The following is a 121,093-nucleotide window of genomic DNA, read 5'->3' on the forward strand; positions in this document are numbered from 1 at the left end:
TGGAGCCTCAGTTTCCCCATCAATATGCGTAAACATGTTGGCCCAGGACTTTGCGCATAGCTGACAACCGTGCTGTATTTATAGAGCATGACCGCTGAGGACCCAACTAACTTCCTACCTGAATTAGACCCTTTTGGTGGCAATGGACAAAAACCCGATCTAAACTGAGTTAAACAAAAGAACATTAGACACATGAGGAAGTACAAGGCAGAGCTGGATTTGAGGCCTTACACGTGGTCATTGGGACCTATTTCTCTGTCTCTCGGTGTGCGTGTGTGACTTAAACCTCAGAAAGTTTCTGGAGTCGGGAGCATGGGTACATGCACAGGGGGCAAACGAGGATGAGGCCTTAGTTATCTCTGCATTCCCGGAACCTGACACACAGCTCTGGCATTAGTGTCTGCTTCTTCACCACTGTTTACTGAGCGTTTACCAAGTGCGGGCCATGTACGAACCTCTTTATTATCTCAGCAAGCGGGAGTGGCTGCCCTCAGGCAGACGAGGAAACTGAGGCACAGAGAGGCATTATTACTTGGCTAAAAACACACTGTGAGCGGCCTGGCAAACAGGAGGCCCCCGTGGGTGTTTGGTAAATGAACCCAGGACCCACATGGGCCTCCACAGGGACTAGGAAAATCAGGCAGCAAGAGAAAATGCTTCCGACCGCTTGCAGTCCCTCCTGGTGGGGCGGGGACCTTCAGGGCGCCAGTGGCCATCAGCAAGCAGAGCAAGGCCATTCTGGAGGGTGCGTCGGAGGTGCGTGTGCGAATCCGGCGAATCAGGGACGAGGCTGGTGAGGATTTACAGGGTGCTATGGAAGAGCCTGAGCTGGAGACACAGAGGGAGGGAGCTTCCCTTTTGTCTGTCACACGCACACCTGCACCTGAAACAGGTGAGAAGCGCCCCCGTCCCAGCTCACCAGCCAAAACAAACAGGCAAATGAACTGGGCCAGAGAGAAGGACATGCTGCCGGCTTCCTTGGAGTCATTAGGAGCGCGGCTCAGATTCCTTAGGGAATCCTGGGTTGTACCAACTACCCTGGAGCACTGACGTGGGGAAAGGGAGGTCCGCCGCTGTTCAGGGGTGTGCAGGGGGCTGGGGAGGCAGCGGCCAGGGTCTTCTCAAAGAGGCTTTAATCAAAGGGAGGAGGGGAGCGGAGGAGGAAGCAAGAGGCCTGGGTGTCCCAGGCTCAGAGCTCCAGTGATTTGGGATGGCTTCAAAGGAGCCCCACCTTAATCACGGGTGCTTTGAAGATGATGGGATGAAAGGCCTTAGGAGGCATAATTACCTGAGATTCTCCCAGGGGCCTGCAGGAGCCCCAGTGACTGTCTTCAGGGATCTGTAGTGAGGCTGGGGGGCTGGGGGGTAGGAAGGTAGGGGGCTTCCTCAAAGGGGCAGTGCCCCAGGGCTGGGCCCTCTGCTCTCCTCCCCGTAGTTGCTGGATGGCCTGGGCTCCCATCCCATCAGCCTCTCCTGCGTGGGCCCACAGCCTCGGTGAAGCCAAGCTCTGGACGTGCAGCTTCCTGCACCTCAGTGGGCTCTGGGATGCGGCCTTACAAGGTCAGTCGGGAGGACAAAGGTGCTCTTGGCTCCCCAAGGCTAGGGTGAGAGAAGTGGGGACCCAGAGCAGGCCAGAGGAAGAGGAGGAGGAGGAGGAGGAGGCGAAGGTGGCTCTGTGTCGCCATGGCAACATTTATGCTGCACACCAGACCTCTTCTCCCTCACCAGCCCACGTGTTGGCAGGGAAACAGGGCCCCAGAGAAGCGTGGCTGGAGCGAATCTTAGACGTCTGAGGACTGGGCAGTGCAAGGCTGGACCTTGGAGTGTGTTTATTCCTCCAAATGATTCGATATGTTTCTGGGGCCGCCTGTGATGTGATGTGTGGGCTCAGCATTCTGAGCTGCTATTTCCATATCTGTTTCCGAACTAGAGTGTGGATGGGGGAGGGGAAAGGGAGCGAGAACATGGGAGTAGAAGGTGTTCTTCCCTTTGCTAAAGCTGTGCTGGAGTGGTCCCATTGGAGCTGGCCTCAGGGGTCTGCCGGTGGGACATCAAAAATGCAGGTAGGAATGGAGAGTGGATGCCACCGCCTAAGAGGCATAGGGAGTTGTATTCTGTGCAGGTGATAAGGGCAGGGGAAGTGACTGAACCGAGTTCAGAAGCAGCTCAGCCCCACCCTGAGTCCCAGACCAAGTTCTCCCTGTCTCCCCTGACCCCCACCTCCAAACCTCCTGCTGTCCTGCCATTAACACCCACCCTCTAGGGTTCTTAGGCCTCCAAACACTTGCAGGCCTCTCAGGCCTCCTCCTACCAGCGGCCCAGCCTGGGACGTGTCCCTGCTCAGCCTTCCTCTTCCTGTCACCCTCCTGCGCCCAGCGCCTCCCTTCTCACTTCCTGCTCTGAGCTCCCCCACAGTCAAGAGGGTCACCTACTGGGAGAATTCAGAAGAGTGGTGCCCTGTGTGGGGGTTGAAGGGTGGCGACCCTGCACAGGAGGGGTCACGAGGGCACCTGCTGGAGTTCTGACAGCTGCCTGTCTCCACCAGGTGGTGGCTGTACAGACGCATGGAAACAGGTAAAAGCCGTGTGGAGCTGGACGCTCGAGATGCGTGCATCTCTCTGATTTATAGGTCAATTAGGGGGAAAAAAGATCCTAGGGCAAAATTCGTCAGCCAGGGCCTCCTTTTGCCGGCCTTCCCCTTTCCACTGCTTTGTGGTTTGAGGCCGTCCAGCATGCCCTCCTTCCTGATGCCCCACCCTCCCAGCTCTGCTCCGCCCTGGCTGGCCGGCCCTCCTGGGTTTGGAACCAATAATGCACGCTCCCCCTGTGATGCACCCAGGTGCCCGCCGGTAACCACAGAGCCCCAGCACTCCTTCCTCTCTCTCCTCTCTCTCAGTTGGCTAAGAACTGGTTCGATCACCCTCCCCTCTGGATGCCCTGCCAGGGTTGGGACCCTAGCTCTCAAGCCCTTCTCCCTGCCTTTCTCCTTCCTCCAGTCTTGCTGCCCACTGTTGCCATATGGCATTCTTCAGGTTTACAACCATCATGTCCTCTCCCCCAGTCAATGGCTCCCCGCTGTGCGGGTCCTGGAAGATGGAAGCCAGGTGAGGCCGCTGGGCCTCTGCCTCCTCTAGCCCTGGCTGCTGTGAATCTCTCCCTCCCCCTGTGCTGGAAACTTGTGAGTATATCAAGGTAGTTCGTACCTCTGGGCTTTTGAATGTGGCAGTCTTTCCTCTGCTTGAATGACCGGCCCCCACCCCAGCCAAATTGCCTTTCAAGGCTCAGGTCAAAGATCTTTGAAACCCCTCCCTTGATGACACCACAGTCCCTCCCTTCTCTGTCCCCAGTTCCCACTGGATTCTGAATTGGGATGAGCCCTTTGCTAGCCTGTGTCTTGCCCCTGACTAGGCTGTGAGCCCCTGGAAGCCAAGACCACACACTGTGTCTGAAACAGTAGTTACAAAAGGTGACACCAGGATACGGGGATACAAAGTACAGCACAGGGAACATCAACAACATTGTAACGGCTCCGTATGGGGCCAGGCGGTACCAGATTTACCAGAGGGATCCCTTCGTAAGTTATATAAATGTCTGCTCACTATGCTGTACGCCTGAAACTATGTAATACTGAACGTTAACTGTAATTGAAAAACACTTTTTAAAGTTTTCCTTAAGTTTTAGAGAGTCGGGAAGGGAGAGAGGGAGAGAAACATCTGTTGGTTGCCCCTCACGCACCCCTAACCGGGAACCTGGCCCACACCCCAGGCATATTCCCTGACTGGGAATTGAACCTGTGACCCTACGGTTCACAGGCTGGTGCTCAATTCACTGAGCCACACACCAGCCAGGGATGGAAAAAAATTAAAAATATATATATATGTAGTTACCACTACTGAGCACTCCGTGGGCTGTGGAGCCAGACAGTCTTCTCTGTGCCTCAGTTTCTCATTTACACAATGGGCATCATAGCCACCCTGCCTCAGGGTCTTTACGGGCACAGGCTTGGGGGCAGGTCCGGGCACAGTGGGCTCTTACTGAACTCAGCCTGCTACCCTCTGCAGCAGGTACTACCCTCACCGCACAGAGGAGAAAACTGAGGCCTAGACAGCGCCCAAGGTTGTAGAGAGGTCGAGCTGGGCCCTATGGCCTCCAACTCTGTGCTCCCCACTTCTCCCCCTGTAGCCCGCCCCCCTCAGCCCAGCGCCTGGCACCCCGGGCAGCCACAGGAGCCCGATGTTTGTTGCACTAAGGAAAGTGACTCACTGAGTGGCACGCGTGCCCTTCCAGTCCGGGCAAAACTTCCTGGTGCTCGCTAGGCTCACTTATGGGGAGGGAGGGAGGAACACTGGCTGGCTGCCGTCCGCATACACCCCAACCCACAACCTAGACATGCGCCCCGACCAGTAATCGAACCCGTGACTTGCTCCAATCAACTGAGGCTCACTGGCCAGGGCTTGTGATTCTAACTTTTTTAAAAGCTTCATTTTTGTACATGTAATCTCCAAAAATTGAAATTAAACCACAAAGCAGGCGGGGTAGGGTGGACACGTGAACTCACTGAACTCAATGAAGACCACACAGGGTGAGGGCTGCTCACCTGTGACACAGAGGAAAGAATTTCAGGTTACTTCTGGGTGCTATACTCTGACAGCACATCCTTAGTGAGATCTATTCTAAAGGAAAAGAAGTCGGTAGTCTCACACTTGAGTGTTTCATGTCAGATGTCCAACTAGAGACGTCCTGGGGGGCGACGTGGCCCGGCAGCCAGGAGCAGCTTGGGATCGGACTCCTGTCCCCTACCCCAGGAAGGTCTTTCTGGGACTCACAGCCTGCAACTCAGGGCCCTAAGGCACTTCCTGGCTTAACACACCCCTATCCCTGACGGCTGTGAATGAGGACTGCCTTTGCCTAAACCTCGCCTGGAGGGTGGACAGGAGACCCTTCCTGAGGCTGAGCCAGGCTGTGGGGTTGCAGGGCCTTCAAATGCCAGCACTGGAAAGGACCTTAAGTGTCGGGGTTTTGAGCTATGCCCAGGGCTTCAGAGTGGCTCACCACAACCACCCAGAGCCCGCCAGGCGGAGGGCTGCCTGTGTCAAGACTTGGATGAAGGAGCCACCCAAGGTCACCCGTGGAAAGGGCGCCATTGACACCCAACTCCAGTGCCCATGCTTGCAGGGATCTTTGGTCAATAGCCGGGGTGGGGGGGGAAGGTTTCACATCCTAGTTCTGCCACCAGAGCTGTGTGAACTTGACCCAATTATTTCGACACTGACTGTTTCCCCACTGAAGGCAGACAGATGAATAGACCTAATGAGAATTCTTGTGTGGACAAGATAATGTTGTGAAGAGCCGCTTGAACCTTCCTATTCTGCGTGGTCCTGGGCCTTGGGCAGCCCCTGGAGCTCATTGGGATGCAGACTCCCAGGCCCCAGCCCAGTCCTCCTGGGTCAGAAACTGCCCCCGGTGGTCTGTATATAGTTTCTGAAGCATTGTTTTAACCCCTAGCCCCACTCTCTCCCCGCCTGCTGGGGAGACACCCGCAGAGCACAGAGGTGAACCAAGGGCTGCCCGTGTCACTTTATGCTTTTCTACTTTATTACTTCAAATTAACAACCACAATAAAGCTCAAAAAAGTCCAATATTTACACAGGAAAAAAGTACAAAATTCCCCCCAAAGTTCTTCAGTATTTTTTTTCAGTTTTTTAAATTACAAAGTTATAAAAAGCTTTGCTCTTTAATTAAAAAAAAAGAAAAAGAAAAAAAGGGGAAACGGAGGTAAATAAATTAGGAAATACACACATGGGGCAACAAACAAAAATAAGAAGGGGTGTTAACTAGGAGGGACGGGCAGATCCGAGGCCCAGCCTCTCCCCAGGCTCCTCCTCTGAGAGGCAGGTGCAGGAGAGGCGGCCCCTGGGGAGGGTCAGAACCAGGGAATTAACTCATTTGTAACCCAGGAGCCAAATGCTTTCTGGAAGGAATCTCCAGGAAAAGGGGACAGGGCTGCCCCAGGGTGATGACAGGCTGAGGGGCTGGTGGTGGCCAGGACACTCTGGTACCCTTCCTGGGGGACACGGAGGTTGCTACGCACCCCGTGTCCCTGTTTGGGGGACAAGAACAGAAACTTGACCTGGCAGGTGGGGCAGGCCCCTGCTGTCCTGGGAGATACAGGTCACATTGTACACACACGCGCACAGGGGTCTCAGCCCCCGCCACCTTGCCACCCACTACTTAAGTCCCTGTGGACAGGCAAAGAAAGACCCAAACACTCAGGGGGATATTGGAAAAAACCCACACAGAAAGCCACCACCACCTATGTGGGGGGGGGGGTGCTGTGCTTGTCTCCTGCGGTTCTGAAGCTCAAGATCGGCTGGTGGCACCTGCGCCCAACCAACCAAATGGTCAAACTGCTCCCGGGCCCCTCGGGCCGCCTCCTGAGGGCTGGGAAGGGGCTCAAGGCCGAGCTGTGCCCGTCCCAGCCCAGCTCTGTCAGCGTCGCTCCTCAGCTGGTCAGCTGGGCCGGGGCCCCCCTGGCATCTGGCACGGCAGCCCAGTGGCTGGGGAGCCTTTGGCGGCCCGAGGCAGCAGGTAATGCGAAGGGACAAGAATCCTTGGTGCTGAGGGCATCTCATCTTCTTGCCATTGGCAGAAAAAAGAAAAAAAGAAAAGAAACAAAATCCATTGTCCCTCTTGCGCTGGTTTTTTTTTTCTTTTATGTTCTTTTGAGTGGTTTTTCCCCCCATCTTTTGGTTGTTTTTTTTAAAAGAAAATACAGTGAAGACACTAAAAATGAGAGAAAGAAGACAGATTAGAGGCATGTCTGCTTCTGGCCGCCCGCCTGCCAGACCCCCTTCAGCTCCTGTCTTCTGCTCCCTGAGTCTTTGGGCTTGGTCTCCCTCTAGGACACACAGTAGGTGCTCCATTTTCACAGACAGGACACAGTCTCTCTCCGTCCTCTGACCTCCTGGTGAGCAGCCACCCCGCCACATCTGCCAGGGACAAGCGTCCCAGCTCCATCTGTGCAATGAATGCATTTCCAAGGGTGTGAGGACGAGCCTGTCATGTCAGTCCCCAGGGAGCTCAGACCTCCCCCAACATCCCCGCAAAGAACCCCCCGCCACCTGCCCTTCCCCAAGCCGGACCCAGAGAGGAGAGCTGCTATACACCACCTCGAGGCTTCACACAGCCATGGACGTCCCTAGAGGCTCAGGCTGGCCTCTCCTGGGCGTGTGGAGGCCACGGGCCCTCCTTGAAGGCAGATAAACTCCCAAGTACGGACCCTGTTCTAAGCACTCTTCGATGATTAATGGTTTAACAGCCCAGAGGCTGAGACAAATCTGACGCCCCAGGGAGGTCAGGGTATGGGCCCTCAGGCTCAGTCTCGGCTGGGAACCAACTCTCCTGAACACGTTAAAGCAAAGTGGGTGTGCAGGGCTGGCCCAAGGACAGGGAAAGCGGTTTCCAGCAAAAAACAAACACTCATGGCTCAGGCCTGCTCGGAGGCAGCCTCTGAGGGTTTAAACCCCCTTGAAGGCCCTCAGTTCCGGGGTCTGTGATACCATCAGTGACCCTCCCAGGGCCTCCACATGTACCAGTCTCCTCCCAGGGCCACAGGTGTTTGCAGAGCAGGGGGACTGTGCCAGCAGCAGACATCAACTCACCTAAGCAAATACTGGTCCGATGGTGGCTCCTCCTCACTTCCCGAGATGGTCAAATGGCACGCTTGTCTGCAAGGGGGAGCAGGGAGGTGGGGCGGGGCTCAGCGGCTGGCACTAGCCACGGAGCTCTCCCCACCGTGGAACTCCACCCCTCTCCCCAAGGCCCTAGAGCCAAGGAAGGGGTATGTGGTCTCCACGACCCTAGGACCCGCTGCTTTGTAGAAGAGAACACCGCTCAGAGAGGCAAAGCAGCTGCTTCGGGCCACTCAGGACAGGAGGGTGGCCCAGCCACCATGCGCCCAGCTCCTGGCCGGTCCTGCTGAGGCTTCTCCACTGCTGGCAGGGGGGCGGGGCAGGTCTTCTGTCCACCCCTGCCAGGATCCCTTTCTTGGTCATCCAGGACTCCCCCTTCCCAACTTTCCTAGTCCAACACAGCATCTGAGCGGGGCCACTGACAGACTCCGCCCAGCCCTGTATCCTGTGCTAGCCAGGACTTGCAGAGGCTTCCTAATGGCGGGGGCTCTGAGCCTGTCCCCTCCTCCAAGAGCTCTCTGCTGCCCACCAAGGCTGGGTCCCTGGCAGGGGGCCCTGGGCCCCAGTGCTACTGCATGCTGGGACAAGTTCCTCCTGACTTTGCTCCGTGGGGCCAATCAGATCCAGTTGGATTAAGTGAGGCCAAGTCCTTCCTCAACAAAAGGGTCTTGCTCCACGGTGGGGACAGAGCCACCAGGCCTGACTCCGCGCCTGGGGATCCCTGGCTCAGCTGTGAGGCACACCAGGGTGAGGGTGAGGGCTGCTCACCTGTGACGCTGAAATCCGGGAGACCTCTTGCCGCCCGGTAAGGTCGGAGGACGAAACGTTGGCAGGAGCACCCCTGTGCAGCCTCATGCTCACCTTCCTCTCTCTGTCCACCCGGGAGATCGCTCTGGGAGAAGTATTGCCTGGAGGGCGAGGCGGGGCCAAGTCACCCTCCGCATCCAGGGCCCTGGCCGCCCTGGCCTCCCTTGGGCCCCGCCCACTGCCCGAGGTCCCTGCTCACCAGCCTGCTGGATGCGGGAGGCTGGGGTAGAAGCCACAGGCTCCGCAGCACTGCGGAGCCGATTGGCGGGGGCTCCCGTGGGTGGGCCAGGGGGCAGGGCCCGGGCCGCAGACCCCCGGAGCTGCCCCATCCTCTCCTCGCGCTCGTGCTCTCGCCGCTCCCGGTCCACGTCCTCGGGGTTGCGCGCTGCGCCCTGTGTGGATGCAAGGGGAGGCCTGGTCAGCCCGGCAAGGTCAGAGTGCTTTGGGGCCAGCATCTCCGCAGGGCGGCACAGGCTGGGGGAGGCCGGGTGGGCACATTGAAGAAGAGGCACCACAGAAACCCTCTGGTCCAACCGCCTTCCCATAGAGCAGGCAGCCCAAAAGGCCTGGAAAGGACCCACAATCACACAGCAGAGAGAGAGAGAACCACAAACTGCCCAGAGGAAGGAGAAAGCTGGACGTGGGAGGTGGAGGGAGGTCACTCTGTCCTGGTCCCGTGCTGCCAGTCAGGGCTGGGAGGGCAATGCCCTCAGGATGGCTGAGGGCACCACTTGGCCGTCCCAGCCTGGGCCCCCTCTGTGCACAGAGGCCTCTGCTCCTCGAGGTTGCCCAGTGGAGCAGGGCAGGTGTTTGGAGGCCCAGGGAGAGTTCCGAGGCCAGCCCAGGCCGGGCCAAGGATTGAACCAGGCCTCCCAGTGAGGGGATCTTTTCGAAAGGCTGTCTGTCCCGTCCCTGGCAGTGGCTCCTGGCAGGCACTATGGGGCACCACCACACAGACACTGCCCGCCTTGGGATGGGAGCTCAGGGGAGCTGGAGAAGGAACGGGCTAGAAGCCCCACGGAGGAAAAAGACTCCGAGCAGGCAGGCTGGGGCAAAAAGGGGTGCGTGAGGCCCCAAGGGCCTGCCATCCAGCCTCTGCCACCCCCAGTGCAGGAGGAAAGGGATAAGACCAGAGAGAGGAGCACGGCATGGGGACAGTGCCTGGCCGCGTTACCTAGTTGGTCCTGGGGTCGTCCACAGGGAAGGGCGGGGGGCTGGCGTGAGGGGGGCCGCATCTGTGGAGGAGAGAGCTGTGGGCTGAGTTGGGGCCTGCTCATGGGCCACGGGGTGCAGCTCCTGCAACCCCGTGTGTCTCCCAGGGAACTGGCCGGCGAGGCCCTGCTGTCCTGGGAAGGTGGGGTGGCCCCTGCCTTGAAGCAACTCTGGGGGGTAGTAGATGGGGTCAGAATGATTCTGGAGTCCTACTGAGGAACTGAGGTCCAGAGAGGCCTCATGACCTTCCTGGGGCCACGCAGGTCAGGATAGAGCTTGAATGTGAACTCAGGCCTTTGCCACTCGGTCCTGCTCTGCTCTCTGCAACCCCAGAGGATTTAGCAGAACATTCTAGAAATGAACATCCCCAGTCCTCCCACTCACAAGCTTGTCCAGGCAGGCAGGCCCGGAACCACCAAGGCTCCACCTCCTGACTTCTAGGCCTCTCCCTGCACCCCAGCCATTCAGTTCCAGACTGGCAGAGAGAGCAACTTGGCCAGAACCACAGTGAAACCTGAGCGATAAGAGCTGTGGCACCCACTCGTGAAGCCTCCTGCTGGCAGGCAAGAACTCATTCCCTGGGTGGGGACACCGAGTGATTCACTCAGAGAGCACAGCCCCTGCCCTTTGTGACCCCACGGGCTCAGGCCAAGGCCAGCCCCAAGGCAGAAGGCAAGCTCCTTTCCACGTTTCCAGTCAACCCAAGTGACGCCTCGAGAAACACACAGCAGGCCGGTCTCGTGGCTTTTATTTGCCCACAAGCGCACACAAGGCAAACAGCAAAGTCAGCGCCCACCCGTGCTGTGTGCGTCATCTCCCCCTGGCCAGCCGGTGGGGCCTCCGGACAGGGGCTCAACCAGGCAGCACCCCAGGCTGCAGGTGTCGGAGACTCCAGGCCTGACACGGAGCGCTCTGGGGCGACTGCTCCAAGGAAGGAAGCTCTCGGTCAAGGGTGGGATCATTCCTGCAGAACAGTCCAGGCCACAGTGCCCCGCATGGTGCCCGGTCTGCTGGGAGCTCACGAAGGCTTCCTGCAGGGGTGCTGGTATGGGACGGTCCTGGCTTCAGGGGAACAGGCACGTTGGGTCCTCATCGCATGTCACAGGTGTTCCTGCCAGAGGGCGACTGGAGGCGGTCTAGCCCCCCCACAGCGGTGATGGGTTTAAAGTGCCCTCATCCGGTTGGGTGGCCTTCAAGTCCGAGGTTGGCACAGAGTACAGCCAGCGGCGCCTCTGCTCGGCCTGACTCTGAAGGCAGCAGGGGGTGGGGAGGCTGCTCCTGGCCAGGCTCGAGACACGAAATCTTGTCACCTGGATGGTCCCCTGAGGGGCTCTGTGAGGAGCCACCTAGGGTCGCTCTGTCCCACAGAACGCTGCGGCGATGGGCGTGTTCACGTCTGCCTCGCCAGATGCGGTAGCCCCTGGCCAGGCACTGGTGGCTCCTGAGAACTTGAAATGTAGCAAATGCAACCGACACATGACATTTTTGGCTCTGATTAATTTTTGATTAATCAACATGTAGCCACATGCAGCCAGCGGTTAGCACGCTGAATGACACAGGCCCAGACAACACAAAACCCATTTCTCGGTGCTGTACTGACAGGGGCTGAGCCCATCCCAGAGCCGTATTCCGGAACGTCTGTCTGCACGACGAGCAAGCGCCCACGCCCCAAACTCCCCTAGCAGTGCCCTGTGCGAGGAGAGCTGGCCCCGGGCCCTCGCCACACTCCCAGCTGGAAGGTCTGGGTGAAAGGCGCCCCGTGCCCACCTCCAAGCCCGTCCCACGGGGTCCTTTGGCCTGTGGAAGCCCCGTTCTCTGCCCGACTTCTGTCCCACTCCTGAGGGAACGTGTACGAGGCCACTGTCCAGGGCCCAGAGAAGAGGGGCACGAGGACCCCAGCATCCAGAACTGCAGAGCGGGCCGAGGGGGCCGCAATGAAAGATGGACGCTGGGACGAAGTGCGGTGCAGGTGGCGGCATTTAATGAGCGCAGGCTTAACACAGAGGCCGCTGCCCCTGGCCCCCAACCCCAGGCCCCGCCAGCGCGGCGAACATCATCTCTCCGCAGGCTCTGTCCATCAGGCAGCCGATTTCATCCCCAAGGACCTCTTGGCTGGGCCTTCTCCACCGTGCCCTCTCCACCAAGGAACAAACACCTCCTCAGTCCTGGCCCTGATGGGCTCAGGCACGACTGGTGTTATCAGAACTGGGGCCCTGGAGTCCAAACCATAGGCCAGTAGTTTTGGGGGGGCAGCTCCTCTACCTCCTTCACCTCCTCCACCAGCCTGTCTGGAGGGCCCTGGGTGCCCAAGGGTACCGGGCACCTGGAAGGGACAGAGAAGGCACAGCAGAGGCTCAGCCCCTCGTGCTCACCCAGCCAAACGGTAAATCTTGGAAACACCAGGCCTTGGAGGGTCCTTACCGGTACGTGGGTGAGTACGTGGGCCCAGCACAGGGGGAGGGGCAGGGCGGTACAATAGCTTCGCTGTCACGGGGCCGAGCCTGGCTCAAGGAAGCCCCCTTTTCCAGAAGAGATGTGAAACGAGTCACACGGTTTGAGATTCCAGAGCTCCAGGCACAGCTGACGACCGCTGCTCCCCACCCCACCCTCAAGACTTTTAAAAAAGGGAGACAGAACTGCCACCTAGCAAGGCCCAGGGGACCGTGACCAGGAAGAAAGAAACCACACTGAATGGGTCCAGGCCGGCCAGAGGGGCCACAGTGAAGGCAGCTGCCTGGGACGTGCAGAAGAGCAAGAGCAGGACGGTGTAGGCGACGATCAGGACAGTAGTAGGGGGGCCCGCCAGCGCCATCCACGCCCGGCCGCGGGCACCTAGGAGGGACCAGAGGCCCAGCCAGGCCCTGCCTGGGCCCTGCTGACCACAGCGGTACACGCTGTCAGCGTCGATGAGGCAGGAGTGCGGGAAGTGAGGGGGCTCTGGGACCCCAGTGAAGTCACTGGCACAGTCCAGGTCATAGCTCCCGGTTTGGGGGAGCCCCGCCCACCACCGGGTCACTTTGGCCTTCTCAGTCAGGGCCTGCCCCATCCAGTCCCCCGCTCCCGCCTCGGCCTCCAGGCCACTCACAAATTTGAGCATGTTCCAGTCGAACACGTAGTCGTAGGAGAAGCCCTGCCGGTGGAAGAGGTTGCGGAAGAGCTGGCGCAGGTACGAGTAGTCGGGCTTGTCATCGAACCGCAGGGAGCGGCAGAAGTTGAGGTATGTGGAGAACTCGGCTGGTGGGGGTGACGGGGACAGAAGGGCCACCGTGAGGCCCATGCTCCCAGGGCCCCCAGCAGCCGGCCGCTGTCCCACCCTCCCACTGTCCCTGCAAATACTCTCAGTCTAGGAGGGGGCAGAGAGAAGACAGACAATCCCACAACCCTCCCTGTGGATGTGACCACCTGACGGGCCTGCGAGCAGAGCCTCTGAAGGAGAGAGCTGAAGACCTGGGAACAGCGAGCGGGCGTCCCCTTCCAGTGAGCTGGCGCCGCGGGGCCCCAGGTCACACAGGCCCTTGTCATGCACTCTAGCTGTCATAAACTCTAAGGCCCGTCAAGAGCCGGACGGAAACTCAACGTGCCCTAAGCCCCAGGAGGAAGACTTCCATGTCCTCCCCTGAAAATCAGGGGTGACAAGGGAGCCTTTGGAAGGTAACAGCAAACACATGTATTGGTCCCGCCCCTGAGCTCCTCAAACGCTTGTCATTTCCCATGTGATAAGAATACCCCTTGTTCTAATATTTGGCCTTTGGCCCCGCACCCCTGACACAGGGCTCCCCAAACCTTCGAATTCTAAGTGCTAAGAGCGTTAGGAACGCTCTTACTCTAACGAGGAGACTCTGGGTGAGCTCCTGGTGGGGGCTGGTCCTCAGAAAGACCAAGCCATGATTAGAAGCTTGGAACTTTCAGCCCCTCCCCACCCCCGCAACTTCTCTAGAGCAGAAAGGACCTAGAAACAGAGTTAATAATGAATCACGGCGGCACGATAAGCCTCCATTGGGTCAAAGACTGTGAACATATTCACACCAGGAGGGAGACACACTCCAACACCACGGGGACAGAAGCTCCTGTACTCGGGACCGCCCCAGATCTCTCCTTGTGTATTGTGCCATCTGGCCATGTGTCTGTATCCTCTGTCACACTCTTTCACAAACTGGTACCCACGTCCCCCAAGTCGAGTGCCACGTTAGCAAGTTAATCAAACTTAGGGAGGGAGCCACGGCAACCTCAGAGTTCTGGCCAATCGGTCAGAAGCGCGGGTGGGCTCGCAACTGGCATCTGAAAGGAGGGGGGTGGGGAACAGCTGTGAGGGACCGAGCCCTCACCCTGTGGGATCTGACGCCATCTCAGGCAGATAGTGTCCAGATGGAGTTCAACAGCAGGACACCCAGCTGGCGTTGCACAGAACTGCCCGGTGGGGGGCACCCCACACCTTGGGTGACCCGAAGTGTCAGAAGTGTTCTGTGAGAGGGAGTAAAGGAGCCTGGGGAGGAGGCAAGACCACTTTTCCCTAACACTCAGCCCTGAGAGATGAGGCGGGAGAGCGGGTTAGGGAATGCTGAGTGTTTTGCGGCCAGGCCTCTTGCTGGGCCCACGCCGTGACAGAGAGCCTGTGATGAGTATTCTGGTGTCGGGGGCAAGGAGAGCCTAAAAGGGACTCTGTGTGGCGTCATCTTCCCCTCAGAAAGGGCCTCAGGGGTCCCCAGGCTAGTCTCCTCCCCACTGGGCTACTCACAGGGGTAGCCTTTGCAGAGGACCTCAATGGGCGTCGACATCTTCTTCTCGCTGATTCGCTCGTACTTCTGGCGTTTGGTGGCCGCTTTGAGGCCCTGCCAGGGCAGGGAGCCCAAGTTGAAGTACATGAGCACATAGCCCAGGCTCTCCAGGTCATCTCGACGGCTTTGTTCTGCACAGAGGGACAGGGTGAGGGCCAGGGTGCACTGGGGCTCCTGGCCTGCTCCGTGACCGAGGGGACAGCTGCCCTGTGTGTCCAGCACCGCCGCAGGCTGGCCTGCTGCGCCCATTACACACAGGCCCTCCATCACTCTGTCTGCAGAGGAGGGGCCTGCGGCTGAGCTTTCCCAACCCACTCTGGGCCTAGTTTCTCCAGGGCCGGCACTCATCCGGGCCACACCTGTGCAGTCGGCACCCCGGCACCTCCTCACCTGGCCCACCTTGGGGACAGGGCACAAGCCGTGGCATCAGCAGGGCTGGGGTCAAATCCGGCCTTGGCGCTCGCCGAGCCACAAGACCTTACGCATGACCTACGCTTCCCACCCCATAAAAACGGGGAAACTTGCTCGCCCACCCGCCACGGCCACCACAGGGAAGGGGAGCAGGTGCACGTGCTCCCCACACTGCAGCTCTTCTCTGAAAGGGGGAGACCTGACCTTGTGGCAAGCCAGGGGGCTATCCGGCCTCGCTCACTCACCGATGCCCAGGTGGGTATTGATGGAGGCGTAGCGGGCAGTGCCAGTCAGGTTCTTGTTTTCCCGGTAGGGGATGTGCTGGTGGGTGCGGGCGTCCCGGTACTTCTTGGCCAGGCCGAAATCGATGATGTACACCAGGTTGCCCTTCTTCCCCAGCCCCATGAGGAAGTTGTCGGGCTTGACGTCCCGGTGTATGAAGTTCTTGGAGTGGATGTACTCAATGCGGCTGATCTAGGGGAGGAGAGGGGACAGCGAGTCACTCGGCAATTGTTCCAGGGGCAATGGTGGCCTAGAAGGGTTGTCACCAAGTGCCGTGGGCCAGGCCCTGGATGGTGGGGGTGGGGCTGAGGGCTGGGGCTGTCAGGATGGAAACCACATACACGGTCCTTGCCCTGGGCAGGGGGAGAAAGATGTCTGCCACTATGTAAAATGATTTCAAGGGGCAGGTCAGGGAAGGCTTCCTGGAGGAAGTGTCATTAGGGAGAAACTCTGAAGGAGGAGTTCACTAAGTCTGCTGTGAGGCAGGAAAAGACAGTAAGGTATCAGGAAAGCTAATGGCCAAATCTAGAAATGAAGCCTGAAGCCTCTCCTGCCTGGCTCCACACCCTCACAGGGAGCGGGGAGCCAAAGTCACAGAGGCATTTTGGAGGTTGCTCTGGCAACCGGATTAAAGGGAAGGAAAGGAGAGGGAGCACCAGTAAAGCCTACACTTGGCAAGGGTGACGGAGACGAAGCACAAAAGACAGGATTTATTCCCCTGGCTTCCAAAGTACACCCCAGTCAGGCAGACATGCAGGCCCTTCTTTGAACAATTTGTTAAAATACAACAAAAAACCCCTGAATTAACATATATGCACACAATCTGTCCTCTGGCAGGTCAGCCCGTCTGGGCCTTGGCCCTCCATAAATCCAAGGCTCTGTGTGGCGTGGCTGAGTATTTCCCCGCCCTTCAGAGTCTCGTGTCCTAAGAGAAGCTGACCACCCTCCTCTGCACACATATATTCGGCCTAAAATCACAGGACGTTGGTACTTTCTGCAGGCCAGCCGCAGACGCACACCCCTGTGTAACAAGACCCCCATGTACCACCTCAGATCCCAAGGTCTATGCTTATGCATGTTTTCCACATTTTCCTCTGTTGAGTTTATACAGAGCTTTTAGGAACTAAGGACGGCTGGTCAGTGGGCGCCTGCTCTGGACTAGGTATTGCGTGGGACCCCACGGGACCCCACAGTGACCCAGCAAAGGGCAGGCTCTCCCCTGAGCTGACCGAGGCTCAGAGAGCCTTAGCTCCCCTCCAGTCCCCACACTGGGCTTTAAATCACCAGAGGGCAGAGTCTCACCCTGCCTACTCCTGCCATTCATCTCAGCAGATCTGAAATTGGGCCTGAGGATCAGCGCTGACCCCCTTCCAATTTCACAGCCCGTGGTCCAGGAACCAGGGCTGACCTATGTCCCTGTCACCGCCCCCTGGTCCGGCATCCACCAGCAGCAGGAGGCAGGGCGGGCACCCTGTGGCCATAGGCACGGTGGAGGAGTGGAGGCTGGAGGGACATGACGAGCCTGGCGGGGCCCGAGGCTCCCCCGTCGGGGTGGGCTGGCGAGGGACTCACCATCTGGTCAGCCAGCAGCAGCACCGTCTTGAGGCTGAACTTGCGGGAGCAGAAGTTGAACAGGTCCTCCAGGCTGGGCCCCAGCAGCTCCATGACCATGACGTTGTAGTCGCCCTCGGCCCCGCACCACTTGATGGACGGGATTCCCACTGTGGGCCGGCAGGCAGGGCTGTCAGGGGAGGCCCTTGCCGCCCCCGACCGGCCTCCAGAGCCTCATCCCGTACCCACCACTCTGCTCCCCGGCCCACCCCAGCCGGCAGGCCCGGCCCGGCCCTCACCTCCTCCCTGCATCATCTTGTAGAACTTGCTCTCGATGTGCAGCTGGGGGTGCTTCGTTTTCACACATTCGAGCTTGATGGCCACTTCCTCACCAGAAGCGATGTTGGCACCTGCCAGGGGTGGGGGAAGAAAGGGTCAGGGTCCCTCAGCTGGGTGGGCAGCTCTAAGCTGGCACCAACTCATGTCTATACTTGAGCGGCTGCCCAGTGCCCTTGGGGAAGGCTGGGGAGGTGGCAGCGGGCTCCGTGGGGCACCCCCCCCACCCTGGGCGGGAGGGGTGAGCATGACCGCAACCCGTGCAAGGGGAAGGAGGTGAGGAATGAGCGGCGAGTCGGAGAGCCACAGGCTGGGCAGCATAAAGGCCAGATTCAAGAGGGGTCAGGCGAGGCTCCAGAAGGCTCACAGACCACCTAAGGGGAACTTTTCCTGGAGGGTGAGGGCCACCAAACTGGAGAGAGGCAAGGCTAGTGGGGTACTGGGCTGCGGAGGAGAGAATGGGGCAGGGCTAGGCTCAGGTGCAAAAAATCAAACCGAACGGCACCTTGCCTCAGTTCCCTGAGCTAGAAGGATGGCGGGCCGAGTGGGAGGGCTGGGGGCTCGGCTGAGGGGCCATCCCCTCTCAGGGCAGCCGCAACCAGAGCTGCTGTAACTGAAACAGTGTGGTCTTAGCCCCTCCCACAAAACCACAAGTCTAGGGGACACAGCCACTGGGAGAATGTAGGCGAGGATGCCGCTGGCACCTCAAATCAGGGGAAAGGATGGGGCTGTGCACCCAATGTCCCAGCAGCCACTGGCTGGCCATCTGAGGAAGGTCACCACGGCCCACACCGCATACCGGGAGAAAGAAGCCCCCTCGGACCTCGAGTTTGCATTTTAAAAAGAGGTGGGGTGTAAGTTGGCACAGCCACTCCGGAAACCAGGTTGGCATTAATCTAGTCAAACACACAGGACCAAGCTAGCCAACTTCTGAAGTACGTGCTCTTCAGAAACGGGAGCCCCAGGAGGACACAGGGAAGGTGGACACAGCGATGACGCCCCAAGTGTCGAACAGCAGGAGAGTGGCTGAAGGTGATGCGGTCATATAGAGGGACGCAGTGAGAAGGAGTGGATGACAGCTGCACGCAGCACCAGGGTGGCCCCCCAGCCTTAATGTTGAGTGCAAGCGAGCAAGGGGCAGCACCATTCACAAGAGCGAAAAGGGGGCGACAACCCATGTGTCCATCGGCGGATGTGTAGGTAAAAAACGCTCTCTATCCATGCAGTGGAATATCACTCAACCGTAAAGAGAAACGAAGTACTAATACTTTCAGCCACAACACCTATGAACCTTAAAAACATTGTGCTAAGTGGCACTTGCTGGTGTGGCTCAGTGGATTGAGTACTGGCCAGCGACTCAAAGGGTCCCGGTTCGATTCCCAGTCAGGGCACATGCCTGGGTTGCAGGCCAGGTCCCAGGTAGGGAGCGTCCCAGGTAGGGAGCGTGCCAGAGGCAACTACACACTGATGTTTCTCTCCCTTTCTCCCTCCCCTCCCCTCTCTAAAATGACTAAAATCTTTTAAAGAAATACTTAAAAAAAACCCCATCATGCTAAGTGAGTAAGTCAGACACAACAGGACAAAATACGGCATGGTTCCGCTGTAGGAGATGTGCGGAACAGGTAAACCCGTGCAGAAAGAGCAGACTGGTGGATGCCAAGGGCTGGGGAGGGGGAGAGGGAGTCTGCCTGTTTAATAGGCACAGGGTTTTCTCTGGGGCGATAAATATGTTTTGGAACCAGGTTCGGATGGCGGCTGCACAGCACTGGGAACGTACCAAATGGCACTGAATTGTAAACTTCAAAAATGGTTAATTTTATGCCGTGTAAATTTCACCTCAGTTTTTTAAAAAGAGGAAGAGATGAGAACGCAAGCACATTTTTGTTTGTCTCAATTTCAAACCACACAACACCAAGAATGTACTTAGTTTAGGGACGTGAACGTGTGATAAGTCTTTCACAAAAGACAACAGTTTAAAATGTCACCAGCGGCTACCTCTGTGAGGGGACAGCGGAGGACAGGGCGCAGGGGCCAGGGGTCTTCACAAGTCACAGGCAGGTCCACCCCCGACTGCGTGGGGGAGGGTGCCTGACACCATGCACATATTCCATACGTGTTTCTTCGTATTTACTTAACATGTAATGAAAAATAAAACAACGAACATTTAAAAAAAAGAAAACAAGGAAATGTGAGAAGAAGGGAGAAGTGCCTTTTAACCTTGGGGTAGGCACTCTTGTTATCCGCCTTTAAATCCGCAAGCCATTAAAATGAAAATGGCTTCCTTGCCTCCAAAAGAGGAATCCCTTCTCCGTGGCAAAAGCACCAGAAGCAAAGTTCTAAGAAACACATCCTGTAACCCCTCTCAGTGGCAGAGAGTGGCTACTGTATCGCTGCCGTAGTATGACCAGCTCCCACAGCTCGGTGGGCAAAAGACCAAAGACTCAACAGCAAACAGGGCACGGGATTTGAACAGACACTCCACAGAGGAAAAAAAATCATTAATATAAAATGGCTTACTCCTATGAAAAGATGCCCTACCTCCTTGTAAGAAAAACACAGAATGATCCTGAAAGACCATTTTTTACCTACAACTGGCAAAAGGCCCCCCATCTATCCCCACAAGACAACTTCCATGTCTGCTGTGGTCTGTGCGGCAGTGGGCATTTCTCCCTGGGGGGTCCAAGTGTGAACCCGTAAATCCCAGCAGGGGCAGAGTTGGCACCACCCAGCTCCCGCTTTGGCGTCTACGGGGCACCCTTGCACAGTGCAATACAAGGCTGTCCGCTGTAGGCTGTTTGCAACAGCGAAAGCTTGGAAACAACCCAAATGTCCATCATTCTGGGGACTGGTTAAATAAAGAACGGCCCGTCCATAAAATGGAACACAATGGTGAAAGAATGAGGAAGCTCGCTCTGTGCAGAAGTGGAAAGATCTCAAAGACGCAGGAAGTGAAAAAGCAAAGTACAAGACACTATGTATCTATCCTACACGCTCTTTTCGGTTAAAAAAAAAAAAAAAAGGAAAGGTGGGGAAGTAATATGTATCCCTGTGTGGCTGTATCTACATGAAGAAACACTGAAAAGCAGCATGAAAACCAGTGATAACTGGACCCATGGGGTGGGCGGGGCAGGGAGGGCATCTCACTGGATGCTGTGTTACACGCTGTCATTTCTCTCTACACCTCTGTGGGGATGTAATTCACACACTGTACCATTACTCCTTTGAGGTATACAATTCAGCGGTTTTTAGCATATTCACAAGATTGTGCAACCAACACCACAGTCAACTTTAGAACATTTTCATCATCCCCAGGCACCCATACCCCTCAGTAGTTGGTCATGCTGCATCTCCCCCCCCTGCCCCGAACCCCCAGCTCCAGGCAACCACTCATTTCCTCTCTGTCTCTAGGGGCGGCCTCATTCGGGACCTTCCGCAGAAAAGGAATCATATAATATGTGGTCTTTTGTGACTGGCTTCTTTCACTTAACTTGTTTTGGTCTTTGGGCTTTTGGTTTTGTGTGTTTTCATTCTTGAGCCACATGAAATAAAACTCAGATTAAGAAAACAAAATAGATTACTATGTCCAGTGAGCAACGGGACAGAAAGTGCTTGGCAGACCACGCAGCGCTTTGGACACATCACCACTCATCGCTGGGAGGGGCCGCGCTCGTTTCCAGGGGACGCGAAGATGTGGCAGGGTGGGGGGCTGGGGCTCACTGCAGTCCGCCTGGCTGGCCTGGCCGCTCTCCCTGCCCGCACAAGAGCAGGAGAGCACAGTGGTTAGGACTGCGGGCTCCAGAGCCCAAACCCTGACTCCGCCACCTCCTAACCAGGCACCCCACCTATAAACCAGGGTGGACTGTACCTAGTTCATTAAGGTCTTTTGAGGTGTCAACTGGCTTAGCCATGTGCCTGGCACACTGTAAAGTGCTCAAGAAACATTAGGTTTGATGACCAGTGCCAACCCCTGGGCTTCAGCGACAAATCCGAGTGCCCCAGGCACGTGTGGGACAGACAGTGGACAGAAAGGACATGGGAAAGGGCGCGTGGTGGGCAGAGGTGGGTGTCCCTGGACGGAAGGCTGCAAGGAACCCCAAATTATAGCTGGAGATGACAATGAAAGAGGGGAGCAGGGGAGAAACTCGGCCTCAACCGCTGAGCGAAGATCCTGGCCTTTGGCCCGAAACTCCAGGAGCCAAGGGCCGATGCCTGAGCGCAGGGTCCCTCAGCCTCCGCCCTACGGGCTGTCTGCCGTGGGGGCTGTCCCAAGCCCTGCAGCGTGTGGGGCAGCATCCCTGATCTCTACCCACTAGCTGACAGTAGTACCCCCCCTTCCTTGAGTAGAAACCACCAAAAATGTCTCCAGACCATGTCGAACTTCCCCCATGGGACAAAATTCCCTTCTCCCCTGGCTGAGACCCACTAGTGCAAGGACTGGAGAGGACCAGAGGGAGAGCCGAGGCCATGGCCACCGTGCAGGCGAGCTGACGGCGGCCCCACCCAGGCCGGGGCAGCGCCTTCAGCCCTTAGGGTTCAGCAGGTGTGCGCCGGGAAGAGAGGTGCTGTGGAGGGCACCCTCGATGAGAGGGGAGGTAGAGGGTAGGAGCCCTCACCCCCCTGAACTCTTGACACCACCCTGCAAGTACTAGCGTTTGTAGAGACCGAAACACCAAAGGTCAAATGCCACGCAACTTCTCTGGGACACGGGCCCAGATATTAGGCAATCTTCTGACTTCCACCAAGCGCTGGAGACCTGTCCCAGCTGCCTCCCGCACTGGGGTCCACCACCCCTGGGCCCTGCTGCTGCTACCGCCTCTAATTTCTGTGGGGAAGCTGCCAGCCTTTTCTCTGTCTCCCTTAATTCTCACAACTGCTGAGCCGAGGCTCAGAGAGGTTAACTAACTGGCCTGAGGTCACACAGAACTGGTTGCAACAGAGCCAGGATTTAAAGCTACGCTCCAAAGCCCCTGCTTTGTTCTATATTCCAATCCCCTGGCATTTCATTCATTCAAGCAACAGACACAAACACTGAGCTTGGGCCGGCCGCTGCGGCCCTGCCTGGGGAGCTCAGCTGCCGCCTGTGGGAGGAACCCAGGCTCACTGACTAAGTGAGAAATGCCAGGGCGGGGGCGGCAGAGGCGGCTGGCCGAGAGACACAGGGACCCTGTGGGGGGGCAGACCGGTCTGGAAAACAAACTTGGACACGGAGACGGCCTTGGACCTGGCCAGCCCTAGAGGGTCTAGGACCTCGGGAAGTTCTAGGTGGGGAGGGGGCAACCAGCTTCACGCTGGGGTGTGCTTGGACACCCACACAGACACACGAACACAATCAGGGAGCTGGCTGGACTAGAGGTAGAGGACAAAGTACCCCCATAACCATCTGGGGGGAGCACCACTGCCTCCCCATTTAGAACCAAGGGCCAGAGACTAAAAGACCCAGAGTTCCGAGGGCACATGGCCAGCAGTTGGCAGAGTGGATGCAGGCCTGGCCAGCTCTGGACTTCGAGCAGCCAATTCGAGGCCCTAACAGAGCTGGCCCCACTCTACTGACGTCCCCTCACAATGTTGCCAGGAGTGGGGGAACTGGGCCCGAAGAGGAGCTGCGGGCCTCACAGCCCCATCTACAATGTCTTCACCTCCAAACGATCCTGGAAAGCAGGGCCTGGAGGCTGTGCCCAGCTCTACCTGCAGAGGCCATCTGGAGTCAGGCCCTGGCCCTGGCTCTGGCAACAAGAACGTGGCCGGAGCTCTGAACAAAGGGAGCCAGCAAGGCCAGCCAGGGAAGCCCTACCAGCACCACTGTGACCACGCCAGCAAGACCGGGCCCAGGAAGGAGCTGGAGGGCACTGTGTCAGACCGAGGCCCCCAGGGCCCGCGCACCTGGCGAAGACTGGACAGCCAGGGGAGAACTGGTTCCCTCCCTCCCCCTTGGCCCGGCAGCAAATCCCAACTGAGGGAGAGGGGTGGGGCTGGGGAGACACAACCAAAAAGGCACCACTGCCGGCGGAGCGTGTGCAGCATTCTGCATGCTGTGACCGCACACTTCTCACCACCTGGGAGGCCGCACACCCCCATTTTACAGAAGGGAAAGCCAAGGCTGGCAGAGGCCCTCGCCTGCTCAAGGGCACGCAGCTAGTGAAAGAAATGCCAGCAGCCAAACTCCCGCAGAATTCACTCCAGAGCCTGTACGACAGGGATGCATCTGGCCCCAGTTTTTAAAACAAACTATTTAGATAAGCAGGAAGTCCTGTCCGCAGGGAGGTCCCGCCATGCGGACCAGGGACCCTAGCTTTCCGAGTGACCCTGGCCTACCCTTCCCCCTCTCTGGGCCTCAGTTTCCCTTCGATAAAAAGAAGGCCCCGCACTGGGTGGGTGTTGTCTGGGAGCAGGTGTGTGTCCGTACCAGAAGCTGCCTCTCCATGCCCTTTGGTCCCAGGCTTCCGCCCCGAGCCCAGGAACCTCCATGATAAGAGGGCCCTTTATACGCGGCCGAATCGCACAAACGGTAAGGACGAGGGCACGGGCATCGTGGACGAGAATGCTGAGGCTCAGGGACAGTGACTTGTCCCGAACCACACAGCAAATGAGAAGCGGACAGGGGAACCTGAACCCGGACCTGCCCCCAAATCCAAGCCTCCTCCTGCCCTGCCCCAAGTGTGGCCGCTCCACACACCTTTGTAGCAGGTGACAGCCATCTCCTCACTCACCCGTCTGAGAAACTTCGCTCAGCACCCACCTTGGGCAAGTCACAGGCTGGGCACCGGGCAGAGGGCGGAAGCGCCCCAGCACCTGCTGCCCTTGGACGAGCTGGGCGTCTCAGACAAACCCTCGAAACAGCTCCGGCCTGCGCTGCTCCTTCCTTCTGCTCTGAGCTCCCACGGCGTTTCCGGGAGGGGGAGCTACTGGGCACTTCGCTGTTTACGATGCTTTCCCACGCCACGCGCCATGTCATTTCTGCCTCACGACAGCCCTGGGCCAGCCGGGCATCACCATCACCCACACTTTCCAGGTGGGGACACTGAAGCCCTGAGCAATCACATACAGCCAGGCCTGGAACCCACATACTGTCTTCTGTGCTCTGTCACTCAGGCAGAGGGCCGGGGGCACAAAGGCTGCCTTTCCTAGTTTTTGGGAGAAACCTGGGGGGACTGACTTGGCCATGATGCTCCTGTTTCTGGATGTGTGGGGTGGAGATGGTGCAGGGCCGTCTCTAGAGGCTGCTGTGACAGGCAGCGAAGCACGGTCACACAGGGCCCTGCTCAGCACAGAGCATGTGCGCGAGAAAGTGTATGCCCCCTCTGCTCCCTCCTACCGTGCATTCGAAGGCAGGAGTCTCTTTATTACTCCCAGGCAAGGGCAGGGGTGAGATGTCAGTGATTTGTGTAAAACAACAAAATGAGCACAAGCTCAGACTTTGAACAGGAAGCGCATCCGGAGAGAGAGAGAGATCCTAAAAGCAAAGACCCCTGCCTCCCCTGAGGTTGCTGGGGGAGCCTGCGTCATTCCAAAGCATGCCTGGGCCGAATTCCGGTAGGCCGGACCACAGGGAGGGGGCCAAGCTGGAGCAGGCAGTAGCCTGGCCTCTCTGTCCACCCGCATCCTCCCAAGAGACAAGAGATGGGGTGCTCTTCCAGCCTGGGCTTTCCCACGCCCGGCTAGAGACCTAGGGCATCCACAGCTGGAACCAGAGCTAAAAATACCCTCCTCTGCCCAGCCTGCAGCAAGCAGGAACCCCGCCCTGTCTGCGTGAGGAGCCCCTCAGCCTGCCTCATCGCAACCTGCCACTTCCACCCCCACTGGGGACGGCCCCAGGGACAATGTTAGCTCCATGCCCCCGCAGCTCCAGAACCAAGTGCCAATTTCAGAGCCTGGAATCCTGGCATCTTTCCTCCTCCTTGTCCCCAAAGTGGTCCCAGGGGCTCCAGAGCCCCTGAGCTGGAGCCCAGCACTTACCCAGGTAGATATCTCCAAAGGACCCGCTCCCAATCTTCCGGCCCAGGCGGTACTTATTCCCCACACGGAGCTCCATGATCCACTCCCACTGTGGAGGGAAGCAGAAACATGGCGGTCAGAGAAGCGGGGAGCTGGGCCCCATCCCTCCCTGAATAAGGCCAGCCAAAGCCACAGGAACTGGGAGACCAGCATCCTTCCTTCCACTATCCGGGAAGGGAACTGGCCTGGCCTGGCCTGAGGGAAACCAGGTATCATCAGGTGGCCGGAGAGCCTCCCGGCGTGGGCAATGGCTGAGGCAGGCTTAGAGCAGGTGTCGGCAGAGCCTGGCAAAAAGGAGACAAGGCCTGGGAGGAAACTTTGGGGGACCTCCATTTGGGACCTTCCAATAGGAGACTCTCAGGGGCAGGCCAGTCACAATGGTCCAAGCCCCTAAAAAGGAAATCAAGGACAGAGGGGTGATGGGGAGGGGGCATGCAGGAGCTGATAGTCCTGGGGGTGCTACCATGACAACCACCAGCAAGTTCCAACCTCCAGGGATAGGAGAACAAGCAGAACAGAAGGTCCCTAAGAAACTCCTCAGCCCCTTCGGACTCAGAAATTACTGAGTCGCTGTGGCCCCGTCCCTACCCTGGCTTCCAGTGCCAGAGAAGCAGAGGCCAGGCCTCCACAGCCCGGCCCGCTCTCCCCAGAAGCCAGACTATCAGTTTGCAGAGTGCCCCGCAAGTGACGTCATCCCCTCCTCTCGCCCTCGTGACGACACCGAGAACCTCACACGGGCCACTCTGGACACACTTCTTTGGATGCACTGTTTGGGACTGGACTCCTTCAGACCCAGGGCCCTCAGCAGGGTCTTCTAAGATGGCAGCTGAACAAGCGAAGGGACCAAAGTCAGGTTCTGGGCCTCCAGCTTCTGAGCTCCTATGGGGTGGGAGGTGGGGGCGGGGGACAGGGGTGGCGAGGAGTGCTGATTTGAACAGCTTCCCTGTGTCCTGTGTCCCGAGCCTGTGGGGCATCGGGGTCCTTGGTAGAGACCCCTCTGCTCTGGCCTGAGGCAAAGGTCTGGGCACTGGGTCCTGGCCAGCAGAAGGGGAAACTCCTCGGCAGGAGGTGACTCTTCCACTCAGCGAAGAGGCGCTGAGCCAGGCACAGAGACCCTGCCCCTTCCCCATGCCAAGTTCTAGCCCCCAAAGCCAGCCGCACTGGGGAAGGGAGATGAGAGAGATCTAGCCCGCAGATGGTCAGGCTGGAGCCCTCTGCCGCGCAGAGGCAAGGCGCCAGGAACTCCTGCCCAGGAGCCACATCAGCCCCAGCACCTGGCGCCCACGGAGCTACCACCAGCGCTTCCCCAAAGGCCACAAGGAAGTAGCCTCCACCCCAGGGCTGGCCAAACTCTGGGCTCTTTACCAAGGGCCTCTGCGTCCACACCCGCCAGTCCCAGCTGAGGTGCCAGGGCTGCCAGCTGCACACTCCCCACAATCGCAGGAAACCCACGCGCCACGCACCTCGCATCCCCACCGTCCCGCGTGCACACTCCAAAAGAGAAGGAAAGCAGGCACACACCACGGAGCCGCGCTGCGTGGGGGGAGGGGATTGGGGAGAGGGGAGGCGCGGGTGCGTGCATGTGTACACACATACACACACACACCCCTCCCCTGGCTGGGCCCCCCTGACGCGGACTCAGACACACGGCAGCCCGGGAAGCCGCAGGGTCGGAAAGGCACCTAAATACACCCGCATCCTCTATTACATAAATACCCACGCCGGGTTATATAAATACCTGCGCCCTCCGTCTGCGTGTCTTACAGAAATACACTGCACGGGACCCCCAGCCTCTCCCCACTCCCTGGGCCGCCTGCAGGGACGGGAGAAGAGAGGGGCGAACCACGGGCCCCGCAGGAGGCCCCACCGCTCGGCCGGCCGCCCAGACCCAGGGCAGAGCCCCGGGGCCCAGCGCCACCGCCCCAAAGGCCTCCGGGAGGGGACGAGCGAGGACTCAGTCGGGACGGGAGAGTCTCTCCAGTTCTTTACGGCTTCTCCCACGGGGGGGGGGGGCAGGGACGGGGGAAACAAACGATTAAAAAATTTTTTTAAAAAGGCCACACGAAGAGACTCCGGAGTTCCAGTTAGTTACACCAATGAGACAAACACCACGCACCCCGCTCGGGGCGGTTTCTTACACCGGCGCCCGCCCCCGCCAGGGCCCGGTCCCTGGACCAGCGCAGCAGACGTTGGGGACATCCTGGACAGAAGGCAAGGGAGCCCCGAACACTGGCATCTGGGGTGCAACTGAGATACTCCGGACCCCCCTCTGCTCCCTGAGGAAGGCCGCGCCAAGAACAAAATATGCAAGGAAGCTAAGGGAAAGTTGGGGAGGGGGCCCGCCCCGCTCCGAGTTTGGGTGTGCAGGGGCGCTTGGGAGCCCTCTCTCCGGAGACAGCCGGGCGCACACGGAGTTTTCTGTTCCGCAGACACTTGCAAAACACGGATTTCTCCCAGGCAGAGACGGGAGACTCCGATCTGACAAATAACCCCCCACCCCCTTCTTTCTCTCCACAAAGGAAAACACGGCCGGCGGCTGGGGGACTACACGCCCCCTCACCTCGGGCCCCCGGCGCCCCCGTCCCACCTGCGGGTGCAGCCTGGCTGACCCCCAGGGCCGGAGCACGGAGCCGGGAGAGAAGGGGACACGCTGCTGGCTGTCCGGTGAGACAGACAGACAGACAGATGTCCGGGTCTGGCGGATAAGCTCGACTCAACAGTGTCGGGTGACCCCCGCCCCCGCACTGGACCCGCACCCTCAACGTCCCCAAGTCAGAGCCCTAGGTGGCCACCTGGGCGGGCAGGGGCCTTGAAGGGTCCAAGCTGGGGGAGGCGGAGGCAGGCAGGCCGGCCGGCCGGGGTGGGGGGCCCCCTCCCCGCTGCAAGCCTGCAAAATAATAGTCACCCTCCTCCTTCTCTTCCTCTTCCTCCTCCTCCTCCTCCTCCCCCTCGGCCTGAGCCGCGCCTTTGTCCTCGCCGGGCCCAGCGGGCGGCGCCTGCACTGCCCCCTCCCCCCGCCGTTCGAGCGCTAACGAGCGGTGTCCGCCCTGCCCTGCCCTCCCCTCCCCGCTCTCTCGCGCAAACACAAAGAGGCGGAGGGAGCCCCGTTTCCCCCCGGTTTGCGCCCCTCCGCGAGCCCCCGCTCTCCCAATATTTACCCCGCTGGGAAGGCGCCGGTGCCCGGCCGCTGCTCCGGGGGCTGCCGCGAGCGGGGGCGGCCCGCCGGGCCGGATGCCGGAGGATTCGTGGAGCCGCCCGGCGCGCCAGCCGCTCCCGGCCCAGCCGCCGCCGGCTCCGCTCCGCTGGGCCCCGGCCGGGCTCTGGCTCTGGGCTCTCGCTGCCGCGGCCGCCGCCTCCCTCCGCCTGGCCCTCCAGCCCGCCCGCCCCCGCCGTGGCTCGCGCTCCCGCCCCGCGCGCGCCCGCGGCTCCCATTGAGCCCCGGGCCCGCCCGCTGATGTCATCCCCGGCCCGCCGCCGCCCCGGAGGATTTAAAGGGCCCGCGCCCTCCGCTCCCGGGGACGCTGGGGGGCCACGGTTCGGAAGCCCCCCCCCCAGCACCGTGCGAGGGGCGGCCTGGCAGGAACGCGGCCTTCGGGGGGGCGGGGAGCGCACCGGCACACTGGCGCCCTGGAAACGCGGGGCGGGGAGGAGGGCGCACCAAAGGCCGGGTGCTGCAGACCCAAAGCCCTTCTCGCACCCCCTCGCCCCGCCGGGTCGCCTGTCCTCTCGCGGCACCGCGGCGGCCCCACAGAAGGCCAGTGGACACGCGCTACTGTGCAAGGAGAGGGTTTGCGGAGTTGGGGCTCACTCCGACTTCGGCCCCGAGGGCTGCGGACACCGCAGGCCGGACCGACTCGGGGCGAACGACGACGTGGCGGGACCAGCGGAGTTGGCAGGACGCTGACGAAGGGTCCGGAGAGGTGGCCAGGGCTCGGCTCCACTCTCCGCCCGCGGGAAAACCAAAGGCAAAGACCTCTCCCCTCACCCTCCGCGCTCTTCCTGCGGCCGAAAGGGACGGGCGCGCAGCAGACGCAAACCGACTCTCGTTCTCCCGTGGAGTGAGGGGCCCGCGCAGCCTCGGCGCCAGCGCTTCAGTCCCGGCCCGAGTTCTGGGCGCGCAGGAAGGACCCTCCCTCCCGGGGTCACGGGGGGAATTAGTGTAGGTCTCCTACCGGCCTCCAGAGTCGCCACGAAAGGTTCCAGGGCAGCGGTACTAAAACAATGGTGTTTACTGTGGTCCATGCAAAGCTCCAAATTAGGACCCACGTCCACTCACACACACAACTGTGCCACACAACAGGCAGAGTGCACTGTATCCAAGCCCGGAAGCGTGGCCCCTGGGAAGAGTCACTTCCATAATGACCGCATCTGCCTTGGAGGCTGAGGGACTTAGTCACACCCTGACCAGACTGGTGGGAGCCCCACACACCAGGCTGTCTGTCACAGAGCAGGGACTGGCCCAGAGAGGGGAAGGGCTTTGCCCAGGGCCGGACAGCACAGCAACACACCCCTCCCCATGGCTCTGTTCTGCCCGTGGTCCCGGGAAGCTGAGTCTGGTATGAGCTCCTGTCCAAGATAGAGAGGGGAGGACAAGCCTCCCAGGAGAGGCCTGCGGCAGTCAGATGGGGACCTACCCGCACTGCCACCTTGGCCAGAGCAGGGGTGGGGGCACCAGCCAGGTGGGGGGCTTTGCTTGGCCAGCCTGGTGTGTTCTGTCATTTCTTTTGTTTTGTAAATTGATTCCCAATGTTTGTTTTTTTTTAAGATTTTATTTATTCATTTTTAGAGAGATAGAAGAAGGGAGGGAGAAAGAGGGGGAGAAGCATCAGTGTGTGGTTGTGTCTCATGCGCCCCCTACTGGGGACCTGGCCCACAACCCAGGCACATGTCCTGACTGGGAATCTAACGGGAGACCCTTTGGTTCATAGGCTGCAACTCAGTCCACTGAGCCAGACCAGCCAGGGCTGATTCCCAATGTTTTCAAACAGAAAGATTTCACATCACAGGTCAACGTTTGCCACTTTTCCTGAAGCACTGGGAGAACTGGCAACTACAGGCCCAAACTCACGCCGGGTACCGGCCACACTCAGCGGCCGCCCGCCCTCCTTGGTCACAGCCCAAAGGCCCCATCTTATTTCCTCACATCAGCTTGCTTTGCCCATGTTTATGGCTCCCTTCATCGCCAGGTGGTCCCCACGTGACCCTGCCCCAGACACCCGCCACCCCACTCCGCTACCAGTGCCCTTCCCTTTGCCCTCTGTTTTCACGCCACCCTCACTTACGCTGGATCCTGGGTCTCTGCTTCTGGTGTCCAGGAATGCCAGCCCTCCCCGAGGCCGCACGTCCCCCCAAAGTGAGACACAGTGCCCAGGCTGGGGCCTGAGGCCAAGAGACCCTGGCACACTGAACCCCTGCGTCCCCCATCCTCAGTACCCCAACTTTCCAACCTGGGCCCTGCTTCCCAGTTACGGGCCCTCCGGGTCCGGGAGGGACTAGTGCTCCTCCAGCACCCATGGAGCACCTGGCAAGGGGAGAGGTGGTCATCTCAGCGAATCCTCTCAGATGAGGACAGATTAAATCCTACTCCATTCTTTGGGGAGGGAATCCGAGGCCTGCCTACAGGCACACATTAACCAGCAGCTTCCCCTCCCAGTCTTGTCACCTGTCCCCTCCCCATTCCACAACTTGTAACCACTGCCACCACCCACCTGGGTTGAACCTGAGATCCTAGTCAGTTCCCTGGGCCATCCAGTTTTAAGACTCACTCCTCCCATGGAAGGCCTGCTCCTCCCCTCTCTTCTGCTGTCCCCACCCACCCTCTGCTTTGGGAAAAGCTTCCCAAACCCCAGCCCTGATTAGCTGTGTCACAGGCCCAGGTTATCTGCCTTCCCACACCTCTCAAAGACCATCCCAGGGATCCTTCTAAAGAGCATTGCAGCTCAGCTCTAACGAGAAACAAAAGCCAGCTGAGGAATTAAGACAAAGAAATCGCCTGGCTGGTGGTGTTGCCCAATGGGTTGAGCGCCTGCCTGCAAACCAAAAGGTTGCTGGTTTGATTCCCAGTCAGGGCTGCGGGCCAGGTCCCTTATTGGGGGCACACAAGAGGCAACCACACATTGATGTTTCTCTCCCTCTCTCCCTCCCTTCCCCTGTCTCTAAAAATAAATGAAATCTTAAAAAAAGACATCCGGGCCTGGCTTCTCTCCAGACTAGATTCTGCAGGATTCCTTCTGGGACTCAACTCCCAGCTTTAAAGGCCAGGAGTGTGGCCAGCTTGAGTTCCCCTAGCCCCCACCCTACACACCCACCCACCCACCTAGAAGATGTGGTAGGAACCCAGTAGGTGTCAGGGAAGTCCCCGCTCACCTCTCACCGTGGGTCCCGCCCTGGGGCTCGGCTGCTCTGCACTGGGTCAGGAAGAAGAGTCCCTCAGCACCTTTCCAATCTGACCTTTGCACCTGTTTCCTTGGCACCCCAGAGCTTCGGGCTGGGGATCTCAAGGACAACCGTGGACTTGCCACATCAGAGGCTATCAGAGGCTATCAGAGATGAAGCTGGTGATGGGGAGGAGAGTTCAGTCCTCCCGAACCGCAGGGCTCTGCACCCCGAGCCTTGACTTCAGGTCCTTAAACCAGCCCTGCACAGTCCACTGCCTGAGGCTGGCTGTCCCGCGGCTCGGTACCCTTTCCCCTCGGACATTCCCCTCGTGCTCATTTCCTCACCGCCCGCCTGTCTTGCCTCTCAAGTCACCTTCATGGGGAAGCCTTCGAGTCCTCCCACTTTAAGATTCTAACCCCTCTAGGGCACCACCTCCCACTCTCTCCCTGCCTCTTTTTTTTCCTGGCACTTATGACACTGTCTAGCATATTCTATATGGTACTCATCTGAATTTTTTGGGGGCGGGGGGTCTGAGTCTCCCCCTACAGTATAAGCTTCGTGAAGGCAGGGAGTTAATGCAATTTGGGGGCACCGCTGGGTCACCAGGGTCGAGAACGGCGTCCAGCACACAGGCTGCAGTGAACGAGTCCTTGCTGAATGCGTGAACGGGTGGACTGCGAGGGGACACTGTCCGCTCTCTGACAGGAGTTAAGAACCGTCACTTTACTGAGCACCTACTGTGTGCCAGGCCCTCTACAGGACACAGTACCTGCATTGACTCACGCAGCCCTCACACCCACCCTCAGTGGACGTAGTGGCCTGGCAGAGGCCTGCGCTTAGCCGTGTCCCCCAGGCCAGTGCAGAACGCAGTTCTGAGACAAGTCCCCATGCCCCTCCCTCAGACTCCTGAGCCCCTCTACGGGAGAAGCAGCTCCGGGCCCCGGGCCCCAGGCGAGAGCCACAAGGGCCCGAGGGGCTCCTGTAGTCCAGCTCCATCATCCTACAGGCAGGGAGACCGAGACCCAGGGAGCCTTGCTCAAGGTCACCACCGGACCGAGCCGGTGGCCCCCGTGGTTAAGACGCTGCCTTCAGATGCTGACTCTGCCACTGTTTAACTGTGTGACCCCAGGGGAGTTCCTTAAACTCTCTGAGCCTCATTTGTAAGTGGGGGTAATACAGAGGGCCATCCCCCAGAACAACTTCGCCCAGGAGAAGCCCTGAGTGACAGAAAGCTGTTGATACTATTACTAGCCTGAGGAGCAGACAGGGAGTGAAACCCAGGCCACCTGATTTGAGTCCTTCTAGTACCACTGGCTGAGTCTTCAGCTTCTTCTTTCCTTGCTTTACCTTCCCGTGGAGGAGCCCCCACTAGCCCCTGCGAGGTGGGGTGGGTTGGAGGTACACAGACCTCTGTGGCCCAGGGGAGCCACTGGCCTTGCCCACCCTCTCTGTCTTTCTCCGTGGTCTTGGCTCTAGGAGGCCCTGCAGGAAGTTGCTCTGGGGTCTCCCTCTTCTCAGCTGCTACTCATCAGTGAGGTCCTCCCAGCCCCACCAGCCTGAAGACGCTGCCCTGGTGCATCCTCCCTGCCTGGCAAGGCCTCAGCTCTGGGCCCCAAGCCCCTTCCATGATGTCCCTTCCCCTGCCTGCCCCCAGCGCCGTGCCCTATCTCTCATTGGTATCAGCCAGGCTTCCCCTGGGCAACCTAGCCACCCTGTTTGGTCTGGTCGGATCATTCCCCAGTGCTGGGTCCTCCCTCCTCGTCCATCTTGAGCAGAGAGGCTGAGGGGCGGGGCAGCAAGGGCCCTGGGCCAAGGGCCAGGAGGCCGAGTTGGAGAGCTAGCTCAGCCACTGAGTCTCTGCGGGGACTTGGAGGGTTCACAACCCCTCTCTGGCGGGCGGGACAAGGGCACCTCCCAAGCTCTTTCTTCAGCCTCCACGTCTGTAAATTAAGGAAGGACTGGACTGGATGGGGAATGGCCTGTACGTTCCAAATCCAGGTCCTCGGTTGACAAAGACCCTGAGGTTGCACACATCTGGGCTGGGGTGGGCGGGAAGGGTCCGCTCCCCACCCCCAGCCCCACATTCAAAACATCCGCACTTCCCATCAGCTCTGCCTCCCACCTGCATTCTGAGCCCAGCCACCACTCACGTGCTTCCTGCACTTGGATACTAGAGGTCTGTCCTTGGTGGGATCACATTCCTCCGCCTCTGAAAATGCACCTGCGGCTCCCTCTGCCCTCAATGTGAAGTCCACGCTCTTTCTCTGCCGTGATCGAGCTCCTGCCTGCCTCCCACACCTCATCGCAACTCTGAGCCTCGCTTCCCCCCAGTCTTCTTTCATTTCATCCCACCTCAGGGCCCTTGCACTTGCTGTTCCTTCTGCCTGGAATCGCCTTGCCCCAATTCTTCAATGGCTGCCCCCTACGTATGGTTCAAGCCACAGCTCAAAGGTCACCTCGTCACAGGGGCCTTCCCTGACCACACCATCTCGCAGGCCCCCTTCCCCTCGGTTCCCCATTCCTGGAGAGCCATGCCCTGTTTCCTTCACTGCACTTACTGTGGGCTGAAAACACTAACTTGTTCAGTTTCAGTGACCTTGAACATAAGCTCTAAGAGAAAGAAACCCTCCATAAGTGCTCCTGTGGGTGCCCAGTTAGTAAGAAGCGCCCCATAATATTTGTGGGGGTGGAGGCAGGGTGTGGCACTTTCCATCCCTCAGGGATAGGCCTATGGCTCCTCCCCCCCCCACCCCCCCACCCCCCCACCCCTGGTCTCACAGGCTCAGGGTGGGCTCTCAGCCCCACCCCTCCCCCGGGGGCAGCCCCTCGCTCAGCGTTCCCCATGCTGCTGGTCATCTCAGGGGAAATCAACTCCCAGAGGAGGCAGGGGCACCGATCACGCGTCCCACAGACCTAGAGAGCACTGAAAACACCCGAGCATCACCAAAGGGCCGCATCACCCTGCCTCCAACACCCTCCCCTGCCCACCGCTTCCTCCCTTCCACTGAGTCTGTCCCCTTGCTGCCCCTCTGGGCACACCTGCCCCCTCTGCGGGGCACGACCTCCTGTTTGCCCACCGCCAACTCTCCCCAAAACTTGCTCCTTCCATCCTGTGGGAACCCATGGAATGCCATTCCCAAGACACAGCCACTCATTATCTGGGCCACGGGAATTAAGGTGATTACCACGGCTAATAATCCCAATTCCCGCAGCAACTCCTCCACTCAGCATAGCTGGTGCCATTCATCACTTCCTCGCCATGTCACATGTCTGTCCACAAACATTTCCTGATGCCAGCTCCGTGAAGGGCCTGAGAGATCTGCTCTGGACCCTGCTGGCCGGGAGGTGATGACCCACGTGGGGAGGCTGGATATGTGTGCCCACACACACACACACACAGACTAACGATGCTAACGAGGGCATGCTGGACAGCGAGTGCCACAGACAGACCATGTAACCTGGGGTCAGTGAAGGCATCAAGGGGTGGCCAGCCACCCCTCTCCCCCTCCCCCAGGGCATTCTGCGGATGCACGACCGGGGTCTCTTAACCGCACAGGAAGCACTAGACGAATGAAGCATCCTGACAAGTCCCTGAGCCCCCTCCTGACCGACTGCCTCCAGGCCCCTTCCACAGAGAAACTGGGGAGTTGCCTCTTGGAAGGATGGGTGGAGGCAGGGTTCGAAGGTAGGTCAGATTGGAGGGTGGGAAGCTGGGGTGGAACGGCCTCAGTGAACACGCTGTGGTAGGAACCACAGACATTTTGGGGTGAGGGCCCACTCTGGGGAGACCAGTCAAGTGGCACCCTGGGGGGATACGGCTGAAGAGGAAGGTGGAGGCGGGCAGGGTCTCCAATCGCAAACACCTGAACATGGGACCGATCGACTGGTTTTGCTCAGAACAACTTTGAGTTTTGCACGTGGAAGGAAGAAGACAGAAAGAGCTAGCGAGAGAGCTAGCGAGCAAGCGTTTACCTGTGTGCCAGGCGCTGCACCAGGCACCGACCACGGACTGGATGTTGAATTCTACAACAAGCCTGTGAGCTGGAGATCACTCCACCTGTTGTACAGGTAGACACCCGACGCTGAGCGAGTTTAAGAGAATCTGACCTAATGTGCATGGAGGTTCTGAAAGACGCCACTTTCCTTTCCAGGCCCACCCTGGCGCCTCACCCTGCCCCGGGCACCGCGCCTTAGTATGCCTTTGTCTTGCTCGGTGTGTACCAACTGGGACCCGCCCGCATACCTTAGGTCCTCTCTCAATGGGTCCCCTTGACCTTCAGGACACCATGAGCCCGCCCACTCACTCTGGGAGCATCCGGGGGTTCTGGCCACCACTGAGGGAGCTATCTCCAAAGTGGGTGCTTGTACCCAGGAAGTTCAGTAAGTGATCCATTGGGGGTGGGGGGGAAATCCGGATTTGTATTCTTTAGTTTTCAATCTCAATCTTCCAAATATTCCATTTTGATATATGTTTTTATAATGCACACATTCGCACAGTAAAACCCACATACCTAAGTAATAACAAATATGTATATGTATATATACATACATTTGAATACAAAATGCGTGCTCAAAAATGTTTTTACGGACGGGGCGTGCCGCTAAGGTTCGCATCAGCATTTGAGGGTCCCTGCAATGGGTTCTCACTGGAGAAGCAGCGGTGGTAGAGGCCCTGCTTTAACAAGCTGGCTTCAAATCCTGAATCAGCTTCTTCTGGGCTGTGTGGCTGGGCGAGTCAGTAAAAGCTTCCTAAACCTCAGCTTCCTCATCTCAGAAATGGGAGAGGTAATAACACCCACCTCGGGGGATGAAAAGACGGAGATGTCCGTGAAGCCTGCAGCCCAGAGCCTGGCACCTGAATGCAGACACAGCGACCGCTACTTTGGTGACAGGGCGCAGGGCCAGGCCGGGCCGGGCCCCGGGGGAGTGGGCCTGCAGCAGGAGACCAGCACCCAGAACAGGTCACTAGAGATCAGCGTGACCAGGGAAAAGACAGAGATCACAAACACGAGACCCCTTTTCTGCCAGAATCACCGGGAGTAGGGGGAGGACTTTCTATATAAATTAGCTCATTTAATCCTCACAACACCCCGGGGGGGGGGGGGGAGTAACTTGGTGTGGCCATTCCCCAGATGTGAGAACCAATGCTTAGAGAGAGCAAAGACCTCTCCCAGGACCCCACTGTCGGAGGAGGTGGTCTTGGACCGTGTGACCCACAGCCTACGTTTTTCCTGCTGCGCCTCCCTGTCCTCAGCCCGAATCCCTCCTCCGGGTGTCCACAATGGTGCCCAGCTAGGGCCCATCCCTCAAATTAGCCACACGCAGCCATTGAACATAATGACCTCACATCCACAAATGACTAAGAACAACATGAGAAAATGCACATGACACAGTATCAAGGGGGAAAGCAAGACCCCCAAATTGTAAATGCAGCATGATAAGAGTGCACCAAAATGATCCTGTGTAGAAGAAACTGAAAGAAATACCGTGGGTGATCTCTCCCCTGCGTTTCTCCACTTGCCAACTAGTCAATCAGTGCGTGGAACTTTTACAACGAAGAACAGCTTTCATGTAAAACGTAATAATACATTTGTGGTTGAAATCTCTGGGAACCTGCTGTTTTCTTCCTCTTCCGCTTCCCATCCTTCAAATCCCTCCAAAGCCTATGCTTTCAGGACAACGTGACTACAGCAGGAGACGACGTAGGAGTTTGGGGAGCATCCAGTACCTCCACAGACCCACGTCAGCTCCTTCTCTTGGACCAGCCTGCTTTAGCCAGGCTCCCTCTCTCTGTCGAGTGAGGAACCCCCACCCCGGACCCTCCTCTCAGCCCCGGGCCGGGGCTCCTGCTGGTGCTCACCTGTCACTCGCGGTCAGCCTCAGCTGCGAGATGCGCACACCTGTCCCTCCAGGTGAGGACTCGGCCAGGGCGCTGCGCACTGGGAGGAGAGAACCCGCGGAGGGGGCGGTGCACTGACGTCATCGCCCGGCCCCGCCCACGGGTTCCAGGCCACGCCTCCGCTTCCTGCCCCGCGGGGGTTCGTGGTTCTCATGCTTGCCCGGTGAGGTGCTGGGGACACTTCACCCGACATGCACGCCCGCCGGGAGCCGGGTCCCCAGCCATCCGCCGTGCCTGCCGAAGGGAACGTCCGAGGGCCGCCCTCGGGGGTGGGCGGGCTGCACCTCTTCTGGAGCGAGGGCCCCTTTGAGAAGCCGCGGAAGAGCGGGGATCCCTACCACCCCCTAGCGCAGCTCCGCCCCAGTTACATAGCGCTGTTGGGTTCGGGGATTCCAGGCTCAAATCACCTGGGTTAGGAAAGGTCCCGGAGGGACGGAGGGAGCTTCTCGTGCCCCGAGTGTTCTCCGCGCTGTGCCTCACTCCCGGTACTTCTCGCAGACCGACGTCCCACCTGTCCTGCTAAGAAAATCGGGGAGGGTGGCGGCGGACGGTGGGGGGCCCAGAGGTGTGAGTCCAGCCCTTGGGGGTTGAGGAATGTGACCCCGGCATCCGACATCCACAGTCAGCAACCGGTCCCATCTTGGGAGTATGCGAGATGGTTTATATTCAGCGAAGATGCGCACTGGAAAGGCCAGCCTGCTGGGGGTGGCAAAACCCCTCCTTCGAAACGGCAGTTAGGTTCCATCCAGCGAAGGGCTTTAAAAATGTGCTCGCCCCTGGACGCTGGAATTCCGTCTCTGGAAATCCACCCTAAGGGAGTAATTCAGAGTACGTGCTCGTCGTGGAGTTCTTTAAAACGGTGAAAATTGGAACTGGTCTAAAAGTCCCACCGCCGGTGGGGGAGAGGGGGAGGGATGCGGGAGCACGGGGAGGCGGGGGAGCGGCGGCCACCAGCACAGCCACGCAATGGAACGTGGCCCAACCGTTTAAACGTTGTGTTTACAAACAGCGTAGAGCAATATGAGGAAATATGCTAAAATGTTCAGAGAATACAAGCAGGATCTGAATGTGCGGCGACAGCAGGGCTGCAGCGGAACTGAAAAGCAAAACACGAGTTTTCTGAAGTTTTTATGGAAGTGATTGGCACGGCGTCGGTGCATAGAAGCGCCCAGGTTTCACAGGTACAGACCTCTAATGCACCATCTGTGTGCTGAAGCGTGTGGTCACCGCGCAAAGTCCAGTCTCCTTGTCAGCGTTGATCCCCTAAAACACTTTTTTTTTTTTTTGCGTGGGAAAGAAAATGGCCACTGCCACTGGTTACTTCTGGGTGGGCAGGGGCACTGTGAGGCTTTTACCCTCTGTGTTTCCCGCATTTTTGTCTAATGGGCTTATATCGCTTTTATAAAGTTCTCGTTATTGAGCACTTACTATAATCTAGGAGGAGCCCCTTTCCTGTAATCTTTGCAGTAGCTCTGAGGTGCGGATTATTTTCCTCCTGTTACAGGGGAGGAAGCCAAGGTCTGAGAGCTTGATCCCCAAGGTCACACAGGTAGGAAGGGTCAGAGATAGTCTCTGTTTCAAGGCTAAGGGGGACGATTTCACAGCCTCCTGACTCGCCACCAGGCTAAAAGGACACCAGCCTTAGCTGGGCTAAAGGCAGCTGGCAAGAGGGGCTGGGCTTCAAGAGGAGGGGCTGTGTGACCACCAGGCTCCACAGCCTCAGCCTCAGCCTCAGCCTCAGCCTCAGCCTCAGCATGCCCTCCTCCACCAGGGGGAGACCCTCCCTCCCACCCCAGGGGTTTTGAGGCTGCTGGGACCCAGGGAGGACAGAGCTTCCCAGAGACCAAACTCCAAGGCTGGAAGGTCAGCTAGTTCAATCTCATCTGTGCATTTTATAGCCTTAATATAGTTTCATGATTATAAAAGCAGTATATGTTTACTATAGGAAACTGGAGGAATCAAAAAAAAAGATAAAGAAGAAAATAAAAGGTAATCTCTTGATTGCTTTATCTTCTATAATGGAAATTTAAAATAATACAAAAAAGTAGAGAAAATATAGTATATGAACCCATATACCCATCACTGATTTTCAACAAGTATCAATATTTTCCATTCTTGTTGTATCCATCACCCCAGACCCATTTCTAAAAAGGAAATTCCAGAGACCATTTCCCTTCCCCTATAAATACCTCAGTAATTATATCTAGTAGCTACGGACTTTGTTAGCAAACACGCACACACACGATACCATTTTTACACACAGCCAGCTCACACCATTTCTTTCATTAAATCATGTAAGTGGTTGTCCATGCTCGCATTTCCCTAATTTGTCTCCAGAATGTCTGCTTATAGTTGGTGTGTTGAAACCAGCATCCGTACAAGACCCATGTACCATATCTGGTTGATGTATCTTTTAAATTTCTCTCTCCCTGTCATTGAGGTGTAATTCACACATCCATTCAGGTGTACAGCTCGGTGGCTTCTTGTAGATTCGCAAGATTTTGCAGCCGTTACTACTCTCTGATTCCCTAACACTTTTATCACCCCCCAAAAGAAACCTCATACCTATTCACAGTCACTCCCCATCTCTGCCCTCCCCTAGCCCCTGGAGACCGCTAGTCTGCTTTTGTCTTTTGCCCATTCCAGATATTTCATATAAGTGGGATCATAAACCATGTAACCTCTGGTGTCTGGCTTCCCTTAGGCAGGTGCCTCCAAGGCACAGCCACGTGGTAGCACACGTCCTCACTTCGTTCCTTTTTACCGCCCACCGGTCCCCGACTGAGTTTCCCGCAGTCTCGAGTTGGCTGATCGCATGTCCATTGTGTCTCTTAACGCGTGCCACTGACCCCCATAGTTCCTATGACCTGGCACGTAGAGGCAGACTCTGGAAGCTGGAGGCTTCATTTGGACTCGGTTATTTTATCAAGAGCATCTCATCGATGATGTCGTGTTCTTCCCAGTGTATCAGGGCAGGAGCCACACAGCTGGGTGGCTCCACCGTGAGTGAGGTTAAAAGGCTAGCAGTGGCTTTACGTGTTAACCTCATCCTTCTGTTTCAGAGTTCCCCATCAGCCGTTTACCCAGTGGTTTAGCATCCACTGATGACTGTGGACCTAGTCTACCTCACCCCTCAGTTTGTAGAGGAGGAAACTGGGGCTGGAAGAAGAGAGGTGATCTGCCCAAGGTCACGGGGGCAGTACTAATTAATAGCTGCCACATAGTAGGCCCTCGTTGTGTGTCTGGCACTATGCTAAGTGCTTTGTATGAAGCACTTAATTTTCTCAACACCCTTTGTGGTTGGCTTTATAGTTTGATCTTCCTTTTCAAATGAGGAAACCAAAGCCCAAAATGGTGAAAGAGCCTGGCCAGGTTGCTTAGAGCGTTGACCTGATACACCAGGGTTGTGGGTTCGATTCCTGGTCAGGACACATACAAGAATCAACCAATGAATGCATCAAGAAGTAGAACAACAAATTGATGTTTCTTTCTCTCTCTTTTCCTCTCTCTCTAAAATCAATTTAAAAACAACAAAACAACCCACTAGCCCTGGCTGATGTGCTCAGCGGGTTGAGCACCAGCCTGCAGACCTTGGGGTTGCCTGTTCTATTCCCCATCGGGGCATGTGCCTGGGTTGCTGGCCAAGACCCCAGCTGGGGGTGTGAGGGAGGCAGCGATCGATGTTTCTCTCTTGCACATTGATGTTTCTCTCCTTCTCTTTCTCCTCTCTCTAAAAATAAATTTAAAAAATCTAATAAAACAAAATGGGGAAGGGTCTGCCTTTGATGAGCCATTTGGTAACTCAGATCAAGAGGCCCCGGAGGACAGACAATGGGAAGACACAGTTTTTGCTCTGGTAAATTTAGACAGAGAGGAAGTGACCGAACTGGCAGAGGGAGGGGGCGGGGCCACAGACCACAGAGTCTTCCCCGGGGCAGCGCCGCTGCAAGTTGGCCTGTAAGCCTGTGTGGGAGCTGGCTGCGGGGGAGGGAGCGAAGGAGAGGAATGCGCCCACCCTGTGAATAAAGCCTGAGCTGTGATTTGGGCTGTGGCCAAAGACTCCGCTCCTCACCCTGACACACTCACAAATGTCTGCCCTGAGGGAGGAGGGGGGGGGGGCGCGGCGGGTGTCTTGGCCCAAGGCACGCTGAGAATATGCAGGCAGAGAATATGCAGGCATTATCACAGAGCGAGGTGCGCAAGGAGCACTGGACTGGGAGTCTGCCGATGAGAGTCCAGTGAGCTGGGAGAGGCCTGGATGCTGTGCCCACGTTCGGCCCTGCCCTGGAAGGCCTGAGAGGCAGATGGAGCGGGAGCTGGAGGACCTACCCCAGAAAGGCCACCCGCTCAGGTCCCCAGGTCCAGCTCGAGATGCTGACTGCAGCGATCCCCCACAGATACCTGGATCACTGAGTGAAAAGAACCTCCAGCAAACTCCAGCTCAAAGTGCCCGTATACAATGTGTGTGTCTTTGCCTCTATGTACATCGACTATCTCGGAATAAAAGTCTTTGTAAGTCATGCCTACTGTAATATATAAAGAACACCCAGAAACCAATACAAAAAATGCCAACAATGTAATATAAAAATGATTAAGAATATGAACAGACTGTTCACAGAAAAGGAAATATAAAGGCCTTTGGAGGTCAGATAAAGGTGGCAGCCTCATTTGGAATTAAGTAAAATGCACATTGAAACTACAGTGAGATTTCACTCCCACCTGTCAGGTGAGGAAAGGCACAGAATTTAGGTGACACCTGATGGCAAGGCTCTGGGGACAGAGGCACCTTCACCCGTGGGAGAGTGAGGACAGCCCCCGAGGAGGCAGTGACGGTGTCCATCCAAATAACAACGGCACTGCATGTCACCATTGAGTTCCAAGTCCAGGTGTTCACTGCACGGTGGGCAGTGGCCTAGGAAATGTGGGGTGTGTGTGTGTGTGTGTGTGTGTGTGTGAAACAATTACGTCTGTCAACAAGGTGCAGATAAAACAGACCACAGAACCTCCATCCCATGGACCATCGAGAAGTCACAGGAATGAGGGAGCTCTCTCTGTGCAAACGGGGGAAAAACCTACGAACATGAAGTGCTGTTTGGTGGGGAAGAAAACAGGGTTCAGCCTGGCTGGTGTGGCTCCGTGGGTTGAGGGCTGGCCTGCGAACCAAAGGGTCACCGGTTCCATTTCCGGTCAGGGCACATGCCTGGGTTGTGGGCCAGGTCCCCAGAGGGAGGCCATGTGAGAGACAACCACACATTGATGTGTCTCTCCCTCTCTTTCTCCCTCCCTTCCTCTCTTTCTGAAAATAAATAAATAAAATCTTTTTTTTTTTTAAAAAGCAGGTCTTCATCCCCTATTAAAATGGCTCTTTTTAAAAAAATAAAAATAAAATAAAAGTAAATAAATGAAATCTTTAAAAAAAGGTTCAGAGAAGAGGATATAGTTTGTGGCTATTTATGTGCAAAGGCAGGAAGGAGAAAGAACAAGCAACCGCCTTTTTCTGCTTCTGTTCTCTGCGTACCTCTGGCCGGCAAGGTGAGAGCCTGGCGGCCTGGCCGATTCCCCCAGGACCCGGTGTGGGAGGCTGGGGCTGAGCGTGGGAGGGAGACTGTTACTCTTGCCCCTCTGGTAACTTTTGACTTTTGATCCACATGAAAATATGTCCCTTCCAAAAATTACATGAAATGAAACGTTTAAGGGTCTGTATTACAGAGTTGCAGGTTCCTCCCCTCCAAGGCCCAGGGTGAAGGCAGGTGGGAGGCAGCGCCCGGGAGGAGGGTCCCCCTCTCGGCCTCCTGTGTTGACCATCCCAGCGGCTCCCCGTTTTTCAGATTCGGACGTCGAGGTTTGAGCTGGAGGATGGCACAACCACACCAAGAGCACAAGGCTTGGGGGGGTTGGGGAGGGCAGCCACCAGTTCGCATCCAGGGCTCATGGCCTTCCCCCGCCCTGTCACCGGCAGTGCGACCATCAGCTGGCAGGCAGGGGCGTGGGAGTTCTCCTTTAACCGGCGCCTGCCATTCTTCATCCTGAACTTGCTGGTCATCTGACCAGAGTGGACTATTGTTTGCCTGAGTTACACTTTCTTTTAAAAAAGAAGACGAGAAAGGAGGATAAGCCGACTGAATGAGCGGTCAGGGCCGGCACGGCTCCGGGCTGACTTACCAGGGACTGGACTCCACCGGCCGGCTCACTGGGTCATTTGGGAGTGTGCTCTAACGTAGCCAGCAGCGGGGCTCCTGGCTTTTCGAATAGGCCTGGATTTGGAAAGAAATTCAATTAAGTGGTTCTTTGACTGAATTCACAGGATGATTTTCTGATTGAATTATGGCCATTTCTTTCAAGACTGCATTTGCCTCCTCTCTGAAGTTCTTCCAGACCTTCCCAGGGAGTTTGGGGGGAGGGGGCGGCCCCTCCCACTTCAGCTTCACTCTGTGAAGCAGCTGCCCCATAAGCCCAGCTCTGGGGCCGCCTCCCCTGGGTACCCCGCAGGGATGCCTCCCCACTCAACAGCAGTCACGCCTGCTTCTGGTGCACGCTGGGTGGTGGCGAAGGGCTTCCCAAACTGTTTCCCCAATGGGCCCCTGGCTCTCTGGGGACAGAGACTGCAGATGCCCCTGGGCCCCCGTGCCTGGCGCAGGCCTTGGCCCAGAGCAGGGGCTCGGGCCAGGGCAGAGTGAACGGCACTGAACTGACCCCAGGCCTTCTGATTCCGAGGCCATAGGACTCTAGCCTCCCTCCCTTTGCTGGGATATTCAGCTCAGTTCTCCTGAGAGAGGAGAGGGGTTTCCAATGAACTCACGGTGGGACCACACCCTAGAGCTCCTCAGAACTCCACGCCAGCATCTAGCTCCCACTAACACAGGTCTCCATAGTGCACCTCCCTGTAGGGCTGACAGAGTCCCCCTACTGTCTCTTTAATCCTCAGAGCAATCCACTGAGGGGTGGGCTCTCTTCCTCCTTTTACAGCTGACATCCAGGGGATCAGAGAGGGGCAGGGCCTTGCCCAGCATCACAAAGCCAGTGGGGGTGGGGGTGGGGGTTTCAGGACTCCAGGGTGCTGGAGGGCGGGGCTGAGGCCAGGAGGTGTGCGGAGAGGGGGGGGGGCTCCTCCTGTGCTTGTAGGGCAGAGCAGTGAGGGCTGGGGAGGATCTAGGGTCACAGGGCACAGGGCCTGAGCTGTGAGATGGTGTAGCAGAAGGTCAGGGAAGATTCCACAAAGTCCTCAGAGGTGAGGAGGCCAGGCAGCGGTGGGAGGAGGAAATGGATGCGCACTCACTCACCCAGCCATGGGCAGACCCGAGGGCCCACCAGGGCTCGCCTGGGGCAGCCGCAGACCCAGGGAGGGCCCACGGCTCTCAGGAGGGGCACGGTCTGGTGTGAGGAGGGGCTAGTTCAGTGGACTGAGCACAGGGTATGAATCAAAAGGTTGCTGGTTTGATTCCCAGTCAAGGCACATGCCTGGGTTGTGGGCCAGGTCCCCAGTAGGGACCGTGTGAAAGGTAACCACACACTGATGTTTCATTGATGTTTCTCTCCCTCTCTTTCTCCCTCCCCTTCCCTCTCTCTAAAAATAAATAAATAAATAAAAATTAAGGAAAAATTTGGAGTAAGCCCCACTTCGTGCTCCGTGGCCTCTCGGAGCCTCAGTTTCCCCCTGAGTAAGAAGCTTACGGAGGTAAAGCCTCGTGCCTGACACACAGCAGGAGCTCAGTAAAGCGGGGCCCCTTCCCTCCCTTGCACCCCTGAGGAGGTCAGGGACAGAGCATAAGAGCTTCCCTCCAGCCCCCTTCCCAGGGGTCTAGAAAGGCCTCCTTGCCCCGCCTGCTGGATGCAGACAGCAGGCTTGTCTTGGGCAGGAGGTGCCTGCAGAGGAGGAGATGCGCAGAACCTGTTGATGGGGATGGGGGTGGGGATGATGGCAGTGACGAAGAGAAGAGTGCTGATGACCAGGGTGATGGCGGTGCTGATGGTGGTGACACATTCTGGCTCCACCCTGGCATTCCAGAGGCCACCGCAGGGGCAGGGGCGTAGCTCCGGGAGTGTGTGAGCCAGTGAGTGTGGGCGCCCAGAGACTCCGATGGCTGTGGGGGTGATGGCCGCTGCCCTGTCGCCGACTGGGCCCCACCCACAGGTCATGGCCCTTGGTGACGCCCCTGTCCCGCGCTTACTACCCTCTGACAGAGCATATCCTATGGGATCCACAGCCCAGGAGGCCACATGTCCTAGGAGGCTGTATGTAGCCAAAGTCCAGTCGGGGAGGGGGGACGACGACACTTGCCTGGGGTCACATAGCGCTTCTGGACAGAGTAGGTCACAGGGCTCCTGACTCCAACTCTCCATGGAGGGTGATGGGAGGGGTTAGCGGGGGCCAGACCCCACCTCTGGATTGAATCCTGAGGTGTCCCAGGGGCTTTTAGCAGAGGACAGACTAAAACAGTCCTTCCAGAGGGCAGAGGTGTGAGTGACAGCTGGGGACAGGGTGGGGGACTCTAAGGCTCCCTGAGTTACAGTGGCCAAGAGGCCTTGGGAGCCTGGAGTGTCTCATCCAGTGTGACTCTGCACGGCAGGGTTGGGGTCTCAGGCCCAGCTGGACGTGTTGGGCTGATGGGCGACTGTGAGGAAGGAGCCAGGCGCGGCGCTCTGTGCCCTGCCTGCCCACCTGCCCCCATCAGCGCCGCCGTCACCCTGGCGTTCCGTGCCCCCACGCCGGTGCTGCTGCTGTTTGGGTACACGCTCTCCCCTTGTGCAATTGTGGGCGACTTCCTTTCCCGTGCTCTGCCTGCCAATTCCTGCTCATTTCTTTATTTTGTTTCAATGAAAACAATTTTCTAACTTGTAGTAAAATATACCTAACTTAAAAGTTAACGTTTTAGCCACTTCTAAGTGTGCAGTTTGTGGCACTAGCACTTTCACGCTGTTGTACAACCACCACCACCCTCTTCCCACATGGAAACTCTACGCCACTAAACACTAACTCCCTACCCTCCCCCTCCCCCTGCCCCTTCCCTGGCCACGGGCAGCCCCCTTCTACCTTCTGTCTCTGAATGTCACTCCTCCAGGGGCCATGTGGCTCCGTATGAGTGGAACCACATACCCCCTGTTTCTTAAAGCTCAGAGGACAGGCCACCTCCTCTGAGAAGTCTTCCTGACTTCATGCAGGAAGAACATCAATCGAGTTGCAGGCCCCTCCCTGCTCCCCGTCCCCAGCAGGGGGCCTCCGGAGGGCTTCTCACCCAGCCCCTGCTTCCACAGAGTGGCCCCCGCTGCACTGGGCCAGAGGAGGACATTCTTTGAACTTCTTTGAACTTCTTTGAAGTGGGTGATGTGATGATGATGATGACCACAATGATAATGAAGAGGGAGGACTCTCTAGCACTCCTGCTGACACACTTCTGGGGCTGGGGCCATCCCCGGAGGCCAGGAGCCTGCCTTTCACCGCCCTTTGCCGAGGCTGGGCCCATCCTGGGCCTGAGTGCAGGCTGGTGGTGGGGGCTGAGGCTCCATCACCAGGATGACACAGCCCCTCGTCCCCTGCCCCGCCCCTCAGCGTCCCTTGTTGCTGGCATGGGTGGCCTTGGTTGTGCCTGGTTGTGTTCTTCCCTGTCCCCCGATATGGGTGTCCTGGAAGGCTGGCCTATGCTGCTCCAGTCAGCTAGAAGACTCTCTTAGGTACTGTATTGTGTTGTGGGTGGGAAGGGCTGGGGAAACGGAGGCACAGGTCGGTCCTCTGACTTGCTTAGGCCTCTAGAAACCTGCTCCCTTGCTGCTTTCTGGGGTCCCATGGAAGGCAATCTGCAGGGCCCTGGCCCAGAAGGTTGGTCAGACCCTAGGCTCAGAGCCAGGTGGGGAGCCAAGCTGGCCTGGGTTCAAATCCCTGTTGGCTTGCTCCTTCTGGTAGCCGTGGCCCAGCCTTCATCTGGAGGGGGGCGGGGGGCACCTCTCCGAGTGGCAGGAGGTGCCCCAGTGAGGCAAGCACTCCAGGCCAGAGCTGGAGCTCAGTGAATATCCCTCCTGCCCCCCTTTCCTGCCCTGAGATGCGAAGGGGGACAGCTCAGCAGTATAGACAGACCTGGAGAGACAGCGGTTCAAGTCCTGGCCCTGCCCCTGACCTACTCCAAACCTCCGCGTCTTCATCTCTGTGGCTGCCGTGCTCTGTGGTGAGGGGGCCGCCCCCGCTTTGTCCTCCTTCCTGACGGACAGGGAGGGGTCTTGTGTCAGGCTGGTCCTGAGGCAGGTCCTGAGTGGCCAGGCCAGGTCGCACTGTGGCAGACCCCCAGTCCAGGGCCTCCCGCCGGACCTCTGGAGCCTCTCTCTTCTCCCGCATGTGCAGTGTGGACCGCCAATTCTTGTTCGGCTTAATTTTCCAGATAAAAGTAAGGATGGCTAAATCCTTAAACCTGGAGGGAGGCCCTGGGAGAGACCACTGGTGGGGGAGGATCAGCTCTGCTCTGTCCCCAGGGTGAGAGCTGGGCAAAGCCCCGCCCCCCCCCCCCCCCCCCGCCCCGTGGGGGTTCAGGTCCCGGATCTGTACTCAAGGAATTCCACGACCCGGCCCTGGGACCGGAGTCAGGTGTGACTGTAGAAGTCTCACCTCGGTCTCCTGGCTCCTTCTCTCCACCTGGGCGTGAGAGGCTTCGGTCTGACCACGTCAGGACGGCCAGCTTTGTGAGCATGGAAACCGGGCATAAAAGCCCTTCTCCATTTGCTACTAAAGCTCGCTCAGGGACTGCCAGCATCGAAAGGCTCTTGCAGGCGGCCTAGTCCACTTGATAGATGGGGAAACTGAGGCTCCTGGGCGGGACAACCTGCCCAGGGTCCAGCATGGAGTCCGCGCCAGGCCACAGCCAGGACCAGGTCCCTGGGCCCCCCAGACGCTTTTCCTCTCGCCGCCTCCGCCTGTGCCAACCCGGGCGAGAACTCGGGCGGAGGGCGTTCACCTGCTGCCCCCGTGTGGCCTCTGCGGGCGCTGCAGCCGGGTCGCGGCCCTGCTGCCGGGGATAGGTCACGGGGCGGGGACGCTCCTGGGTGCCAAGACTCGGGCGGACGCGGGGGACGGCGGGCCGAGAGACGGATCCTGACAGCTCAAAACACTCCAGCCTAAGACTCCTAGAAGTTCCCTGAATGCGTTTCCCTACAATCGGGAAACCAGGCAGGCTTCTGGGAGGCGGTGTCCCATGACCGCCCTGCCTTGGAGGACACCAGGCCACGGCTGAATTAAGTGTCTGGCCTGAAACTAGCCAGGCTTCGGAACCTGACAGAGGGGTGTGCCAGCACTTAGCAGCTGCCCCTCAACCTCACGGTGCCTCCTTTTTCTCCGGGGGTGGGGGGGTGGGAATTGGCGCGCGCACACACACACACACAGACACACCTGTTTTGAGGGTTAACTAAGGTGGTGTTTGAAGCATCCAGCCCAGCCCCTGGTCCCGGGTGGGTCCGGTGGGTCCGTTGGGCCTCCCTGCATCCCTCCACTCCATGCATCCCCCCAGAGCACCCAGCCCCACTCAGCACTTCCCTCGTCCCTTTCACGGTGGGGGTCGGGAGGAAGTTCTCCACGTAGTGCTAGGGAACGGCCTCGCTTCTAATTTCCCTCTGAAGGGGGCGGGCCTCAGGTCTGGGTTCCCACCCGGTGCGCACAAGCGCCTGGAGGCGACAGAAACGCCTGTTTGACTTCATTGCAGGCTTTCCACCTTCACCTTCTGTGTATGGCAAGTAATACCGGTTTCCACCTATGGCAAGGAAAGAAAGTTTCCTTCTAAAATAAACTTGCTTAAGTAAAAAATAGTGAGCTAATTTAAGAATATATTGTTTTAAAGTCAATGGGGTTTTCTGGGTGGAGAGGGCAAAGGGGGAGAAGTTGGGACAACTGTAGTAGCATGATCAATAAAATATAATTTAACAAGTAAATACATAAAGTTAGGGTAGGTTTATGGCTCACAGCTGTGACAACAAAGGCAGTGGTTGGTGAGAATGACGACAGCTGGGACCAGAAGGCCTCCCCCCCTCCCTCCCACGACTCAGGTGTGAGGCTGGAGCCTCTCGTTCCGTGGTGTCAGCCCAGACGTTCAGACTGGCACGCATCGTGTGCTGGACCCATTGCCCATGCAGCCTCTTCTTCGGTGGGGAGACAAGCACCATCCCGGATGAACGTCAAGGGAATGAACCAGCATATCGGGTCAGGGTGGAGCTAGGGACAGAAAGACCCTTCTGGCTGGGGCAGTCAGGAAGGCTGCCTGGAGGCAGCAGGCCTCGCCCATAAGGGCTGATGCAGAGAGACCCAGAGGGAGCATAGTGATATTGCTGGGATCTCCTATCACTGTGGGGGGCCCTGGACACCAGGCCAAGGGGTGTGGACCTTCTGCTGCAGCAGGTCCCAGGGAACCCCAAACTCTAGCCTGGAGAGATCTCTGCCCGGGGGCAGGGAGAAAAAACAAGTGCCCCTTCTTGTGCTCCACTCACACCCACCGGCCCACACCCTGGCCAGTCTCTGTCAGAAAAGTCTCCCTGTTCCCGCCCCCTTTGCTCTAGGCAAAGCCCTGTGCTCTGGAAGGAAGCCAGCGTTGATGGAAGAGCCCGCTCGGCCCACAGAGTTGCTGCCCTGAGCCCCGGGTGCCACCGCTGCTCCCCGCTGCAGGAGAGGAGGTGGAGGCCTGGGAAGAGGGGGTCCTGCTAAACTCGGGCATCTTGACTACAGAGCTGCCTTTTCCAAATGACTCCCTGTCTAGTGTGAGGGTCTGGGGGCCCAGCCAGGATCTGCTCCGTGCCCGGCATGGGCCCACCGTTCAGCAGGCTCCTAGTGTGTTTTGCGTGAGTGAAACTAAGACACGAGTGAATGACAGTTTGGATTGTGAGGGACCCAGAGACATCAGCCTCAGACTCCACGACACTGTGGACCTGGGAATGTGCAGGGTGGCTTTGGTGGCTGCCCCTGGGCGTGGAGGTGGAGAATGAGAAAGAGGGAACCTTACTTTTCTGCTTAATGTTTACGTTACATATTATAATGTGCATATGTTAGGACGTGTTATAATTATAATGCGTTACCGTGTGCATGTTCAATAAATGAGTGTGGAAGTAAATAATCACCTGGGAAGCTCCTCGAACATGTGGGCTCCTGGGCGGCGGCCCCAAGATGGAAGCAGCAGGTTTGGGGGTGGCGGGGGATCTGGATGAGTTTTCTAGGTGATTCTGTCACAGGTGGTTCTGGACCACACTTTGGAAACAAAATCACTGGCTGGGTCCTCTTTCCACGGGCCACCAGCTGGCTCATTTGCATGGTTTTTGCATATATTTGCATGACTTCTTTGCATTGGCCCTTCTCCTCTCTTCTGCTGGGTCCCCAGGAAAGCTCTTCCCCTTCGCACCCCAGGCCCAGCACTGCGTTCACCCTCAGACCTGCACAGGCCCTGCCCTCATTCCCCGCCCTCCCTGAGCAGTCCAATGTCATTCTTTCACCCCATCTCCACATTCTCCTAGTGCCCCAAAACCTGGCACACACACCACTCCCCCCAAAGGCCTTCGCACCGAATCCCACACTCCCTGTGCCCCGCCCTTAGATTCCCCAAACACTCGTTTTTCTGGCAGGAGGGCTCCCGTGCACTGAACACCCGCTGAGCCCCAGGCTGAGCCCACCCCTTTGGCCATCTCACCCCACCCCGTTGGGTTTCCAGGGACCCCATGAGACCAGACTCCATTAGGCAAATTTTCCAGATCAGGACACTGAGCCTTCGGGAAGTCACATGACTCACCAGAAAGGCCCTGCTCTTTCCATCCCCTCAACTTGCTTCCTAGAGTGCCCCTGTGGACCCTGGCCTGGTGGCTCAGTCGGCTGGAGCGTCGTCGGTTGGAGCATCGTCCTGTACACCAATAGGTTGAGGTTCAATTCCCGGTCAGGGCACGTAACTGGGTTGTGGGTTCGATCACTGGTTGGGTCGGGTCCCGTGCGGGAGGCAACCGATCAATGTTTCCCTCTTTCTGCCCCGGGAGGACTTCTGTTCTCTCCGGGATGGGGCTGTGCAAACAGGGACGGCCTCAAAGGCCCAGGAGGCTGCATTTGAATAACGCAATGAGAATTTTAGGGTCCTGATTAACACGATGGTCCTGGGCCCTGTGGGAGAAATGTGTCCAGGTGGCACTGAGACCCCCAGCTGGGACCGGAACTGGGGCCGAGCCTGGACGGGCAGGTAGCCCAGCCCTGGTGGAGGGCCTTGGGTGCCCAGGGCAGGAGGCAGTTACCAGGAAGCTGGGGAGGCCGGAGGTCAGGTCTGGCAGAAAGGGCAGTGGGGGGTGGTGTGGCCAGGACGACAGAGGGCAGGTTCCAGGCCTGCCTTCCCTGCTCAGGGCCTCCGCAGGCCCAGGCCCCAGGTCATGGAGTGAGGCCCGCCTATCTCCAGGGGAAGGGAAGCAACAGGAGTCAGCTGAGCCCAGGACCCTGTGCGTGTCCCCATGTCACTGTCCCTGCCCCTGTGAGAGCGGGACTATTATTTTCATGTCATACTTACAGATGGAGCCTGGAGAGGCAAGCACCTCACCCAGGACAACCCAGACGGGGCGGCTCCAGGGCCCTGCCCTTTCTGCTGCCTCCTTCCGATACATCAAAGCCAGCCCGGCATTCCTCTCCCCTGAGCCTGGCTGTCGGGGTGGGGGGAGGCCTTTCGCATCCCGCTCCCCTCACCCCTCTCCTGCAGGGCCCTGACCCCTCAGCCATGACCGTCCTCTCCTCCCTGAGCGTTTCCACCTTTGCCGCTCCCCGTGTTCACCTGCCTGTGTCCACTCTCCTCCTCTCACCTGTCATGGGGAAGGTAACAGTCCATCCCTTCCATTTCCCTGTCACTAATCTGTCCCAATGTCCCCCACCCCCATATACACACTGGCTGCGGCTCTTCTGGCCCCATCTCCAGGCCCACCTGTCTCATTTCTGAGCCCAGAAACTGTCCCTCTGGGGCCGCTGCCCCATCCAGCTTCCCTCCGAGGCCCTGGAGGAGGCTCAAAGGCTGCATGGAGGCCAGACCCCACCCGGGCTGCTGCTCTGCCCACCCCAGTCAGCCAGCTTCCCTTCCTGGCCCACTTCCCACTCGAACCCACTCAGTGGCCACCCCCAGCCTCCTGAAAGCCTCTCTGCCACTCACATCTCTGCTTCCAGGCCACCCAGGGCTCCCCACTGCCTACAGGGAGAGGCCCCAATCTCCAGTCCGCTGTCTTCACCTCCTCACCTGGCCCGGCTCCCCAGGAGCAACTGTCTTCCCACCACATGCACCCCCTTCTCCTGCCTCGACCTCCCACCACCCAGCCCTCGCTCCGCCGTGGCTCGGGGGCTGCTCCGCTGTCGAGTTGAGGCCGGAAAGCCTGGGTAGAGCACCCAGGTGCTGCCTGCCTTGCGTCGTCTCTCTGAGCCTCCTCATCTATAGAATGGGGCAATAAAAGGCTCCCCCTCACCGGGCTGGCGTGGAGTGTCAGTGAGAAATCAGGAGTGAAGAGGCTTTGGAGCCCGTCACGTGCAGGCCAGTGTTGTTACGTTTACTGCCGTAGGGAGTTGTTGAGGTGAACCTCCAACTGAACCAGGCTGGTGGGGGCGAGTGTCCGCCTCTCTCTGCCCACAGGGCCTTGAACGTGGTTCTAGAGGCCAAGGTCAATCTCCCCACCTCACAGGTAAGGAAAGAGGCTTGAGTCCCACAGCTGCTGAGCCAGGATTGGCCTGTCCCTTGTCCCCAGCACACGAAGCTGGAGTGGGCTGCTTTGTCATCTCTGGCCTGTGGGACGTTCTTCTCCAACTTGGGTGTCAGTGGCTCCGAGGTCCAGCCTGAGTCGGGCCTCAGCGTGGTCTGGCCGTGCAGGGGCCTCACCCCGCCCTTGCGATGCTCTCTGTCAGCTGCTCCATCTGCAAGGCTGCCCTGGCCTCCCTGGGCTTTCATGGAGCTCCCACCAATGCTCAGCGTCCCCCAGGATTCTCCCAGGGGCACCCCTCACTCAGAGACAGCTCACAGGAAGGGGTCTCCCACTTCCCCTCTGCCTGGCTGGACGTAGGCCTGGGATTTCTCCCTCCTGGGGCCCCCAGAGCATCTGGCTGCTTCCCCACGCCCCCATCGATGGGCCAGGCCTTGGGGGAAGACCATATCCCCCAAACCCAACACCTCTCTTGCTCTGCACTCTGACTTAGTGAGCGAGGGCCTCCCTCCCTCCCTCTCAAACTCCCTCTGGCTGTTGCCTTGGTGAGTTCAGAGTCTCCCTCTGCCTGCTGATCTCTGTTCTGCCAGCCACTGTCTCTCTCCACCTTTCTCTGCCTGTAGCTCCATCACTGTCTCTCTGAGTGTCTCCCCACCCCTATCTTCCTCCCCTGCTCCCACATCAGTGTATAATATCCCTTCCATTCTGTCACCACTCCCAGAACCCTCTCCCACTTCCAGGGACTTGCCCTTGGCCCCTGGACCAGGTGTTGACAGGTAGGCTCAAAAGGAGGGGAGGGCCCTGGTTGGTGTGGCTCGATGGATTGAGTGCCAGCCTGCAAACTGAAAGGTCGTCGGTTCGATTCCCAGTCAGGGCACATGCCTGGGATGCGGGCTAGGCAACCGGTTGAGCCCACACAATGAGCGTGTGAGACAGACAAGGATCAGATTCAGAGACGTACATCAACTTGCCCAGAGTCACCCAGCAAGTGGTAGCGGCAGAATTCACACCCAGGACCCTTGGCTCTCACCCCCAGACCTTTCCTCCATAAATATTCGTATGCACGTGAATGCCAGCGCTCTTGTCTGTGTGCCCTGGTGCCACCCCTGTGCCCCACTGCGCCTCCTCCTCTCCTCACCTGTGCCGGCCCTCCCAGCAGGTGGGCAGCCCCTGGAGAAGCCGGGGGGCGGGGAGCTGTGTACTTCCCCATCTGTGGATGCGAGTTTGCACTGTCCTGTGGAAAGACGCTGGGGCTTGCACTGAGACAGAGTCTGGCCAACGCGGCCCGAAATTCTGTCAGCGCTTAGCCTGAGCCACCAGCCATAGGAAGGAAAGAAATCAAAATGACAAAAACAAAACCGCACAAAGATGTTAAGCACAGCACCACAACATCGTGGAGAAAAGGTAGAAGACTTGAGGGGGGATAGGCGGACCGAGCCCATGCGGAGGGGAAGAGTGGCTTCATGGGAGGGACCCAGGCTTGGTTGAATGCCCTGTGGTCTCTGTCTTCTTAAAAAAAATGTATTGAATTTATTGGGGGGACATTGTTGCAATTCTTCGTTTTCTCTTTGAACTTGGGTTTTGTAGGTGAAGGGCGTCACGGCATGCTCGTAGGTGGGGTGGGGTGGGGAGCCATCTGAAGGAAGGAGCAGCTCTGTATTTCAGTGCCTTTCACGGCGGCTTCCCCGGCGTGGACGAGGGACGCAGGTTTTCGTCTCGAAGTGGACCCCGGATACTGTGTAGCTGGGTCTGTGTCGTGGAGGGGAGGGCGGGATGGGAGAGCGTTCGGTTACTCCCCTCAGGGGCTCAGTTTTCCCACCTGCGAACCGGGGGTTGGCCCGCTGAGCTCTATGCTTTTCCAAACACGCTGTTGTCATTAAAATGGGAAATAGGTAGGATCCATCGATGCCAAGAGAAGTCAGTGACCAGAAAAATCAACAGTGAAAAGGACCCAGGTCCCAGGCCAGGCGAGAGTGTGACCGGGCGAGGCAGCGGAGTTGAACGCCGTTCAGGCTCTTTTCCAGTTTTCTGTAAGCGATTTCAGTTCACAAGGAAAATACATGTTTCAGAAGCAGGTGGGAAGGAAGCAAAGGTGCACCTACACGAACCAGGCTCGAATGGTGGGATTTTAGGCAGGATAAGGGCGAGGTTTTCAGCTTCATTAGACCACACCCTCTTCCGGGGGGGGGGGGTGGCGGCGTTCCTCCCTTCCTCTCAGAGGAGATGCCCATCTTTCTCTCCCTGCCGCCCCCTCCCCTGGGCTGTGGCTGAAGGGGGAAGCAGGAGGGCAGGGCAGGGATGCTGGGGCAGGGTGAGGAAGGGCAGTGGTATCTAAGGTTCTTACACCCCCAGACACAGTGATCCCCCTGTCAGCGCCGCCTGGAGTGAGGGAGAGAGCGCAGGGGTGGGGGAAGGCAGGTGGGAGGGCTGTGGAAGGGGAACAGGTGGGAGCAGGAAGGTGAGTCAACAGGGAGCAGAGCGGAGCAGCGAGCAGGGCTTGCAGCTGAGCCTCCCAGCCTCCTGCAGCCATGTGCTTGCCTCTGCGAGCCCTTGTGGCTGCCCCTCCACCCCTCCCAACATGCCCTCCCTCTCCCCCTCAGGGCCCTCACTGGCACTTGGCTGCAGCATCCCAGAAAGTCCTTGCTTTGGGCTTTTGTCAAAACTTGCTTCTGCTGCGTCCCCCAGATCTGCTTGCGTGCTCACAAAAAGGCAGGCCTGCTAGAGGAGTCACTGTCACTAGTGACTGAGCAAGTGGCAAACTGGAGACCAGGAAAGCATTTGGAAGGGACCTGGAAGTGCCCCCACATCGCTGTGGATGGGAGGCCCTCTTAGGCCCTGCCCTGCCCTCTCGGACGGAGGGCAGGCGCCCTCTGCGGAGTGTTCCTGGTTGAGGGTTCTGAGGGAAGCGTGCCTGAGCCTGAGGTCGTCTTTGGTCACTGCTGCTTCCCCAGGGTGCCAGAGCTCCGCTGAGAATGAAGTGGGTGGGAGAGCCTGAGGCTCGGGAGGTCCTCCCAGGGCCTGCGGAGCTGGGCGAGGGACATCCCTGAGGGGCCTCTGGGGCGGGAGGTGAGACCCCACGGTGCTGTCACCTGGCAGAAAGGCACCAGGGGTCCTTCTGAGGGTCCTTCTGAGTGCATCGCAGCTGGGTGGCCCCTGCAGGGCCCAGGAGGCTCACTCTGCAGACGTGGATGGGGGCGGGGAGTTCCGGAGGCAGCCCCGCCCCCTCACTCAGCCCCCGCCTGCGGCAGGATGGGAGTGGAGGGGAAGCTGACAATCATCACCCTGGCTCAAGCCAGCCCCTCAACCCTGGGCCCGAGTGCTCATATGAGGCCAAGCCCACGTCCTACCATCTCCTGGGCGTGGTGGGAATTCGGTGAAGTAAAGGATGCAAGCGATGTCGTGCGAACGAGAGACATTAGGATGAGTAACTTGTGGGGGACTTGGATCCCAGGCAGCCCCTCTCTCCAGGAAAGACGCCTCAGTTTCTCTTGTTAAACTGTTAAAGCGCAGGGGATGCACCAGGTTCTACCCTAGGGTGCCACGTTGCCGGCGCTGGTGAGCTGGGATCATTCACGAAGCAGCCGACAGCACTTCTCAGTAGGTGCGCTGGCCTGTGGGCTCCCTGTGTGTCCGGAGGTAGCTGGCACCTTTGAATAGAAGATTCCTGAGAACACAGAGGATGCCCTTTTCTTCCTCACACACCGAATGTTCGGTGCACAATTAACATGCAGAGTAGAGTTAGAGCTGGAAGTAGCCCCAGCCCCAAAGGTTCTGTGATAGACGGCCAAGTTATGGCCACAGCGCCACCCTGGTGCCTACGCCCTTTGCAATGTGACTTCACCATGCTCCCAAGAGATGGAGCCCGACTTGCTAGCCTTTGAATCTGGGTCGGCCTCGTGACCTGCATTGGCCAACAGGATGCAGTGGAGGTGATGGTATACAGGTTCAAGGCGAGGCTCAAGAAACCTTGCAGCTTCTGCCTTCACTCTCTTAAGTTGCTGTCCTGAAACAGCATGAAGGAATTTGTGGGAGAAGAGGCCCCCAGAGGAGAGCCGAACCCCTTGGCTGACAGCCAGACCAACTGCCCCACATGTGGGTGAGGCCGCCTCGGACCCTACAGCTGCGCTGGTGCTCCAGCCGAGCACAGCCGCTGGGGTGAGCCTGGAAGAAACCAGACAAGGAGCCAGCAGCCCACCCACAGAAGCCTGAGAAAGAAGAAAGCCTTGCTGTCTAAGTGTTGGGTGGTTGTTACGTAGCACAGGACAGCTGAGGCCCGGAGAAGGGAAGGGACTTATCCAAGCTCGCACAGCGAGGCAGGAGCCAAGTCTGACTGTGACCAGGTCTCCCCGCTGCTCCCAGAGCCCTTCCCGCCACTGTGCCCTAACGCCAGCCCGACGTGTGTGCGTGCATGTGTGTGTGGCGGGGTAAACCAGTGGGCCCTCCCCCGGCTCCTAAGTTATAAAGGGTTGGCTGACGTCCACAGGAGGCTCTCCCGTCCGTCATCTCTGGGAGGGAGGGTAGAAGAGCTCACCCCATTCTACAGATGGTGAGACTGAGGCCAAGCTGATGGGCAGCTTGCTGACAGCCACACCTCGAGGAAGCAGCAAAGCTGTGACTCAAGCCTACTCAGACCTCCGAGGCCCACTCAGAGTCCTTCCCACTGGCTCCCGGGAAGACTGGCAGGTGATACAGTTCCTTGCAAGGGCCAGTGTCTCAGAAAGGGGCACGCACATGTACACACACACACACCACACACACACCACACACACATACCCACAGCACATACATGCACATCACACACATGCACACAGACCATATGTGCACAACATACACACATATGCACAACACACACACCACGTGCAGACACACTCACAGCATGTTGGTCTCTCTTCTTCCCAGCCCTCCATTTTCAACCAACCTATCCCAATGGACCATATACTTTATTAAAAATATATAGTTACAAACTCCATTGTCAGTTTGGGCTGGGCCCAGGGGCCAGAGGGACCCCAGGAAGGGGCGGCCTTTGTCCTGCCCTTTGGGGTCCCACATCTGCACCCAAACCCAATACCATCCAGGGGACAAGATGGCTGGCTTCGAGGGCTCCAAGGGACCAGCCAGCTCGTCAGGGGCAGGGGCAGGCTGGGTGGGCGGGGAGGAGGGTGCACAGAGAGGGCTGCACCTCCTTGCCCTGCAGGTACAAACGGCAGAAGTGGACGTGGTGCCTCTGTCTCTCTCCATTTATAGATATTTACAACAGATATCATGAGCAACAGGCCACAGTCATGCAAAAGAAACGCACCCCTCCCTCCTCCCCCCACACTAACCCCTGCCCACCCCAGAACCCCTTGGTGCCCACCCCCCAGAAGTCCAGCCACCTTCCCCAAGGTTCTGAGACAAAGGGGGCGTGTCCTTGAAGGGTTGATGGGGAGCAGAGGTGGGGGGTCTGGGTCCCCAAGCCACCAGCACGTAGGCGCTGGGGGAGCTGGGCTGGCAGGGTTGAGGGTTTCCTGGGACCTTCCCAGGCTTGGGTTCTGAAGCCAGTAGGGAGGGGTCCCCCAGCTTTAGAGCCCCCACCTCCCTCCAGAAGGTCCACGGAGCCAGGGTCAGCTCTGTCCTGAGTGTGGAGGGGGGTCCTGGCACCCCACCCCGGGCAGCAGAGGCTCTTGTGGGAGGTGACGAGGCAGGGCCTGGAGGTCAGATGGCCGACTCCCTGCGGTAGGAGACGTTGTCCAGTGGGAGGGTGGCCTGCATGCGCTCCAGATCCAGGTGGCTGCCGAACTCTAACATTCGGATGATGCCCGCCTCCTCCTTGGAGCCTGCCTCCAGACCCAGGCCCGCGGCCACAGCTGCCGCGGCCGCCGCCTCCTCCTCCATCTCCTCTTCCTCCTGGCTCATGAGGGCCAGCTCGTTCTCATAGCAGAAGGCACTGGGCGGGGGTGGGGGAGCGGGCAGCACGGTGATCTTGCTCTCCTGCAGTTCCCGGGCAGAGCAGCAGGGCGTGCCGGCCACCTCGTAGGTCTTGTGGAAGCGTGAGTAGTCCACTTTGTAGTGGCTCTTCTCCTCAAAGACCACGGGCTCGAAGCGGTGGCCCCACAGGATCTCGCTGGCCAGGTAGGAGCTGCGGGCCTGGGTGGTCATGGCCGTGGCCTCCACCATGCCCTCGAGGATGACCACGATCTCGAAGTCCTCAGACTCCAGCTCCTCCTTGCCCATGCTGTACAGCGGGCTGTCCTCGTCGATCTCGTGAACGATGATGATGGGCGACACCAGGAAGATGCGGTCCAGGCCGATGTCATAGCCCACGTTGAGGTCCCGCTGGTCCAGGGGCAGGTACTCACCCTCCTGGGTCATGTAGGGCTTGATGAGCTGGGCCCGCACGTGGGCCTCCACGATGTGGCTCTTGCGCAGGTTGCCCACGCGCCACATCAAGCAGAGCTTGCCGTCACGCACCGAGATGACCGCATGGTGGCTGAACAGCAGTGTCTGCGCCCGCTTCTTGGGCCTCGCCATCTTGGCCATGATGGTGCCAATCATGAAGGAGTCAATGACGCAGCCCACGATGGACTGGACCACCACGGCAATGACCGCCAGCGGGCACTCCTCGGTCACGCACCGGAACCCATAGCCGATGGTCGTCTGCGTCTCCACCGAGAACAGGAAGGCGCCCAGGAAGCCGTTCACGTGCATGATGCATGGCTTGGGGGTCGCCGGCGCTGCCCCACTGCTGCCCGCCGGGGCCCCCGCAGTGGCCACCACTGGGCTGGCCTCCAGGTCACCGTGGAAGAAGGCGATGCACCAGAAGAGGAGGCCGAAAAAGAGCCAGGAGACGAGGAAGGCCGCGGAGAAGATCATGAGCATGTAGCGCCAGCGTGTGTCCACGCAGGTCGTGAAGATGTCCGCCATGTAGCGCTGTGACTTGTTGCTCAGGTTGGCGAAGTAGACGTTGCATTGGCCGTTTTTCTTGACAAAGCGGTTGCGGCGTTTCCGCCGGGGCACGTGGGCCTGCCCGTTGCGGCTGTGCCCGAGCATGTCCTGAAGCCGGCGTGGTCACCTGGGAGGACGCAGGGCCTGGTTAGGGGGAGAACCAGACATGTGAGGTGCTGGGAAGCAAATGCCTGCCGTGGGGGGTGGCCTCTCTAAGGGCCCCAGGGCACCCAGGCTCCTGTGGCAAAGCACCGGCCAAAAATGCTCAGACCGGGAAGAGCCGGGACCAGTGCCCAAGGCCTCCTCCGCCCTGGCCAATGTGACAGTGACAGTGGCTCTGACAACACGGAGGGTCAGGACCTGAGCCAGTGCCTCCAGGGCTGGCCCAGCTCTGGGACTGGGGCCTTCTAGGCCAGAAGCTGAGCCACCAGGACCCAGGTCCTAGTCCCAGGCCCTCACTTTGCCCACTGTTCCAAGCCGGAGCTTCCTGATGTCCACCTTAGCTCCGCCCTCCCTCCAAGACCTGTGGGTGCTCTGGTCCCTCACCTCCCTGGGTTCAGTCTCTGCCTTCTTAGGTCTTTTGGGGGCTGGATGTTCTTCTGTGCTGTCATATATGACAGCCACTGGCCACCTGTGGGTCTTTACATTAACTTGAAATTAAATAAAAAATTAACTCAGTTTCACAGTTGTGCTAGCCACATTTCAAGTTCAAGTGCTCAGGGCTAATGGCTACCCTACTGGACGGAGCTGCTACAGGACTTTCCCATCACTGCAGAAAGTCCTCCTGGACAGTGCTGGATCCTGCAGCCTCTCCTTGGTTCCCGTCCTGTCCCCAAACTTTTCGGGAGCAGTGGTGGGTGAAGACACCCAGGAAGGGGTGGGAAGAGGAAGACAGAGGAAGGGGGAACCTGAGCTTTGGCTCCTGTGTGGGTACCGCTATTCCTGTGGCATAGGTAAGGGAAGAGAGGCTCAGTGAGGGGAAGTGACCTACCCAAGGCCACACAGCTGCTAAGTGGGTCCAAACCCAGGTGCGTCTAACTCTTCAGCCCCGGGAACTGTCCACATGGATGAGTTCATGGTGTGGACACCTGGAGGGTGAGGTTACACACCCACTGCCCAGCTGTGTCGCCTTCCGGCAGCGCTTCCACCTCTTTAAGCCTCACTCTCCTCATGTGTAAAACCAAGATCAAACCCTACCTCACAGGACCCAAGGAGACAGTAGGCGCTTGGTTACAGTCAGTTGCCCTCCCGCCTGCCTTCGCTCTTCCTGGGAGCAGGAGGAAGCCCGTGAGAGGCAGGACTGGGTTGTCAGCATCCCCAGCTGTTTCAGCAGAGGCGGCCCCTCACCCCACCGAGTGGCGAGTGGCAGGTGCACCAGCTGGGCCCATGGAGGGCAGACCCTCCCTCCCTCCCTCCCTCCCTCCCTTCTGCTGGGGACCCAGGAGAGAGACGAGGCACTCAGGGCCCCAGAGGCTGGCAGGGCTGGCCCGAGCCTGGGTTCCTGGTAACATTTTGGCCCAGAATTATATAAGGCAGAAAGTTTCTATTTTCTGTTCTATTCTTCTTCCTGATCTAATTGTGCATCTGTGGCAATGTTTATACACTTCCTCAGTTCAGGACAACTCGGTTGCCGCAGCAACCGGTGCGCGCCAACGCTGTAATTTAGAGATCAACAGCTTCAGAGTCTGCCTCTTCCAGGGAGAAACGCCCTCTCTCAGCCCAGGGAGAGTGAGCCCTGCCCCCCTCATCCCCCGCAGTCACCCCACCCCTACTCTGGGTTCTTCTCCCTTCTCCCCGTCAAAGGAGATCCCTGGGTCCCACAGTCCTGGATGGAAGTCCAAGATCCACCCTGTAACTTGAGCAAGTTACTTGGCTGCCCTGGACCTCGGTTTCCTCATCCAGAACATGGGATCGGCGAAACCGGTCAGTCCGAAGACCTGGCAGGTAATGTGGGTGCGTGATGCTGGCCCTTGAGGGGTCATGAGTTGACCGGGCATCCCGGGCTCTCTGGCACCTGCCCCAGGGTCTCTCCAGCCAGGGTGCCAGGTGCACCTTCTAGGCTAGAAACAGTTTTGAGGGAGGTCTTCCTTCACTAAACGTCTCTGCCTCTGCTCTGCCCCGCTGACTGGAATGGCTCCATTGACGCCACAGAAGGAGCTTGAGCGAGGAGGAAGGGAACATCGCTGATTTCAAGACGCTCATTTTACACCTGAGGCCAAGGAAGTCTGAGCAGAGACAGACCTGCTGAGGGTCCCAGAGTGAGGCAAGCTGGACCAGCCCCAAACCGGGTCTCCTCACCCCCACTCCGGAGCTCCTGGAAGAAGGCCGAGGTGCTCCTGGGGAGAGGGGCTCCTGGGGAGAGGGGCTCCCTCCTTGGATGGCACTGTGAGCAGTTTGGGGGCTAGGGGAAGAGATGGCATCAGCCCGGCCCCAGCAGGGCCTGGACCCACAGGCCGCAGGCCTCCGGGAGAGAGGCAGAGGGGACAGTGCGGTGACCTAGCCGATCATGGAGGAGGACACTGAGGCCCAGTGAGGGTGTGGCCTTGCCCGAGGCCAGGGGACCCCTGCTTCTCTGCCCAGCGGGACTGGCCCTGACCTGGGGAGGGAGGGCTCTTCACGGGGCTCCCTCTCTCTGGGGGAACCTGGGGGAGAGGGAGACCATCGCCCATGGCTAAAGGCGGCTGGCCCTCCCCTCACCAGCACAGCCCACTATTCCCTGTCGTGAGTGGAAGTGACAGGAGACTAGGCCAAGCCCAGGGCCGCCCGAGGCTCTGCACATCCCCACCCCCCCACTCTCAACGTCAGTCCTCACTCCCCCGCCCTTCCCTCCATCGCCCCAGCCCCAGGCATCATGCCCCACATTGCAGCCCTTGGGGGCACCCCCCCCCTCACTGCTGTGCCTCCTCTTCCGGCCACGGCAATGTGTCTGAACCCCTGCTCAGCCCGGGCCCTGGGCCCGCCCTGAGCTTGTGCTAGCTTGGGCTGTGCTCAGAAACGTCCTCTCCTGGACTGTAGGGAAAGCCGCCCCCAGGCACAGGTGCACCCCCAGACCTAGTACCCTCCACCGCGGAGGAGCCTGTGTGTGGCCCATCCCCTACAGCCTGCCGTGGCCGTGACCTGTTCAAATAAGCGAACACTCCCGTCACCCGTCCCAGCAGGAGTGAGCGGCCACCTGCCAGCACGTGGGCTGACGCGCGATGCTGACCAGAAAGTGAAATGTACGAAGCCTGCTGTGCCTGCATGTGACACCGCAGGGAGCGGGCCAGGCTCTTCTGCCTTGTCGGTCATGTGGGGCCTACTGGCAAAGGCACAGGGCCCGAGGAAAAGTGCAAAAAAGAAGGGGCACCGGTGGCCAAAGAGAGGCGAGGGGCGCTGACAGCTCGGCACCCCTCCTCTGAGCGTAGATTCCTAGGAGGAGCGGGCGTGCGTCCAGGTTGTTTGGGGCCTATATCTTGTCTGCAACCCGCTGCACTTTTCTGGAAGGCGGGGAGCTGGTCTCACCCGCTTGCGGGACGGTGGAAGCCCTGGGCTCCCTCTCACTGCCTTGCTGGGTGACCCTGAGGAAGTCCTCCCCCCTTCCCCAGCCTGGGCTCCTCCTCCAGGCCCTGTCCTTCAGTCTATGATGGCCTCCGGGGCCTCCTGTCCTGGCGAACATTCTTTCTTTGAGGAAACCATGGCGGTGGGACATGCTGGCTGCTGTTTACAATCTTTACGTCCTTTCTTGGCAACATGAAGGACTGACATGCTGTCCCAGTGACAAATGTTTTAAAAAATGTTACTTTGTGAGCACTCCACACCTGAAGCCCCTAGCCCAGACTTCACTGGACAACCAGGGAAACTGAGGCAGAGAGCAGGGGTGTCGCACGGTGGGCCGGCAGTTGGTCAAGGACACTGGGGCCTCCGGGTGATGGTGAAGGTGACAAGCAAGGCTGTCAACAACTCACTGGCACGTCACTCTCCTGCCCCTTCCTGAGGAGCTACGGAGGGTCCAGAGGAAGCAGCGAGAAGACCCCGCTCCTGCCACCTCTTACATTTTCCCTCTGATTCGGTGGCACTGGGGGCCTCCTCCCAGCCTACCACTCCCATTGCAAAGCAAAGCCGACACAGTGGTGGCAGCCACAGGAGTTCCGGCAGCCAGGCCAAGTCTCCCGAGCTGCACTGTCTCCACACGTGGGAGATGCGCCTGGGAGACGCAGGGTAGCGCCTGTGGTGGCCTCCAGCCCCAGACGGCAGCCGCAGAGGCCAGCCTGAGAGCCAGGGCCGGCTCAGCCCACCCTCAGTCCCCTAGAGGGCGGGAGGGAAGGGGCAAAAGCCCACACTAGGGGGCACCTTGCCAGCCTGCAGGGCCTTCATGCGTCTCTCTGTTGTTGGGGGCACAGCAGGGAGGTGAAGTAACTTGCCCAGGGCCACACCGCTCAGCTGTGGCTGCTCTCAGGGAACAAACCCCTGGAACGGCCAGGTCTACCTCCCTGAAGCATCGGCAACCTTTGTGTATGTCACAGGTACTTATTAAGCACCTCCCATGGCTGGGGCAGGGTTATTATTTCTCTTCAGCTGGGGTGGGGGTGGGGGAGGGATGTGCATGGGGGCGGGGTCACACAGTAGAAGTGGCAAGGCTGGGATTCTGATTCAGGTCTGGCTAGCTCTGGTTCCGCACTCACCCTGGCTGCCAGCCTCTGGCCAGGGCTCTGGCTCCCTTCACCTCCCACATGACCTGCCCCACCAGAGCCCTGTCCTGTCTCTCCCCAGCCCCATCCTCCAAAGCCTTCTTCCCTGGCTGCACTGCCAGCCACTGGCCCTGCCTCCTCGGAGCCCATGGCCCCCACTGTCTGCACCTCTCGACTTCTTTTTGACTTTATGAAAATAACGTGCTGGGTGAACCTTCGTGTCTGGGGTGGCAAGACCTGGTTCTCAGTCTCAGCTCTGTCACCTCCTCGTGAGTCCTCTTTGGACCCCAGTTTCTTCACCTGCACGATGGAGACGATGATAAGGGCACCCCTCGCCGGGCCGCTGCAGAGGCACGGGACAGCCACTCCGTAACAGACACATCGGCTGGGGCTTCAACTGGCATCGCGGGGAAAATGCACAGACTATGATGAAGAGGGTGATGAAGATGCTGAGGATGACAGCGACATAAGAAAACCTGGCTCCAGCCCTGGCTCCACCCCTAAGTGCCCGAGCCAGGTGCTCATCTCTGTCGGCAGAATGGGGGTGGGGGTGCACAGTAGCTCCCAGGCGGGAGAGTGGGAAGATGTAATGGAAGAAGGTGCCCAGCAGAGTCTGGAGTAAGGTGGCGTCCCTGAGCCCCTCTTCGGTCTGGATGGGGAGTCGGACTCCTCTACTAGCAGGCTCAGAGGGTGGGGCGGGGCCTGGGGACTCAGTGCACCCAGAAAGGGTTCTAGAGGGTTCTAGAGGGTGGGACGGTTTCCCGGGGGGAAGTGGCAGGACACCACAGCATTGCCCCACCTCCCAGCCCCCAAATCGCACAGAGCCTGATTCCGCCCCAACTCTGACGGAGGCCACTAGGGCCTAACTGCCTGGTTTGGGTGGGCGACCTCTCAGCGCTACCCCACAGGGCCGTGCAGGGGAAGGCAAGGGCTCAAGGGCCGGGCAGTTGAGCTGTGCTCCTCACAGTAAGAGGAGGGAGGATGGATCTGGCCATGGGGGAGATTGTGGCAGCTCGTGGGTAGGAGGTGTCCCCTGCTGCCCACGGACCCTGGGAGGTCGGACTCTCTTCCCTCAGAGAATGTGGACAGCCTACGTCTCCCCCCCCAGTGCAGTGGCTTTGACTGCACTGGGAGTCTCTGTCCATTTTTCTGTTTGTGTGACCTTGGGCAAGTTACTTAGCCTCCCTGCACTCCTCATCTTTCAGTGAGGCTAATGACAGCCCTTCTCTTGTATGGTGGTAATGAGGAATAAACGGGTAAGCGGTCCGGGTCACTCCCGAGGCTGACCGGCACCCCCAGATTTCAGAGGCAGTGCTCAGAGCCCACCCTGCGCCCATTTCGTGGCCCTGCCCAGTTTGTGCTAACACCAGCACTAGGGACCTGGTGAGGAGGAGCAGTGGCCTCAGAGTCTCATAGAGCCAAGCCGGAAGTGGGCTCCAGCAGGGTCCTTGACCCCTCTGAAGCTCACTGTCTATTTTTTTTTTTAATTTATTTTTAGAGAGGGGAGGGGAGGGGAAAAGAGAGGGAGAGAAATATCAGTGTGTGGTTGCCTCTTGTACACCCTCCACTGGGGACCTGGCCCGCAACCCAGGAATGTGCCCTGACTGGGAATTGAACCGATGACACTTTGGTTCGTGCTCAGTCCACGGAGCCACACCAGCCAGGGCTGTGTCTTCATTTGAGCAGGAACATAGCAAAGCCCACCTTGCGGAGTGGTCATGAGGGCCAGACACAGGTTGTCAATTGTCATTAAAGTGCAGGCCACTTGGTGGGTGTTCAGGTAATGCTGTTCCTCCCCCAGACCTCCTTCTGGGCCCTGACAGCCCACTGTGCACCTAGCCCTCACCTAGGGCAACAGTGTGACCTCACAAAATCCACATGGCATTTAGCACACGCCTCCTGGTCTGAGCGCTTTCCCAGGATCAATTCCTCGTCCTCACTGTGACCTCAGAGGAAGTCCCCATTATCACCCTTCTGACCAGGTAGGATGCCCAAGGCACAGAGAGGTCCAGCAACTAGGCCCAGCTCACACAGCTCAGAAGCAGTAGACTCAGGGTGCAGACCCGGGCAGTCGATACCAGAGCACGTTCATACGACACTCTGCTCTCCTGCCTCGGAGAAGCACTGTCGTGTCACACATTTCTCCCACTTAGCAAACATTTATCACTCTGTGCAAGGTTCTGTCACACCAGTCCTGTTGGGAAAGGACAAACTGGGTCACGGGGAGTTGGAGCCAGGACCCAGGTCCCTGACCTCAGGTCCAGCCAGAGCCCAGACACACAGGCGACTCGGGGCTCCAGAGCGGCTCGGAGCAGTGGGGTGACCCAGCTTGTTCCCCCAGCTCTGCTCCCGGCTGCTTGGCCTGCAGGTGAACGGGCTCAGAAAGCAAGTTCCCCAGAAAGTCCAAACAGGCCTTCCGGTCCGGGCAGGAGCTGCCGGCTGGCCGGAGGACGGAGGGCCACTGCTCCAACCTGTAAGTGTGACCTTTGCTGCATTGCCCACGCCTGGCCCCTACCTGCCGGAGGACCCCCCATCCCACCCCTGCCGCAGAACTCCCCTCCCCCGGCTGGAGCCCCTTCTACTGGCTAGCCCGAACCACCCATCAGAGGGGCCACCCCAAACCCCTGCGCCCCTCTTCCCTGCAAGGGCTGGAAGGTGACAGGGGCTCCCTGAAGACTTCTCTTTTCCAGGCCCCAGTCTCTCACTGCGGGGAGACTCATGCCCCACCGCCTTGCTGTGCGGCTCACTAGGGATCCGGTCTGCTGTGCACACGTCCTCTGAAGCCGCCCCTTCAGTCGCTGTTTACTGCGCACCGGACCCACAGGTCAGGCATGGCCGCGGACCCGCCCAGCCAGGGCACTGCGGACAGACGCCCATACATAACAAGCAGAGGCGGGCGCTCCCCAACTGCAAGCTCTTGAAGGGAAAGTCTGTCACAATGTGAGAGAGGGGATGAGGGTCTCTGGTTTGGGGGGATCCCCAAAGGCCTCTTTGAGAAGGTGGCATTAACACTGAGACGTGAGTAATAAGTGGGAGTCAAGCTGGTCATGAGAACAGTGTGTCCGTGTGAACGGTGGGGTGCAGAACATTCCAGAAAGAGTCTGGTGTGTTGCGAATCTGCAGCAAGGCCAGGTGGCAGGAGTGGAGTGAGCCGGAGGGATGGTTGCCCAGGGTGAGGCTGCAGAAGCCAGGGTGGGAAGGTTGTGGGTTTCGTCCTCATGGCCGTGGGCAGCAGGCCAGCCGGTTTCGCCGTGTTTGGGCATTTGAATGGCCATGGGAAGCCTTTAAGTCAAGTGGGAATATGGACTGACACCGTAAGTCCCTGTGTATCCGCCACCAGGCAGGCGTAAGAAAGAAAACATCCCCAATATAGCCCCAGGGCGCCCCTGCCCTGTCCGAGGTGGTGCGCCCGCTGGAGTAAGGTGTGTCCCACGTCGTGTGGGGCCCAGTGAAAGCAGGAGGCCAGCAAGGGGCCCCCTTCTGCCGCCCAGGCAGGCGATGGTGGCGGCTTAGAGCTGAAGGAGGACCCGGTTTGAGGAGTGACACTTCCTAGTGTGCAGTGGCCTTGGAATGTCCTGACGGAGACGTCCAGGCAAGTCAGATCCGAGGTCTGAGCGGAGCTAGACCGCTTAGACCTTGGCTGCCCGATGACACTTTCAGCTTCCAGAGTGGACAGGCTGGGGGGCCAGACTGCTAGATGACCAGAGAGGAGAGCCCAGCCCCAGCCCAGCCCCTCCCGCAGGAAAAGCAGGCTTGCCCCATCACGGGAGGCCAAGAGACAGAGGAGCAGTGGCAGGTGGGGGACCGGGAGGCAGGTGTAAGCACCTGAAACCAGGGAAGGGGGTGTTTTAGCTGAGTCGCCCAGTCTGCTCTGACCAGCCCAGATCACCAGAAGCCACCGGCCCCACCTCCCTTCTCCACTGGGATGCCCTCCCTCCCTCCCCGGCCAGATGGGGCGGAGACTCCTCCTGAGCCAGGAGAAGGGGAGGTGCTAGGGCCAGGGCGGCCATGCTGGGCCAGGGCCCCCTTCCCCAGCGCAGGTGACCTCACACAGGCCTCGACTGCTCTCCCCATCCCAGCACCACAGCTGGCGGGGGTGGGGGCTCCAGGCATGAAGACCCCCGTCCCTTGCCCTTGTACTTGGCCTCTCAGTACAAACATCTCGGGTAGCTGGGGTTGCTGGCCAGCGGCCAGGGCTGCCCAGAGCTTTGGGGAGTGGGGGCTGATGCCCCTCATTCCCACACACAGGATTCCCTGGGTTTTCGGCCAGGTGCAGAGGCTGCACCTAAGAAGAGCTGCGGGCAGGGGAAGGATTAGGGAAGAAGAGGGAGAGCCGAGGGCCAGGCTCACGCCCTCCCTTGCTCTGGGTGGCCCTGGTGGCTTTGGAGAGTCGTGGAATTGCCCCTGACACTGCGTACACTCCTGGGACCTCGGCCCGCAGACAGCCCCACCCACGGGGAGCCAGGCACCTGGCTGGCCCAGCCCAGCCTGGAAGCAGCCAGTTGCCCAGCCCCTACCGGCTCACCCCGCTGCCAGCAAAAAGGAGAGGGAGCCCTGGAGGAGCGATGTGGGTCTTCAACATGGGTTTTCAAGTTGAGAATAGGCGGCAGGGGTGAATACCAAGTATAGTAGCTACCACTTGTACAAAAAAGGAGAGAAAGAAATTTATAGATACACAGATTTGCTTGTCTGTGTCTGTCTACGGGTGGAGACCCAGGAGACGGTGCCTCCGCTGCCTGCGGGGAGGGGAAGCAGGTGGCTGGGGACGGGGTGGGAGGAAGAATTCTCACTGTATTCCCGTGGTGTCTTTTTAATTTTAGAACCATATGAATGTATCACCTACAGAAAAAAGACACATAGAAAGTTTGAAAACCAGCGTGTACATATGTGTGTGTTTCTGAGAAGGATCAGAGTATTCATAAGGTCCTCAAAAGGGACAGAGATCCCAGAAAGCTTGAAAACGCTTCACCTACATGCTGTGCAGCCATGGAAAAGTGCCTTAACCTCTCTGAGTCCCACCCGTAAAATGGGGAGGAATAACGCTCACGTATAGGCATGTTTCAAAGAGCGACACTGACATGGGAAGGTAAGGGCTTATACACCGGAAAGGGCAGAAGCCCTTCTTGGAGGGGATGGCTCCTGTCGCCTCCCATTCTCTCCAAGGCCCTCTCCAGGGCTCCTCTGAGCTGGAGTCTTCCCAGCAGCTCCAACCGGGGCCGAGCTGGCCCTTGCTTCCTCTTTGACTCCTCCAGGCCCAAAGGTGCCTCTCGGTTGCCCTCCTTACTCTCCCTTCTCCAGCCTCTATTGCACACCCCGGGCAGTGCCCAGGCTGAAAATGCCACCTGGCCCCCATCACCCTCCCAAGCAGTGACAAGCACATTTGGCTCCCACTCCTGGTGTCTGCGAGATGTCTGAGAGGCAGCGCACACTCAGCACCGGCCGATCGCCCTCCCCTGCCTTCTCCATCTCAGTCTGCAGCATCCCGGGGGGCCCACTCCAGCCTGCCACCTGGGTGTCACCCTTCAACTGTCCCCAAAGCCAATCACTGTGACAGTGGTGCCACTTACACTTAGTGCTTGCTGGGGACCAGGCCCCAGCCACCTCTTTAATCCTCATGATGCCCTGGAGGGGGGTGCTGCTGTTTTCATCCCTGCTGGGGGTTCAGGGGCTCCCCCAAGCAGGAGAACCCCCAGGAATGGGACCTGGACGCTGGCCCCACACCCAGTCCGTACAGCCTGCACAGTGAGCCCTGCTTCGAGCTGCGTCGCTACTGGACAACTCCACGGCCCCTCCCTGTGCCTCCCTGCCCCTCTCCCCCTGCAGGCCCATCTCCAAGGGCCGGGACCCACGGCGCTCCTCCCCGGCTTAGAGCTGTCAGGGCCACCTCAAACCCTCCACTCCTCACCCCAACTCACGGCCACTTGGGCCTTTCTTCTTGTCCCTTGAACACACCAAGCTTGTTCGTGTGTCTGGCTCTTTACACTGGCTGTCCCTTCTGGTTGAAATCCTCTGAGATGCTGCTGCTCCCACCTTCCGACCACTCAGGCCTGGATCAGAAGACCGCCTCCTCCCAGAGAGACCCCCCCCCCCCCGCCCTCCGCCCAGGCACTCTCCACTGCGTCCTGACCTCTTCACAGCTTCCGTCCCGTCCTGTGTCATCTGCAATCTCCTTAAGTGCAGGGACCTTGACACTCTGCCTCACCCCGGGCCCCGACAACGAATAAACATCTGATGACTGACAAAGCGAGGAGATCATTCGAGCCCGTCATAATTCCCATAAAGGGCCCAAGCAGGGCGATGTGGCAGAACGTGACCAAGCAGGAGCTATTTTTGTCACCGTAGTCAGGGAGAACCTCTCCACAAAGGTGGCCTCTGAGTGGAGGCCAGCAGGAGACCTGCTGTGACACTGGAGCGGGGGCAGGACACGGGAGGCCTCGAGCCTCTGCCTCCCCCTCCCTCGGAGCGCTGTCCCTCAGGTGTCCTCCCAGGGGGTCATTGGGGCATCTCAGTGTCTCAGCGAGGGTCCTAGGCTCAAAAGAGGAGCCCCAAGGACTGCAGCAGGGGTGGGGGGGCGGCAGGGGTGTGGCCCAGTAGGGTGTGGGCAACAGGTCTTAGAAGGGTCAGAGGCAGCGGTAGGAACACGCAGACCTTGCTCCTGCCCCGACATCCAGCTCATCCGCAGCCATGACTGCCTACTACGCGCAGGCAAAGTGGTGGAGCTTACGCATCCCTTCTGACCATCTGCCCAGCTGGCTACTGAAGCCAGAGGCTCTCAGGCTCCATTCATTCATTCACTCGTCACCCCAACTGTATGCTGAGCTGCAGTGGCATCTGCCTCCCGCCTGGTGTGTCTCCAGCCCAGCCCAGCGCCTTGCCCCGGAGGGCGCTCCACAAGTCACTGTGGAGTGAGTGGACACTCACTGAGCACCTACTGTGGGCTGGGGGAAGAGAAGGGAGGCACGGCCCCGCGTTGCTGAGCTCCGCGTGCCAAGCGTGTGAGGACGGGAGACGAAGGGTCTGCGCAGCTGCAGGGCTTGGAGAGAAGGACCCCCGGAAGGTGTGGGCAAGCGGCGAGCACAAAGGTGGAGCGGGGCTGGGCAGGGCTGGGCGGAGAGTGGGGCCTGGACCCTAGGGTGGGGTGGGGTGGCAGGCTCCGGGTGTGAAGCTAATGTGCCACTGGGCAAGGAGTGGAGGGTCTGAAGACACAGCAGCACCTCCCAGAATTCTACCCAGAACTGAGCACCCTGGAAGAGAGGGGTCTGCACACCCAAGCCCCCGCCAGCGGCACCCACGGGAGTTCTCTATGGAGCACCGGCTTGCAAGCCTTCTGAGCAAGACCCAGAGTAAAACCAAATGTACCGTGCACTGCTATTCACTACACAATGTGTGTTTTAAAGGCTGAAACAAAGGCATCACAAATGAATGCTTGCCCTCACTGCCTGCAAAGTGCTTGCTATTTTCTTTGCATTTTGTTTAAAAAAAAATTAGGAGTGAACTCACCAAATCAACTTCACAACCACTGGTGGGTCAGGACCTGTGAGCCGTTCAGAAAGCACGGCCCCATGGGGTGTTTAGGAGCTGTGGGCGGGTTGAGATGGGGTCTAGGGCGCGACCTGAAGTTGTGGCTGACAGGCTTGGACCACAGGCTTTTGCGGGCACAGCCGAGGCGGGCGTTGTTGGAGGTCACAGGGATACCTGGGACAGGCTGTTAGACCCTTAGGGTCTCAGGACTGCTGTGCTGTGGCCCAGACAACAGGGACTTTGGGTTCTGGGTCCAACCTCATTTCCTGAACCAATGTGAAGACCTCTGTTGCCCCCCGCTAACAGATGCCACGCAGCAGTTGCTTGCACGCTAACTGTGACAGGCAGCCCATCAGAGTGTGGGGAGCGAGGCTCTGCCTTGCTATGGGTACAGGGGCTAACTGGAGCTCTCTCCATGGCTGGCTGCACCCTCCCGTCTCTGTCTCCTGGCCTGTCATCTCTGGGAGCCAGGCCAGCTCCAGCATGAGGCCATGGCCCACTCCGTACCCCATCCAGGGCCCTCTCTTCCCCGTTGCCCAGTTCCTGCCCCATGTCTAGGGGACTGCCCTGAAGCCCAGCCAAAGAGAGGCTCTTCCCAAGGTCAGGTAGCCTCACGATCCGCAGCCGCAGGGCCTGGCGCTGGCCCCAGCCAGCCCTACCCCCACCCAAGCATGTCAGGAGGACTGAGAGGGTGAAAGGGCAGCTCATCACAAAGGTTGGGTGCTGACACCCAAGACAGCCAGAAAATCGGTATCTGAAGGTGGTGGCTGGTGAGTGTGGGGGCTGGAAGCCCGGACATCCGCCAGGTGCTGCCCCCGAGTGGTGGGGCCACACAGTAGCTCATGTGGACAGCAGGCCATGTCACACCCGCGGGATCATGGGGTCTCCCCAGTGCCCCCAGCAGATGCCAGGGCACAGGCCCGCCCTTATGGTTCAGGGCAGGGAGGCTTGGAGAGGAGGAAAAGCTGCTCAAGGCCACACAGCCACTCAGGAGTGGAGCTGCACTTGAACCCAGACCTTCTGCTTCCCATCCACATGTCTCCGCTGGGACTGCTGAGGGCAAAGGAGATTAAGCCTTGGGGAGTGAGGGGGGGACGGGAGGAAGTGGTTGCCCTTCCTGTCAAGAATAGGCTGGGACCCTTAGCCCCAGAGTACAGAACAAAGGCCAAAGGGGGAGGCAGGTATCAATTAGCAGAACTTTCTAGAACAGCGGTCCCCAAACTTTTTTGTACCAGGGACTGGTTTTGTAGAAGACAATTTTTCCATGGACTGGGGTCAGGGGAAGGTTTTGGGATGACAACAGTGCATTACATTCAGGCTCACCTCCTGCTGTGAGACCTGGTTCCCAACAGGCCCGGACCAGTGCCAAGCTGCAGCCCGGAGGGTGGGACCCCTGTTCTAGAGACAAGTGGGCTGCCCCAGGACATAGTGAGCTCCCCATTGAGAGGGGCGTGGAGGGCTCTGATGCCCATGTGTCAGAGTAGCGGCAGCCCCTTCTGTCCCCATGTCACCCACAGCCAGGGCCCCTCTAGTTCTGTGCTGGCCACCTCCCCTATCAAGCCCCGTGGAGTTCCTGAATCCCTGGCGCCCATTCCACCTGTCCCCAAGCTGAGTGGCACCTTAACTCCACAGGGACTTCCAGGACTACAGTGGGAGAGGAGGAGCTCCTGCAGGGAGTTTGGGGAGGGGGTTGGGAGAGGAGCCGCAGGGTGGGGTAGGGGGAGACAGCTGAGAAATCCCAGAGAGTCCCAGAGGCTGCCTAGACCGTGGAACCTGGCGAGGACTCCACCATCCCCTCCCCCGGACCTCCACACCCCCCTCAGTAAAATGGGGTCAGGCTGTCAGACGCAGTGCTGTCCTCCCTGGCCTCGCAGCCCCCGTGGGGCCACGGCGGGAAACAGCCCGGCGCGTCTCCCATACCACAGGTTGTCCGTGTTTCACAGAGGACCTAAAAAGGTTCCCTCGGGACAGTGAGCCGGTCAAGGTCGTGTGGCTTAAGTAAGCGGCTGAGCCCAGACGCTGAATCCCTGGCCTGCCTGACGCGGCAGCCTTCCTATTTCAGCTGCAGCAGCTGTGACATGGGGCTGCGGCCCCTTCCCTCTCTCTGGTCTGGGCTTTGCCCAGGAGCGGGGTTGATGAGGGGCAGCCCTTCCCTTTCCTCGCCAAACCCGGTTGACACAGGGAGTGTCCGGGAGAGAGACAGGCGTCTGTAGCCCTGGGGTGGGAGGTGGAGCAGGCAGGAGGAGCCCAGGGCTCCAGCCTGCCCCAGCTCTGCCACCACCGCTGCGCGGCCTTGGGCACATTGCCGTGGTCTCTGGGCTCACCTGCTCCCTCTCCCACTGGAGCGCAGGAGAAGCAGACATAGGAGCAAATCGGGGCTGCCAGGTAAAGCTGGGCAGATTTTTCCCCACCGTCCAAAGGCCCAGGGGGTGCCTCTGCCCATCTGTCCCCCTGTGCCCTGCCCCTGGGCCCGCCTGAGCAGGCCTGGAGCAGAGCTCCCAGTGGGTGGGTCACCATGACAACGCCTCCTCCCTACACAGCTGGGGTCTGGTCCACCGAGGCCTGCCTTCCCCAACAGCCCCTCTCCTTGACCCGCCGATGCCCCTCATGGGAGTCTCTGCTCCCCTGCCCACTGAGGCCAGGTGTTCCTGCTGCCGGCACTAGGGCTGGTCAACAACTGGCCAGGTAGCCACAGGGAGGAGGGGGCAGTGCCGCAGGGAAAGAAAGGGGGGACCCAGGCTAGAAGAGAGGCGCGCTCCCTCCTCCAGGAGGCCGAATGGAGGGTCCCAGGGTGGCAGGAACCGGGAGCACAGGTAGGTCAAGGACATGTGGCCCTTTCTACCTGTGGGGCCTCGGCAAACCCTCGCTTCTCTCAGAGCCTCAGTTTTTTCATCTGCCAAGTGGGAGTGACGGTCCTCGCAGGGTGGCGGGAGGGTTAAGTGAGGCCATGAATGTAAGGGTTGCACATAGGGGGTCGTCCCCCCTCTGCAGCAGGACCCCCGAGGAAACCCCTTTGTCGCCCCAGCCACCAAGCAACGTCACCGTCTGTCTGAGCGGCTCTCACGTGTGAGTGTGTGAGAGCGTGTGTGTGAGAGCATGCGTGTGTGTGTGTGTGTGTGTGTGTGTTGGGAGGAGACAGTCCCAGGGACCCAAAGGGATGTGCAGGGGCCACACCCCAGCATTCTTCCTGCCCATTTGCCTGGCCCATGTGTCCTGGAAAGAACAGTGGTCTGAGAATCGGGCAAAACCCACCCATTCAAATCTAGTCCCGCCCACTTTCTACGTGTGTCCAGCCAGCCACTCCCCCAGCTGAGCCTCAGTTTCCCCGTCTGTAAATGGGAGAGAACCGCTGAGGCCCCAAGTTTCAGGTTTGCCACAGGGACCAGACAGTGGGCCGCAGGGGCAGAACTGGCCCCGGCCTTTGGGAGTGGGGGACAAGACCCAGAGCAACCTGGAGCGCATGCCTCCCACCCTGCCCCCCAGGCTGTACCCCACCCACCACCCCGAGAGCCGTGTACGCGCGAGCAGGAGCGCGCGTGTGTGACTCAAGGTCTATTCATAGCTGCGCTCCGCCAGCTGCATCGTCACAAGCAGAGGGGCCTCAGCCCATATTATTATTTCAATTACCATCTGAATTAAAAGTTTGAGCAGCGATCAGCCCACGTAGCGAGGGGAAGAGGGAGCAGGAGAAAAATAAAGATGAAAAGGAGAAGAAGGGCTGGGCCTGGAGATCCCCCCACACCCCTAGGAGCGCTGAGTGGCTGAGGAGGCTTAAAGGTTATGCGAACCCCCGGGATTCCTGCCTGTCCCTTGCCCAGGGCCCAGGGGCCTCATGGGGACGGGCATCACTTTGGGATGACAGCCCAATGGCGGCTACTTTGTGGAAATAGCTCACAAAACCAGATTCTTGGTCCCATGGATGGGTGCACCAAGCTCAGAGAGGGTGAGGAACTGACCTAAGGTCACACAGGAACCACACCCAAGGCTGCTGGCTCCAGGACCCTGTCATTGGGCAGGTCCCGTCCATAGTTTCCCCTGACTTCACAGGCAGTGTGACATTGGCATTTGTGGGTGGCCCTGGGGCAGGACCAAAGAGGACAGACGTGGACCTGCTGTGCTTGCTGGTTCCTCTCCCTGTTCCCAAGGCTGACTCCCCTCCCCACAGCCCTAGCCTAGGCCCTCGCCCTCCCAGCCCTCTGCCGAACCATCCAGCAGTCTGCAGCCCCAGACCCAACCTCACGCCCCCATCAGCCCCTGAGCCCCTCCTAACCCGCTGGTGCAGGGGTCAGAGCCATGGCTCAAATCGACCTCTCTGGGTACTTTTGGGCAGGTCAGTCTTTGCCTCTGAACCTCAGTCTTCCCATTTGTCAAACGAGTTCTCCCTTGATCGTGTCCTCAGAGTGGAGCCCCCAGAAAGTCCTTGAGCGGGCGTCAAGCTATGGGGGCAACAGACCATCTCCTGCGGGCTCCAGCCCGGGAATGAGGCGTTCTCTGCTCTTCCCAAGGAAGCCCCAGGGACAGCCCTGAGAATCAGGCTGGTGGGGGCTCGAATCCCAGCTCCTCCACTTCCCGGCTGTGTGACCTTGGGCAAACCACACTGACTCTCTGAGTTGTGGCTCCCCATCTGCAACACTGAGACATCAGCTCGACGTTGCGGGGCGGCAGGGAAGACTAGAGTGAGAAGGGTCTGCCAGAGCTTCTAGCCCAATGCCTGGCGACAGCATGAGTTTCCTCGCCGGGAAACGGGTAAGTGATGGAAGCTGCCTCCCGGCTCCTCCTGGGGGTATCAGGGACTCCTGGGACTTTGGAGGGGGAGGTGTCATTCAACCTCACCCAGGAAGCAGCAGTCACCAGCCGCAGGTGCTCATCTGGTTCTGCGTGAACGGCTCCGGCAGGGTGATTGAGGAGCTCGCTGTCTCACAGAGCATCCACCTCCCCTCTGGGGACCTTCTAGAGGGGCCACGATCTTCCAGCCTAACCCCCTTCCAGCCTGCCCTGCCTGGGACTGCCTGCAACTGGCTTCAGATGAACCTCAAAAGGGAGCTTTCCAAGTAGACCCAATGAGGGATGGGATTAATGTCCAGAGATGGTGGGGACGAGGCCAGAGAACAGGAAGAGAGATGGAAGGGGGCCACAGAGAGAACCGGGCCCTCAGAGCTCCTGGGTCAGTGCCGGCTTGCTGCCGTGTTCCACGAGGCTGTGCATCTGCCTGTCTACTCCCAAGCAGGGCTGGGAGCCAGGAGCCCCGGCTGCAGGCCCTGGTTCTGCTTTGTCCACCCCTCAAACCATCCCTGTGACCTTGTGTCGTGGGGTGGGGGGGAGTCCACTTCCCTCTCTGGGCCTTGATCTCTACTTTTGTGAAATGAGGGCACCAGGCCAGTGATTTAAGCGCCAAGCCTTCTGTCTGAATTGAGATGCTGTCCCAACTGCCCCCACCAACAGCTGGGCCTGGCCCGGCCCCACCTCCAGCCCAGCACGCCAGGAGCCTCGGAGCCCTTGGGGGTCTGCGGTTTCAGGGCCAGAGACCCTCTCTCTTCCCTTGCCCTGCCTTTCACATCTAGTCCCTTTGAAGGTTCTGTTGTCCCATCTCACAGGTAAGGAGATGGGGCAGAAGGGGCAAAGTCACCTCCTCAAGGTCACAGAGAGCAACTCAAAACCCAGAAGCCCTCTTGTGTGCCCACAGGAGCAGCCGAACTCAAGGGCGTCTTTTTTTCAGGAGAGTCCCCACGATCGTGAGTGGCCAACTGCTCCCTATACAGATGTAGACTTGGTGTGGGACGGGGTGGTGGCTTCCCAAGGTCACACAGCGAGGCAGGGAGAAACTGGGGTCCTGAGCACAGGCCCCGTCTAGCCAGGGCCATGGCAACCCATCTGGCCTCCTGCTCGACCCTGGGGGCTCCCCAAGATTGAAGCCCTTGTCCTGGCCCTAGGACCCATTAGGCTGCTCCTGGAAGCCCCCGCCCTGGCCTCTGGGACTGAGGCAGGAAGAGTGAGCAGGAAGACAGGAGAGAAAGTTGAGGGCTGGCCGCTTGTCCCCTGGCCCCCAGCCGTCCCTCCCCTCTCTCCAAGCAGGGGGAGCTGTGGTGATGTAATGCACTCGGCTTTGGTCTTGGTGCCAATCTCAGAAGAGAGACGACAGATTGCGTGAGCCAAATTTGGCATCCTAGGGGGAGAGGCACGAAAAGTGGAGATGTGGAGGAGAGGAGCGAGGAGCCTGGGGAGGTGCGGGAGAAGCCCCCTGCCCAGCAGACCCCAGAGGCAACTCCAGCCTGCCCCTCCACAGCCCACCTGGCCTTGGGGTCCCCCCTCCTCCCTCTGAGAGGCCAGCCTGGATGCTTCCTGGGCCCCTCCAGCCCCGGTGCTGTCAGTCCTGTGCACCCCCACCCCGCCCTGAAACACACCGTTCCAGCTCCATCTCCCATCACTAGTCTCCTGGTTACCGTGCTGCTGGTTGTCATGTCGCTTACATGTCCTCGTGACTCAATGGTCCCCGCAGAGGGGCCCCCTCCTCCTCACACCCCCCTCAGCTCTCACCCCCGCCTCCCCCGGATCCACATTAAGAACCAGCCCGCCCTGCGAGCCTACACTGTTCCCCCTCCCCGTCCCTCTTACCCTGAGCTAAGGAATCTTTTCGCAGCACCTCCTACCGCTGCTTCGTTCTCGGGTCCACAGATGTCTGTCAGGAGCCTACTATGCTCCAGGCTCGTGCGAGCTGCTTTCAGAGACACGGCATAGTCTGTAGAGCCCTCAGCAACCCAGTGAAGTCAGTCCCATCATCCCCATTCTCCAGTTGAAGAAACTGAGGCTCAGGGAAGTCAAGACGGCTACCCAAGGTCACCCAGCAGAAAGTCAAGGCCAGCGCTGTCTGTTCCCAGTCATCCCAAAGGCTTTTCCTGGGAGAGGAGCTTCCTTTTCAAGGGTAACCTAAGGGATCCTGAAGAACAGCTCCCGAGCCCCAGGTCATCCCTGTAATTCCTAGACCCTCCTCTCCGTGGTCAGCTCTCTACTTCGAGCCATATTCCCCCCTCCCCGGCAGCTGTGCACCTTCCCAAAGGTGAAATGAACCCTTACTCCCATCGCCCAGCACCTTCCCCAGCCTGCGAACAGCCCTCTGCTCACTTGAGCCCAGGGGTCCTCCTTGGAGGTCAGTGCACCACCCTCATTCCACACATATGGAAGGTGAGGGTCAGGGAGCAAGGGACTTGCCCCAGGCACTGGTTTCTGGTCCAGCTAAGCTGACTTCTAGGAGCCTGAGTGGAAGATCTACGAGGCCCTCTGCCCAGTGTGGAAAACCCCAGAAAGAGTCCTTCCTCCCAGTGGAGAACAGACTCGAATGTTCTAGGCTCCGTAATCTAGGCTCTGACTTAGATGCGGGACAGCTCAAGGGCCAACAGCCTTGGCTCCCACCACGGTGCCCCCTAGCCCTTACCCCACTGCCCTCTTCTGCCTTTCGCTCCCTTTATCCCAGTGCAAGCCAGGGCCACAGTGCAGCCCTCAGGTCCCCACAGTCCCGATGTGCTAGAGATCACAGAGCTGCAAGTGGGGAAGCGAAACAGACATTGCACACACACACGCATGCACGCACACGCACACATGAACACACAGGGCACCGCTCCTCAGTGGGCCTTGCCTGTGCGGCCTCCCTCCTTGAGCTCTCTGGCCCCTCAACCTGCTCCTTGACATCACACTGCTCTTGATGCCTTCCCCTGCCAACCTGGCCAGGCCACCCTGCCTCTGGTCGTTCCCCACACTCCTGCCTACCACGGTCTCCCTGCTTCCGCTCCCCATCCTGGAGCCAGGGCACTGGGGCAGGAGTGTGAGGGTGCTGGTGGGGGCACACTCGGCATGTTGGAGGGGAAGTTTCCCTGCTCCTGGGTTCATCCCTCTAGGGAGGAAAAAGCTGTCTGTGCCTCTACCCACAACCAGCCTCGACCACTGTGAGATATGAAATGCCCCGTTTACTGCATCCCTGTCCCCTCGCCCTGGGGTCACCAGGCCCAGAGTAGGTGCTCCAGTCGGGAGACATGGGATTTTGTTTTCTGTCAGATGGAAGGATCCTTTGAAAATAGGCTGCAGTTGGGCTGTGGAAAGGAGAGCCCTTCCACCCCCTTGCCACAAGTCACCTGGCTCGAAGCTCCTCTGAAATCCAGCGTGACAAGTGGGGGTGGGTGGAGGCAGGGAAAGGTCGGGGCTGGGGCAGGAGGTCAAGGCCAGTTCCACCCACCTCTCCCCCATTCCTGGCATCAGCCCAGACCTTGCTGCTCCCGAAGACAGAAGGACAGAGTTGCCGGCTACTGGGAAGTCGCAGGAACCCGCGTCAGGAGTAAGGTAAAGATGCTCAATGAGCGCTCGCGGGGCCAAAGCGACTGGCCCAGGACACACAGACGCGCACGCGGTGGGACAGACAGACGCACAGCGCCCCGGAGGGCGCGGGCCAGGCTTACCGCGGGGCGGATGTCCGATGAGTGTCCGGGAGGCGGTGAGCGGGCGCTACATGCCCGGCGCGGTCCGGCGGACGGTGTCCCCAGGAGAGAGGGGAGTCCGGGCTCCCCCTCCCCGCGAACCCGGCGGTCCAGCCCCGCCCCTTCCCCCGGCTGCCGGCGCGTCTGTCCGTGGGTCTCTGAGTCTCCGCGTCTCGGCGTCACCGCACAGTCCCGGGCCGCTCGCCGCCGGCCACCCAACTTTCAGCGCTGCCCGGCGCCGCACCCTCGGCGCCGCCTGGGCGTCAGCATCGTCGGGCCCCGGGCCCGGGCTCAGAGCGCGGGGCTCCGGGGGCCCATGGCTCTCGTCGCCCCGAGCTCGCGCCCCCCGCCCCCGCCGCTGGCGCCTTCCCCTCCGCCGCCCCCCGCTGTTCTCTCGCCGTCACTCGGCGCTGTCCCCCTCCCTGCCCCGGGCGCTCGCCCCGGGCCCGAGACCCCTTTGGCCGACCGGCCGCGGCTCCGCCGCCACTTCCCCCGCCTGCCCCCCGGGGCTCTGCCCTTCTCGGGTCTCGGTCTCTCCGCGGTCTCTCCCGTCTCCCTCGCTCTCGCTCCTTCTCCCTGCGGGGTCTCTGCCGCCGTCCCGGTCGCCCCCCAGTCTCTCCCCTGCCGCCTCCTCGCTCTGCCCTCTCTCCCCTGCGCGTCTCAGCTTGTCTCCCACCCCGTCTCCGTCCTTCTCCGTCTCGCTCCCTCGCACTCTCTCCGTGCGGCCCCCGCTGTCTCGGACCCAGGCCCCCGCCGCTGCCGCGTCCCCGGCTCGCCCGGGAGCCCGAGCTCCCGCCGCCCGCGGCGCGCCGAGAACTCCCAACTCGCCGCGAGCCGCCCCGCTTTGCTAGACTTTCGCCCCTCCTCACACGTGACCTGCGCCCCGCTGCGGGGGCCGCACCACCGCCGCCACCCCAGCCCCGGAGCCCCGGAGCCCCGGGCGGCCCAGGGGCCCGGCCCGGCCCTTCCCCTCCGCCCGGCGGGGCGTCAACCCCCCTCCCACCCGCTGTTCGCGCGGGGCAGGGCCAGGGGCAGGGGCCGGGGGCTGCGTGGCCCCGCTCCCGCCTCAAATCCTGCCCGGGTTTTCCTCCTGCCGCCAGGAGCGCTCCTCCCAGAACCCATTCCGATAACCCGCTCCCGGGTTTTCCACCCCCCCAAGGGGCAGGTGGAAAAGGTTCCTCGTGCCGGGAAGGGAGTGGGTGGGAGAGAGTCAGTCCGTGCTGGGTTCCTGGGCGTCGGGCCACTCCCCTCAGCGGTCCCCTTCCCCTCGGGAAGTACAGGCAGCTGAGGATCCTGGGCAGCCCGCTCCGCAGGCAGCGGTGGTCCTGCTGGAGGGACCCTCACAATCTCCTAGGGCAGCACTGCCCCATTTTACGGACTGGGAGGCTGAGAACTGAAGGTCACGAGCTTGCTCAAAGTCACCCAGAGGTGGCACAACTGTTCCAAACCCCAGTGTCTTGTTCTCTGCATCCCCATTACTTCAAAATGTCTTTATATGGGAGGGTCGCGCTGTTTTCCTCCGCCCCCCCCCGCCCCGCCCCCGTGCCCCCGGTCTGGAAGACCTCAGCACCCTACAGCCCTCGGGGAGCCAGCCACTTCCGAGAGCATTCTGTCGCTTCCCTCCAACCCTCTGAGGAAGGAGATGGGAAAGAGCATCTCCTCCAGGGTGGTAGGGCACCTGCAGTTAGACAGTCAGAAGAACTTCCCAGGGAGCCTGGCCAACATCCCAGTTAAGAGAGGGGAGAGACTGAGGCACCCCAGAGTTGGACTGAGAACTTATTGACTATGAGATCTCCTCTCTAGCTCCTTTGTGCTGATCCCTGGAAGACGCGGCGGGCACAGGGACCACAGGGCATGAACCACTGTGACTTACTTCCCCTCCCCTGTAGACCCTCCCCACCCGAAAGGATCTAGTCCCAACTCTTCTGGGTGACGTCCCCCACACCCCACACACCTACACATGCACCCTGATTCCCATAGATTCCAGAACACACCAGATGCTTCCACACCCCTCTGCCTTTGCACGTGCCGTTCTTCCTGCCTGAAATGCTCTTCCTCCCTCCCTGCCCAGAGAATTCCTGCTGTTCTCCAAGTCCAGCCTCCATGTTCCCCCCCAGGAAGGTCTCCTGATGCTGCTGTAGAAGTCGTTGTCCTCACCCACGCACTCATTCATCCAGCACGGGGCACAAATTTGGTTCTTGTTAAGTGAGCTTGGGAGTCAGGCCAATCTGGGCTCCAAAGCACTTAGGAACGGCATGATCTTGGGCAAGTATTTTATTTAACCCGTCTGTGAAATGGGGCCCCGACAGTCCCCCCCGCCCCCCCCTCCCCCCCCCCCCCCCCCCCCGGTCACGGGGGCAGATGAAGCGAGGCAGCCGCACGGGAATGTGCAGCTCGTAGTAGACGCTCCGTAAAAGCGGCCAGCCCTTCTCAGCCCCCCTCACCACTGCGCAGACCTCCACGGTGCGCGTCCCACCCCACGCCCGGCTCCCTCGTTCCGGGGCTGTGCCCTCACAGGCAGGCAGCCAGGACTGAAGGCCCACTGCAGGAATCCTGGTGTGCGAATGGATGGGGGAACGCAAGCCCTCTGAGTGCCGGCTCAGCGGCGGACGAGTGCCTGGTACCTATCACACCTTTCCGTGGGTTGAGAGGAGGAGGGCACAGGTGAGGCAAATTACCTGTGGTCTCTACCTGGCCAGAGGCCTGGCCTGGTGGTGGCCGGAGAATGTGGGATGCAGGGGAAGGAGGAGGGGCAGGAAGGAGGGGGAGACAGAGGCAGGGTGTCTGTAGCCCCAGAACGCGTGTTCCTGTGGGACCAGACCTGATGCAGAGGCACTGGGCACCAGTTTAAGGAGGGGGTGGAGAAGGAAGGGGAGGCCTGGTGGCTGTGCTGTCGCAGGGGCTGAGAAGAAACACCTGGGGGCGGTCGCCTTGCTAGGCCAGGTGCTGCAGCCTGGCGCCCAGTGTTCACCTCCTGTGAGGAGGGTCCTGTGGAGGCTGAGGGTGGATTGGGAGGTGGTGGGGAAAGGTGAAAAGGGCAGCTCCAGGCAGGGAGAATGTCATGGACTCCAGGCAAAAGGGTCCCTTCTCCACCGTCCAACCCTTAGGTGACTGCGGGCAGCTCGCCTCTCCTCTCCAGGTATTGGTGTCCTCACCCGTAAGGTGGGGAGGACCATACCCACTCTAAGGGGCTGTTCTGAGGGTGATTAAAGTCTAAAGAGGAACTTGCCCTTGTTCATCACACGTTTGAGCGGGCAGAGGTGGGGGGGCTGTGGGGAGGGATGGAGGCAGCTGTGCAGAGGCTGTGGGGTGGGGGAGGGGGAGGCTTGGGTGTCAGAGCCTGGATGACCCTGGGCAAGTTGTTTGTCCTATTGGGGCCTCAGAGGATCATCGAACACAGAAGCACCCCTGGATGGAGCGGGGGGGAACAAGCACCCCCTGAGCGCACACTAGCGCTACTCTAGGCTTTCACAGGTGCCGTCTCCTTTAAGCCTTACCAGAGCTTTGAGACACAGGCCCTGCTACCGATGGGAAACCGAGGCACAGGTTGTGTCATTATGAGTGGTGTGGCCTGGGTGGCCAAGGACAACGCTCTGGAAGGGTGAGACCTGCTCTGAAGTTTAATGGACAGCGATGATGGCAAAACCTCTGTCTGTCCGGCCAGAGCACCCCACTTATTCTCCGTTCGCGTCTGCCCCTCACAACAGCGCGGCGAGGTAGAGACTGCGACCAGCCCTTCTTCCCACCTCCCCACCCGGCTCACAGGGGTGGAGACTGGACTGAGACAAGGCGAGAGGAAGGGCCTTGCCCAGGGCCACTCAGCAAGTAAGCACCTGTCCCACCCAGGCTTTGAACCTGCTGCTAGCTTCTGGGGAAGGGTCACTCCAGGCCCACAGGGCATTCACTAATGGGCTCACTCTGAGAGGCCAGTCAGGCCTCTCTTGGCCCGCAGGGACCCTGAGGGCGTGTGCCGAGGGCTGGGAGGACTGGGGAAGAGACGCACTTGGCCAGGAAGGTGGGACATCTGGGCAAGGGCCACTTCAAAATGTCAGAGTCACAGAGTTTAGAGGTTTTTGGCTAGAGAGCTCCTTAAAGTCCAGCCAACCAATTCTATAGATGGGACACACTGAGGCAGCCCAGCTGCTTAGATGAGAAATCAGACCAGGACACAGCTGGCCTCTCTCAGAACTCTACAGTCGGAGCAGCCTTGAGAGGTGAGGACTAGAGGTAGGGAAAGGGAATTGGGGGATCCAAAGGGCCAGGACCCATCCCAGCAGGCTGTGCCCTGGAGACAGAGGACTGTAGGGGTCTCTCCCACCCTCTGCTCCCACCCTCGCCCACCCCCCAGTACTCAGTAGTCACCAGGGTGGAATATTTTAGCACCTATAGAAAAACTGCCACAGACGGCCTGTGGCAGCTGTTGCTAAGGAGACGCTCCCAAAATAGCCCCCCTCCGCCAACCTTTCCCGCTGCTGCTCCTGCTGTGGGGAGGGGAGGAGGGTGGCACACACGCCCTGGCCCCAGATTCACCCACCCACCCTCGCCCCTGGTGCCCGCAGCCGTCAAAAACCCGGGCACGCGAAGACCTGGGCAGCCACAGGTCTGCAGGGGGAGCAGGAGCAAGCCTGAGTGAGCTCATGGCTTCAGCCACAGTCCTCAGCTGGCGGAAGAAGGTCACCCAACTGGAGGGAGGTGGGAAGGAAGAAAGCTCCTCACCCAAGACCCGCAGCACAGGCCTACACATGCACAATCACAGACCTCACAGTCTTACACACCCTCTGGGCACACCACAAGTACGACCCACAAATGCCCACCTAGCTATGCACATACACCCTCAAAGACACAATAGATGCATGGGTAAACACAAATGCCACAGGCACACAACACACACCAGCAAGTACATGCCACACAGCCACAAGTACACACATTTGCATACATGTACACAAATATGCATCCCAAGTACACACACCAGCATATATACACATACACGCTCACAGCAATGCATACACAGCCTCACAGCACATGAGCACACGCCTGTCCACACATGCCCAGCTTGGGGCATTCAAAGGGGATTCAGTGGTGTTACCCATGTCCTCCGTCCAGGGGCCCTGTCCTAGGGCCTCCAGGCTTCCTCACTTGGTGAGGAACCTCTGCTGCCAAGCCACAAGGTGGAGATTAGGAAGAGGTGCAGAGGAGGCGGGTGGAGGGTGATGTCTCTGTGAAGCCCTGTATTCAGATGGTCTGGGGACCAAAGGATCCCTGGTGTCCAGGAGCGTTGTTCTGGACCCATTCCTTGGGAACTGGAGGAAGGGGGAAGGGAATTCTCACCTGCAGGCTGGACACCTCTGGGTATGGAGAGAGAGTTCTGAGCCCCAGGTCCCTGTGCAGCCGGTTGGCAATGCGGCTGCAGGTGGGGCTGGGGTGTTGATGAAGGCAAGGAGGCAACAGGGTGGCGTCGGTGATGGTCCTAGACACGTGTAAAGCACTTCACAGTTTGTAAGCCACTTTTACACATTATTTCACATACTTGGTAAAAGCTACTCTGAGTGGTGGTGTTCCCATCTCTGAGACCCAGACGGGATTTTGAAGACCACACAGCAAGTTGCCAGCAGATCTGGAAGCAGAACCCAAAGAGGCGCCAGCACCCAGCCCTGCGCGCCTTCCACTTGGCTGCGCTGTGCGAGCCAGAGAGCAGGCCATCGGGGTGCTTGGTTGGCTTTGCCCCTGATTGGCAGTCAAGCCAAGCCCTCCATCTCCCCACCTGAAAAGCTGAAGAGTGAATCCCCGGGGGTGTGTTCAAGCAGCAGTTTGTGGCTGCAGCCGGGCCTGGGGACTGGTGCCTGCTGAATGCCCTCGGAATGCGTGCGCAAGGACGAAGGGAGCTGAGTCGCTTCCCTCCGCACTTGGCCAGCCGCCGTCTCTCTCCAGCCGCGCTCCTTGGCTCCGGTTCACAAATTCGGGTTCCGGTTCTTCGCTAGCGCCTCGTCTCTCGGGAGACGCGGTGAGCGGCATGCGGTTGCCTTGGGAACCTCGCGGGGCCTGGGCGCGAGGCGCACGACTTCAGGCGTCGGGCACTGGGCCTGCGCTGCACGAGGAGAGTGGCTTTTGGAATCTCAGAGGCACCTGTCGCCAGCGGCTAGGGGAGGGGGCCGCGTCGTGGCTAGGCTTGTTATGTTTTTCTTTTTATTTACGGTGTAAGCTAATGCATACATCTGAAGAGTACAGATGGGCGATATATATAAACATCGTGTAATCAACACTCAGATCAAGATGCAGACAACTTCCAGCGCCCCAGAATATTTCCTCTGTCCGAGAGGTTATTTATAATTGTCTTCTTCCTCTTCCTCTTCCTCTCCTTCTCCTTCTCCTCTTTCTCCTCCTTCTCCTTCTCCTCCTTCTTATTCTTCTTTTGTACTTCTACGGGAATAAATAGGTGAGAGAAGTGATCGCCTTCTGAGAATACAAAATTTCCATGTCTTTTCCCGGCCCTCCATGGGCCCCACATCCTGTAAAGAGGGGCAAGGACTGGCGTTTGTCTCATGGTTTACTCTTTGGAAAGCGCTTTTGACACTGAGCTAACCTAGGACCCTACACAGTCAGTACTACTTGGTTTACACCCGGGTTACCGATGAGAACACTATGACTTGGGGAGGTTTGACTAAATGGCCTGAATGATGGAGCCTGAGACTTCAACGAAGGTCCTTCTAACCCTGACATTCATCCCCCTGCCCCCCCTTTCCCCTGGTCATTCGCCTCTTTTAAAGAGGGTACAAATAAAATGCACTGGGAGAGCGGGTCGTATGATATTTCTGCTCCCGTTGTGCGTGTCATTCTTTGTACTTGGGACTCTCCTCCCCCAGGTTTTGTCCTTGAGGCAAACAAGCTCCTACTCATCCTTCAAAACCCACCAGGGCATCCTCTGGAGTTTTCCTAACTGAAATCCTGCCTTGCGACTCCCCCCAACCCAGGGTAAGACTCTTTCCTCTGTGCTAGTCCAATACATGCACAAGCACCCACCTCCCACAGGGCACCCAAGGGCTCCCCGAGGCTGCCTCTAAGTTCAACCTGCAAGGCGCCCGGCTCACAGCTGGTTTTCAATAAATGTTTGGAACTGACAGTGGAGAAGAGGTTTTGGAACCTTGGTTTCCCCGATTTGTAAAAATGGGACCTGCAGTGGCCCTGCCACATGTCCACATGTCACTCAAAAGATACTGGGGAAGCAGAGGAGGGAGGGACCGCAGGAGAAAGGCTGCCCTCAGCCCTCCGCATTCAGTTAGGGGACGAACTCACCCGCCGCTCTCCGGCGGACCTCGGGGCTGCCCAGGAAGAGTTCATTCCTTCCACCGGGGAGCGCCAGGAGCGGACTCTAGGGACCCGAGGACAGTCCCAGGATGCCCCGCCCTGCCGGGGGAGAGGTACAGGTTAATTGGTGAGTATCCACTTAATCCCAGGATGGGGATTTGCGCACTTTCCTTCCTCACAATTGGAGGCACCTGGCAGGATATTCAAACACAGTGGTGGAAGATGCCAAAGGGCTACAACCAGGAAGGAAAAAAAGATTACGCATACTTAAAAAAACTCCTCACCCGGGGATATGTTTATTGATTTTAGAGAGAGAGGAAGGAGGGAGGAAGAGAGACAGAGAGACAGAGCGAGAGAGAGAGATCAACTGGTTGCCTCCTGTACTCGCCCCAATGGGGGACAGAACCCTCAACCTCAGAATGTGCCCAGGCCAGGGGTAGAAACCTCAGCCTTTTGGTGTAGGGGAGGATGCTTCCACCAACCTAATCACATGGCCAGGGCTACATATGCTTTTTTAAAAAAATAGTTGAACAAGTCTCCCATGCTTTCCTCCATAAATCCAACTTTGAACATACGTTTTGCTTTGTTAATGAAAGAAGAAAAAGAATCCTTGCCCTTTGAGCTGAAGGAAATTTTCCTTCTGGCTTCTCCTCAATTGCGTTGTTACAGCAGACGTATTTCAAGTGTCAAGAAAGTGAGGCACGAAGGGGTACGGGACTTCTCTGGAACCCCCTGGCATCAGGGACAAATAGAATCTGATGGTGCAGGTGGCCAATGTGCTGGCTAGAGCTGAGAGTTTTAAATGAGGATTTTCCCTCTTCTCACGGGAGAGCAGAGGGAGGGGCGTTTGAAAACTGTTCCACCCTCCCCTGGCTGGTGTGGCTCACTGGATTGAGTGCCCACCTGCAAACCAAAGGGTCATCGGTTCAATTCCTGGTCAGGGCACATGCCAGGGTTGCAGGCCAGGTCCCCACCAGGGGGCGCACAAGAGGCAATCACACATTGATTTTTTTCTCTCCCTCTCTTTATCCTTCCCTTCCCTACTCTCTAAAATAATAAATAAATAAAATCTTAAGAAAAGAAAAAGAAAGAAAAATGCCCCACCTTGAAGATGGGCTCGGTATAATCAGCAGGGCTGATTACTGACGGAGTGGAAGAACCTTGGGGAGAAGAGGTGCACGTGACCTGGGGGAGCAAGCGACAAGTTTGAGCCTTGGTTTCCTCATGTGGAAAATGGGGGCCATGAGCTCCCTGTCTTGAGATGCAGGGAGTATGCATTTGGTGGGGAAGACAAGATACAAGGAGGCCCAAGTAACCACTCAGCAATACTTCCGCCTTCATTATCCCCATTAACAGATGGGAAAGCTGAGTCCAGGCTCCAGGCCACAGTGGCCACCATGAGATCTCAGCCCTGGGGCCACTTAGCCTGAGTTCTTTCCCCTTCGCCCCCGCAGCGGTCACTCCGCAGACCGCCCCTGGCCTTGGCCTGTTCCCTTGTGGCCCCCTGGAGAAACGGAGGGAGGAGGAGGTCTCTAGCCTTGTTCCAGCCTCCGCTGGCACTGGGAGTTGCTTCTCAGGGGGGGCAGATGTTTCGCCAAATGGCAAATGCACGTGCTTTTCCCTGGCTTGAGCAGGAGGTGGGTGCTGAGTAGATGCCAGCTGGTTGGGCAGAGAGAAGTGTAGCCACACCTGAGGTTTTAAATAGCCACCGCCTTCTCTGGGCACTAGATGGAGGGGGGCATTTGGGCAGGGCGGCGTGGGGGGGCAGGGAACGGAGCAGCCCATTCAGAACCTGTCACAGCCCCAGGATGGGTGCCCGGCCCCTCCTCCCAGAAGCACTTGGACCGCCCACCTCACCTCCTGAAGCCTCAGTGGCCACCACCTGCAAAGTGAGGACTGAAAGCCTACGCAGAGGGCGCCTGTGGAGGCTGAATGTAGGGAACCTTACTAACGCGTCTGACCCATGCTGGCACCCAGCAGAGACTCACCTCTGCTATTGTTACCCAGCCTCTGTGACAGGGCAGGGGTCCCCACGGCAGTGTCCTCAACAAATGGGGCCTCACCCCCTGCTCCCCCACTTCTCATGACAGGGAGCTCAACACCTGCCATGACACCCCACTGTGTAACATCACGAGTCAGTTGCATGAACCCAGAAGTCAGAGAAGGGCTGGAATCCAGGCTCTAGTGCTTAGTGTCTGTGTGACCTTAAGCAAACTACTTAACCTCTCCATGCCTCAGTTTCCCCAGTGTGAAATGGAAATGATAACCGCACCTCCCTGGTGGCGGTGTTCAGACGAGGGCCTCTCAAGCTTTCGAGTGCACATGAATCTCTCAGGGGCTTGTTTAACCCAAGATGCTGATTCAGTAGGTCTGGCCAGGGGCCGGGATCCCGAGTTCCCAGCGGGTGAAGCAGCTGAGCTGGTCCTGGGGCCACGTTCTGAGTTTCCCAGGACTGCCATGCCCGGGCAGTCATGGTGAGGAGCCATGCAGGGGTGTGAGTAGAGGGCGTGGGAGGCCGGCAACTTAGGGGGCGATCGAGGTCCCAAGTGGGAGAAGAGGAGAGGGTGGTGGTGGGTAGGCCCCTTGGCTTAGGTGGTCCGCTCCTACAGAGGCAGAGACCAAGGCCCAGAGAGGGTGGCTGAACCGCTGGGCCGCACAGCACTGGGACGACTCCTGTCCTCCCCTGGCCCTGCACTCTTCGCCCTTCCTGCCTTCCTGCTTTCTAGCTGACACCCCCCCCCCCCCCACTGCCCCAAGCCCCTTAGAGTCTCTCCTGGCCTGTGCATCTGTTTTTTTGTGTGTGTGTTTTTTTAAGATTTTATAGAGATTTTAAAGATTAGTTGGAGGGAGGGAGGGAGAAAGAAAGGGAGAAAATATCAATGTGTGAGAGAAGAATGGATCGGTTTCTCCTCACACACCCCCAACTGGAGGCCTGGCCTGTAACCCAGGCATGTGCCCTGAAGGGGAACCCAGCCAGAGACCGCGGGGTTGTAGGGACCAAGCCCAGCGCGCTGAGCCACACCAGTGAGGGCATGTGCTCCAGTTTTGCATCGTGTCACAGCAAGGAGATGGAGACAGGAGTGAGGTCACCCTGACTCCGAACTAAGGGCCCTGAAGTACCACTGCTACCGTCCAGTAGGTCAGGTCAGGACAAGGCGGCTATTCTAGCAAACATGAGGGCTGGGGACATCAGCGTGCAAACGCAGGATGACGACAGTAGCGGTGGGTCACGGTGGGTCACGGTGCGCGGGTGCTAGGCTCTCGCGGGCACCGGCAGGCAGGGCTCCCCTTCACCCTGGCGCGGGGGCTACTAGCACAGTGTACGGAGGAGGGAATGGAGGCAGAGAGAGGGGCCGTTGGCTTGCCCAAGGTCACCTGCTGGAGGACCCCCAGGTTCTGAGGAGGAGACGCACTGCCCAGCCTCCAGGCGGCCACCTCTCCGTGCATCGGCGGTGCGGGACGCGGCGAGCCCCTCGCACGGCGCAACCTCGGCGGCGGGCGGCAGGCCCAGGCCGGAAGCCCCCCGCCCAGCCAGGCCGCCCCGCCCGCCCGGGAGCCCAGGCCCTGGGACGGGCCGGGGGCGGGACGTCGGGCGGCGGCGCTTCCTGGCTCCCTAGCTCAGCGGCCGGCCTGGCCACGTCACCGCCGGGCCCTGAGTGCGCTGGCTGAGCGTTGGCACCGGGCGGAGCTCGGAGATCGGAGGCGCGTACAGGGGCCGCGGGACCCACAGTCCGGGCCGGGGACGTGGCAGCCGCGTCGCCCGCCAGAAAGTTTCCGAGGAGTTGGCTGCGCCCGAGTAGGGGACCGGCGGGCTGGACCATGAACGTGTTCCGTATCCTCGGCGACCTGAGCCACCTCCTGGCCATGATCTTGCTGCTGGGCAAGATCTGGAGGTCCAAGTGCTGCGCAGGTGAGGGGCGGCCTAGGAGGGAGGTGGAGGACCCCGGGGCCTGGGCCACCGCGCCCCTGCGGGCCAGCCCCGCACCCCCTGCCTGCAGGGCTTGGGGGGACCTCCTGACGTCTGCTCGTGGTGGGGACTTCCGCTTGGGGGTGAAACAGTTTGCACAGCTCAGCTTCCAAAGAAAACTTAAAGTTGTACCATATCAAAGGAGGACCCTGGAGCTTGTGGAGGGAGGGTGGGTGTGTGCTTTTCGCTCCTCTCACAAACCCCCCTCCCGCCTCCTTTGCCACAGCTAGTGGGAAGAGGAGGGGGATAAGGGTAGGTGACACCCCCTCCCTCCAGGCACCCCCTTTGCTCCACAGGAGAAGCACAAATTGAGACCCATTGTTCTCTCTACCCTCCCTCGGCCCGGGGCTGGGGGTGTGTGTGCAGAGGAGGTAGGAACACCCGGCGCCTCACTCTGGCTTTACTTTCTGTCCCCACACCACTCTCTCCTGCCCCCTCCACATGCTCCAAGGAGCCCCCACTCCTCCCCCTCCCTGTGTGTGGCACAGGCCTCTGTGATGTGGCAGGAGCGGCCAAGCCTAGCCCAGGCAGGCAGGGCGCTGCCCCTGAGCAGAAGCCTGGGGAGCACAGGAGGGGTCCCTCTTTGGCCCAGTCGTCCGGCTGCCCTGCTGGGGGTTTGGAGGAGTTTCGGGGCTGGACTGGTGCTGGCCACACAGGTCCAGTGCATTCTGAGGCTGCCCAGGTGTCCTGCGGCCATCTCTGTCTGCGGGGCCCTGCCGGCGTCACCCTGGGCTTGGCACTGGGGTGAGGGGACATGGAGATGAGTGTGGGCTCCTTGTTGGGGCCTAGGAGGCAGGGAGCCCACCCCTGAAAGCTTCTTGAACCAGGCAGCTCCATGCTGGGTCCCGGAGGATGGGCAGGGTGTTGCTGCCCAGGAAGGGTGTGCCGTGTGGAGGACGTGGGGGTGCAAAAGTCCAGAGGTCACAGAGAGCAGGGCAGGTCCCTGCAAGGGTGAGCAGCCCAATTTGGGGGTGGTCTGGGAGGGAGGTGAGGCTAGGGAGAGGGTGGTCCAAATGTGACAGGGTCTTGTCCATCAAGCTAGGGAGCTGGGACCGGGGAGCCACAGAAGGTCTGGGAGCAAGGGAGTGGGTATCCGAAGGGGACCGCAAGCTGTACGGAGGATCCAACATCGGGGGCAGAGGGAGCAGTGTGGAGGCCCCCGGTTTGGCAGGCTTAGTGGGGATGAGGGCTGGGTGCTGATGGGAGGGTCCCTGCAGAAGGAATGGTTCCAGATCGGGAGACCATTCTGGTTTGGGGTTTCCGGAGAGATGGGCACGCACAGTCCCCACTCCACTGAAGGGGGTCCAGAATACTGAGAGGGGAGCAGAAGGCTTCCGGGAGGGGAAGAGCCTGGCTTGGAAATGTCCCTGCACTTCCATGGAGGATCCTGGGCTGGGAGCACAACCAAGACCAGGACGGGACGCTGGGCTAGGCCCCTGGCATAGAGCAGGGGCGGCACAGGCAGGATCCTGGCCTGGGGAAGCCAGCCTTCTAGCGGTGGGAGACCGCCAACAAGCAACGGTTTGGTAGCTCAGCGCTGTGGGAAGAGAAAGGACGGCCCGTGCACGTGTGCAGAGGGATGGGCACAGGCCTGGCTGAAGCCTGGGAGGTGAGGTGCCTGTTTGCCACCCCGTCAGCCCAGGCAGCGGGGCCTGGCGTGATCCTGCTGATTCAGCCCTGAAGGCAGCAAGGGACTAGGGCTTTGTCTTGCTCTGCCCCTGACTCCGTGTGTGACCTTGGGCTTCGGTTTTCTCATCTGTCGATTGGGAGGTTGGGCGGCACCTGGTCCACAGTCCCCTCTGTGCTTAGGAGCCCTCAGGGACCCTGGCCAGGTATAGTCCACGTTCTCTTCCAATGTCCTGTGTCTCCGTGCTCAGCTGGCCTTGGTGGAAACCATTGCACTCCAGGGCACCAGGGCTCCCACTCACCGAGGAACGTGCAAGTGAAGCCTGAGGCCTGGCAGGCTGAGGATGGAGAGAGGGCAAGGGTGGGGGGAGGCCGTGTCAGAGGAGGGGCCAAGCATCCCCTACCAGGGCTGGCCCCGGACTCTCCTCCTTGGGGCTAAGGGCCTCCAGGCACGGCCTCTCTGTGAGGGCTCAGTGAGGTGGAGCAGTAATGGGCTCCGCCCAGAGCTGGGCGGTGTCACCTCCCCGGGGGGCTCACTCCCACCCCAGCTGCAGGGCCAGACCCCCTGGGAGGCACTCACGTTCCCCCTGAGCACTCCTTAGTCCTCACGCCCGTCCTGTCCCGCTGTGTGAAGGTGCCCATTTTACAGATGACTGTGAGGCTCAGGCTTGCCGCCCTGGTAGGTGCGCTGGGACAGGGACCTGGGGCTCTCCGAACCTTAGGGGCTGCAGCAGTGTTCCTCTTCGGTCACCAAGAAGACAGCTCTCCCCACCCTGACCTGATGGTGTGGCTCGGTTGGTTGGGGCATCTGCAAGAAGCAGCTGATTGATGTTCTTCTCACACATCGATGTTTCTGTTCCTCTGTTTCTCCCTCCCTACCCCTCTCTCTAAAAATAAGAAAATAAAAGTCCTGTGCGTAGGAAGGAGCCAGCCCCTGAATCAGGTGATGTCAGTTCTCCGTGCCCGACTCTGCAGTTGCTGCATTACATTTAGGACAAAATCCGACGGTGTCACCAGGCGTGCAGGGAGGGAGGGAGGAGGAGTGCTCAGGTGTGGGGCTCCCAGGGGGTGGAGGGCGACCCAGGCTGGCCCTCGTGAGCCGTGATGGGGATTTGGTTCTTTATTTTAAGGGCCCTTGGGAGCCACTTAAGGGCTTTAAGCAGAATTTTATTTTACAAATAGCCCACTGGCGGCTGGGTGGGAGTGGGGGAGGGATGGGCAGCAAGGGAAAACTTGGGAAGACCCGTTGGGGGGTCACTGAGGTGGGGAGGCTGGGCTGAGGGGCATTGGAGTGGGAGCTGTGGAGCTGAGAAGCAGGGAGTGGGAGGGACCAAGGGGAGAGAGATGCAAGGATGGCTTTTGGTTCTCTGGCTTTAGCACTGAGGGGTGTGGTGACCTTTATGAAGGAAGGGAGACAGGAAAAGGAGGGGTTCCGGGAGGGTCTGATGAGTTTGATCAGGCAGGGATGTATAGGTCAGGGTGGGGAGGAGAGTCCGAAGCTGTAGTGTCCCTGCACGGGGGCCGTGCAGGCAAAGGGCAAAGGGAGACGAGAGGTTTTGGTGGCAAGGATTAGGTGGCGAGGAGGACAGAAGCGGCCAGAGGAGGTGAGAAAGCAGCGGTGTGGACGGTGGGTCAGGACAGACGCGGTTTGGGACGATGGGTTGGGTGAGTGAGGGCAGAGTTGACCTTTGGGTGCAGAAACATGGGCGCATTGACAAGTGTGGCGTGGCGAAGTCTCCAGACTGTGGTGGGCTTGAGAAAGCAAGAGAAAAGGGGGGCACGGCCTCTGCTCCCCTCATTCTGGAACCATCTCCATGATGTATCCCCAGTGGCCCAGAGTGGCCCTGGCTGGGTAACTCGGTTGGTTAGAGCATCGTTTCGATACGCCAAGGTTGTGGGTTCGATCCCTGTTCGGGGCACATACAAGAATCAACCAATGATGCATCAATACACGGAGCGACAAACTGATGTTTCCCTCCCTCTCCCTCTCTCTGTCTCTCAAACCAATACATTCAAATATAAAGTAAATAAACCACAGTGGCCCAAAGGAGACTAGGGAGCATGCCAGGTAAATGCAGCTTCAATTCCCGAATTGGATCCTGGAATGGAAGAGGGGCATCAGTGTGAAGACTGGGGAAACCCGCGTGGAGCCTGGCGCTTGGTCAGCCACGCTACGCCCACGGTGGCTTCTCTGAGCGGTCAGCGCTCCGTGGTTATGCAAGATGTTAACACGGGAGGGAGCTGGGCGAAGGGTCTGCGGGAACTCCTGGCACTGTCTCTGCGACTCTTCTGTAAATCTAAAATTATTTTTTAAATAAAAAGCTAAAAAAGAAAGAGGCCAAAGAAGGTGAAGAAGTAGTGTAGAAAGCATGACTCTGGTTTTGTCGTCTGGATGCATCTGTACATGTCACACGTGTGCACACGTATGTCATGTGTACGGAGGGCCAACAAAGATTTGGAAGGGCGCGTACTGAGGCTTTGGGATTCAGGTGATGGTGGCTTTTTAATCTACAGCTTTATGTGTTTTCTGAGTTTTGCTTTACAAAGAGTTAAAATAATAACATTTATGACTAGAAAAAAGGTTAATTTTTTTTTTTTTTAATTTGGAGAAATAAAATAGAATGCTCCCCTGGCCCTGTGCCTTCCTCCACCGGCTCTGGTCTCCCTGGTGAGTCCTCCTTGTAAAGTCAGTGAGCTGTTCTCCACAAGACAGAGCTTCTGGGCTTGTCAGCAGGGGCTCTGGGGGTGGAGCAGCCCCAGCCCTCAGGAGAAGGGGCGTTTCCTGCTCCCTGGGTGCTCCAGTGCCTGGGCAGGCCATAGTCATGTCGTCATGAAAGGCTACTGGTTGCCCTGGAGGCCTTTCCTGCTCCGGCTCCTGCTTCTCCAGCGTGCACGAGCCTGGGGCTCTTGTCCTCATTGTCTCCTTATCTCCTTCCCCCCTCTGGCCATAGGCATCTCTGGGAAGAGCCAGATCCTTTTCGCTCTCGTCTTCACCACCAGGTACCTGGACCTGCTCACCAACTTCATCTCCATCTACAACACGGTCATGAAGGTGAGGAGGTGGGAGGCCGCAGCGGTGGGGCCTGCCGAGCGGGAATGCTTGGGGAGCCAGGCCGTGGAGCCGGGCAGACCCGGTTGGAGTCCTGGCCCTGCGGCCTGGCAGCTGCGGGACCTTGGCTTGGGCGAGACCTCGGGCCTCTGTGTACCTCAGTTTCCTCCTCTGTGAAATGATGGTACTAGATCCTAGTTTTGTTGTGAAAATTAAACGAGGTAATAAAAGTAAATATACAATAGCTATCGTATATTAAACATTCAGCAAATGTTAGCTATTATACTGGTTAAAAACATAAGCAAAAAAATCAATCCAACCTGGTACCCTGAGCTTTCAAAGAACTTATTCAACTATCCATCTGACAAATATTTGTTGAGCACCTACGGAGAGCCAGATACCTGAGGAAGACATTTGAGGTTCCTGTTCTCATGGATGCTACATATGAACTGGGGAGACAATAAGACAAGCAAGAAAAACTTTGGTTAGAGTTATGGATAAGGCTACGCAACTAACTAAAATAGGGTGATTTGCCCAGTATTTGTTTTGTGCTGGGCTCTGTGCCAGGGGCTTGGAATTTAGAGTCAATTATTTAAAAGTTTTTAAAAATAGGGTTACAGCCCTGGCTGGTATGGCTCAGTGGATTGAGTGCCTGGCCTGCTAACTGAAGGGTTGCTAGTTCAATTCCAAGTCTAGGGGACATGCCTGGGTTGTGGGCCAGGTCCCCAGTAGGGGGCGCATGAGAAGCAAGCACACATTGATGTTCTCTCCCTCTCTCCCTTCTTTCCCTTCTGTCTAAAAAATAAATAAAATAAAAATTAAAAAATGGCCTTTCTGTAGAGGTGACATGCAAGCTGGGAGCTGAATGACACAAGGAACCGACCAGCCACGTGTAGGTCAGAGAAAGTACATTCTGAGCAGAAGGTGTAGCTGGTACAAAGACCCCCCAAACAAAACAAGCTTGGTGTACTCAAAGGACAGACAGAAGGCCAGTGTGGTGGGGGCTCAGCAGGCGAGGGCTGCCCACTGGTGTGGTGAGGCTAGGTGAGGGCAGGTGGTGCAGGTGAACGGTTTGGATTTTACTTCATGATGGGAAGCTGTTGCTTTGAAGAGTGGCTGTTGCACAGGAGGAGAAATAGCATCTCCAGGTTCTGCTCTTCTGTCACAGGCCCTGGGCATGACTGTGGGACTGTGTTGAAGCGAGGCATTTTCTGAACGTTCAGCCTACTGTCCTAGCTCTTTAAGGCCATGGAGAGCTGTGCAAGAAGCCAGGTTAGAGGGTCAGGAAAGTGGGATGTAACTGCCTAGATACTGGTAACAGAGACTTAAAACAAGAGTTCTTTTGATAAGGGTTTATTTTTTCCTCACTCATAACATGAAATCTGAGGTGGGCACTCCAGGGCTGAGGTGGCAATCCCTTTTAACTTCCTGCTCTGTCTTGCATGTGACCAGGACTCATGGGTGTATGGCCTGTGTGGTTGCTCAGAAGGACCCCATGCTTGGTTTAATACTCTGCTGTTGCCATCTTGAAATTCCTAATATTTGAACAAGAGGCCCTGTAAATGACATAGTCCTTAAGGCTTAGAGTCACAAAATGGGTGCTAGAGCTCCTTCCATCACATCACATTTTGGGTAGGAGGAGGGGAAAGGAGAGAGCAATAGGGTGCTTGCCAGCCGGGTAAACCCTGTTTAAAGAGCTTTTCCCACACTCTACCCAGTGACTTCCATACATGTCACTGACCATCCTTATCTGCAAAGGAGGCTGGGAGAAGTTTTTAGGTTGGCGCCATGTCTAATAGGAATCCTGTTTTAAATGAAGAAAAGACTACATGGGGAGGAACCCTACCTATCTTGCAGGGCTATCAGAAGATTATATGAGATAATATGTGTATATGTAAAGTGCCAAATACCCATAAGCTATTTAACCAAAGCGAGTTCAGTCTCCTCCATATCAGGGATGTCCCTTTGGGGTTACAGGCATCTTGTTACTAGGGTTGGTGGAAGGGAGGCTGCCGTTCACAGTGGGGTGTTGAAGTCAGTGCGAACCTCAGTCTGAGGTCCCGAAACCGCTGTCTTCTACACAAGCAGCACGCACCGCCTGCCGAGCTCACCCTCTGCCCGAGGGTCTGGCTTGCGTCCTGCAGACCTAGCCCTTGGCACGGCTGAATGAGGTCTAGGAACCGCACAGGGGTCCGTTTCCATGTGTCCGTGAGATGAAGAGGTGAGCGGCACTTCCTGGACTCACTCACTCATTCCAGCATTTCTTTTGTGCTGGGCCCTGAGTTGGGAGCTGGAAATTCAGACGTGGACAGGACATGGTCCCTCTTACAGGAACCCCTTCACAGGGGACACGCTGTCACTCACTTAAACCCGTGCTCGTGGGTGGCAGTGACAGAGTACATGTACCTCACTCTCTTGAGAAAAGACAGAGGAAATCACCGGAGCTTTTAAAGTACAAATAGTCCGTTAGGCCACTGTGCTCCCGGACCACCAGCTTCAGCATCACATAGAAACTTGCTGGCAACTTAAATCCACAGGCCCACTCAGACCTAGTGAAGCAGAAACTGGGGGCAGGGGCCGTCCATTGTGTGATTTTCATGCACGTTGAAGTCTGAGAACCTCTGGCCCGGAAGGTTTGAGGCTAGACCCTGAAATCACATGCTGGAGGGCCCCGCTGTTACAAAAGAGCACTTTTCTGAAGGAGCGGCGATCAAGGGCTGTTAGCCCTCGTGAAAGAGGCCAAGTCCCCAATGTCTGCCTAGGAAGTTGAGGTTTTAAAAGCGCCTGGAATGCCACTGCTAAGGCCCATCACTAAGACCTACCTGGGCTTTTCTGCCTAACGCTGTACAGCAAGGTGGCGCCTGGGCACCTTCAGCCTTCACGTAGCACTGTCAGCCCCAATTAGCAGCACTTAAAGGTCATCAACTGCAGATTCTAGGCCACTGGACCTAAGAAAAGCAGCAAGCACATTTCACCTCTTCCACCTTAAAGCAGGGCCCTAGCCATTAGGTTTGGTAAGTCCCAACTCAGAGTGGCCTTGAAGCCCAGCAAGTAGGCTGGGAACTGACTTCAATTCCCAGGTTTGTCTCTCCACTTTTAGGTGGTTTTTCTCCTCTGTGCCTACATCACAGTGTACATGATCTATGGCAAATTTCGGAAAACTTTTGACAGTGAGAATGACACATTCCGCCTAGAGTTTCTTCTGGTCCCAGTCATCGGCCTCTCCTTCCTTGAGAACTACAGTTTCACTCCCCTGGAGGTAAGGAAACTGCCCCAAAAGGCAAACGTGCTCCCTAACATGCTGCCCTCTGGACTCTTGTAACATCTGTGTTCAGTGGTGCTGGGGGTGGGGTGGGGTGGCTTGCTTTGTTACAACTGTGACTATTACTCATTAAGCTCTAAACTGAAAAATTAGCAACAAGCTATCCCCACTGTTCCACCCGAAAATGGGCAAATGGGCGTATCTAGTGAGGTTCCACACAAAGCATCACAGCATCACTTAAGGCTCCTGAGACCTTCTGTCCAACAAGTGATTGGTGGACACCAGAACACAGTCCAGGCTGAGTTCAACTCGGCAGGTCTGAGCTGTGGCCCAGTAAGCACCTCAGGAGATTCTGATGCTGGTGTTCACGGACTATATTTTGAGAAACCACGAACTCAATTAAGGCAAGTTTATACAATAAAATTCTGCGACAATTAAAAATTATGAAAAAGGGGCAAGGTGGAAGCAAGGGAGGGAGGAAGGTGGGTTTGGATGGGGTGGGGAGAAAATGGAGACAACTGTAATTGAATAAAATTTTTAAAAATTACAAAAAAAAGCATGCTTCTTAAATGGGGTGGAATGATATACTCAAAATATTAAGAACTATTAACATGATCTTTTACTTCACTCTATTCCCTCCAGTTAACATATTTTAGTAATTCTTTTAAAGAGAGGGACCCCTTCTTGGTCTTGACGAACTTCCTCTTGCCATTATCTCCTTGGCTTAGATCCTCTGGACCTTCTCCATCTACCTGGAGTCAGTGGCCATCCTGCCCCAGCTTTTCATGATCAGCAAGACGGGAGAGGCCGAGACCATCACCACTCACTACCTGTTCTTCCTCGGGCTGTACCGGGCACTCTACCTAGCTAACTGGATCAGGCGGTACCAGACAGAGAATTTCTATGACCAAATTGCAGTGGTGTCTGGGGTGGTACAAACCATCTTCTACTGCGACTTCTTCTACTTATACGTGACCAAAGGTAGGTACTGGGAGGACACAGCAGCGTTGGGGCACTGGCCCACAGTGCTCACCCGTGTTTGTCTGAGGTAATATGCAAGTGTGAATGAGGCCAATCTCTGCCCCTTGTGCTGCTCTTAACTGGGGAAGACAAACTCCAGTTTTCAGGAAACGGTGCCACGAAAACACAGCCCAAACAGGGCACAGCTAGACCCACCCTGAGGTAACCTGTTACAAAATACAGAAAAATCACTCCAAGAGACAGCTTGTGTGTAGACCCCAAAGCCAGAGCCAGCTCGGTGTGACTAAAGACAGAAAAGGCTGGTATGGGCAAGATCTATGAACAGGGACATGTCAGACAGCAAGCAGGACCAGTCTAGGCCCGGGTAAGGGGTTTACATCGTACTCTCTACTGAAGGAGTCATTTCAATGGCCACTCCACCAGCAGCCCAAACAGGAAACTAGTCACAGGGAATCGCAGTCGCCCAGGAAAGAGGTCATCAGTGGAAATGGAGACACGGACAGACCTGTCAGTTCAGTTGAGGGATTGCTGATGGAATGAATGAGATGTGGACTAAAGGCATCAGGAGCTAAACTTGGGGTCTAAGGGGTGGTGGTGCTGGTATTATCACTAAGATGGAGGTCAATGAGCTTGCAATTAACTTTCCCCCTTGGCTTCATCATCTGAATGGCTGTGTACTGGGCACTGGAAATAGTAAGATTGTGCACAAAGTTATAAAGGAGTCCTTCATCAGTATAGAAACTTCTAATTGCATCTCCATTTTCTTCTAGTCCTTAAAGGAAAGAAGTTAAGTCTTCCAATGCCGATTTGAGGCCCTCAGAGAACAAGGACACAAACCCAATTATTTGAGGTGTTCTACTGAGCGACTCACACCAATGTTAAAGCCAGAAAAATGCTCGGTGTGGAGGGATTTCAGCAAAGCACTGATCACTCTATCTAGGAGACCTCAACATCACCTTCCTTACAGAAGCAACAAAAGACTCGGGCCAACTCCACAAACGTGGCACCATACATTAACAAGAACACCAAGAACCCATAAGGCTCATGCGGAAAGCTGTCCCTTTGAGTACAAAGCAAACCACAAATTTACAAGTTTTGCAAGACTGAAGTAGTTTCACACCCAGTATTTAATCCAAGTAACAATCCTAGGAGGATACCATTAGCTTGACCATTTGCCGACAAGGAAACGGATACCCAGGGCTTTACCTACTAGGTGTTGCTTTATTGCTTTGTAACTCAAATTTTTGCATTACCACCAGTCCACCCCACTTCTTTCACATTTTTAGGTGCTAAAGCAATTTCCAACATCCCCAACCCTGGTCTTGAAGCAAATAAAATCTTGTAAGGATACTAACTGCCAGTGGACTACAGTCAGAATTTCTGAGTAATAAAAAGTTCACACCTTATTGTCAACAGTGTTTATTTATACCTACAAAAGAAAACAAGATGGTATCAAAAGGACAATTTACAAACTAAGAATAACAACATAGCTCTTAGCATCCTGTGCCTGAACGTCACACATCTACAAATCTTTCAAGTCTTAACGCAACAGGAATGTGTTCAGAGACCAGCAAGGACATGAACAGAGAGCACTGATCCCAAGCAAAAGCCACCAACCTTTTAGATGAGAGAACTCCACACATGAGTTGTTGGGGAGGGATTGGGGTGAAGCAGCCCCATAGCTGAATATTGAAATGCTTTTCCTACATGAGTTTTAACCATGACCACAAAACCTAGCATCCCAGGAGATCTCTTCTGCTCATGTTCTGAAGCAGAGGCATAACCTGAATTGTGAGCAACCGACATGGAGGCAGTTACCCTAGAGCGCCAGGAAAAGCTGCTGGATGCCAGCTGTGCTCAGGCTCCAACAGCTTTTGAGGTTTAGAACATGCTGTTATTTTGACTATATTAACATCCCTGGGGGGAAAAAAGAGAGCAGAGATCTCTCCCAAAAAGGGTCACTTTTAAGACCTGCAAGAATATTTAACAGTCCCTCTGGTGGCACCTGTTTAAAAAAAAAAAAGTTTTGGGTATAAAAATGTCTACAATGAACTGGTGGTCACTGCTTAAGAAATGTTTTTGAGGGGAAGAACACTTTGGTTTGAAAGCACAAAGCAGTTTTGCCATATTTTCCTGTGCCTACTGTCCTCCCCCTCCCTCGGCCTCAACTTCTGGGGGGTGGGGGGCAGAAAAAGAGAAGTTCAGGAAGAAAGGGGGGAGGGGAGGGGAGGGGAGATGTCAGTTTTCAGATGTAGTTCAACTCATGCTGACAACCTACCTGTATGCTGCATATTCAACCGAACTTTCAGACCCCTCAGAAACAATCCCTTCTCTCTCCCTGAAGAATTTTAAAAGGAAAACAAAAACAAAAAAATCTCAAGTACTTAGACATTGGGATCTTACAAACCAGCAAGCACTCTTCAGGCCTTAGCCAAAGAATGCAGCGCGGCCTTCCCCCTCTAACTGCGTTGAGAATGAACAATACTAACGATGGCATTAAACACTGCCTCACACTAGATACGGAAGAGGTTTCTGAGGCTGTCCCATCTCCCTGTCCTGTTGTAGCGAACACAAGAGCAGAAAATTCTTCCCAGATCTGTTATACAAAGTCTTAGCAAAACAGTCAACGTTATTACTACAAAGGGGACAACTCACCTACCTTCAGATGCAGAAAAAGTCCAAGGACAGGCTTTAGTCCTCTTAACTTTTCCTAAACACTACCTACCTGTAAAAAGCTGAGTGCAAACGGATGCCGAGGAAAATTTGCACCCAAAAGCTGTTACAAAGCACTGCAGAGAACAGAGTATGAAGAGAATAAGAGTTCTTTCTTAACAAACCCTCAGATTTCTGTTTTCAAGATAACTTGGCCAAAAGGGCAGGGGAGCTGGCAAAGAGCTGCTTTTGTTCTAGCTCTACAGAATTTAAAAAGAAAATTTGCCCGCTGAGTATATTGTTTATAATGAAAGGTGGTTTTCACACTACAGGTGAATGTATACTTAACTGGTTAATGAAGTAATTTCCAGTAAGCATTTATATTCACTCTGCTCACAGCAGCTGTCTGGTTAAAAAGTGAGTTTCACTGATGGTCCCTGTTTATACCGGGAAGAAAAACAGGCAGCTTCCACCCAGATGCTGAGACGCCACATTTAACCACTGCAATAAACACTGGGGGTTTTAGTTTAAAAGATACATTTAAAATACTCAGACTTGGCAATTCAATTTCTAACCTGACACTAAAATGGTTATTTTTCAGTCACTGGGAAGGGGGAGGGCAGAGTACAAGGGAGACAAAACCAATTAGGAATTTTTTAAAGCTGTGAATGCACTTAAAAAAAAAAAAAAAAAAAAAGCGATCAGCCAAAATGACAATGGCAAAGCACTGTCTTAAAAACTCATCAGGCCTGACAAACCCTGTTCCAGCTTGGGAAACATTAAAAAGCATCATGGAAAATGTGCAGGGAGCTCCCTCTTGGTTTCTAACTCAGCAATGAGAGCAATATAAAGCACAGATGCCATCTTCTTCTGCACAATTCACCCCTTTACCCTCCCCATCCAGCCCCAACTCAGGACAACAAAACAGGGCTCCCATAAAAGGGCCTAATAGCTTGCTTTTTCTTTTTAGATGAAAAATAGCTCAAATATCCTCAACATGCAAGAAATTGGGGGGGGGGATCTTTCCAGTCGGCTATATATATATATTTTTTACAAAACCTATTATTACAGACTGGATCAATTTGGCGGGCAGAAGAAACCTGGCAGTGAATTCTAACTAATCTGCATGAAAGACAAATCACAATGGTTGGAGGGGAAAAATAAAATAGAAAGAGAAGGGGAACAGAAAAGAAGGGAAAGACAGCGTTCCTTTAAATGTAGCAAGTCTGCCCAAGTCACTACCACTTGAGTGGTTTCATTTACGTGAAGGAGGAGGGGGAGGAGGAGGTGGGGGGTATTGATAGGCAGTCTGCCCCATGTAACCTATCATATTGGTAGCTCCTGGAGGCTGTGCAAACTGTTGTGACATCAGTGGCTGTGGCTGCTGCCCAGACCGGCCTATCCCACTAAACTGCTGGCTAGAGCTCTGTGAACTTCTCCCAGTTGAGGTGGTGCTACTAGCCCCGTAGGTGCCAGCGCCGTATTCTTGGGCTGTATAGCCACTGGTGCCATAAGCAGCTGCACCATAGGTGCCTTGACCATAGGTGTATTGGCCTGCTTGTGCTCCAAAGGCAGAATTTGGGCTTCCATAGCCACTGCCATTAGCATAACCGGCTCTATCGGTTTCACTACGATCCCGATAGCTTGTAGAGTCTCTCCGGCCACCATCCTTGACTCCTCGAAGCCTCCGGTCACACTCATCCTGATACATCAGATTGGGATTGTTGGCTGAAGAAGTGGTCCGGTATCGAGAACGACCTCCTGATGAAGGACACAAGGAATTTTTAATGCCAGACTTATGATCCAAACATAACCAAATGTAAACACTCTGCTAGGTACAAAAGTATTCAGTATTCTTTCTCAATTTTTAGCTAGCCCAGCCTCCAAACCAGTACTTAAAAAACATCCTAGAGCCCTGGCTGGTGTGGCTCAGTGGAATGAGTGCCGGCCTGCAAAACAGCAGGTCGCCGGTTCCATTCCCAGTCAGGACACATGTCTGGGTCGAGGGCCAGGTCCCCAGTGAGGGGGACCTGCAAGAGGCAACCACACATTGATGTTCCTCTCCCTCTCTCTCTAAAAATAAATGAGAAAAAAAAACCCCAAAACAAAACAAAAAAACCATACTTGTAATTTGAATCTTTAATGGAACATATTCAAAAGAATGGTAAACATTAAGAATACTCAACTTCCTATCTACTTAGACCTTTCCTTCCTTGAGGATTACAACAGTCTTTAAAAATGCAGAACAATGGTAAACAGGTTGTGTGACTTACCACAGGTTTAAAAAAAAGGACAAGCAGCTAAACTCATACCACCATAAAGAAAGGGATCCCCTACTAAGTGCACAGCGGTTCTCAAGTGTTGCTTTGTGGTCCTAACTGCATCAGAAACGCCTCACAAGCTTTAGGTAAAGTTCAGGTTCCTAGTTCAATTCTAAACCCACTTAAAACAACAATAAAAAACCCCCAAACCTGTATTTTTAAAACCTCTCAGGTAATTCTGACGTAGAGTTTAAACATGCAGTAAGTGGGGGAAAGAAATAATACCAAAATGAAAGTCAGGAGGCCTAGATCCTCCTATATTTTATAACTAATTTTAGACCCAATGGCTATGTCTGTTCTACTACCATAAAGTGGTGTTAAATTAGGTATTAGAGTAATCATAGTCCAGCTTAATACTGAACATGCACCATGTACCTCAAAATACCAAGGTCAGTTTTATCTTATCTACAGAAATACCACAGTGCAAAAGTAGGTCAACCACAGTATCTTACTTGGAAGATACTATGAAAACTATTAAGCATTGTCCTTTGTTACTAAGTAACATACTTAAGGCCTTCACCAAATCAAAAACAAACAAACAAACAAAAATGAAACTAGGCACAATGATTACAGAAAGATACCTTGGCAGTACCTGGAAAACTCCAGGACTTACCCTTACCCCCTCCTCCGCCGCCTCCTCTGTGGTCCACCAGCTGCATCAGTTTTGGATTGATAGCCTGATTAGCTTCCTCCAGCACTCTGATCAACTCTCGGGCCTGCTTGAGGTTTCCTGGGGTGAAGAAGGTGTAGGCAGTGCCCTTGTTGGTGCTACGGGCTGTTCGGCCAATGCGGTGCACATAATCCTCTGAGCTGTTTGGATAGTCATAGTTGATCACAAACTTGACATCTTCCACATCTTCAAGGCCAATGACGGGTCAGTGTGTGGATTGATGTGGCAGGGAAAGAGAAGGTAAAGGACATGCCAACAACAGGTGGAAAGCACGAATGCAGATGACAGCAAGAGGAGAGAAGATTAAGTTAGTAACCACTCTCAACAGGTACAAAAAAAAAAAAAAGACTCATCCCAACAGAGTAAAAGAGGATTAACGACTCCTGGGACATGCATAGGAACTTGCAACTTTATCAGCTTTAAATCCTAGGGGATCCCCCTCAGCCATCCAAACTCCTGCCTCTTCTGTATTTTAATCCAATATACTGACAGGAGTTACACCGAATGAATACCAGCTCTACCCTCGCCAAAACTGGAATGGAGAAGAAAGAGGTACCACCATTAAGTTGTAAGGCCAAATCACTTCTACTCTGTTGGGAGAAGCCTGGTAGAATCTACCAGAAATATAACAAACTTACCTTTAAACCAGTCACAGAGCAAAATGAAAAAAAGAAACTTTATATACTTTATTACTACATTTTAAGGAGACTGAATCAAAAGACTTTTTTGCTCTCATATTTTAAAAAACCAACCAGAGCCCAAGTACACATCTAGTTTCTTTGCGGAAACATCCAAATTATCTTTCCCCTTTCAATGATCACAAGAGCACATTACACTAAAATTTCACTGTACTACCAAGCCCAGCTCTGCCAAATGAAGATTTTTGCTCAACTCAAGGTTATTTTAACTCAGTTACTTGCTTCCATTATCAAAGATTGTCTATGTAACCTGGGAAATTAAATAGCCAAAGAGTGTGGGAAAAACCATGAAACCTTGAGACACAAGTTTAATGTAATGTTCTGTCCACTGCTGGGAATGGGCTGAATAACCTCCTAATGCTTCAAATATGTAAATGTTAGTGTAATGCTTTCAGCTAAATGTATCTTTTTAACCTACTTAAACAAACAAATTTAATATAACAGAATCCTAATGTTTTGTGGAAAAAATCTGCATTTTACAAAGAATATTCAGAAAATATCCTAGATAAAACACAGATTTTTGTTGATATAAATAATTAAAAAACATTCTCTGTTTGTTACCAGACCGATGCACACTCCCTCCTCCTTTGGGAAACCGCTGCAGCCGATCCCGTCTCTTTGCCTTTTATTTTTGGCGGCCTCCTTTCGAAAACTCCGCCTTCTGACACGGGACCACTGGAGCGCGGGGAGCATGCATCAAGGGTCCGTGGCAGTGAGAAGTCCCCACACACGCTCGCTCTGTGAACTGGCTTAGATGCTTCTCTGTAGCCCCATTTGGTTGCCAAGCGCCGGAGAACCTGGGTTCGGGTAAAAATTTCAGGTCCTCCAACGCCTCCCCCAAGGATAATTGGGGTGATTGTAGAAAAAAATAATTAATAAAAAAAATGTAAGTTACATCCAAAGGGTCAGACTGCATCTATTGCCCAGACTGGATTAATTTCAGGGGAAAAGGGGTGATGATTAAAAAAAAAACAAAATAGGCTATTGTTAAAGGGCCTGTGAAGAAAGGGGGCATTACGTCTGTTTCTTATTACAATAAAGGCTCCTCAGTCTCTACTGACCCCTAAAGTCCTGAAATCACACCAGAAAGACGAGAAGGCAGTCATCACAGGGGGCAGCGTGAGTCTCCGGCTAGGGTCGTTGATGCAATAAAGGAAAAACAAAAATTTACAGGGCCAGGATGGATGTGAGGTGGGGGCATGGGAAATTATGCTCCATGATCATATCTTCAGAGATGGGATAATCCTTAGTCAATCCCACTGTGGATGACCACGGGCAGGAGAACAAGCTGAGAAAATGTACTGAATGCCCAGACATGCTTTCCAAGCAGAAAACACTGGGGACTGAGGTCAACGGTTCAGATACTAATACTTGGCAGTATTTCTGGAGGGGTTCAGTAGGGGGCAGACATGGTGCAAGTTCTTCATACTAGAAAGGTATCCTGTGTGTGCACACAGAGCTTGGCTGAGGACACATAAGAGCAAGCGCAGAATTTGATTTTCTCCAGTCAAGCCTGCCCTGATGTTATTTGTGCACGCCACAATATTTATCTTGCTGCCTTTAGAGAAGATTCTGTAGCAGGGTGAGAAATTGCAAAGTTAATGTTTTGGCCAGCTGCCTAGGGTAACAACTTTTTGTCTGACAAGCCCTACAACATGGCCTGAATCTCCAATCACTAATTGGGAAGGACAAACTAGCCAATGGGCTCATGTAGAGCTGCTTCGGGCCAATGTAGATTTGCCTCAGCCATGTACTGAGTGATCTGCAGCTGATATCAAAGCTTCTGTTAAAAAACAAAACAAAATAAATTCAATACTTTTAGCTTAACAGTGTGTAGTTTAAACAAAAAAAAAATAAATTAAAAAAAAATCAAAAATATCCCAGTGGAAAGGGAGTAATAAATAGTGGTTTCCTGAGGATGACTATTATAACATTATTGGAATCAAAGAACTTACCTGAAGGGAACATTTAAGAGGCCATCGCTCGACAGGAAGTGAAAAAAGGCCTGGTGACTCAGCTGAAAATTGCACCCCTGTCTATGAGGTAGAAGCCTTCACTTTCCAGGATCTTGTAGGACCTTGGTCAGCATTCTGCCATTTTGGTGGGTTTTCCCCCTCCTTTTGATTGTTACAAGGCAGCAAACAAAGGGGCCCAAAACAAGCACTGATGTTGAGTAACAAGAAACAGACTCGGGTCTTCCCTCTCCCCTCACTTGGATGAGTGGGGATGGGATGAAGAGTCTTAAGTTATTCTCATGGTAGCCAATTGATTTGGTTTAGAAATGCAGGGGGACAAGGGACAAGTATTTTTAATTGTCTAGGCAAGATGCACAAAGAAGCTACCAGCACATAGCAAGCCTGTTTAAAAACCACCATCACTGAAAGCTTTTATGTAAACTGCTTTCAGGCCTCAGCCTCTTCTCCCAACAGGCCCAAGTTCTAACGGCACAGATCCAGACATGACCTCAGAGGGCAGAGACAATTTTCAGTCATGGCTGCAGGTCACCACCTCTGAAGGAGGGAATGATGAGTGCAACGTATCAAGTCTTCATGACTTTTGTATTCCAGTTTGCATAGTTGTTCTCTTTATGTTAAATATTATAAAGGAATATGGTACTTCTCACCTCACTGGGCAAGAAATTACATACCTGTCGATAATTTAAAGGTATTTTTGTGACAGAAGTAATCTCATCTTTTTTTAACATGAAAGTTTTGAGTTACCCATTTAAGCTCAGAATAGGCTAAAGTACCACAAAATATGTATATTAAATCAAACGAGTCAAAAACTCCAGAAAAACACTAGCCTCAAATTAAGTTCTTAAATTGGACGACAGCATTTTATTGATGAGTATGGGTAGGAGGGGATGACTGAGTACCCATAATAATTTTACTTCAGTAAATAAAGTTGGGTAATGCAGATTTAATTGCCAAAAGATAGCGTGTTTATAGACTTACTACACCACAAGAATATATTGTGTTAGCATTCACAGAACTGGACCTCCATATATACCTAGCAGACAGATGCTGTAAGGAAAAAAAGAATTGGAAAAAAAAAAAAACCCCACACCCACAAAAACCAAGAGAACAAAAACCCCAGCTTCTAACAGCTAGGTTCAAGCAGGTTCATTCTCTCCAGCCAGGTAACAGATAAAACCAGGAGGAAGTTGAGCTATTCGGCTGAATGTCTCCTCTCCCTCTAACTGTTGGAATAGTCATGCCTAGGCCTTGCTGCAGACCAAAGCCTGTTTGTTAGGAGCAGGAAGACACTTTGGAAACAACAACAACAAAAAAAATTGTGGGGGGTAAAAAAGAAAAAAAAGGGGAAAAAACACTTCGTATTCTTCCCTTTTAAAGATTTATCTAAACACACATATATACAACTCTAATTTGAAACGACAAACAAATCTTTAAACCAAAAGATACATATACCATCAACAGAGACACCTATCTATACAAACCTAGCCCACGGGAGGCTACATCTGTGGCAATGAGGATGGGAGCCTTTCCAGAACGGAACTCTGCAAAACAAGAACAATACTATGAAAACCAAGCCACACGCTCAAGGCTAAGTGACATGCCTTAAATAATATGACCAAATAAACATTCCTAACTATATATAACCTTTACCATACCACAGTATAATTTCAAGTAAAGGCAGCAGAACATGCCAAGGTCTTTTAAGGAAAATAGTAATTCTTTGAAAATCTTCATTACATTCTCTTTTAGCAGAGGGGCAATTGAAATTACCTCTAATAATGAAACACCACTAAAACGGCGCAAATGGTAACAAAATTATGTAAGCTAGACCCCCCTTAAATTATGACACCGAAGTTATCTCCCAAATGAAACAAAATCAAGTTGGATGGCAGGAGACGTATGTTTAAAAGATGTGGAACAAAGGAAAAACCATAGTTTCCTCTGTAAAATAATAATAATAAATAAAAAATTGGTCTCTGCCCCAGTTCCCGAAACTGAACTTCTAGAACACTTGTAAACCAGGATGCTAGGAGAATCTTTTACTCTGATACTTAAGTCTTTGACCCAGGTTCCTCCCAGGGCTCCTAAATCTCTGATTTCCTGGGTGGCAGAAGTGTATTTTGTTCTGATGAGGCAAAACTTTGTGGGCTCCTGGATGGGAGGGCTGGTCACCCCCCCACCCACAAAAATCAGGCCATGATTAGAAGCTTGGAACTTTCAGCCCCATCCCCCATCCTCAGAGAGAGAACAGGGGCTGGAGACCAATCATGCCTCCACAAAAATTCCAAAAGTACAAGGTTTGGGAAGCTTCTAGGCTGGTGAGCTTATCTATAAAGAACTTACTACATAAAGGAAGCAGAGATTTTCAACCTTTTCCATCTCATGGCACATATAAACTAAACACCAAAAACATGTATTTTGCCTACCTGACCAAAAAAAAATTTTGATTCACTCACACCAGACAGCTTTCTTGTGCTGCCTGTCATTTCTTTGGACAGTCTAAGGGAAAAGAGGTCAGTGCCTGTGACCAGTCAGGTATCATGTTCTAAAAATTCTTGTGACACACCCAGCTGAAAATTACTGGAAGGGTGACATAAGTTGTGAAAAAGTTTTAAGAGCCAGCCTTACTGGCCTTAAATTTAGGACAGCAGAGACATGCCAAAAACGCCCCAGGTAAGCAAACTCTAGCCTGCAGGCAAATCTGGCACAATGCCCATTTTTTTTGCAAATCAAGACTTGTGGGAACACAGCTGTGCCATTTCTCTGCACACTGTCCATGACTGTTTCTGTGCTACAGCAGCAGGACTAAACAGCTGTGATGCAAACCCCCATTTGGCCTTGCAAAAGCCCAAAATGTTTACTACCCGGTCGGTCCACTTACAGAAAGTTTGTCAATCCCTGAAATATTTCAGTATGAACAATGCCTAGTTTTGAACTCACCATTAAGTACCCAATCTCTTTCTGGTTGACTCTTGTCTCCATGGATACACATAGCTGGCCAACTATCAGAAGAAAAATGACCAATATTTTAGAAATCTTAAAAATAAAGGGGGGGGGGGAACACTAAGTTTTAAAAGGAAGTGTAACCATATGAAGTTGTGAAGGTGTGTCACAGATGACACGAACAGAGGAGTGTGCCCACTTGAAGAGCAAAGGCGTTAATAAAATATAACATTCACAACACTAATCTAGAAACCCCTACTGCCCTAAAAACCAGATGCTGATCAGGTACCTCGGTGCTGTACTCACCCATCCCTGCGCATCCTCCGAGTGAGGTCATCACAGCGTCTCTTTGTCTCTACGAATATTATTGTCTTATTTTCCTTTTCAGCCATTATTTCCTCCATGAGTTGAATCAACCTAAAACAAGACCAACAATAATGCAGTCATTCAGAGACCTCCCTACACATTATGTAGAAGCTGCGTCTGCCCTATCGGCCCCCTAAAGCCACAGCACTTTCTTTTCACTTTACTTTCTATATAGCTGATAATTATCCGAGCTGGGAGTCAAACTCAAGGATCCAGAATCCTTTCCCTTTAACCCCAATTTTCCAGTAAGTGACACAAAGTATGAATTGTTGGAAAGCAAGCAACACTTCCAGTGTTTTAGACTTCATAAAAATTAGTTTCTCCGATGCTTTAATTCTGGAGGATTATTAAGGAAAGGTTTATCGACATTATCAGAACAGTGAAATCACTCATACTTGTGGTCTTTTTCACTTTCCATGCAGACATCCACGATCTGGAGGATGTTGTGGTTGGCACTCAACTCCAGATTGCCTACATTGATCTGGGTGTAATCATGAAGGAAGTCCTCTGCAAGCTGTCTCACTTCTTTTGGCCAGGTTGCACTCCACATCAATGTTTGCCTATCAGGCTGTGAAGAAAGGAAAGGCTTTCTTTTAGGCTCAGGAACTGCGACAGGCAAATGGCATAAACAAATAGCATACTACCAGCTTTACACACCCTGATTTGGTCAACAATTTTGCGGATCTGGGGTTCAAAACCCATATCCAGCATTCTGTCAGCCTCATCCAATACAAGGTAAGTACATCGGCGAAGATTTGTCTTTCCTGACTCCAGGAAATCTATCAGGCGTCCCGGAGTAGCTATACAGATCTCAACACCTGTAAAACAAGACCGAAGATCCAGCAACTGCAAATCTTTATCCACTGCCCAAGCCTCATTAGACTAAGAAGCATCAGTTCTGGTGGTTGTACTACATGCCACAAAGAACTAGCCACATTCTAACACAGTATTTGGAAAAACATTATTAAAAAGAATTTATTCATAATCACCCAATCTTCACAAAGTATAAGTCTCTAGTCATATTGAACTTCCCCAAAATAGTATTTTAACCGTACCTGATAAATTTTTAAGCTGCTGACTGAATTTTCTCTCATAAAGATCCTACTATTTTCCCCTTCAATTTCATTCACAGAAACTGGCAAGATGAGGTAAATTGATTCTTGTATGCTAATTTTGTAAAATTACCTCGTTCCAAGTCTCGAATCTGGGGCCCTTTAGGAGCACCCCCATAAATGCAAGTACTCTTCAATCTTGAACATTTGCCATAGTCGTCAGCCACCTGCTGCACCTGCTGGGCAAGCTCTCTGGTAGGAGCCAGAACGAGGCACTGAAACAAGCACACAAAGACGTGAGACACACACCCCAAGTTACAAAAACAAGTACCAAAGGCCGTCTAATTCTTTTTCTACTCTCTAACTTGGTACTTTCAAAGTATGTAATGGGTAAGGGGGTTGGGAAGGCAGAGATAAGATGTATAAATTTCATTACCTAGTTTTAACTAAAGAACCCTCACAAAATAAACAAGTGGCTTTAAAATATTCCTGCAGCGTCCCTGGCTGGTGTGGCTCTGTGGACTGAGTGCCAGCCTGCGAACCAGAGTCCCTGGTTCTACTCCCAGTCAGGGCACATGCCTGGATTGCAGGCCAGGCCCCCAGTTGGGGGGATTTTAGAGGCAACCACACGTTGACGTTTCTCTCTCTCCCTTCCCCTCTAAAAATAAATTTAAAAAATCTTAAAAATATATTCCTGCAACAAAACCATGGATTAAGGATTAGTAAGAAATAGATGAATAAGAAAATAGTAGAGTGGACACTTTTCTGACTTCTAGTTTAAGCTCTCAGCCAGACACATTAGGCAAAAAAAAAAAAAAAAAAAAAAAAGGATTTATATGCAATCTGACTAGTTGACCAAAATGATACAAAGCTAGGGCACTAATGAAGTATCATACACACTGTTAACAATCTTGCTCTCTGTACTGATGTATCAGATACTAGCTAATATAATAAAGCTAACTCAGTCATGTGGAAATATGTTACACATTACATAATGCAAAGCAATGCATTATTTTTTGTGTATATTGAGACATACTGTAATAACATACATATTTATTAATATAGCAAGTGCAAGCTGAATTTTTAATAAGACAAACACAAATGTCCATTCAAAATGTTTAAAAGACCACTATTCAAATCTTACAGGAAAACAGCACAAGTAAAAGTAATCAAAACAGAAAATCATGCTGCCCCATAAACACTCGTGAGATTATTACTTAACCACAAAGAATACACACCCCAAACCTGACTTAAATCCACAGATCAGGGACCTCATGTCATACCTTCCGTTCCCTCACAGAATCACTGAGCAATTAAGAACTGCTCTTAAATGAATGCATAGTGGCTAAGAGTAATATTGATTCAAATTCGAGCTCAGTTATTTAATGGCTGTACGATCTTGGGCAAGTTATTTAATTGTACTGTCTAAAATTTATCAGTAAGATGGGGATAATATCACTTCCAGATTATGGAGGACAGGGCTGAGGATGAAATCTGTAAAAATATGTAAAGCGCAGTCCATAAAACACAATAATCATTAACTGGCAGCTATTCTTAGAATTATAAGCAAACTGAAATACACTTACAATTGGACCATCTCCTCTTTCCAAGTATGGCTGGTGGTTAATATGAACAATTGCAGGCAGCAAATACTAGGGGGAGGGGAAAGAATGACAGTCTTATAAGAAAATTAAGCCATTATCTGAACTGTTCTAAATTATCACAGTAATTGATAATGCCTAACTGGAAAAGTGAAAACAGTACTCACAACTGTGACAAATATGTACAACTATAAATTTAAACACGAAATGCTTACATCTATTTCATATAGTTAGGAAACCTAAAATATTACCTATACTTTACGACCTATAATCTATAAAGAATTGAGAAATACTCATATATGGAGTTAGGAGAGCAAAATAAGTCACCACAATGGTAAAAATCTTCCCATGCCAGTACATACCGCTAACGTCTTCCCAGAGCCAGTCTGAGCAATGCCCACCATATCCCGGCCGCTAAGAGCCAATGGAAATCCCTGGCACTGGATCGGAGTTGGTTCTGTGAAGTGCTGATCCATCAACACATCCATTACGTATTCTGTAAGAGGATAATGTTACTGCTTTTAAGTAAAACTTAAAACATAGCCAAAAGAATTATTTATTTAAAAAGATTTTATTTTTAGACAGAGAAGGGAGGTGGAAAGAGAAGGAGGGCTGCTGCCTCAGCCATTTACCCTTCCCCTCAAATACTTAGAACCACTGCGAGAAAACCCTGTGAGAAAAGTATCTCACAGGGCACTGACAGGTGGCAGTCACTTATTGTTGGACACATTCAAATTCTATCCAGCTAGAAAGCAATTCCATTTTGATGTTTTCTAAAGCGTAGAGGCAAAACCCCTAGGGGAAAATGAACCTTAAACAAACAAACAAACAAACAAAACCAAACCAGAAAACAGATGAACATAAAAAGTCTCTTATGCAACTATTTATTTCTAGCCTTGGGTAGGTTTTTAAAAATAAAAAAATTTACGTAACAGAATTCCTTTTGTGAAAGGTATTCTACTTGGGTTTTCAACAAAATTCTGAGTATGGTTCACAGCCTTTATTTACCATTCGACCCAAATTAACAATTAAGATCCTGGTGAGGACACTTACGAGGGAAATTAGCGTGATGGAAGGCAAACACAGGTTTAGGACACACGTCTCCCCCTCTCACTGTAATCTCCTTCTTCCGGCGCAGCTCCTCAACCTCATACTATGGAAGAAAACGGAGCAAGATAAACTAGTAAACAAATCATTTTAAACATACAAAACCTCATGTAGCAATCCAGCTGAATAATGACCCAATTCAAAATTAAAAGGGAAAAGGTGAGGAGCCTCCCAATATTGTGTCAATAAAGCAGGTGAGTTCCATTTTCTAAACAAGATGACAGATACCCACAAATGCTAAGTGGCTTGCTGGAGGTCAGAAATAAGAGGGGGAAAAATGTAGAACTTGGGACCAAGTGCTCTTTCCCCTATGCTTTTTTCTAAACAAGTAACCACGATGGGTAGAGTCTAAAACAATCATAACGAGGTTAAAAAACCGGAGTACATAACACCAGTCTTTTAAATTAACTTTATAGATGAAAAGATGTTACTTCATAACAGTTAAAACCAGATATGACAAATTGGTTGGAGGCATAACCAACAAATAAGAACAAGCAATCATTCGGTACATATTTAAACTGGTTCCCCTTATGAGTACTAGCAGTTTAAGTAAGAACTGAAGGAAAGCACCACTGCACTAGAATAAAGTATGTAATGGCAACAGCAATGCAAGTATACATTCTAGCTGCTATGTCTACTTGGTCCACTATTGTGTATAAAAAGAGGTAAATCCACCCCACACCCCAACTCACTGGAGTCAGCCGTGCCACTTCTGGGTGTTCCACATAAAAGTTCTTCTCAAACTTGGGGAGCTCACTCAAATCCCACTTCTTTTTACGTAAACGCTCCCCAGGATTACCAAATTTCTTCGGGGTAAGGCCACCACCACCTCTTGCTCCAAATCTATAAATATAAAAAAACTTTAGTCATTAGTATTTTTAAAGAAATATACCTAGGTGCCATAAAAACATACAAAAGACAGGACTCTTAGGATACTGTCAGCCCTCTCCAAAGAGTATTTTATTTCTCTTATTTGAAGGTATGGAGAAGTTCACACACCTATGATTACAACAGGTGAAAAAATTCTTATATTTAGAGAATTTTATCATGAGGATTACAACTGTATTCTGTAGTCTAAAAAAGTTTGAATTTTAATTCTGCCATTTACAGTATGATTTTTGGGCAAATTATTTAACTCTGCCCTAGTTTCTCATGCAAAAGTAGAAAAAAAATACTACCACCTATCTCGGAAGTTGCTGTAAAGATGAAGCGAGTATGTGTGAAGTGCTTAAAACAGCATCTTGTATAGTAAGCGTTCAGTACCAGTTAGCATTCAAACAATAGTTACGGGATATCAATTATACAAGTGCTGTTTTAAGTGGTCAAAATACTAATGTGAATAAAACAGTAGCCTCTACTCTTTTGTAATATTCAGACATGTGGGTAAGGGAGAACATTAGTTTAAGCTTAAATTAAGGGCAAGACTGCAACCGGTAGAAAAACGCACTTGTAGCAAGTTGCCCCATAACTGGCATAGGTTCTTAGACCCCTTATCCTTTTAATACAGTGAAGAACAATCCTTCTGTCTACTAATCTTCTTTAAAAACAACAAAACCCTCTAGGACTCAAGAAAAAAAACCAGAAACTGGTAGGTTGGTCTTCACCTTTAGTTTATGCTAATGAACAGCCAGAACAAAGATTTATGACCTTTCCTTCCTATTCATCTCCACCTTTACTTTGTATCTCTTTGTTCCCAAGCCAAGCAGTACTATTAATTTAACTTTAAATTTGCCTCCCAAAACACTTTAGGTTTTAAATATTCAGACTGAATATTTACCTAACTTTCACAACAGACAAGCTCAATTGGAATACAAATACGGTCCCTAGCAGACATAGTTTGAGATGTTCTCCTTTTCCTAGAGGAATCCTAACACTAAGATGGTCTACAGCATGTTTTCATCCCACTTCCTTACTCCTTAAAACACTATACTGAATTTAATTTCCCTTTTCTATTCCAACCCACTCATAACATCATCTTGCAGATGGTTCCACTTTATAATTGACAGGCAGTAGTTGTACTATTTTAAAGGGCCTCAATTTCCTAGATTTCAAAACATTCTTAAAACTCTGGCTTAAAGACTCAGCTAAACTTACTCAAATACAAAGACTGATGGCAAGAAATTTTCTCAGAGCCACTGAGTTGCCTTGTATTCTAGAGGCAGAACCGAGTCAACGTCATTTATAACACTGCTGAACTGGTAAGAGAAATCAGGAACCAAAACAGGGCTGTTAGATAATAGAAAAGCCAAATCTCTAGGCAGTCTTGCAAAGAAAGTAAAAATGATCAAAGACCAATTTTTAGATATTGTCTGTCTAGTTTATATAAACTTTATGTTGTTCCTAGTTGTCATTTCAATGTTGCTGCTGCATTCCAATGCTACCCTTTTTAGAAATCACTGATTTTAGAAGGGGGGGGAGTGGAAGGAGCAACACTGATTTGCTTTCCCACTTCCTGAAGCACTCACTGGTTGGTTGTCGGGCGTGCTCTAACCAGGACTGAAGGACTGAACCCCCAACGCTGGCGACTGGGACCATGCTCTAACCACGGGAGCTACCAAGCCAGGGATTCTAAGTAAGGCTCCTTTTAAGGCTTATGAAAAAGTAGCCCTTACTTTTTTTGAAAAAAGTTTTTCCTTTCTCCCTAACGCCTTGGCTAGTTATCCAAGACATGTCATCCTACACTAATGATATAATTTGAAACGTGGGGTTCTTTACAAACATGCTATCGTCCACCTTTACAATTAATTAATGCTGATTTCAATATTTAACACAGTCTTTTACTTTCGCGGAATTGTTTAGCACATTCACACACCCTTTGAAGATGCATGTATCCTAATTACCCCGGAACACTAGGCTGCTCATCAAATGCTCGAGAAGCATTAGCCTACCACGACTTCTCCAGCCATCAGGGCTGTGTCCAGCAGTCCTGAACGGTGCTGGTGCAAATACCTTTGTACATGAATACTGAAGCACGTGTACAAGGACTTCTCTAGGCCTTAGAGTTTAGGGTATAAAGCTTAAGAGATAAATTACTGGGCCACTTTCAACTTTAAAAGGTAATGTTGACTTCTTTTTCCTAAGTGGTTGTACTGAAATTCACTTCTAAATTTAGCTGTACTGTGAAACACTAAGCAAACAGTCCATTTTTAATCCTCCAAACTTAACACTAAGACAACATATTTTCCTTCCTAACAAGATACACATCAAAATAATCCTTTTTTATTTTGTAAGTTAAGTGATAAATGAGGTGCTTGTGACTAGTAGATCTGATTGTGTAGCTGAACCACACAAGGCAAGTTTGGAGAAAACATTAACAAAACACCCACTACGGAGACAATTACATCAAGTATCTCAATTCTCGAGAACAATGCAAAGTCACATTTATTACAAAAAAGAAACAGCATCAATCAGAATGAGTATGGGTCTTTCAGCAACTTTTTCGTTTACTCGACATTAAGGTTTGAATTTCAGTATCTGGGAGGACGTTTAAACCTGTTAACTTCCGACCCTGTAACCGTGGCGTTACACCACCAAAAACTTCCTAGCTGAACGAAGAAGTTAATGCTCCAGTCCAATTACAGAAAATAAAAGTGAAACATGGGAGGAAAAAACAAAAAAACCCCTCCCTTCTCAATCATGGCCATTTAGATGGCAATTCCGTTGGTTTATATTCCAAAGCGCGTCCTTCCAATGATTTAAAAACGAATAATGGTGGTTTTAAAACTACAAGCCAGCCCTTTTAGCTTCTAGTTTCAAACGAGGTTTCCAGTTCCGTTAAGCGATCTCTGGCGACAGATAACCCAAGGGAAGCCATTTCGCGTTAAGATTTTCCTAGGCTGAACTCCGAGGTCTCATTCCGTTCTCAACAAGAACATCCGTGTTTCACAGATGAACGCTGAGGCCCGGAGGGATCAAATGACTCCCCCAAATCGGCTGGGCTCGAAAGCCGGGAGGCGACGCTGGGCCCGGGCCGCGCCACGACCGCCGTCCGCACGGAGCTGGGGCGCCGCCAAGCCACCACCCCTCGCCAGATCATCAGTGACCCCGGGGCCCAGGCCCACCCAGAGGCCCCTGCACTTAATCGCTATCATGCCCCGGGTCGCCTCACTTCCCAGAGTCCGGAGCGTTGCTCTCAGACCCCGGGCCACTCAGAGACTCCGGCTCGTCCGCAGGCTGGCGTCTCTTCAGGGAACCTCCCCTCCCCCCACGCACACCCAGGGCCGTTCCTCTCCTCCTCCCCCCTTACCCTCCACGGTCACGATCCCGGTCCCGGTCCCCAAAGCCGCCTCCGCGCATGGTCCCAAACGGATAGAGATCTGGGAGCGGGGCACGGATGGCCGGGCTCGGGAGGGCCTGCGGCTCCGGTCTGGTTACGACCGATGGCGGCGGCGCCTCCGCTGTTGGGGCGGCGGCAGGCGCGGCGCTCTCTCGCTCCGACGCGCTGTCTCCCGTCGCAGACGCCACCGTCGCCGCCTCTCTCGTCGGAGACGGGAGCAAAACACAGAGAATCGGGGTTATAAAATCAGTGGGTAGGTTTGGCTACGCTCAAACCCGGCAGTGCCGCGGTTTAGGCGTCTCCTTCCTTCCCGGCGACTGCACAAAATGGCGGCCGGCGCTGAGACTGCTCCAACTTAACGCTACGTACGTCGTCGACGATACGTAAACGGCGTGTCGAAATAGCCCCCAGGCTTCGCGGAGAACTACGGCTATTCTTAGAAGCATTTTGCGCCCATTGCGAAGGTGGACGCACTCTACGGCCAGTGGAAGGGAAACAAAGTACGCAGCGGGCGTAGAGATCTCGCGCCACCTAAACTAGAATGTGGGGTGGGGGTGGGGGAAGAGTCCCGGGGCGACGTAACATTCTTTGCGTCGTTAGCCGGCCCACTGTGCGGGAGATGCGCAGTGTGCGTAGGGCATTCTGTTTGAAGAATAGAGGATTTTGCCGGGTTCGACCG

At 55.8% G+C, this 121,093-nt stretch overlaps 4 protein-coding genes across 11 annotated transcripts; 1 reads left to right on the forward strand and 3 right to left on the reverse strand.

Annotated features, from left to right (window-relative positions):
- Positions 1-5,571: 5,571 nt before the first annotated feature.
- CSNK1E (casein kinase 1 epsilon) lies at positions 5,572-29,350 on the reverse strand. Of its 6 annotated transcripts, none has more exons than XM_024579199.3 (12): positions 29,230-29,350; positions 25,019-25,106; positions 17,029-17,139; positions 16,751-16,899; positions 15,142-15,370; positions 14,446-14,616; positions 12,796-12,944; positions 9,673-9,733; positions 8,698-8,890; positions 8,460-8,599; positions 7,662-7,727; positions 5,572-6,783 (listed from the first exon to the last, which is right to left on the reverse strand). In XM_024579199.3, the coding sequence occupies exons 2-11, from the start codon at positions 25,092-25,094 to the stop codon at positions 7,711-7,713; spliced, it is 1,296 nt and encodes a 431-aa protein (XP_024434967.1). In that variant the 5' UTR covers positions 25,095-25,106; positions 29,230-29,350; the 3' UTR covers positions 5,572-6,783; positions 7,662-7,710. The 6 variants fall into 6 exon arrangements, with proteins under 6 accessions (XP_024434967.1, XP_045042860.1, XP_053775548.1 ...); XM_045186925.3 differs by lacking the exon at positions 29,230-29,350 and adding an exon at positions 29,043-29,083; XM_053919573.2 differs by lacking the exon at positions 29,230-29,350 and adding an exon at positions 28,216-28,457.
- A 28,618-nt stretch (positions 29,351-57,968) lies between these two features.
- Positions 57,969-80,768, reverse strand: KCNJ4 (potassium inwardly rectifying channel subfamily J member 4). 2 transcript variants are annotated; one of them, XM_024579434.3, is made up of 2 exons: positions 80,548-80,768; positions 57,969-60,059 (listed from the first exon to the last, which is right to left on the reverse strand). In XM_024579434.3, the coding sequence occupies exon 2, from the start codon at positions 60,018-60,020 to the stop codon at positions 58,686-58,688; it is 1,335 nt and encodes a 444-aa protein (XP_024435202.2). In that variant the 5' UTR covers positions 60,021-60,059; positions 80,548-80,768; the 3' UTR covers positions 57,969-58,685. The 2 variants fall into 2 exon arrangements, with proteins under 2 accessions (XP_024435202.2, XP_045042957.2); XM_045187022.2 differs by lacking the exon at positions 80,548-80,768 and adding an exon at positions 70,710-70,784 and having other exon boundaries at positions 58,358-60,059.
- Positions 80,769-91,488: 10,720 nt separating this feature from the next.
- Positions 91,489-102,158, forward strand: KDELR3 (KDEL endoplasmic reticulum protein retention receptor 3). The gene is made up of 5 exons (XM_024579029.4): positions 91,489-91,777; positions 96,412-96,512; positions 99,610-99,768; positions 100,500-100,752; positions 101,523-102,158. Exons 1-5 carry the CDS (start codon positions 91,687-91,689, stop codon positions 101,561-101,563), a joined length of 645 nt encoding a protein of 214 aa, XP_024434797.1. The 5' UTR covers positions 91,489-91,686; the 3' UTR covers positions 101,564-102,158.
- DDX17 (DEAD-box helicase 17) lies at positions 102,156-120,770 on the reverse strand. Of its 2 annotated transcripts, none has more exons than XM_053919578.2 (13): positions 120,385-120,770; positions 116,831-116,981; positions 116,085-116,184; positions 115,394-115,527; positions 115,017-115,082; positions 113,564-113,705; positions 113,036-113,196; positions 112,774-112,946; positions 112,319-112,429; positions 112,010-112,071; positions 110,551-110,610; positions 106,345-106,581; positions 102,156-105,165 (listed from the first exon to the last, which is right to left on the reverse strand). In XM_053919578.2, exons 1-13 carry the CDS (start codon positions 120,432-120,434, stop codon positions 104,660-104,662), a joined length of 1,953 nt encoding a protein of 650 aa, XP_053775553.1. In that variant the 5' UTR covers positions 120,435-120,770; the 3' UTR covers positions 102,156-104,659. The 2 variants fall into 2 exon arrangements, with proteins under 2 accessions (XP_053775553.1, XP_053775552.1); XM_053919577.2 differs by having other exon boundaries at positions 106,339-106,581.
- Positions 120,771-121,093: the final 323 nt, after the last annotated feature.

Source organism: Desmodus rotundus, chromosome 3 (assembly GCF_022682495.2).
Source record: "Desmodus rotundus isolate HL8 chromosome 3, HLdesRot8A.1, whole genome shotgun sequence".
In the NCBI taxonomy this organism is placed as follows: domain Eukaryota; kingdom Metazoa; phylum Chordata; class Mammalia; order Chiroptera; family Phyllostomidae; genus Desmodus; species Desmodus rotundus.

Excerpts from the sequence above, each read along its gene's own strand:
- KCNJ4 (XM_024579434.3), bottom strand. The coding sequence starts at position 60,020 with ATGCTCGGGCACAGCCGCAACGGGCAGGCCCACGTGCCCCGGCGGAAA.
- CSNK1E (XM_024579199.3), bottom strand. The coding sequence starts at position 25,094 with ATGGAGCTCCGTGTGGGGAATAAGTACCGCCTGGGCCGGAAGATTGGG. Across the intron at positions 14,617-15,141 it reads CAATACCCACCTGGGCATCG|AACAAAGCCGTCGAGATGAC; the intron begins GTGAGTGAGCGA and ends CCCTCTGTGCAG. Across the intron at positions 9,734-12,795 it reads ACTGGAACATGCTCAAATTT|ATGCGGCCCCCCTCACGCCA; the intron begins GTGAGTGGCCTG and ends TCTCCTCCACAG.
- KDELR3 (XM_024579029.4), top strand. The coding sequence starts at position 91,687 with ATGAACGTGTTCCGTATCCTCGGCGACCTGAGCCACCTCCTGGCCATG. Across the intron at positions 96,513-99,609 it reads TCTACAACACGGTCATGAAG|GTGGTTTTTCTCCTCTGTGC; the intron begins GTGAGGAGGTGG and ends CTCCACTTTTAG. Across the intron at positions 100,753-101,522 it reads CTACTTATACGTGACCAAAG|TCCTTAAAGGAAAGAAGTTA; the intron begins GTAGGTACTGGG and ends ATTTTCTTCTAG.
- DDX17 (XM_053919577.2), bottom strand. The coding sequence starts at position 120,434 with ATGCGCGGAGGCGGCTTTGGGGACCGGGACCGGGATCGTGACCGTGGA. Across the intron at positions 115,528-116,084 it reads CCATCACGCTAATTTCCCTC|AATACGTAATGGATGTGTTG; the intron begins GTAAGTGTCCTC and ends ATCCTCTTACAG. Across the intron at positions 110,611-112,009 it reads AAGAGATTGGGTACTTAATG|AGTTCCGTTCTGGAAAGGCT; the intron begins GTGAGTTCAAAA and ends CTTGTTTTGCAG.